General features: G+C 41.5%; 1 protein-coding gene across 3 annotated transcripts; it reads left to right on the top strand.

The window, feature by feature from the left end:
• Positions 1-25,026: 25,026 nt before the first annotated feature.
• On the top strand, positions 25,027-134,821 carry PARM1 (prostate androgen-regulated mucin-like protein 1). Of its 3 annotated transcripts, XM_037003288.2 has the most exons (4): positions 25,361-26,811; positions 99,809-100,675; positions 120,197-120,275; positions 131,005-134,821. In XM_037003288.2, exons 1-4 carry the CDS (start codon positions 26,718-26,720, stop codon positions 131,087-131,089), a joined length of 1,125 nt encoding a protein of 374 aa, XP_036859183.2. In that variant the 5' UTR covers positions 25,361-26,717; the 3' UTR covers positions 131,090-134,821. The 3 variants fall into 3 exon arrangements, with proteins under 3 accessions (XP_073093570.1, XP_036859184.2, XP_036859183.2); XM_073237469.1 differs by lacking the exons at positions 25,361-26,811; positions 120,197-120,275 and adding an exon at positions 25,027-25,327; XM_037003289.2 differs by lacking the exon at positions 120,197-120,275 and having other exon boundaries at positions 25,355-26,811.
• The last annotated feature ends 1,440 nt before the right edge of the window (positions 134,822-136,261 follow it).

Here is a 136,261-nt window from a genome sequence, read left to right as displayed (position 1 = left end):
GAAAACATCACCTGTTTGAAAATCATGAAGTGGCTCTTTGGGAAGAAGTTGTGGGAAGGTGGCCTTAACCTGTTGGTGAGGGGACAGAGTATTATATCTGAGTGCCTTATAACATTTTATCATGTCTGTTTACAGCAAGATGAAGTGTAGGATCAGAGGTGAAATTTCTAAATAGGCCTTCCAGTTTAGTTTACCAGGTCACAGATGGATCACCAGAGTGTCCCCAAGGCAGTGGAACATACGGCCATAAAGGATGCTAGTAGTACCTTTGGCCATGGGAGTTCAAAATCTTTGCTAATTTTAATTTACAAACAACATTTGTTCTTTAAATCTTTCCAGAGATTATGGGTAATAAAAGCAATGTAGTTTCTGAGTAAGGAGTAATGCCTCACTGAGTTATTTAATAATTCCAATGAAGTGTGTATATTGGTCACATGATATAAAAGTTGGTATACCCCAGATTGAAAACACAAAATCTAGCAGTTGCTTAGCAACAATAATGGGTGTACCTTTTCAGCAAGGCAATGATTCAACTTATCCTGAAAATAGACATATAAAAACTGTAACACATTCAAATCCTAAAGAGAATGGAACCTAGATAACATCCATGTCAAAGTGTTCAAAGGGCCATGAAATCTCAGTTTCTGGCCTGTCCCACCTTGACATTTTCCCAGGATTACATTGTTGATAGGTAACACATGACCTTTGGCTGTCTTTTTAAAGTTCCCACATGAATGTTGATCTAAGAATAGTAACCAATTTGTCTGTATCATGATAATTAGTTTCATGAAGAAATTTAACTTATCTTCATTTGAAAAATTATCTGTTACCAAGTAGCTAACCTGAGAGTGGCAGAGAATATTTGAGTGAAAGGTACAGCCATATATTTTCTATTCTTCCTTTTCTGAATCAGGAGCTAAATGTTGATATTTTACAATGGCTTCTTTGAATACTTCCAAATATTTATCCTTTGGAAGTTTAGTTAAGATTCCAACCTTAGTTAAGACTGCTTGTTTGACATAATAATCTGTTAGAGCATTTCCTTCAGCTTCTCTATTATCTCTTTTAATATGAGCTCAATAGCCACCTCTCTTGGAAGTAAGAGGGCATTTAAAGTTCCTTAATCACCATTTATTTTTTATTATGTTTCTGGCAGAAGTGGGAAATTCCCTTCATTTTCCCAAGCACCCCAAAGTCATGAACTACTCCAAAAGCTCATCTGCTATTTGTATATGTGTTTACTCTCTAGTCTGGATAGTTGACAAGCTCCAGAAATGACAGTAAGTTCTGCCATCTGATCTGACCTTAATTCAAAGAGAAGACTATATTCTAAAAAAGAGCTTAAATTAATGATAGCCTCTCTTGTTTGATAATCTCCATTTTCAGTTTTAAGGTAGAATCTATCAATAAATAACATTAGGTCAGGGTTCTCAACGAGAGTCTCTAATAAATCTGAGGGGGGTATGGTAAGTTCCCTAACAGGTCAAACAATGTTGAGATCCCCCTTCTGGTAGAGGCAGCAAAGTGGCAGGGGTCAGGGTGTTGCAATAGTGAATAGTAATGTGAAAATGACAAAATCATAAGAGGTTAATTGGCTGGCTGAAAAGTACTGTGTATTCTCAATCACTGGTAATGTCTATATTGTATAAGGAACCAAACAGGGAACCTAGGGCTCAACAAATTTTGTTCAGCAGAAGCATCAACAAATTTTGCTATTGCCCTAAGACAAGAGGGACTTCACAACCAGGTCAAATTTGAGTTTATAATTAGTAAAGATTTTTATGGTTCCCATGAAGTTGAGTTAAAACTACAAGAGTGTGTTGATATTGTTCATGCACAAATAGAAGAAGGATTTGTCTGTAGTTAAGAATATTGTTATGGGTGAGATGGTATATCTCACCCCCAAAAGATATTTTGAAATTTTAACCCCTGTACCTCAGAATGTGACCTTATTTTGAAAAAGGATTGTTACAGAAAAAATTAGTTAAGATGAGATCATACTGGGGTGGAGTGGGTCCTTAATCCAGTATGACTGATGAGAAGACAGCTCTGTGATGATGGAGGCAGATGAAGCATGGCATCAACAAGCCAAAGAATGCCAAGGATTGCTGGCAAATGCCAGACGCTGAGAAGAGGCCAAGAAGGAGTCTTCCCTACAGTTTTCAGAGGGAACATGACCCTGCTACCACCTTGATTTCAGATTTCTAGCCTTCAGAACTGTCAGACAATAAATTTCTGTTGTTTTAAGCCACCTCATCTGTGGTACATGCTGGCAGCACCAGGAAGCTAACACAGATCCCAAGGGAAGGAGGTTATGAAGAACATTCTTCAGGTTCTAGAAGACCTGCTCATGTTTGAGCTCCCAGAGGAGAGAGTCTCTTACTGAGGACTAAGTCAATTCACAAAGGGTATCAAAGTTCAGAAGAAGTCAGCACCTGTTCTGTACAATATCCAGTTAAGCCTAGAAATCTTCCCAATTGTCATTTTGTGAGGGAACCAGGGTAAGTCTGCATAGTCTTTATCAGGACAGAGAGTGTTTTTCTCTCATTAGACAAGGCATGCCCTACATAGGAAGGCAACCAGGGGAGACGGGGAAGACTTTTAGAGAAGTAAGTTTAATTCATTGCTGCTTAAGTCTGTCAGTTCTTGTTAGCTTTGTTCTAAGAGTTTTTTGGTGAAACAGATATTGAATTAGAATTTGATCTGAAATACTTAACAATACTGTACTGTGTACTTAAAAATTTGTTAAGAGGTAGATCTCAAGGGTTCTTGCCACAATTAAAATAAAATTATAATTAAACTTAAGTATATTATCAGAACTGGTGGGTCACTTTCTCAATTACCATTTGTGATAATGGAGTTTGGAACATTTTCAGGAAATATCCAACATCAAACGAGTACTACATTATGTACTAAATATAATGTGTTTTGTCTAAATATGAAACCCTGTAACTTGCATTTTTTTCTTTTCAAGATGTTTTGATTAACAGTATAGTTAAAAATCTTACATCACTAAAGAATTTTTATCTACAACATCAGAATCTGGGTTTTTGCTCCAAGGTTTATGCTCAGAGAAAGGAAGAATGCTCACGACTCTGAGAACAAAGCATGTGGAGCCTTCATGAGTCTTCAGCAAGAATTTGAGAGATAACTGCCTTTATGACTTGTAAATGAACATGTGAGAGGGAATGTAGGCTGAGTCTTTGGAGGATTCAATGCTCTCTGATTTGTGGATTTTAGGGTTGTATTTCCATGACCTACCCCAGGGAGAATTTATTAAATAATGACTTTGTTTCATTTAAAAAAAAGAATTTGATATGGAAGCCTCTACATAAAAATAAAAACTACTACCCAATAGACCTGAGAAATCTTATTCTCTTTGTTTTCTAAGGAGCCTCTCAATGAACAATTTTGTTCAAGTCAAAAGCTGCCTAGAGTGGTCACTGAAGGCCTAAATCATCTGTGAAGTTATGCCATTTTGTGATATAGTAGCATGAATAAAGATGACAAAGAGAGTACATAGAGGATGCAGGAGTTTTTCCTGGAGAAGCAGAGGATTTATACTTAAATGACCAAGGAGAGCTGGCCACAGTCAAACAAAAGAAATGCTTACGCACTCTGTGTGATGGGTCTCTGACCTGCCAGTGGGCCACCTCTGAATACAGACCCAACAATTTGCAGACCCCTATTCACCACTGAAAGGTGGAAAACTGGAGAGAATGCTTTCTCAAAATCAAAAATCAAGTTATCTGAACAAAAATCAAAACAAAAGGAAAACCTTATCAGGTTTCACTGGTGACCCAGAACAAAATTTGTCCAAATAGACACCAGTACAGTGAGAACTTCAAACCCACGAGTCCGTGAGGCCAGCTGGAACCATGGGCTTGTGGGCCTATGTCTGTGTCCCACCTTTCGGTTCTCCTTCTTATGAAAAATAACACTATTAGATAGTACAACACAAAACAAAAGCACAAAGGAAGCAAAAAAGAATATAAAGGAATGGTTTGATTCTACCAACGATACCAAACACATGGAAACCACTAACAAAACCCAAGTATCAAACTGAGTAAATTGCCAAGACAGAGAGAGAAGAATTCAGCCCTGGTGCTGACTTATGTCAGCACGGACCTGACAAGTCATCAGAAGCAAGACACAAGGCTCCTCTGTGGGTGTCACACAATGTTGAAGACTGGGGTCCACAGCATGCACAGTACATGCTGTATCCCGATGGGACCTCAAAGAAAACACAGCCACCCAAAAAAGAACAAATATGGGCTATTTATTCAAAGTTTGCTGTAGCAAAAGAGTTAACACTGTTGCTTGTGTTTGGGAAAGACTTAAACACAGGGAAAGGAAGGTGAAAGTTTTAGAGTGAAAAAAGAAAAGAGGCATGGCCTCCAGTATGATGTTTGGAGATTATCTGGTTGGGGAAACTGGACAGATGGCTAACTAGAAACAAGGTACCTTATGTGATTGGTTTGGGAATACCCTGACTTTCTTATTTGGTCCTGAATTGGAAGAGTGAAAAGTAGGGAAGTTGGTAGTAACTGACCAAGTCTTGACCAGTCTCGACTAGTTGCAGCAGAGGCTGTGGGTCGCATTCTATTGTTATATATGGTCTGGCCATTGCTCATTTGTACATTCAGTCTCTCAAAGCCAAAGCATTTATTTTCCCTTCATAAAAAATATTTTATGATGACATAGTGTCTTTAGTCTATTCAGGCTACTATAACAGAATACCAGAAATTGATGGCTTATAAATGACAGAAATTTCTTGCCCACAGTTTTGGAGGCTGGGAAGCCCAAGATCAAAACCAGGTCCTGATTTGGTATCTGGTGGGGGCCTGCTTTTTGGTACCTAAGTGGCTCTCTTCTCATTATGTCCTCACATGGAGGAAGGGGCAAGGGATCTCTCTGGGGTCTCTTTTATAAGGGTACTAATCTCAATCATGAGGGCTCCACCCCCATGACTTAATCACTTCCCAAATGCCCTATCTCCAAATACCATTACATCATGTATTAGTATTTAACATATGAATTTTGGGGGTACAGAAACATTCTGTCTACAGCACATGGAAAAAACATTTAAGCAGAGAAGACATTTTGTTAAGAGCATTTGCTAAAGTGGGAATAAGATGGGATTTTTGAAAGAAAAAGATGTTCTCTTCTAGTTACTCCAATACAAACCAGATTGGTTGGCCCTTAAGCTATAAATAATTATGTTCATCTAACATGATATTCATTAAATCAAGCTCTTGATTTTTAAGTCTCTTATTATGCTTGCCAAAATTTGGGGGATAGCCACACAGAGGAAATTTGATAACATAATAAAAACTCTTTAATTGATTTCTCAAATTCAGAATACATTGTAATTCAGATAAGGAAAATACTGCAGCTATTTAACTAAAAAGAAGTATTTTGCTAAGTAAATGATTATGTATACCTGAAGTAAAAAGAAAATCTGCTTTTCTTTTTCATACTTTTTCCAGTTTTAATGAAATATAATTGATATATAACATTGTATAAGTTCAGGAGGTACAACATAATGATTGGATATATGCATATATTGCCAAATAGTCACCACAATAAGTTTAGCTAACATCTATCACCTCACAAATTTTCCTGTGATGAGAATTTTTAAGATCTCCTCTCTTAGCAACTTTCAAATATATAATACAGCCTTACTAACTATAGTTCCCATGTTGTACATCACATCCCCATAATTCATTTGTCTTATAACTGGAAGTTTGTGCCTAATAGCACCTTCACCCCTTCATGGACCCCTACCCTCTGGCAACCACCAATCTGTTTCCTATTTCTATGAGATTGAGTTTTTTTAGACACCACATGTAAGTGAGATCATGTAGTATTTATCTTTCTCTATCTTGCTTATTTCACTTAGCATAATATCCTCAAAGTCCACCAATATCATTGCAAATGGCAGGATTTCCTTATTTTTAATGGCTGAATAAGATTCATTTATATATTCAATAATATCCAACAATATTAAATATGTCCATTATGTGTGTGTATGTATATATATATATATTTCTTATATATAAATATATAAGCATATATATTTATTACGTATAAGTATATACATTTTTATATATCTTTATTGATTCATCATAGATGGACTCCATGATAAACAACTTATTTGAAAAACAGATTTCTTTGGCAGTGATGTCATCAAGATGGCAACAGTGGTTATTTCTGGCTCCAGTTCCTTACAAAAGAAGACCAATTAGCAACTATCCTTAGACAAGACACCCTGTGAAAATCCCAGAACATGGGAGCAATTCTGAAGCACCTCCCATAGATCACAGGGTCCAAGAAAAAGGGCATTAGAAGGGTAAGAGGAATGATATGCTCTGACCACATTTCCCCTCCCACAGGATGACACATCTCCACACTGAGAAGACCTCCTAGGGCTATGGTTTCTCTAGTGGGAAAAAGAGAGCCCAAGGTGGACAACCATCTCCCCCAGCACTGTGGCTTGCTTCCCTGGAGCCTCACCCAGTTCTCACTCCACCAATATCACAAGGAATTGGGTTTGACCACTGGAGACTAGATTGGTATAGAGAAGAGGGTGGGACTTAAAGCAATAAAGGCCATATATGACAAGCCTATAGCTAACATCACATTCAGTGATTATGGTTGAAAACTTTTCATCTAAGATCAGGAACAAGACAAGATACCTATTCTCATCATTCCCATTCAGTATAGCACTGGAAGTCCTAGTCAGAGCAATAAGATAAGAAAAAGAATTAAGAGGTATCAGAATTGGAAAGGAAGAAGTAAAATTGTCTCTATTTGATGACATGATTTTATATATAGAAAGTCCTAAAGACTGCATAAAAAAATTGTTCGATCTGACTAACTAATTCAATCAGTTGCAAGGTACAAATATCAATAGCATTTCTACACACTAACAACAAATTATCTTAAAAAGATATAAAACAATGCCATTTACAACAGCATCATAAAAAATAAAATATTTAATAATACACTTAACCAAGGAGGTGAAAGATCTCTACACTAAAAACAGTAAGACATTGATGAAAGAACTTAAAGAAGATACAAGTAAATGGGGATAATTTTCCATGTTCATGGACTGGAAGAATTAATATTGTTAAGATGCCCATACTACCCAAAGCTATCTGTGGATTCAATGTAATCTCTATCAAGATTCCAATGATACTCTTCAAGAGACAGAAAAAACTTTCCTAAAATTTGTTTGGAACCATAAAAGACCCTAAAATCCAAAGCAAGTTTGAGAATGAATAAAGTCTAGGGGCATCACACTTCCTGATTTAAAACTATATTACAAAGCTGTCATACTCAGAACAGTATGATACTGGCAGACACAGACCAATGGAACAGAATTGAGAGCCTAGAATTAAACTCATGCACATACAACCAAATAATATTTGACAAAGAAGCCAAGAATACTCAAGAAAAGACAAGTCTCTTCATTAAATGGTGTTGAGAAAATTAGATATTTACATGTGAAAGAATGAAACTAGACCCTTACATAACTCACAGAAATTAACTCTAAATGAATTAAAGACTTAAATATAAGACATGAAACCATAAAACTTTTAGAAGAAAACTTTGGAAAAAGCTCCTTGACATTTTTCTTGGCAATGACGTTTTTATATGACACCTAAAGCACAAGTAAGAAAATAAAAAATAAACCGGGATTACATCAAACTAAAAATCTTCTGCACAGGAAAATAAATGAAATCAACAAATGAAAAGGCAACCTATGAAATGAGAGAAAACATTTGTAAATCACATATCTGATAAGGAGTTAATATCCAAAATATACAAAGAACTCATGCAACTCAATAGCAATAAACCAAATAATCCAATTAAAAAATGGGCAAAGGACCTGAACAGACACTTTCCCAAAGAAAATATTCAAATGGCCAAAAGGTACACAAAAAGGTGCTCAACTTCACTAATCCAAGGGAAATGGAAATCAAAACCACAGTGTATCACCTTACACTTATTAAGATGGTTTTCAGCAAAAAGACAAGAGATAACAGATACTGAAAGGATATGGAGAAAAAGAAACCTTTGTGCATTGTTGGTGAGAAAGTAAATTGTGCTTAAAGTAAATAACATGTCAATGTGACATTCTATATCATTTTAATAATGAGTGGCATGAGTAAAGAGGTAGTTTCTGACTAGTCCTAGTGTAAATATAAGTACCACAAGTTGGTAGGAATTTTTTTACCTATAAAATACACACTATTCAAAGTATAGACATTTTCTTACTATAATTACTGAAAAAAAACTGGGAAGTAAAAGGCATATTAAAATTTAAATAAAAGAATATTTCCCAGTATAGTAAAATAGGGTTGAACTTGGTGACCTCAAAGATCTCTTTAGCCTCAAAGTATGATTGGTTGCTTACCCTCATGTAAAGTTTAATGTATGCCAAGCATAGTTCTTAGCACTTTAAAAAGGTATCCTCCTTTCATGTAATTCTAAACATAATAATATTTGAGTCCTGCTATATGCTGGACCAGTTTAATTATTACCTTTTCAATCCTCTAAATAATCTGATAAATTAGGTATTACTGCTCTTTTTTCTACAAATAACAAATGGAATTCTGGAAACATTAAGCACCTTGACTGCAAGCGTCTTCTCTTTCTGTTTCAACAGCCTATTACTGCTCCCTTGCTGGCAAATGCAGGGCAAAGAGTGACTAGAATTTCAAGGTTGAGGATGGTGAGTAGGAGACCAGATCAGGAGTGTCTTGGAGCTGATAAGCCAGGTTATGTGGGGAGGCCAGGCTGCCCAAACCACAAGTGGAAAATACAGAAGCAAAAAGGAATCACACCACGCGTTCAAGAGCCAAGAAGCTCAGGTAGAAACTGAGTTGCCAAATCCCAGCAAGAAAAACCTAAAGTAGCCAAACTGAAAAAAGCTCTTCAGTTAAATAGCCAAGAGTGTGGTGGTCATGGAGCATGGCAAAGTGTAGAGAGTGAAGTAACTCCATTGCTGGTAAGTGGCCAGCTGCCTCAAATCAGGGCAGTTCTTGAAGTGCCAGAGTGGGGGAGTTAAGTCCGATTTCAGATGTACAAAGTACATAACAGGAGGACAGGAACTTGGGAGGCCCTGGATGAATGGCAACTTTAGGCAGCAGCAGTGCTGAAGCAAAGAATAAGGGTTTAAGAAGTTTGCGGGCTCTGTCATACATTCAGTGGGTGACTGGGGAAAGCCATTCAATTTTTCTGACCTTACTTACTTCAGTTATAAAATGGAAACAATACAAACCAAGCAAGTCACTTTTCATCCAACCTAAAATAATCACAGTACAGGCACAGCTTGGAGATACTGCAGGTTTGGTTCCAGACACTGCAATAAAGCAAGTCAAAGGAGCTTCTGGGTTTCCTGTGTATATAAAACTTATATGTATACTATATTTTGTCTATTAAGTATAAAATAGTTTTATGTCTAAAAACGATGTACACAACTTAAAAATATTTTTTTCCTGAAAATGCTAACCATCATCTGAGCATTTAGTGAGTCATAATTACTGATCACAGATCACCAAGACAAATAAAATAATAATGAAAAAGTTTAAAATACTGTAAAAATTACCAAGATGTTGCAGAGACATGAAGTGAACAAAAGCTGTTGGAAAAGGGATACTGATAGGCTTGTTCAGCACAGGGCTGCCACAAACCTTCCATTTTTAAAAATTGCAGTATCTGCAAAGCACAATAAAATGAGATATACCTGTAATCAGAAGTAAAGATAATGGAAGTAAAAGATATAGTGAGATTTAAATAAAAGAATATCTAATAGAGTTAAATAAAGACTACTTAAATAAATATTCAAATAAGGAATATTTAAGTAAAAGAATAAAAGACTATCTGCAATCAAAGCAACAGATCTCCTCATCCCACCTTGGACCCTCAGCCTAATCCTCAGTCCAGTGCTGTGTCAGAACAGTACTATGTAAACAACGTGTTTAGATGGAGAAAAAAAGCATGGGGTCTGGAACATAATACAAATATTATCATTGGTGGCTGTTTAAACTGCTGTTTTTGTTATACACAAAGTACCAGAGTAGCGGAGATGTTTCTAGTGAGTAATTCTCTCTTAGGCTAACAGGTACCCAATCAGGTTTTCCTGATTTACTAAACCTAATCCACATCTAATCAAAGTCGTCCTGCTATTCTGTGCCTTCATAGGTTTCAAAACTATCGTTATGACTCAGCATAGATGTGCCAAACTGATTTGCTTCTGCCTTGGGTTCTGTGCCTGTTTCATACATAAGAAAATCAACAGCTGGGCTTGGCAGGGAGTGGCATTCTAAAGAATGGGTATTTTTTCATTTTACTTTGGTATCATTAATGTACAATTACATGACCAATATTATGGTTTCTAGACTCTCCCCTTATCAAGTCCTGACCACATACTCCATTATAGTCACTGTCCATCAGTGTAGTAAGATGCTATAGAATCACTACTTGTCTTCTCTGTTATACTGCCTCCCCATGCCCCCCCCATACATTATGTATGCTAATTGTAATACCACTTTTTTCCCCTTTATCCCTCCCTTCCCACCCATTCTCACCAGTCCCTTTCCCTTTGGTAACTGTTAGTCCATTCTTGGGTTCTGTGAATCTGCTGCTGTTTTGTTCCTTCAGTTTTTGTTTGTTCTTACACTCCACAGAAGAGTGATATCATTTGATACTTGTCTTTCTCCACCTGGGTTATTTCACTGAGAATAATATCCTCTAGCTCCATCCATATTGTTGCAAATGATAGGATTTGTTTTCTTCTTATGGCTGTATATGTAGCACATATTGTGTATATGTACCACATCTTCTTTATCCATTCATCTACTGGTGGACACTTAGGTTGCTTCCATTTCTTGGCTATTGTAAATAGTGCTGTGATAAACACAGGGGTGCATATGTCTTTTTCAAACTGGGCTCCTGCATTCCTAGGGTAAATTCCTAGGAGTGGAATTCCTGGGTCAAATGGTATTCCTATTTTGAATTTTTTGAGGAACCTCCATTCTGCTTTCCACAATGGTTGAACTTATTTACATTTCCACCAGCAGTGTAGGAGGGTTCCCTTTTCTCCACATCCTCACCAACATTTATTGTTCCTTGTCTTTTGGATGGTGGCCATCCTAACTGTGGTGAGGTGATATCTCACTGTGGTTTTAATTTGCATTTTTCTGATGATTAGCGATGTGGAGCATCTTTTCATGTGACTGTTGACTATCTGAATTTCTCCTTTGGAGAAATGTCTGTTCAGCTCCTCTGCCCATTTTTTAATTGGATTATTTGCTTTTTGTTTGTTGAGGTGCATGAGCAATTTATATATTCTGGATGTCAACCCCTTATCAGATCTGTCATTTATGAATATATTCTCCTATACTGTTGGATGCCTTTTTGTTCTACTGATGGTGTCTTTTGCTGAACAGAAGTTTTTTAGTTTGATATAGTCCCACTTGTTCATTTTGCTTTTGTTTCCCTTGCCCAGGGAGATATGTTCATGAAGAAGTTGTTCGTGTTTATGTCCAAGAGATTTTTGCCCATGTTTTTTTCTAAGAGGTTTATGGTTTCATGACTTACATTCAGGTCTTTGATCCATTCTGAGCTTAGTTTTGTGTATGGGGTTAGACAATAATCCAGTTTCATTCTCTTTCTGTAGCTGTCCAGTTTTGCCAACACCAGCTGTTGAAGAGGTTGTCATTTCCCCCCTGTATATCCATGACTCCTTTATAGTATATTAATTGACCATATATGCTTGGTTAATATCTGGACTCTCTAGTCTGATCCATTGGTTTATGGGTCTGTTATTGTGCCAGGTCTGAATTGTCTTGATCACTGTGGCTTTGTAGTAGAGCTTGAAGTTGGGAAGCAAGATCCTGCCACTTTATTCTTCTTTATCAGGATTGCTTTGGCTATTCTGGGTCTTTTGTGGTTCCATATGAATTTTAGAACTATTTGTTACAGTTGGTTGAAGAATGCTGGTGGTATTTTGGTAGGGATTGCATTGAATCTGTAGATTGCGTTAGGCAGAATGGCCATTTTGACAATATTAATTCTTCCTAGCCAAGAGAATGGGATGAGTTTCCACTTATTAGTGTCCTCTTTAATTTCTCTTAAGAGTGTCTTGTAGTTTTCAGGGTATAGGTCTTTCACTTACTTGGTTAGGTTTATTCCTAGGTATTTTATTCCTTTTCATGCAATTGTGAAAGGAATTGTTTTCCTGATTGCTCTTTCTGCTAGTTCATTGTTAATGTGTAGGAATGCAAACTGATTTATGTGTATTCATTTTGTATCCTGAAACTTTGTTGAATTCAGATATTAGTTCTAGTATTTTTGGAGTGGATTCTTTAGAGTTTTTCATGTACAATATCATGTACACCCTTGTCTTGTTCCCAATCTTAAGGGAAAAGCTTTCAGCTTCTCGCTGTTAAGCATGATATTGGCTGTGGGTTTGTCATATATGGCCTTTGTTATGTTGAGGTATGTTCCCTCTATACCCATTTTGTTGAGAGTGTTTATCATGAATGGATATTGAATTTTGTCAAATGCTTTTTCAGCATCTATGGAGATGATCATGTGGATTTTGTCCTTCTTTTTGTTGATGTGGTGGATGATATTGATGGATATTCAAATGTTGTACCATCCTTGCATCCCTGAGATGAATCCCACTTGATCATGGTGTATGATCCTCTTGATGTATTTTTGAATTCTGTTTCCTAATATTTTGTTGAGTATTTTCGCATCTATGTTCATCAGGGATATTGGTCTGTAGTTTTCTTTTTTGGTGGGGTGTTTGCCTGATTTTGGTATTAAGGTGATGCTGGCTTCATAGAATCAGTTTGGAAGTATTCCCTTCGCTTCTATTTTTTGGAAAACTTTAAGGAGAATGGGTATTGTCTTCTCTAAATGTCTGATAAAATTCATCGGTGAATCCATCTGGTCCGGGATTTTGTTCTTGGGTAGTTTTTTGATTACCAATTCAATTTTGTTGCTGGTAATTGGTCTACTCAGAGTTTCTGTTTCTTCCTTGTCAGTCTTGAAAGGTTGCACTTTTCTAGAAAGTTGTCTATTTCTTTTATGTTATCCAGTTTGTTAGGATATAGATTTGCATAGTATTCTCTCATAATTACTTGTGTTTCTGTGGTGTCCATCATGATTTTTCCTTTCTCATTTCTGATTCTGTTTATGTGTTTAGATCCTCTTTTTCTCTTAATAAGTCTGGCTAGGGGTTTATTGGTATTATTTATTTTCTCAAAGAACCAGGTCCTGGTTCACTAATTCTTTTCTATTGCTTTATTCTTCTCAATTTTATTTATTTCTTCTCTGATCTTTATTATGTCCCTCCTTCCACTGACTTTGGGCCTCATTTGTTTTTCTTTTTCCAGTTTCAATAATTGTGAATTTAGACTAGTCATTTGGGATTGTTCTTTCTTCTTTAAACAGGCCTGAACTGCTATGTACTTTCCTCTTAGAACTTCCTTCACTGTGTCCCACAGAAGTTGGGGTGTTGTGCTGTTGTTTTCATTTGTCTCCATATACTGCTCGATCTCTGTTTTAATTTGGTGTTTGATCCATTGATTATTTAGGAGCATGTTGTTAGGCCTCCATGTGTCTATGAGCCTTTTTGTTTTCTTTGTAAAATTTATTTTTCATTTCATACCTTTCTGATCTGAGAAGTTGGTTGTTACAATTTCAAACTTTTTGAATTTACTGAGGCTCTTTTTGTGGCCTAGTATGTGGTCTATTCTGGAAAATGTTCCATGTGCACTTAAAAAGAATGTGTATTCTGCTGCTTTTGGGTGTAGAGTTCTGTAGATGTCTGTCAGGACCATCTGTTCTAATGTGTTGTTCAGTGCTTCTGTGTCCTTACTTATTTTCTGTCTGATTGATCTGTACTTTGGAGTGAGTGGTGTGTTGAAGTCTCCTAAAATGAATGCATTGCATTCTATTTCCTCCTTTAATTCTGTTAGTATTTGTTTCACATATGTAGGTGCTACTGTGTTGGATGCATAGATATTTACAATGGTTATATCCTCGTGTTGGACTGACCTCTTTATCATTATGTAATGTCCTTCTTTGTCTCTTGTTACTTTCTTTGTTTTGAAGTCTAGTTTGTCTAATACACATACTGCAACACCTGCTTTTTTCTCCATGTTTTTTGTATGAATTATCTTTTCCCATCCCTTCACTTTTAGTCTGTATATATCTTTGGATTTGAGGTGAGTTTCATAGGCAGCATATAGATGGGTCTTGCTTTTTTATCCATTCTATTACTCTGTGTCTTTTGATTGGTGCATTCAGTCCATTTACATTTAGGGTGATTATTGATAGATATGTACTTAATGCCATTGCAGGCTTTGGATTCATGGTTACCAAAGGTTCAAGGGTAGCTTCTTTACTATCTAACCATCTAACTTAACTCACTTATTATGCTATTATAAACACAGTCTGATCATTCTTTATTTCCCTCCCTTCTTATTCATCCTTCTCCACTCCTTATATGTTAGGTGTTTTATTCTGTACTTTTCTGTGTTTCCCTTGACTGTTTTGCAGATAGCTGATTTTATTTTGCATTTAGTCAGTATTTCATTGATCTACTTTCTTTGCTGTGGTTTTATTTTCTCTGGTTACAGCTATTTCGCCTTAGGAGCACTTCCATCTAGAGCAGTCCCTTTAAAATACACTGTAGAGATGCTTTATGGGAGGTAAATTCCCTCAACTTTTGCTTATCTAGGAATTGTTTAATCCCTCCTTCAAATTTAAATGATAATTTTGCTGGTTAGAGTACTCTTGGTTCGAAGCCCTTCTGTTTCATTGCACTGAATGTATCATGCCATTCTCTTGTGGCCTGTAAGGTTTCTGCTGAGAAGTCTGATGATAGCATGATGGGTTTTCCTTTATAGGGAATCTTTTTTCTCTCTGGCTGATTTTAATACTCTGTCCTTGTCTTTGATATTTGCCATTTTAATTATATGTCTTGATGTTGTCCTCCTTGGGTCCCTTGTGTTGGGAGATGTGTGGACTTCCATGGTCTGAGAGACCATTTCCTTCTACAGATTGGAGAAGTTTTCAGCAATTATTTCTTCAAAGGCACTTTCTGTCCCTTTTTCTCTCTCTTCTTCTATTGGAACCCCTATAATGCGAATATTGTTCTGTTTGGATTGGTGACATAGTTCTCTTAATATTCTTTCATTCCTAGAGATCCTTTTATCTCTCTGTCCCTCAGCTTCTCTGTATCCTGTTCTCTGATTTTTATTCCAGTCTGCTCTTAAATCCTTCCATTGTTTGTTTCATTTCTGTTATCTCCTTTTGGAATTCATCCCTTAGCTCTTGCATATTTCTCTGTAGCTCCATCAGCATGCTTATGACTTTTTTAAAAATTCTTTTCCAGAAGATTGGTGATTTCAGTCTCACCAGGCCCTCTCTCCAGTGTTTGAGGGATTTTGGACTGAGCGAGTTTCTTCTGTCTTTTCATGGTGATGTAAGTGATCACTGGCAAGTGGCATGTGTGTCAGCTGGGAGAACAAAGTCCCTTCCTACTTGCTGGTCGCCTTGCCCATCTCTGCTGCCTGTGACAGTCAACCACACACAGGAAGCAGCCTCTGGGTTAATTCCCTGATCTTCCGTGGGCAGGGCAGCCCTCGGGATGGCTTAGGGTACTGGCGAGGATTGCAGGTGAGCGGCATGTGTTCTCCCATGAGAACAGCACTCCTTCATGCTTTCTGAACTCTCTGCCAATCTCTGCTGCCTGTGTCAGGCAAACTCACACAGTGAGCAGCTTCTGGGTTGATCCACTGAGCTGCCATGGGTGCGGCGGCCCTCCAGTTGACCTAGGGCTCTTGCGGTGGATGCAGTTGAGCAGTGCATCTTCACCTTGAGAACAGAGTCCCTATGTGCTTCCCAGAATCTGCACCAGTTTCCTCTGCCTTGCCAGTCCACTGGGTGCTGGGGGCAGCCTCTGGGTTAATCCCCTGAGCTGCTGTGTGCAGGGCGGCCTTCAGGATTGCCTAGGGCTCTGGCGATGGTTGCAGGTGAGCAGCTCATTTTCTCTGCAAGAATAAAGCCCCTTTGTGCTTTCCAGACTCTGCGCCAGTCTCCACTGTCTGTGTCGGTCAACTGCAGACAGGGAGCAGCCTCTGAGTCTGGCCTGGTTAGCCACATGCTGGGAGAAGCCTCTGTGTGGTTGCTGTGGCTGGAGCTGCTCCTTGGCTGTTCCACAGCAATGGCTGGTCTGCCAGTTTGCTTGCAGTGCCGGCAGCAGGGAATGAATGGCAGGCTGCTTATCACCATGAGGGGCTTCGGAGCTGTGTTGCCACCCAGGGGGTTAGGGTGCTTGAAGTTCCTTAGGATTCCCTGCTGGGCTAAGTGTGCCAGGGCGATTTTGTCCCCCTGTTAAAATCTTGTCCCTTTAAGAATTTTAAAGAACCCACTTTTCTTTTGTCTCAGGGCAGCAGCTGTGGGAACCTGTTCTAGTCTTAGTCTCCGATTTTGCTTTTCCTTTCCTCTAATATCCAGTTCACCATGCAATGTGTGTCTGTGCCCCCACTGCAGATTACTAGGGCTGGTTATTTAGCAGTCCTGTGCTTCCACTCCCTCCCCACTCTGATTCTTTTCCTCCCACCAGTGAGCTGCAATGGGGGGAGTGTTTGGGTCCTGCCGGGTCACAGCTTTGTAGCTTATGTCATATGATGTTGAGTTCTCGCAGATGTGGGTGTAGCCTGGCTAGTGTACTGTATCTTCTAGTCACTCTTTTAGGAATAGTTGCATTTGCTGTATTTTGAAAATATATATGGTTTTGGGAGGAGATTTCTACCACCCTACTCTTGAGAATCTCCCTGGGCATTTTTGATATGGTAAATATTTCTAGTTTGAAATTATTTAGTTTTCCTAGACACTAGATATTAGGTGATACAAGGGCTTCCATGGTTCATTGTTAATTGTTTCTTGTTCTGCATGAGTTCCTATAGATGTACAATATAGTAATTCAATATATTCTTTGCCTACAGTAAAGTATTCTTTTTACCCAAAAAGTATTTCTTTTACCCAAAGAAATACAATAACTGTCTTTCAGAAGAAGGAAGAAGAGGAGGAAAAGGGAAAGAAGAAAAATAATAAAGTGGGATTAATATGGGCTGATTGATTTTGGTTCTGATTTTGAGGTGCATTTAAAGGAAAAAATCATAGAAAAAAAACTTAAAGACAGATACTGCTGGGGAATCAGAGATACATCATTTCCATACCAACAAAGGATAGCTACTAAAATTCTTTTCATAATTAGCTGGCTTGTTCCTAGTTTGACACAGCAACAGGACAGCCTAAAGAAGAAAGACATGCTAATCAGGCCCCAGTTACTATTCTCATTAGCTTATATTTGAGACAGCACTGAAACCAATGTTTACTTTAAAAAGCCATCATGTCAAGTACCTTTGAACATGTCAGTGTTTTTATTTGGTTGTCTACTAAAGAATACTATAAGTAAAAAATATACTAGTCATAATCTTCTTTTGGTTGTTAGATGCCATATATTTTCCTTAGTCCAAAGGCTCTCACATGTGGTATCTTTGCTTAGAATGCTGTCTTTCTAGGCTCTCCATCTCTACTCCCTACTTTCCAGGCTTTCTAATTCATTTCTACCCAAATTTCTAACTTAAGCTTAAGGGTCACATACACTTTAGGCCTTTCTGGCTCCCTAGACTGTTTAGCTTCCCTACATACATACTCTCCTAGCAGCCCCATACTTCTGTCACTTGTCACACCTATGATGGACTTCTTTTTACTAGCTGTCTTCTCCCACTTCTTCCCCTCATGCATTCCAATGAATTAACCTCTTATAGTATAAACGATAAAGGATCCTGCCTATGCTTTCATTACTGCTTGCCTAGTATAAGTCCTGGCAATAAATATTTGTTGACTGAATGGATGGATGACAAATAGATGGACAATAAATAGGACAAATTAGAGAATCACATGAGTCTCCTGCTAAAGATATTATATTAATCAGTGTAGAAATAGCTTTGATAACAACAAACACCAAAATCATAAGGCTTAATACTATAGAAGTTGGTTGCTCACCTAATGACTTAATACAGGGTTCCCAGTTGGGGATAGGGGGGAGTCCCCTCCATGGTGAGTTAGAATCCAGGCTCCTTCGATCTTGGCAAGGGAGGAGAAGGCAGCAGAAGGGGAAAGCGAACCTCATTTATTTCTTAAAAGTCCCAGCCTGGAAGGAACACAGATCATTTCTGGTCAAACTCCCAAGAATTAATCATTTGCCACATCTGAGGCAAGGAAGGGGTGCTGAGAAATGGAGTCCTTGTCTGAGTACTCTCCTACCAGTGACAATACCAAATGTGAAAAAGAGTTCAAATTTTCAGTGGACAATTACCATACAACTAGCATGAACATAATTAGCCAGTCCAGAAAATTCAAGCTAACACCCCTGTCTCCAACCAAAAACACAGGAGCCCAAATTCTCTGGTCTGCATATTACTCATTAATTAGACAACATTCTGCTGCATTGTGCATGTGAAATCATGGCCTTAATAAGGTCTTCTTCAGACTGATCTGTGGAATTATTAAGAGTAAAGTTCACAAATCTCTTTTCAGCTTCCTTGAAGCTATTGTAGTCATTATAGCTTTACTTAATAGTGTGTCAAAATTGTATGAACAGCAAAAATGGCCTAAGTGTTTTTCAATGTTGCCTTGGCTGCCAAAGTTCTCTTCTGATGGCCTAGCCTACCCTTATTTAATTATCAGTATTATAACCTAAGCGAGCATGACTGCATACCCAGAAATAGCTTTGCAATAATATTTGAAAGTATAAATAATTTAAAATAGGATGGCACTGGGCTTTAAGCTAGAGCTCAGTATATTTTTTTATTAGCATCAAGGAGAAGAAATAATACAAGGCTCTCTAATTGATTTTAGTGAACTCTTGCCACATCTAAAGACAGAATTACTAGTTAATCTCTTTGAATGGTTTGTAAGCACAAGATTGCTTAAGTAATAGCAAATGTATACCCAAAGTCAAGTGGAATAAACAGAAAACAACATTGCAAATAACAGCCAAAACAAACTTATTGAAGATCATAATCTCAAACTTGGATGTACTATAGGGAAACAGATTCATATTTTAGTGCAAATGCCAATAGTATCATATTTTGAAAGGATAATACTATTGTGAGATCATGTTGATTTAGTAAGTTCAATGTGCAGAGCTGACCACCAAAAGTGGGTGATGTGAATTCTGTGGTGGTGGCTACTATGATGACTATTTCTGCTATCCCAAGTAATCAATATGCTCCCACCCAAAGGTTGCTGACACAGTGATGAAGCAGTTACTCAAGTCACCACTGACGACCTGTCACACTTTCTCTGCTGCAGGAAGCAGATGTATTATGCTCTTCAGCCAAAGGCAGAAGGTCAACTGGGCTGACCTAATACTTTCTGTGGCTTTATTTTCCCTCCAGACAAGTGACTTATTACTGACTTAAGGATTAAGTGATCTGGTAGTCAATTTTAGCAGCAAAGTTATACTGCTACAAATCTGCTTTCTAGCATGAGTTCTGTTTAGGATGGTAATAACATCAAGATTGGTTAAATATTGAGATTAGGTTTACATTATTCCTGGCATTCCAGTGGTTCCCCAAAAGGGACTGTTTTCACTGAAGTAAAAGGAATCAGAGCTATCCAAAGAGTTCCTATTCCAGAAGACTGGAGAGCCACCATCCTTAGCTTTCTTAGTTTCAGATTTTTACTTGTCAGGTACAATATCTGTTTTCCTTTGGGAACCTTTTTGACAAGTGGTAGCACTTGACACAAACTACACCAGTTAGCTCATTCACCTAAGACTTTGAATCTTGTGTGGATAGTGTTGACTGAAAATGGATTGAGATAAATCTTGAAGCTTCTGCAGGGCCTAGCTACAGAAAGAATCCTTTAGATTCTGCTACTCGGTAAGACGTCTGGTTCCTAAGGCCTGCTGTCAAAATTTTCCTTCGATTTTGAGCTACCCATATCCTTCAAATATATGTATTTATTGCTTAAGTTAGCTAGCATCAGTTTCTGTGGTTTGATACCTCAGAACTCCAAATACACAAGAACTTTACAATAGAAAGACTTTAAAATTTTTAATCGAATAGTTACCCAAAGACATGAGATTCCCAGGATTCAACTGGATGTCATTTTTACAGCTTTAAGAGTGGAATGAATGGTTCTGCCCAATAAAGGTACAGGAAAGGTCTGTCAAGTTCCAAGGATTTACAACCATGTTAAGAATCAAAGAAATACCAAATTCAGTCCTACATTGGAATAAAGACTTTCATGTGCAGAGCAGAGAAGTGGACTGAACTGAAGTCCTTCAAGTAATTAGTGTTGCAGAGAATCTAATCATCACCTCAGCCAATATCTTTAGTGATTACGTATGTGAAAAGGAATCCCTAAAATGTCTTAGGAGTTGCTGAATGTTTCTGTAGTGGGTAAATATTTTTTAAACCCACAAAGATTTAAACGTACTTTAATTATTTAATTAATTTAATTAATTTCAACTGTTTCTTTTCCCTTTTTTAAAAAATGTGAATTGTAGAAATTTCCTAAGTGACATATCTGACTTCTATTTTACTTCTATTGGACAACACAGATCTATAGTAGCAACTCAATCAAGTTTCAGCCTTAAAACAGAGGTTTCATTATGTACATCACTTCCAAGAAGCCAATTTCTTCCTTTCCAAAATATTTTAAGGCCTTCTTCCTTAATTAAAATAAAAGTTAGTGACATGTGGTTTAGCATCCTCGAAGAGTTCATGCAGCTTCAAACAATCTTATTTAAATCAGGGAAATAATCATTTTCCATCATGCCCTTTTAAAATTGCTCTTGTTAAAGCAAATATTTCTTGGCAAAGTTCCACATTTACCCTTTGGCACATGTTGCATAACTGCTTTTAATCTTTTTTGCCATGAATATTAAAAAAGAGGATATCAGAGTTAAGAAGAGAAAAGCAAAATGATGTGCGACAGCATAGCGAACTGACGGAGATATTTTTGCCATGCAACTTGAAAGGAGAAATGAAACCAAGGCAAAATATATCCCAGGCTTAGGCCGAGAAAGACAAGTATCAAATGATTTCACTCATCTGTGGAGTATAAGAACAAAGAAAAAACTGAAGGAACAAAACAGCAGCAGACTCACAGAACCCAAGAATGGACTAACAGTTATCAAAGGGAAAGGGACTGGGGAGGATGGGTGGAAAGGGAGGGATAAGGGGGAAAAAAGGGCATTATGATTAGCACACATAATGTAGTGGTGGGGGGGAGCACAGGCAAGGCAGTACAACACAGAGACAAGTAGTGATTCTACAGCATCTTACTACACTGATGGACAGCGACTGTAATGGAGTATGTGGTGGAAACTTGATAATGGGGAAGTCTAGTAACTATAATGTTGCTCATGTAATTGTACATAAATGGTACCAAAAAAAAAAAAAACTATCCCAGGCTTAAGAACTGCTGCTTTTCTGCCTGTGAGGAAGGGGGTGAAGTGAGGAGGGAGATGTCAGAGAAAGTTGAGAGCTTTCCCCTACAGCTCAGTTGTGGTAAGAGTAGAGTTCCTGGGGGCAAAATGCAAGTCACATAACTGTGTGTATGAAGAAATAGCTGCAACAGGAGTTTATGTTTTCTTCTCATACCACAGAATCGAAAATATTTTTTTGCATGTACCCCCAAAGTTTTGGCTTTAATAATAGCTAACATTTATTGGCACTTAGAACATGCCAAGCCTTCACATATATAATCCATTCCATTTTCCCAAGAATGCTAGCAGGAAACTGAGGCACACAAATGCCAAGTAATTAGAGTCACTCAGTAGGTGGTAGAGGGTAGATGAGAACGCAGCCTTCAGGAGCACTACGGTTGACATCAGAACCCACGCTCTTACCACTGCACATACTGCTTCACCCAGCTCTCCCAACCAAGTTATTCTGTCTCTCCTAGGACATGATGAATCCAACAGGCTAAAGCTAACACTTCTGTATTTTCCAAGATATTATTTGACATCACCTATAAATTACAATAAATTCAGGATATCGAAAACCAGGTCAACCAAGGGCAATTTTTTGTAAGATGTTGGAAGTCTACAACCCTAGAAATTCATTTTAAGAGTGATTAAAGAAGAGTGAAAGTCAGTGAAAGGAAGATTTATCTTAGATTTTATCCCAGTGGAGCATTATTAATGAACCAAGAGAATGCTATGAAGAAACTGACTTTTGTTATAAGGTGTGACTTTAAAAGGTTACATGCAAATTGCATGCCTGACCCCACTGAAGAGTGCAAGTCCCCCTCTACAATATCTCACAACATACTTCGGTTTCCTTCATATTTAAACACACTTTAGCTCTCTCAGTTTCTTTATTTATAAAATTGGGATAACCTTACGGAATGTAAGATTTAAACAGATTACATAAAACACTTGGGACAATTCCTAACACACAGCAGAAGCTCAATAAATGTTACTGGGTATTGTCATTTTTAGCATTTAACATTAATTACTACATATATTTTTAATTATTTTTTATTCAACTTACACACAGAAGATTTTCTTAACAGTTTCCCCATTTCTCACACCTCCCACCACTCTAATATAATAAATTACGGCATATATTTTTTGTGACAGTTCATTCAATGTTTGACTCCCCCCTACTAGAATCTAAGCTTCCTGATGGCAGGGGGCAACTAACCACTGTGGCACACATCGCAACTGCTGCCCACTCTCCAGTTCTCCTTGCCACCTGGGCACATGAGAATGTTGTGTGCTTCCTTGCTTTCTTGGAGCTGAGAATGGCCGCTGACTTGCTTTAACCCATGAAATGTGAGAAGTGTCACTTCTGAGTGGAAGACGTAACTCCCCACTCCTCTTTTTCCCTATTTCAGTGACAGTGTGGCAGCAGATTTGGATGTGAGAATATAACAATGAGTCCTGACATAAAAGATACCTACTTTGGGGGGTAAACTGGGTCTCCAGTAGACATTGATAAGCAAGGAATAAACCATTTTTGCTTAAGCCTCCGAGACTTTGGGGTGGTTTATCACAGCAGCATAACCCAGTTTACCCTGACTATTACAACCTGTTGTATTCCCATAGCCTAGAATAAGGTCTGGCACATAGTATGTGATCAAGTATGTTTTTACTAAATTAACTAACTGAAAGTTTTAATCATTAATAAAAATGAATGATTTTAGTTAAAGAAATTATTTTTTACTCTATTTTGTATACAATGAGAAGCTTTGGAAATTTTAACTGATTTGCACATGGGGGATCACCATTTTTTGATATCACAGAGTCATACATGCTTTGCTCTACAAAGGGACTCCATTAAAGTGTTGCCGAATTTCAATTGAATAATTTTTTATGTGAAGTGGGAAAAACCTTTATTTCTGTCATAGAGTCATTTACTTAAATAATTTTATTTAAGGGCACCAGTGCCTTACAGAACGTACCTGCAAAATTCCCTGTGTGTAGTCCCTGCCCCCAGGACAATTACAACAACAAATGCAGAAATTGCTCAATCACAATTACACTACAAGGGAGAAAGACCTCAAGGTCAGAAGCATTCAGAGAAATTGTTTAAAAAATCGAAATTGCAGTTTCTCTGGACAGGGGTATGAGCCCTTGGTTGTAGTATCTTTTACTTTTCATTAGAACAAGAATCAGTAAATTTACCAAGACAAAAACTTTGAGCCCAGTTTCATATGGTGGTGGAAGCATGACTGGTTCTACAAGTGGTAATGGTGAGGTCAGGCAGATGAATTGACATCACCATAGCTTAAAGCAACGAGGTCCCCAAAGAGTGAGAAAATAAAACCTGAGGCTCTGGTATATGAGAAAGAAGTCACAGAAAAAGAAAACTGTTCTCCAGCACTGCTGATGGTCCTGAGAAAATCAGCTCTCTAGGAAGGTTCATTAACTCCTGCTACCTCCCAGCTCCAGTGAATAGAGGACCACCAGATTTAAAATAACGTAGATATTGGGAGATGATCTGGCATCTAGTCTGATAAAGGTATGAGAAACAAACAAGTCTAAAGTGGTGGAGAGGATTACATGAAACGACAGCTTTGATCTGTGTGAACATACAAAAACTTTAGGCTTTGAAAAGGACATATGACTCTTGGTGCCAAGGTAGGCAACTTACCTGGACCATCACCTAAGTGTGTGACTTTGGGCAAGTATTTTAATCTCTTGCTTCTTCCATTTCCTCCCCTGAAAATAAAGATAAGGGTGACCACCTCAACGGATCGTTGTGGGAACTTGACTTGGTTAAATCCTATACAGCACAGTTGGTCTGCCCACAGTAATCACTCAGGCAATGTCCTTCTGTATTACTAGGACCCTGGTGCACAAACTATTCAATTATGCGGTCCAGGACTTACCAGCTATTTGACCTTGAGCACATTACTTATCTTCCCTGTGCCTTATCTGTAAAATGAAATAATTCTTACATCATAGGGTTGTTAGAAGGAGTCGTGATACAACACCTGGTGCAGTTCCTGACTCATAGTTATCCCACAATCACTGCTACCTGACGTACGATTTCTTCTAGTGAGAAGTTGAATGGAATAGCAGACTCAGGCTCAGGCACCCGGAAGTGCAGTGGGGTGCGTGAGGGCTTACAGTAAAATGTGGAGAAATCAAGGAAAAAGTTCTGGTACTTGTAAAGAAATGTGTGTGCTCTCTTACAATGATGGGGTCTTGGCTCTTTGAGGTGACGTTTAACATGGTGTATGCTCACTTGTTTAAAGGTTGTAAGCTCACGTAAGAAAAGCTGAGATAAATTCCTGAGGGAAGAGATCCAGACTCGCCAAACGTTTACTGCACCCAGTCAAAACTCGGATCTGGCGCCCTGACTATCCAGCAGAGGCCGCCCTGGGCCAGGGCTCCCGGGACCTGAGCTCCAGGAAAAGGCAGGCTGGGGTGGCCTAGTCCTCGCCGCGGGGCCGGGTGGGAGGGGTTTGACGGCGGCCGGCGCGGCGGCGGAGGCGGCCCCGGGCTCGCGCGGCTGGGATGGCGCAGAAGCGCGCCGGGCGCTGGAGGACACGCCGCTGAAGGAGCCGCGCCGCGTTCGCCTGCCTTCGTCGCTAGCGCCCACCGACTGCCACCGCAGCCAGCCGGCATCAGGAGGAGCCGTCCGCGCCCGGTGCGCTCGCTCAGTCCCCGCCAATTCTCCCGCCGCCCGCGCCGGGCTCGGCCCCGAGCAGCAGGGTACCATGGTCTGCAAGACTCTCTTCGCTCTTTGCATCTTCACGGCAGGTATTTTGGGGGGTCGTCCTCCCGGAGGGGCCGGGCGCTGTAGGGGCTGAAGACCGGGAAGTAAGTCGACGCGCTGGGTGGCCGGAGTGGTGCGAGTCTCCGGGGTTGCGCAAAGTGTGCGCCCTGGGGTTTGGGGTGAGGTGCGCCTTTGGAGATCCTAGGCTGTAAGGGAGCGAGGGGGTGACAGGGTCCTTTCTGCCGCAGCCCGCGCCCGTCAGACTCTGGGTTTGGTGGTTCTTTGTGGAACAGGTGGCTGCGCGACGCGTTCGAACATCGGGTGGGCGACATTGGCTGCGAGTGGAGACTTCTCAGGTCTCCAAGCATAGCCTGCCAAAGTCATCTCGGCACCACTAGGCTTCTCGACGCGGTTAGGTCCAGGAAGGGATGAAAAAAGCGGGAGAAACGGAGGGGAGAGAAATCGCTTCTGGGAAGGCTTTAAGTAGCGGCTGCGCGCCCGACCGGCTGCTGTGCGTTGCCCGAGACTTGGAGGTCTCCGGTCTCCGGCGTCCCTTCCTATTTACGCTTGGATGCGGCACTAACAGCCCCGCAGGCAGCTGCCCGGCTCCGGCTCAAGCTTGCGATCACCGCTTGGGGTTTGCAGTTCTACCCTGTGGCCTACAGTCTTTCGACAATGCATGAGGGGGCAGAAACTATTAACTTGGCTAAAGTAGCATCCCGGTTCGCCCCCATCCCCACGCACACACATATCCCGCCTCGGGACGGCTCCCCCGCGCGCGTCCTAGGTCGCTAGACCACCTACTGCAGCGGCCTCCCGAATGGGGCGGAGGGGAGGGAAGCGGAGCATGTGTGAGTGAAGGAGGAGATTAACAACAACACCTTTGAGTCTGGAGTTGGGGTACCCAGAATTGCAGCCCGACAAAGAACAACTATAGACTATGGATAAAGCACCATTGGAAAAGGAAGCCCCCGGCTGCTTGGACACTGGCCTGTTTAGATAAAAATATTCCTATAAACCACGTAGCACAAGTCTCTTCGACTCCTGCGTGTAATGTGTGTGGTTTTATTCCTCCTTAGTTACTTGGGTTTCTGTAATCGTGGACGCAAGTTACAATCTCTTGTAAAGAAGCTAGGGCTTCCTGGCGCCTCTCGAAGGATAATACAGTTTTGAGGAAAAGTTTCCCCACTTGAGGTTACAGCGTGTGTTTTCCCCTGCTTGCTGAACGCCAGAGAGATCTCTTTTCGCTCTGGTATCTGCACGGTTCGGAGACTTGTCGGCAGACGGTTCTCGAGCACTCTCGCGCTGCTTCTGCTGCGCAACCTGGGGCAGTGTTTGGAGCGCCCGCATCCCAGCAGGTGTAACAGATGCCTCCCCAAACCCCTGGATTGCCTACTGTGGCAATTGAGCCTCCCAGCAAGAGATGTTTACGAAATGACGTGGAAGGTGCCTTTACTTCCTCTTCACCAGAAATCTTTTCCTGAGGCTCGAGGCTCAGAGCACCTTGAAGCAGCCAGTAGGCCAGTAGGTAGGTTTGCTAATTTTATTCCGTGGCTTGTCTTTTTTATTTTTATTTTTTAACAGCTTTGGCAGTTGGCAAAACTCGGATTAGCACTCCTAGCACTGTATTGTATTTTTTTTTCCTAAGGAGCTCAAGACATTTTTCTTGGCCAATTTTAGTCTGTATTCCGGAAGCAACAGCCCTTGTCCACCGCTGTTGTTGGGGGGGGGGTGGGGGCGGCCCGCGGAACAGCCTCGCCCAGATCCCTGCACATGTATGTCATGGGTCAACGACAAGAAGATCACAGCCTCCCAGTTCTGGGGCTCCCCGGACCCCAGAAGACAGTTATGTTTCAATGTACATCTCCCTAATAGAAAGTGATGAAGCTTCATCCTTCTCTGATGTTTGTGCCTTGTAGAATTCTCTTTAGGGGGTCAGTGTGTTGTAAGGCTACTTACAGTCAGTTGTTAGACAAGTAATACAAATTGTGGCATAAATACGCGTGAGATTCTTTGAATCCCAAAGTAGGGTGTTCTAAATATTTTTTTTAGAAAAAAAAATAGATGTGTTAGGAAAGTTGAGAGCTGTAAGGTTCTTGAAATGAAAGTTGCATGCACATATAAGTGACTCATCCAGCGCTCCCTTGGCAAAGCTCTAGTTTCACCAGCTTTTTTTTCTTTTCTTTCTTCTTTTCTTTTTTCTTTCTTTACTTCCTTTCCTTCCTTCCTTCCTTCCTTCCCTCCCCTTCCTTCCTCTCTCTCTCTTTCTCCCTCTCTCCTCCTCTCCTTCTCTCCCTTCCTTCTTTTCCTTCCTTCCTTTTTTCTTTCTCCATTTTTTGTCTTCTCTTATTTTTCTTCCTTTCTTCCTTTTTTTTTCTTTCTTTATTTTAATCCCTCCAGTTTTAGAGGCTTCAGGAAAATTTCTGTACAACTTAGAAAGTGATACTTTCTTGAGCCAGAAATGACTTTGGCAGGCAGTTTTTTTTTAGTTTAATAAATTCTCTCAATATATACATAGCATTTCCTCCAGCCTGTATAATGGACATTTATTCACTTGTATTTTATTTTTGTATTTTATTTTTTATTTTGGTATCATTAATATACAATTACATGAGCAACATTGTGGTTATTAGATTCCCACCATTATCAAGCCCCCACCACATACCCCATTATAGTCACTGTCCATCAGGGAAGTAAGATGCTACAGAGTCACTACTTGTCTTCCCTGTGCTATACTGCCTTCCCAGTGCCCGCCCCTACATTATGTATGCTAATCGTAATACCCCTTATTTCCCTTCTCCCTCCCCCCCTTCCCCCACCCCAGTCCCTTTCCCTTTGGCAACTGTTAGTTCATTCTTGGGTTCTGTGAGTCTGCTGCTGTTTTGTTCCTTCAGTTTTTGCTTTGTTCTTATGCTCCACAGATGAGTGACATCATTTGGTACTTGTTTTTCTCCACCTGGCTTATCTCACTGAGCATAATACCCTCTAGCTCCATCCATGTTGTTGCAAATTGTAGGATTTGTTTTCTTCTTATGGCTGAATAATATTCCATTGTGTATATGTACCACATCTTCTTTATCCATTCATCTACTGATGGATATTTTGGTTGCTTCCATTTCTTGCCTATTGTAAATAGTGCTGCAATACACATAGGGGTGCATATGCCTGTTTGAAACTGGGATCCTGCATTCTTAGGGTAAATTCCTAGGAGTGGAATTCCTAGGTCAAATGGTATTTCTATTTTGAGTTTTTTGAGGCACCTCCATACTGCTTTCCACAATGATTGAACTAGTTTACATTCCCATATTCACTTGTATTTTTAAAAGAGGAAGAGAGAATCATTGAACTGTCTTTGGATTAGGACTGTCTTTTGATTGTGGTAGAAAACTAGCATAGCTTTTTTATAAACCATTCCCATACACCTCTTATATCTGTACAGGAGTACTGCCTCCAAATTAAAATACAACCCAGAACCTTCAAGGTTTGGTGGCAAAACGGAGAAGGGAGGGAGGATGTCAGGCCACAGGGAGCTTCCATTGTCCTTCCTTCCCTCATACCATCTGGAGCCTCTTCCTTCACTCTCACCATCATCATTGAGGCCGTCTTCTGTTCCATGGCCCATTTTACTTTAAAACTCCCTCACTGAGACATCTGAGATATACTGAAACTTTCAAAAGTCTTTTCCAGATCTCAAGGAGGAAAAAAGGAAAACAAGCATAGGTGAGAGAGTCCCAAACCCCAGGATCCTACTTTCCCTGCCCTGGGCTCTGCCCTGTCTCTGCTCTTTACCCATTACCCAGGCTGACTCATTGACCCCTTGGTGATCAAGACCAAGAACTAAATTCTAGTAGGCCACCAACTAGATAGCTCATTTGTGTTCTGGGCCTGTCAGATAGCTCTTCTCCAGGTGACTAACATCCAGAATGTCCTTATCCTTGTAGAAAGACCCCACCCTCCACATTTATAGCTCTGTTCTAACTGCAGGTCCTAATATAAGTCAGGACCTTCTCATATGCAATTAAAGCCTTATCATATAAACCATATCATGAGCATATTAAAAATAAACCAAAATGCACACACACACTTCAGAAACAGCCAGGTTGCTTATGGTTGGCTGAGAGTGGGGACAGAAGGGTTATTTGTACTCCGTTAGTGTAGTTACCTCCTATTTCCCAGAAGTATGTGTCACAGTCAAAGAAGTGACACCTCCTTCACTTCAAGCCTGATCTGAGTAGATGGAAGCTCGTCATTGCTAACTGATACATGTACTGAGGAAGTGTTGCAAAGTGGTAAACATCTAGATTCTGCTGCCAAACTACCTAGGCACAAAGCTAAGTTTTACTACTTACTAATTGTGTAATTTAGGGCAAGTAACTTAACCACTCTGAGTTTTCTTATCTACAAAACAGGGGAATAAAACCTCATAAGGTTCTTGAAAGTGTTAAATGACTGACTATACCTATAGTTCCTGGGACATAGTTAGTGCTCAGTAAGTGTTAGCTATCATTGTTGCTATTATTCTTATTAATAAGTTTACTCTATTTGGTACCGATTAGGTCATCCTCTCAAAAAGCAGAGTTTGTATGTTTGCTCTTGGACTATGTAAATCAAAGATCTAATTAATATTCCAGCCTAGGGCCAGCTGTTCTGGAGAACCCTAATGTGAAAAGAAAGAGATATTCAGCTGAGCCTACTAAATGCCTAATTTGAAAAGGTTGATAACATCCCAACTCAGATTTAGCAAAACAGTCCAAAAAATGCTCAGTAAAAAATAGTAGTAAAATCTCACTAAGGACTTCATTTCTTCCACAAAGTCTTTTGCAAATGGATGTGTTTCAAAAGCTGAACTCAGCTAAATCTTAGGTCAGGTTTCCAGAGCCACAAACTTTGGATAATTCAGATCAGACATTTAGGAGAAGGCAGCTCATGGTGTCTGAATGATCCAGAATGCCTTTCTCCAGAACCCAGAGTCATCAATACTGGCCAGAACTTTAATTTAACTTGAGCATTTGGGCCTGGTGTAATTGTGCTTATGTTTTTATAAGGAAATTTCACTGGCCAAGTATTTCCCTGGGGCAGTGGGTACAGCATCTACAGGAAACAATGGAAAGGGACATTTAAAAAAAAATATTTTCAACATGGATTGGCTGTCTTAACACCCAAATGAAATGAATCTTGCCATAGCATTTACAACAGTTTACTTCCTTTTGGAAGTATCTGTTACTGAAATTACACATGTTAGTTTAGGAATCAGATATTTGCTTTGCTAATAAGATAATGAATGAAACAATTACTTGAAAAAATTAATGTTTCATTTAGAAGACAGCAACGATTCTAAAAAGAAGCAGGCAAATAGTGAGCATGTGCCTTGTGCAATGATTGCTTTTTACATGGAAATGCAGGGCAAATAGGTTATCATCTGGTTAATCTGAAAGCAGGGTGACTATGAAATAAGATTGATTTGTGTATGTAGTTCATGGTATTACGTTTTTTACTCACAGCTTAAATTATTTCAATGACAGGGATTGACGTAACATCAAGATTTTCTGATGTGTGGATCTTTAAATGTTCATTATAATCCTTTACACCAGCATATAGCCCATTTCTTTCACCTGTTTTAGTGTCATTGATAAACCACGATACTGTTGGTATTTCATAAGTAATAAAAGAAAATAGACAATTATATAATTCTTTCCATCTGTGTTTTTCATTAATGCAGGGTAGTATAATATCAATTGAGAATAAGCTGTGTTCATTTACCTTTGGCTAGTGTTGCCAGGTTAGCAACTTAAAATACAGGATGCCCAGTCCAGCTTGAATTTCAAATAAACAGTGAATTCTAAGTATGTCCCACACTGTACTTGGGACACACATAAATGAAATATTTCTTTGATGTTTATCTTGAATTCAAACTTAACTGGACATTTTGTGTCTTATCTAGAAACCCTACCTTTGGACCTCCATCTGTGGTTCATCTATGCAATGGGTTTGATATAGTACTAGCTTTATTTCGAACCCTGCCTCACCCAGTTTAAGTTGCCCTGCCTCTATTTCATTAGTAACAATCTGTTCATGGGAGGTCAGGGAGATTTCAGAGCCTCTCTATCTGGGATAACAACTACAAGGATTAGGATTCAGAGGCAGCTCCTCAATGAAACATTTTGAATCTGATGGTATATCCATCAGCTGTGCATTGTTGCGTGTCTCTGAACAACTGGAATTTCTATAGTCTCCCTAGGGCCATATTACCTGGCCCCCTTGTGACCTTTCCTTTTTGAAAAATATATATTTTAATGGTAGCAATGTTCTTGCCTAGGAGCTGGAACTAGAAGCCTTCTAGAATCCAGCTATAGAATAGCTTTCAATTTCAAGGCTCTCTTCTGTGCCAGGATCTTAATACATCTCACAAATATTAATTATATAAGGTTTCATAATTCCTGCAGGATAGGTTCATTGGTATCACTTGAAAGCTGTGGCTGCCTAGAGCCAAAAGCTGCATATTAGATAGAATTTTAAGGCAGATTTTAAAAAATCCTTTAAGCAATTGGGCTGTGCTGGAAATTTGCAGCTTTTATACCTAAGACAAAATTTGTGAAGTGGTAACTGCTAAGTGGAAAAAAAAAACTTTGGAAAGTTACCAGGTGTGATATTAGAAAACATGTCTATTCAGTACAAAATAAGATGAATGGTAGAATACAACTTTGATGATAACATCTTCCACTTACAGCCCAAATTCTGACAGATGATTTTCTTTTCCTTCAGGGAGGAAATAAGGACATGGGAACTCTATTACAGGTGATGAACATGAAAATTGGAGGAGAGAAGGTTTTCTTTGATATATTTTTTTTTTCTGGCCATGATTGTAAACTTAAAACTATCATTCAGACATCCCACTGATTGGAAAACACATTGTATTTCCTTATAAGGGGTTATTAAAATATGTTACCTTTTAAATTATGATATTCTTGCCAGCTTTATGTAGTCCAAAATCATACCGCATTACTGATGGAGTTTATTCACCCACTGCTTGTATCCATGATGGATTGTTACCAGTGTTCTCTGCCCCTTATGAAATCTTTTCATTTTCTGTTAGAAAGCTTTCATCGTCCCAGAGATAAGACTACAGACAGATACCATTATACTGGCAATGAACATTTATCTGATAATTAAACACTCCACATTATATGATTCTTGTTTTGTACTATAATTTGGATTCCTTAGGAAGAACAATAACAATTATTGCAAGGATAAAAGGATGCTCTCTTTCTTCACTCTGCAGAAGCTATAATGTATTATCTAAATGTGTTTAGGGAAATGTTTAAGACTCTAGTCACTCCAGTCCCTTCAATAACTGGTGTTGGGAAAACTGGACAGCTACATATAAGAGAATTAAACTGGATTACTGTCTAACTCCATACACAAAAATAAATTCAAAATGGATCAAAGACCTAAATATAAGACATGAAACCATAAAACTCTTACATGAAAACATAGGCAAACATCTCTTGAACATAATAATGAGCAATTTTTTTCTGGACACATCTCCTTGGGCAAGGGAAACAAAATCAAAACTGAACAAGTGGGACTACATCAAACTAAAAAGCTTCTGTACAGGAAAGGACATTAATGGAACAAAAAACAACCTACAGTATGGGAGAATATATTCATAACTGATTTATCCAATAAGGGGTTGACATCTAAAATATATAAAGAACTCATATGACTCAACACCAGAAAAACAAATAACCCAATTAAAAAATGAGTGGAGGACCTGAACAAACTTTTTTCCAAAGAAGAAATATAGATGGCCAACAGGCACATGAAAAGATGCTCCACATCGCTAATCATCAGGGAAATACAAATCAAACCACAATGAGATATGACCTCACACCAGATAGAATGACCACCATCCAAAAGATAAGAAATAACAAGTGTTGGCAAGGAAGTGGAGAAATGGGAGCCCTCCTACAGTGTTGGTGGGAATGTCAATTGGTACAGCCACTGTGGAAAGCAGTACAAAGGTTCCTCAAAAATCTAAAAATAGAAATACCATATGACCCAGTAAATCTACTTCTAGGGGTTTACCTGAAGAAAACAAAATTCCTGATTCAAAAAGATATATATGTTTATTGCCACATTATTAACAATAGCCAAGTTATGGAAGCAACCTAAGTGCCCATCAATAAATGAATGAATAAAGATGATGTGATACAATCATCACAATGGACATTATTGTGACAATGGAATATTATTCAGCCATAAAAAAAGAAATCCTGCCATTTGCAACAACATGAATGGATCTAAAGGGTATCATGCTAACTGAAATAAGTCAGGCAGAGAAAGACAAATACCATATGATTTCACTTATTTGTGAAATATAAGAACAAAATGAATAAAATAGCAGTAGACTCATAGACACTGAGAAGTGACAGGTGGTTACCATGGGGGAGGGGCTGGGGTGGGTGGGTGGGAAGGGTTAGGGGGATAAAGGAACACAAAAATCTCAATCATAATGTAAGTCAGTCTCAGGGATGATAGTACAGTATGAAGAATATAGCCAATGATTCTGTAACATCTTCCTGTGTTGACAGATAGTAACAACACTAGTGGGGGTGAGGATTTAATAATTTGGGTAACTGCTGAACCACTGTGTTGTATTGTATGCTTGAAGCCAATATAAGATTGTCTATCAGCTTTACTTCAATAAAAAACTAGACTACAGTCATTCTATTGAGTTAATGTAATGTGGCATATTATGAGAGAATTTCAGTACATTTCAGAATTACAATATGAGGGAGCCTCAATATTTTTTTTATTAGAGAGTCCTAAAGAAATCTGGTGGACTGAACACCTCTTTTTTGGCCTGGAGAAGGAGGCAAGGTACTGGCCAATCACCACTGTGCTGGTCATGGGAATTGTTGCTGTTGATGGATCTGCCACATGAGAGGCAATGTCAAGGCGAGTAAGGCCATCATCACCCAACAACAGGGAACCCTGGTAAAAATGACAATGTTAATGGAGACAGGCACTCAAGAGGAGAGAGCCCTGGAGTTCTCCTTTCAAAGAGCTGGTCTGAGCAGATGAAACAACTACCAGTTTTTGAGGATAAATGATCATTTGTCAGTTATATTCTAGGAAATGTTGGGGGTAAGGAAGTGTGATGTCACATTATGTGGGGAACATGGCTAAGAAATGGAGAATAGGAAGGGGCAGTGGCTGTTTTGGAATTTCTGCATAGGATACATGGGAGAGGCAGGGATGTCTGCTGCATGAGACTGAGAAGATCAGATGGCTGGGGGTGTGGGGGGGTTGTGGGGGGTATAATTGAAATTATTTAGAACTACTAAAGACCAAACCACCACATTGACACTGCTGCTAGAAATGGAAAATTCATCAGTGTTCACTTTAGGTGAAGGGATAAGAGATTCCTCCTCAGTTTATATGAACATAAAGCCAATTTTAGTGTGTTTTTTTATTTTTGTGAAAGGTTTGCAAATTGACCCCTTCAGATGAAACAATGCAATAGACCCTGATGGCAGGTAATTACGGTACCTTCATCGTGGTGAAGGGAAGTGAATGAGAAAACACCCTGAGATGTCAAGGGAAATTCAGCTTCCAGGTGTGCATCCATTAAGGAGAGCTGGGTAGCCTGGGGGTGCTCCCTTCCAGGCAGCATTCCTAGAACTGTACTTCAAAAAGAGTCCAGTTTTGAGCAGACTCTCCTTTAAAAGCTTATGCAAAGAGAAATCCAGCCCTGGTATTTATCAGGTGAAAATGGGGTTTGTGTTACTTCATATGAGAAGCAACATGGCGTGTTAGAAGGGGCTTCAGTGTAGACAGGCTGGCACCGAATGCCAGCAGCAGGCTCTGTTTCCTCCCTCGTAGTGTTATGATAAGGTACCTCGAGTGCTGTGTGAGTAAACACTCAGCAAATGTTTCTTAAGCAGGTACCCCAACAGATAGAAGATTTATTTTATTTCACTTCATTTGGTTGTCTGCCTCCCAGTACTAGATTATAGAAGCTTGAGAGCAGGAATTTTAGTTGTTTTGTCCCTGCTGTGTCCCCAGCATGTAGAACAGAGCAAGATGCATACTGAGCGCTTAGCAAATATTTGTTCAATTAATTTTTAATTGAGAACTTAGATGCACTAATCTAAGTCCAATGCTCTGAAGATACGGCACTGAACAAAATGACAAAAATCTACCTTCATGGAACTTAACAGTGTTTGAGGATGATGAATTTCAATTGGTCAGAAGAAGATCGGTAGTTGAATAAGGAACAGTCGTCTCAAACTCAAGCCTCCAAAATCTCATCTCCTGGACGTCCCTCCCCACAGAGGCTTCACCAAAGCCGTCCCCATCTCAACGACAACTCCAACTTTCTAGTGGCCCACGCTGAAAATCATGAGTCATCTTTGAGTCTCTCTTTCTCTCAACACTCCTCACCCAATCCTTCAAGAAAATGTTTGCCCTACCTTTAAAATAGATACAGAATTCCAACCCTTTGTGCCACCCTATTGCTCTCGCACTGGTGTGAGCCACTATCACCTTTCCCCGGGAATACTGCTGCGGCCTCCTCCCAGCCTACCAGCTTCCACCCCGCGCCTCCGAAGGTCTGGTCTCTGCATGGCGACAGCTGGTCCTGGGGAAATGTATCAAATGACACCATCGCTCCACGTGGCGGGTCTGCCATGGCTTCCCACTGCACTGGGCAAATCCCCAAAGCCTAAAGTGACTGTCAAGGCCTCTCCGGGCTACCGCCCTTTCCTTCTTGACCCTGGGCCTCTACTCCTTTGCTCTCTGACACCTTCCACACCGGCTTCCTGCTGCAGTGACTGGTGCCTCTGCCTGGAACATACCTTCTCCAGATATCCACATAGCTAATTCCCTAAAACCTTTGCTCAGATGTCACCTTGTCAGTGAGACTTACCCGGACCAGCAGTTTAAAACTGCAGCCATTTCCGCCCACCAACGCCATATTCCCAGTACCCTTATCTTACTTCTGCTTTTGCTCTGATGCTCTCTCCCTCCATCCCTTACTCCCTCCCACCCCCCTGGGATTCTGTCTCCTTGTTTACTGTGGTATCCCCAGTACTAAATACTGTGTGACACTCAGTGGGTACTCAAAATACAGTTGAACTGAAGATTAAAATGCATTTTTAAGGGCTGGCAAAATGAAGACTGAATTCAAATTTTACCTCAGATCACACAAAAATGAGGCAGTCGCAAACTTGCTTACTATCAGGTGTTTATGTCTAATGTTTCCAAATCATCTTTAAAAATAGAAGTTTTTATTGAGGGACACAAAAGCTAAACTTTAAAATCAGCTTTTTTTTTTTTGAGCTATGCACATGTAGAACGCTTCTTTTTAAAAGGTAAGCCTTTTTTTATTTTGCCGTGGATATCACTTTACCATAGCTGGAATTCTTAAACTCTCCGGCCAATTAAGAAGATGTCACTTTTAAGCTCAGCTAGAGAAGATACAGCTACTTCCACTATTAGAATATTTTTTAGAATTTTCTGAATAACTAAAATAGCCTAATGATGAAAAGTGATCTGAGTCTAAGGGAAGCTTGACTGGTAATTTCCCAGTTTGAGAAAGTTAAGTAAATTCAGATGCTGAGTTTTGAGGGTATGAATTAGTCACTAATAAACTGAAGAGCAGAGGGTTTTCTTGGCCTTATAGACTCTGCATTCTGCCTTCCCTGGTGATTCTGAAATATGAATTGTGTTTTAGTTCAAACCATAGATAGAAGTGCTATGAAGTCCTCACTACAGTCAAACCTGTATCCTGCAAACACCTGTTTCCAGCCCTGCAGGGCTGACTCCCCGTGACACGGCTGGTGCTAAAATCACCCAGGCTGGCATATTCCCCAGCTTCATCATCCAGCAGACACTCATGGTACTTTCTAGCTTAAATAGAAATGTTTAGTTATCTAGCAGCTGCCAAAAGGGACATAAACTTAAAAAATAACAACATTGTCATCTTGAAGCCTGAAGGGTAATGGTAAAATACGTGATTGTATAAACCTGAAGAACACTCTATAAACCAACTAAAGAAGGGAAAAGATGACACTTTATATTAATAACATGTGCCTTGCTTGCTCAGTGAGGTTCACTTGCCAATTCTTGAGGTGGGAAGGCACTCAGCCTTGAATACGATAGCATTTGCTGTAAACAGAGGACTGGAAAGGAGAGTGACCCAGACCCTGAGCTGGGGGACCCACAGAATGTGTTGTGGGGTGACTCTGGAGAACAGGCAACCCTTCCCCCACCTCTCCTCCAGGGGAGATACTGTGCTCCCTCATTGGAATGAAAAGCAGAGCCTAAGTCTTTCTCACTGGAAGGAAAAGGAACGCACATTCACAAGAGAAGGATTGTGATACCCAAAATCTCGAAGGCAAGTGTGGCTGCTGAAGGCGAGGAGATTACTGCATGACTGAGAATAGAGTTTTAGTTTGGAGAGTTATCAGAAATGGGAGATACGGTTTTGAGATTTTTACAGCTAAGATATTGTTAAAAAAAATTGAGTGTCAGTGAACTTTGTCTCTTGTTTTATAACAATTTTTAAAAGCTGCACACAAGCACTAATTTTTCTTTTGTTATGAAAACTATAAACAACAGAAATTGACCAGAATGTATCCACCTGTCCAGATCTGGTTCAGAGTCTTGTTTGTTTGTTTTGGTTAGGAATTTTTTAAAATATTAATATTGGAAACAATGTAAATGTCTAACTATCTAGTTAAATAAACTACCATATACTCAATGTTTATTTAACTGGGCAATACCAAGTAACTGCTTAAAAGAATGTGATGGTTCATTTGTGTACTGACCGATAAAATGATTACAATATATTGAACTATGTAACTATGTATCACAATATATTGAAAAAGCAAGCTACAGAATAAAATATGCATTGTAATAAAATATTTAAAACACGTGCCTGGATTTAGAAGGCTACAATGGTTATCTCTGATAAGTAAGCTTTGAGGCAGTTTCACTTTTTATGCTTTTTTTTCTTTTGCCTGAATTTTTTTAACAGTTTGTTTTACATTTACAATTAAAAAAGTAAAGACAGTATCAGTATTTTAATCCCTCTTTATCAAAGGTTTATGTGGCTATAGTAACTGTTAGATGGCTATTTCTGTCCTCAAAATCTTGATTCAAAAGTCCTTCTAACAGAGCCTTCAAAAACAAGGTCTTAGAAAAGCAAATAACCTCAGAAAGGTTTACAGGGTATTACTGACATAAGGCAGGGCAGGTTTTGGGAAGGACATAAAGTAATATTATATTTTCTAAAACCAGACTGTTGCATAAAATCACTGATCAGGACAACCACTTTGGACAGTATTTTAAGAGACTCTGACTTAACTAATCAGTATTTAAGGTACTTTGTTAGTTTTTAATATCTTCAGCATTTTCTACTTATGGGAGCAATTTTTTAATTAAAACATTATTTTAAGCTTTTCTAAAATGAAATTTGTCAACCTAGATATCAAATAAGAAAACAACCCTCAGAAGAACATAAAATTTGTTTTTCTTTTGGCAATGTTAGCTTTGTTAAAACATCTTTCCAATGACTTAATCCATAAAATGTTGTTTAGGCAAATGCTGGAGGATCCATTTTGAACACTCCATGCCATCATCAGAGAACAATGCAGGTGTGACTAGAGAAAGGGCTAGAGTGATAGGACTGGAAGAGGCTCTGGTGTGATCTGGGCCAACCCCTTCATATTATAGATAAGACATGTTTTGGTGGGGGGGGTCACATTTTTCATTGTTAGTAGCAGTAGGTGTCACACATTATACTATGTTCATTCACCTGCAACTTCATCTAATCCTCCCAACAACCTTATGAGACAAGCAGTACTAGTCCCATTCATTGAGTCTCAGAAGTTAAGTAATGAGATGTAGGTGTTGATAAGTGACAGATCTATGCTTGGAACCACAGTCAGTTATCTTTTATCCACCTCAGTTTCTACTGCCTTTAACTGCCAAGTCAGTTGTTAAGTCCTCTTGTGTAAATTTAGCCTCTGTGATTTCTCCTGACTCTGATGCTCCTCCCCATCCAACAGCTACAGCCTTGGTTAAGAACCTTATCGTCTCTTCCTAGCCTGTCACAGTAACTCCTACATGGTCACTGGCCACCCTTTCTTTTCTCGCAGTCTCTTGCCACTCCTAGGACTCATTCTCCTCCAAAGTAGAAGACATGGACCCAGAACTGCTTAAGAGTCTTCTAACTGCTCAGATCGTTTTTATCAAATTCTATTCGCACTGAAAGGAATGAAAGTTCCTTGGAGAAGTGGCTAATTCCAGGTCTGAGTTAGGAAATGTACAAGATGAGTTTTACAACAGGCTCCTGTCAAAAAGACTCAGAACCACTTAGTGAGGCTCCCACTGGCCCAAGACAGAACACTTTGAGCATCAGTAAGGATACCTGCAATGGATTGAGTTGCGTTGTTTAACTCATTAAGTTCATAGTGACACAGAACAAAACAATGGTTACACAAAACTTCATTGATCTCCACTGGAGGATGCTAATAAATCAACACGTTATTTTGAAAAATAATAAATACAAAGAAGTAAGTATTCTTTATTTATCAATTGATTGATTTACCTTATTTTACTTTCATTTTAAGAGGTATACCACTGAGTGACCAAAGTTTAGATGATGGGATGACTCTCTCTCCATCTAGCCATCCAGCTAATTACTGAAGACAGCATGGTAGCAGTAAACAGCACCCTCTCGTGTGCCCTAAAGAGTAAGTGAACCTTGCCATGATCCTCAGTGGCTGCCAACATCATCATGTGGGACACAACCAGGTACTAGATCTCCTGATGGCAGTATTCGCCATCTCCTATGAAACTGTTGCCACATTGAAAGGAACCTACATCCAGTCAAGCCTCCACATCCAACAATCAAGCCACAGGAAGTACAGAGGACTGAGGAAGATGTAAACTAACACCACAGGAATGAAATCTGCAAACAACCTGCTTTCTTCAATAAATATATTGTGAGGAAAAAGGAGATTGAGAGAGATGGGGGTGGGGCAGGGTTTATAGACTTAAAAGAGACTTATAAGATATAGCAACTAGTCACCACTGTGGACCTTATTTGTATCCTGAGTTGAAGCAAACCTGTAAAAATAAATGATGAAATTTATGAGATAATTGTGAACTTAGTCACTGACTAGATATATGATGATATTAAGGTATTATTATTTTCAGCATGATAATAATATAGCCCTTATGTTTTCAACAAACATCCTTATCATTTAGAGATACATACTGTTATATTTACATATGAAATACTCTTATGCCTAGGATTTGCTTCAAAATAATACCAGAGTGGAAAAATAGGTTGGGGGGTTGAGGTTATAGGAAAAAAATGATTGTGAGTTAATAATTCTTGAAACAGAGCAAAGGGAACATAGGGGTTCATTATATTCCTCTCTCTCATCATGCAGGTGATTAATTTTTTCCATTATAAAAAGTTTTGAAAAAGAATCTTCCAGAACTCTCCATTTCTTACAGAAAAGCAAATAACCTCAGAAAGGTTTACAGGATATCACTGACATAAGGCAAGGCAGGCTCTGGGAAGGAACTGACATAAAGTAATATTATATTACAGGTCCGCACTCCTTAGCAAATAGCTTAAAATTTGAATTAGAAGCAGAACAAAGAGACAGGAGGTGCAGGTAATCACGGTGTGAAGGTTAGAGAAGCAAATGGGTCATTCTTGTTTGGGAAGTCTTCCCCAGGATGGAAACACCTGCCATATAGCTTCGGGCCTTTGCCCATGCCAGTTCCTCATTCTAGAGTGCATTACTTCTCCATTATCTGCCAACCCAAATCCTTTTCATCCTGCAGGCTTAAGTTTCCCCTGCAGTTGTTTGCTCTGTTAGTCCCATTAGACTCCCAGACTTTGGAGAGCAGGGATCCTGCCTTAGTCTCAGATCCCTCCTTCCCATATGTGGGTGCACACCCCACGTTGGCGGAGCTACGTGTCAAATTGAACTGAGGAAACTGAGGCTCCAAGATGTGGACCCCAAGGTCTCACAGCTAGCCAGTGGCTGAACTTACACTAAAAATCTCATGTAAAAATCTCACTCTATAAGAATACAAGTCTCTGGACTTCAAAGACTCCAAAGCCCCATCATCATTATTCACCAGCATGCCTGACCTTCAGAGTTATGATTTAAAGACTTTATGGTCTCCGGGGGAAGTTTAACACATGAGTTTAGAGTAGCTGAAAGTTATGTACCTATTGCCATGCACTGGCAGGTAGAAGAGCCTGGAGCCTTGAGGGAGCAGCCTATGGGACAAATATGTTTTGATACTGAAAAGTAGCCTGGGAGCTGACACGCGACCCAGATAAGGAGAGGCATAGGGAGAGATACCACAAATACACAGGCTCCAGGGAAGCACAGAAAGGTGAGGAGATCCAGTTAGGCTGCTTCATGCTGTCATACATCAGCATGTGATATTTGGAACAGAATTATAATTGCTTCTCAAGCTTGCTACCTTTGGCTACCACCTTTACCCACCCATCTTTGTGAAATAAAATTTTCTTCTCTATAAGTAAATCCAGTAAAAATTGTCTTTTAAAGGATCCACAGGCAGAGATATATAAAAGGAAGTGTGCCCTCCTGGGTAGAAAGGGAAAACCATCTCCTGTCGTTGCAGTTACCAAGCAGCAGAGACTGCCAGTAAATGTGCCATCCCCAGATGTTACTCCCCACAAATTGCTGAGAACTGCTTGCAACCATGAACTATGCCAACCTGCTAAGTTTGAGATAAATATAGATTAGCTATTGTCTTAGTTTGATAGGACTGTCAAAACAAATTACCACCTATTCGGATGGCTTAAAACAACAGAAATTTGTTCTCTCACTGTTCTGGAAGCTAGAAGTTTCAAATCAAAGTTTCAGCAGGGCCGCGTTCCTTCCAAACCCTGGGGGGAAAGACCCATCCTCCATTCTCCCAGCTTCTGGTAGCCCCCGGCATTCCTTGGCTTATGGAAGTATTGACTCTAGTCTCTGCCCCCATCTTCACAGGACCTTCATCCTTCGGAATCTCTCTGGGTCCAGAGTCCCTTCTTACAGGAACTCCAGTCATCCTTTCATGTTGGATTAGGGTACACTTTAATTCACTAATAACTCATCTTAATGTGATTACATCTGCCAAGACCAGACTTCCAAATTAGGTCACATTCACAGGTACTAGGGGTTAGGGCTCCAGCATAGCTTTCTGAGGACACACAATTCAACCTGTACCAGCCATGTTTTCACTTCTAAGCCATGTTCATGAAAGACCCCCCTGCATGGAGGCAGGTATAACTTCATCAATTATAAGTTACTTTTATTCCAGATAGCAGCTGCTGTCACCTAAGGATTTTTGTTTACTTATTTACCTATTTATTTATTGTTCTTGATGGTAGAAGGCTGGTTGAGACTGTTTAGATCAGGTGTTTCTCAACTAGAGTGCTGTGGGCATTTAGAGGGGATGTGACATGTGAAGACAGCATTCCTGGTACACCCGCTGAATAGCAGTAGTACCCCATAGACATTGTAACTAGTAAGATAGGGCACTGTTTCATCTCTTCTCTGCCATATTTAATACTATCTTGTTTTCAACACCGTGCCTGAGGTACAGTCAGGAAAAGAATTAAAAAGCAAAAAGTTGCAGGAGATGAAAATGGCCTCTGCTCTTTTCAGTGTGACTCATTGCCTGTAAATTTGATGCCAATTTTCTGTGTGCAGGGAGGGCATGATCCCCTCCCTAAAAAAGATATCTTTTCCTCTGTTCTATGTAATGTGTCATTGGATGGGGGACATAGGAGGTCACAGGTCATGGAAAAATGTAGAAATTATGACATTAGAGAACAGTGGATTTGTCTACCAGGGTGAAATGTGGGTGTGTGGAATGCATGTATAGGTATGAGTGGGGTGTGTGTTTCCCTCCTTTCTTACCTGCTTCCTTTCTTACTAAAATAATTAGAAAAATTTAAAAAGGGAGAGACTAAGTAACCTAGAAAGAATGTATTTTTCAGGGAAAATTAAAATTCAATAGATTCATATGTTTTCTGCAATATCTAGAATTCAACTCTTCCTCCCCCAAAATGAACAGGATATTCTATATATTTAACAACCATAATCATACATATCCATGCCTTCTGATCAGTAACTAGAATACTAATTAGGTAGAATACTTATTTGGTTCTATAGCTACCTATTTGATATTTTTGGGAATCATAGTTTTCCTTATAAATAAGAGTTAAAAATCAACATTTAAAAATCTTTCCCATGGGAAAAATGTAATTTCATTTATAGGAAATTTATATACTTAGATAGTTTTGCTTATATCGGCAGGAGAAATATTCTAAAAGTGAGAGGCCTACTGTCCAAAGCCTTTATTGATTTGGGTTATTGTTAAAGGAATAAAAATTTTTAAAGCTTGGACACTATAAATAAAGATCCTTGATGAAAACTGAGTTCCTGCTGAGATAAAAAGTTACAAAATAAGAGAACATGTGGTAAGACAGCCTGGGACCCAACTTCAGTGCCCAGGAGATGAGGAGTAAAGAGCTTCAGAAGTTTTGAATTTTTTTCTGAAACAATTAAGATTAAAGGAGTTTATCAGGAAATCTGAGGTTATATAAGGGGTGAGCCGGTCAACCAGCTCATATATCTGGTTTGGGGCACATGCTTGGGATGACCAAAGTTTTCCATGGAAGATCATACTTTATGATAATTCTCCCAGAATGAAAGAAGTGACAAGAAACATTAAAGTTTGAAAAGTAATCCTCCCCCCCACTGACATTTGAGAATATCCTGGCCTCTCCAGAGACATCAGCCTGAAGAAAGCAGATGAGCATGCTGGGGCTCCAGCCCTGAAGGGCCTGACAGGAAGAGGAAGAAAAGTGGGTCACGTCTGGTGAAACAGCTTGTCTCCCTCGGCAAGCCAAGCTGGCCAGTTTGGAGGCTACCAACTCTACCGTGACTGACCTGGCCACCTCACAACCTCCTCTCCTAAAGTGGGATGGCTGCTGCTTAAGATTACATGGCACTTAAGGCAAAAGTAAGAGCAGATCTGGAATACACCCCGAAGTCCTAAGGCTCGGTACCCACAATAAATTCTTTTTAAAATTGGTGGGAAGAGATCATTCTTAAGCAAGAACTACCCAGAAAAATCCAAAAGCCTTCTGAGATGATGTGTGAAGGGACAGGAGTTCTAGGGAAAAGATCCAGTTTCTCTTTGACTTAATCAGGGTCGGGTTTCTAGGAAGGCACAGAAAACCTGAACTAGAAAGACAAGGTTCATGGACATATGCCAGTTGATACTTCACCAAGTTTGCTAGCCAAAGTGACCTCATTTTATCTTCTTTAAGCTGTGCCTATTTTGGTCAAACTTCACCAACAATAAATAGCAGCTGGGATTTGAAAGAGGACCTGTGTTCTTTGCTGAGCACTGACTGCAAAATTTTTAACAACCAAAATTTGAGCTGTGTTTGGCTCACAATGGCTGACAAAAAAAAATGCTTCTGTTTTGAACTTGCACAGCTAGAAATGTGTAGATGGACCTTGCTGTAAACTCAATGGTTTTATCTGCACATTTTCTTTTCGCTAGTGAACACTGATGGCCTCTTCTAGTATTATTTTCAAAAATCATGAGCCAGTCCCTTCATACCTGAAGGAAAGCAATTTCCTTTGGTGATGATGACAGGAAGTTGCTGGCTCCAAATCCCCATCTGTGAGGAGAACAGTGGCCCTCATCACCTGCACCCATAAATGTCCAAATTGTTTTGTTTGTGCATTTTCTTTATTTTTATAAAAATGCACTTCTGTTAGCATCAGACTTAAGCAACACTTGATTTTTCTTTTTGGTAAGGAATCTAGCAGAACATGGGCAATTAGCTAGGGACTGTGTAAATTCGGGAAACCCGATTAACAGATCAAAATTCATCTAAGAGTTTAGGTTTAAGCCCTGGTGGATAAAGTATCACTCTAAAAGCATTAGCAGTTTGGCTTTAAATGGGACATTGGATTAATTCAACCTGTGCTTTCTTACTATGTGGCATCATTTCAAGGTATAAATTCAATCTATGATATGGAAAATGGATAAGATAAGCATAAGGTTCTCTTGATTTAACAGGGATGATGAATTAAATGTTAAGGTAAATAATATATTCCAAATAACTGACCCTTCTCTATATAATGTGGGTTGTCAGTTTTTGAAAGTGGAAAAAGACAACTGTATTTTACATTAGTGGCAAGGTCACTGGTAAGCTCTCTGTCTCCGTTTGTCATCTGTTAAATTAAGAGTATTAAATGAGATGAGTTTTAGTATCTGTACTTCATGATCAGAAACATTGTTGACTTGAGGTCTACCACAACTTAGATCATCCATAAATGAGCACCAGGAAGTACACAAAATACCTAAAATCATGTCCAACATTGCACATATGTACTTAGATGCCTTTTTTCCTTTGGGAAAAGACCCAGACTGCCCCCGGCACTTGAACTCTGGATTCCCATTGAGTTAGAAACATCCAACATTCATTCTGTGATTGATTTGACTGTTAAATGATTTATTCTTTCTTTGAAATTCACAAGGCTCCTCAAGATGGTCTGGTGCTGGAGGGTGCCCTTATACTAACAGTAGGACTGGCTCAAGGTTATTCTGGCTGCAGCTTCCAGCATCCAGACTCCTCTTGCATGGATTCATCTCACCCTCAGATCCTCCACAAGGCAGAGATTGTCCTTTCAAGCAATGGATAAGGAAATGGGATGGGGAGGTGGTCATCAGAATGGCTCAGAGATGTGTCACTGAGGTCAGTGAAAGCCCTGGAAATCAGTCATGGGTATTTTGACTTCCTGGTCTGGTATTTTTTTCCATTAGAGTCCATGGTGTAGAGTAAATGTACATAGCTTAATATTTTAGAAGCTACTTGTATTAGTTTAGGTCTCCAAACTCTAGGTCCCACAAAAAACTGATCCAAAATTAATCACACTAGTGGCAAGTACTGATTTCAATTTAGAAATTTAAATACTACCTTGACCCTACAGGTTTTCATTCATGCTCCTTAAATTATAATAAAAACAGTTGAACAGCACCTTGTGGTTTTCCAGAGCTTTCAGGTACAAAATGAGACTCAATCCTCACAAGCTCTTGGCAGCCAGCTAGTACCCCCATTATAGGGATGAGAAAAATTGAGACACATAGAAGTGAGGTGAAAATATACCAAGCCACTCCTTGAAGAACTCAGTGCTGCTTGTGACTCAATTTTGCACCTGTTCATAGGGCACAGCTGTTCATAGGGCATTGGGAGTAAGGAAGGGGTCAGAGGCTGGGAAATATGTTATCAGGTGAGGCCATATGCATAGACTTGTGCTTTGGAGAGGGAGCTGTCTGCAAAAGAAATTCCATGGAAAGATCAATAGTGCATTCCCTGAAGTCTAGATTTGAAAACTGTTTTGGAAGTTCAGAATCTTCCTCCATACTAAGCAAAAAACAAATAAATCTCTGTCCAGTAAGAAAAACTACTGAGACTGAAATCTTCCATTATAAATGCAACCTACAACATTTTACAAAAACTTTTTTTGTAGACTTGCATTATTTTTCTTCCCAGAAGAATACATAGCCTACTTCAAAACAAGAATACAAGAGAAATTTATGACAAGAAGGGCTAGTGTTGCTTCCTGTGTCTTATTGGCTTTTTGTAAATTTCCTAGGAACTGAAACCCAAAATTAATGTATTATCTTTTGACAGTGTTAAAACTTTTTCCTAAGCAGTTCTATGACATTAAGTGGCTGGCAGAAATTTTTATGATGAGGCTCTGCTGAAGACACAGTATAATGCCCTGGGAGATGCACAATTTGTGTATTTTGATTTTGATTTCTAAAAGATTTACAACTGGTCATAAGTATATAAAGTAGAGAGTATTTTGCCAGTACAAAGGAAAGAACCACTCAAGTACAGCTAGTTTGATTTTATCACCATGTGAAAGAGGAGCAGCTCAAACAAAAATTCTCCTTCCAAATTTGCAAAGAATTTGGGTTAGGGGCCTGTGACTCTGCTTTTGAATTCTAACTCTGTCATTTAGTAGACAAGGGAACTAATATTAAATGAAATAAGGTGCCAACTATCATGTTAGGCACTAAACAGACATTTTCTTATCCCAACTCTACGATAGCCCTAGAAGGTTGTATTACTGGTTGCTACTTCCAAATGAGAAAATTGACACTTGATGAGGTCCAATAATTTGTCCAGAGCCACAGAGCTAGTGGCACAGTAATTTGAACCCAGATCTCTCTGCCATCAAACCCATGCTCTTTCAGTTATTCAGCACTTCTTTTCTGAGCTTCAATGTCTCCATCTGTAAAATATGATCATTCAATTTAACTTTGAGAGTTATTAAATTATAAGAGATTAATTTACCCAGAGTAGTCCTGAATCACAGGAGGTCTTCAATAAATTGTATTATCTTCCTACACTTAGTTCTGGTAATGTTTGTTAGATTTGGTTTGTTAGGTTTTTGTTTTATTTTGGGTTTTTTTTTTTTTGTTTTTTTTTTTAGAGTTGGACCCAACTCAGCTCTTTTTAAAATGCAGAAGTAAAAAGATGACTCTAAATAGAGGTGTCTATATGACTTTAGAGGACAAGGAAGCCAGGAATATGTCTTTGTACTTTTGTATTTATCTGAGGTGAAGAGCTGCAGGGCAGGGAGTAGCCTAGTGCTGTTCTGTCCCTAGGGAGAATGTAGGAAGTTACCAGGGATCTTAATAACCATGCACCAAGGCCCAAGTGAGTAACTTTAACATTCTACATAAAGCAGCAGCAGTCCTGTTGCTTTGGGGAGGAGCCAAAGCAAGACAACAGTCAAGCTGCACCCTGATAAGCCTGCAGTATTTCTGAGGGGCCTTTGTCTCCATAGGCAGGTAGCCCAGTGTACTTGCCAGGCCTGGTACATGGTGGAAAATGCAAACAGAACTTCACCAAAATTAGTAGGAAGTGGCAGTTCCTGGCCTGTAAATGACAGCCTGCTTGCAGAGAGACTTGGGAAGAATTACTTGTCTCCAAAATAATGATTATATATGTATGCATGTATGTTTTTAACTTTGCATGCTGCCTGAAGGCCTGGTGCCCTCTGCTTGCAGGTAATAAATGCATCTAAACTGCAAGTTCCAGGTAAAATGGAAAGCATCTAGATAAGCTGGAAGTGGTTGGAAAAGATGGTGACTCTTAATCTTAGAACGATATTTTGCTATTTTTATTCATATATTTATTTAATTCGTATATTTCAAAATAGCCCTTAGCACAATTCTAGCAAACATTGACTCCTTTTTTGAACTGGGGACACCCAAAAATAATTGGTGCATCTTTTTGAATGCACCAAAGTCTGGTGGGAGACCAGACTTGCAAACAGATACTGTAACACAGCCTGGTAGGCCCTGTGTTTGAGGCATGAGAGGAGTATAGTGCAAACCCAAAGCAGACAGGGTAACTATTTTGCCTGATGGGGAAGAGATATTTGAGTTAGTTTAAAAGGATAAATACGAAGTTGCCAAGAAAGGGAAAGGAGGAAAGGGAGAGAATGCTAGACAAAGCATGTACAAAGGCCCTGTGTCTACAACAGGGGAATTGTGAGGAATCCATGAGGTATGGCCATAAGGAGGACTGGGGCCAGGAAGAAATATCTGGGGCTCTGGATTATGACAGTCAGTGGGCTCAATTTCTAGCTCTGCTACTTCTAGGATGTGGCTCTAAACAACTCACATAGTCACTCTGAATCTTGTTCTCCTCATTTACAAAATAGGGAAAATAACAATACCTATCTCTAAGGATTGTTGTGAGGATTAAATCATAATAGCCTTTAGCATAATTCTAGCAATAGTAGTTCTCAATAAATGTCAACTCTTAGTAGAATCCATAGTAGCAACAGATAATTTTATAATAAAATCAATAAATTAAAACAAGACTAGTGTTCACATTAGAATTCTCAAGGGTCTCTTTTAAATAAAAAGGTTTAGGATAGGGCTGTCCAATTAAACTTTCTGTGGCAATGGGAATCTTCTTTTTCTGTATCATGCAGTTCACTAGCCACTAGCTGCATCGGGCTACTGAGCATTTGAAAGGTGACTAGTGCAAATGAGAAACTGCATTTTATTTAATTTAAAAGGCCATATGTGCCTAGTGGTTGTTGTATGAGTAGTGAAGGTCTAGAGTCATGGAATCATAAAATGTGCACATTGTCAGAGACATTAGGGATTACTACAAACTTTTCTCACCACCTACCCCACCACCATTTTACAAATAGGGAAATGGAGGCTCAGAGAGGGAAACTGACTTGCCCAGGGCCACACAGATAGTTAGGGACTCAGCGCTAGAATCCAGCAAGTCACCTGGCTCCCTGGGCAAGGCTCTTACTATCATGAGCTGTGGCTGGGTCATCCTTTTCACGCAGGAGAGTTCATATTACCCAAGCCCATGGGTCTGATGTCCCTTTCACCCACCTCTCCTCCCACCATGAACATTTCTTCTTTTGCTTCTAATACACATGCTGCACCCAGGAGATCCCCAGTCATCCATACTGACAGGCAAACATTTTAGTCCCTGGTTGTGATGAATGCTAATGCAACATTATTTATTGGCAGCAGCTCATTTAGTACAAAATGCTCGGTGCTACTGTTTTCACAACTAGTAGCTTCTTCTTGTTATGCTATCCTATGTTGTTACTTTGCCTGGTTCTTAACCCAGTGTCAACAAAAATACAGTCCTTCTTATACTGTTTGCAAAACATGAGCCCAAATTCTTTATCACTGGCAAACTGAGGTGACTGAGCCACTTAGCAGGATCATTGGCTAAGGAGGAATGATCAGGTGCAGACATAAGTCTTTGCAGCAACTAGTGTAGATAGCTATCCTTGAACTCAGAGGCAGATATGGGGAAGGGACTATAATGGCACCCGATCTGCAAATACAGCTCTTTCCTTCTGAGGGGGCTAGAACTCAACCTTTATCTGTACAGACCCTCGTTAGGAATGGCCCGTGGGATCAGGAGCTGACCTTCACGTGTGCTGCCTCGTTCTCCTCTTTCCTGAGACATGGGGTGGGTGTAGATGGAGCAGGGTGGCTATCTAAGGGAGGTAGGGACAGCTCAGTCAGTGTTTACTCAGTTCACACAGTGCTGTTCTGTGGAGTAAAGGAGGCACTTAACTCCTGCCCTCCTGAGCACTTCCCATTGCACCCCGCATGCAGGACAGCATTCACGATCTTGGACATGGTCTTAACCTGGCCCTGCATGATTGCAGAGGTCATACAGGTCTCTTTGCTCCAGACACACTGTCTTCTGCAGTTCCTAGAACATTTCAGCAGGCCCTCCTTTCAGCCTGAATAGTCAGCTTAGCAACTCCTACTCATCCTTCAGGTCTCCTACAAATGTTTCTCCTTCAGAGAAGCATTCCTTCACCTCTACTCTCAAAAACTAAACCAGCTTCTCTCCACACACTGAAAATTACACACACACACTTGCACACAAACACACAAAGTAGGTCTCATTGCATCCTTCCCTGATGTTTTTGTTATGATTCTTGTCATAGCTTGAAATAATAGTTTATTTTTATGATTATTTATTACCTACCTCCATTGACTACAGATTCAATGATGGTAGGAATTGCGTCTCTTTTATTTACTACCCTGTCCCTAAGGCATAGTCCAGTCCCAGACACTTTGTAGGAACTTAGAAAATATCTGTTAATCTAAAACATAAATAAACAAAATAAAAGCTGTATTATAGTTAGGGGCTATCTGATTTAGCAGCTAAACACACAGAAAAACTGTAGAGTGAGGGGATGAATGAATGACCTGTCCTCCTGAGATCTCTAAGTTAGTTTCCACTTCTCAGGGAGGTTTGGGGTAGCCTCGCCTGAAGACTATTTGGAACATAGAGGTGGGGAGTGGCTGGCACCTAAAGCAGAGCAATGAGTAAATTTGCAATTGCCTTGTAAACACAACTGTGAAGAAAGCCAATATTGACTATGTAGGCAAATAAGCTCCTACTCACCCACCCCCAGATACCAGCGCCAGAACTCTTTCTCCCACTCATCTTGCATGGGTAGATGTTATGTTGAAGTCATTTCTCACCTGATGGATTGTGGGTAGAAAAGATTTTAATGACCTTTCTTTCATGTGAAAGAAACAATTATTTGTGATTGAAAAATGATTTTTCATTGATTACCCCAGGGGACTTTGCGCAGATGGGTCTTCAGAAGGGCCTTTGCTGAACCAGTGGGTGTACAGATGCATAAGAAGCAAGTTGGGGGTTGAATTGGAGTTGGGGGATTCCAGAGGCTGCCACATGAGCTGACCTGCCTGTGTAAGAAGATGGAACATGGATGCTAGTGGGGATTTTCATTAATTTGTGCCCTGGAACTTTCTCCTCCTTAGCCTCCCTGCCTTCCACCATGAAGTCTTCAGTAAAATTCCTCACAAATCCTTTGGTAGTGGGTTTCCCTTTCTGTAGCAATGGACTATGAAGAGCCTTGCTTTAAAGTTAACAAGCAAAAGCTGCCATATTTGCAATATTCAGAACAATCAAAATAACTACAAAAACATGATCATGCAATAAATAGGACAGGTCATTTGGTGGTATGCGTTCCAAAACCCCATGACCCCAGTCTAATGAGAAAAATACCAGACCAACTCAGGATGGGGGACAGTACATGAACACCTGACCCATGTTCCACAAGAATGTCAAGGTGATGAAAACAAGGAAGGATGAGAGACTGTCATACACCAGAGGACACTAAGGAGACGTGAGAATTGAATGCAATGTGGTACTTGGATTAGCCGCTGGTATAGAAGGAAGTCATTAATGGAAAAACTGATGAAATCTGAATAAAATCTAATTCATAATAATTTCAATTAAATTTAAACTTTTAATTAATAGTAATATTCCAATGATGATTTCTTAATTTTGACAAAAGTAAAATATTAGCCATGGAGGAAACTGGACAAGGGGTATGTAGCAGCTCTCTGTACAATTTCTGCAATTTTTCTGTAACTCTAACATTAGTCCAAAATAAATACTTTATTTAAAGGTAAAGTCTCATAACTAAAATAGCCAATGTTTGCTCTCAACCTAAAATTATTCCAAAATAAACAGTTTATTTAAAGATAAAGCCTGAAAGCTAAAATAGTCAGAGTACGTTCTTATAGGGGAATCAGGAAAAATAAATGAGTAAAATTTCTTTTTTAAGTTTATTTAAACAAAGTAATCACAAAATGGAAAACTTAAGCTCCCTGCTAAGCAGTGACGTTTGTTTTCACCAAATGCCTTGAACTTTGGCTCCTACTGTAGTACAGTCATTACTGTTAAAGAAAAAAATGATTCTGACACTTGTAAGTGGTAAAGAAGACTTTTTTGAAGACTACCACAATAGGGGAGAGAGATTAGGCTCAACTCTGAGTACAGCAAGGACAAAGGGGGATTTAGAGCCAAGGAGCAGGGTAGGAGGTGAATGGGCGGAAAATCTCTAAGAGGAGACACCAGGATAGGGGATGCTTGCTAAAATGCCCTAACATGACTCTTGCTGAAGGTAGGCCAAGGACTTATACATCAAGGTGAGGAATGAGGGACTTGGTCAGGTATCCAAGGTGAACAGATGTCAAAGGTAAGGGGATTCTCACTAAACTGACTTAGCAGGATTCTTGCTAAGACTGGACGAAGCGGGCCAAAGACAGGATGAAGATGGGAAGGAGGGACCCCGAGTTGAGGCCTATTTGAGAAGAGAGCTCAAAGGTACCTGACTGAAGTTTGATCAAGGAAAATGTTTATGATCAGCAGTCATGCTAATACCACCTGATGCCAGTTTGAATCATGCCCATACTACCAGCACTCACCTTGCTTCACTCCTATCCAGATGATTTGGTTGTGTCTGTAATGTTGGCATGTTGCAGCCTGGGAGCAGATCCCACCTGTGATTTCATATACAGCAATGGGATCTTGGCCACTGGCACTACCAGGCTGGTGTTGAATGAGCCAATTTCCTCCCACATTGATTGGCTTTTTGGTCTCGAGACAGCAAGCTTTGAGCATTTGGCATGTAATTTTGCAGATGGTTTAGTATCTAGAATCTCCCTGAGCAGAAGTCCTTTTCCAAAGGTCCTTACACAGATGGGAGAACGTCACACTTAGTGCAAATACAATCCCTTTAAATATGCCACTTTCTGTCAAGAGGATGAAGTACAGGGGGGCTTCTTCCCTCTACCAGGCCAGCACATTCATTTGCATTAACATACCCAGGCATGCAAGGCTTCGCAGAGTTGATAAAATCAGTCTCCACTTTGCATTACTCATGGTCACCTGTCATTTTAGATATGTCCTGGAGCAGTGTCTCTCCAAGTAAAGCCGAGTGATGAAATGAGGACAGCCAGGCAGTTTCAAACAGAACCAGGTTGGGCTTTTGGCCCATATTCCAACCTAAAATTACTTCACGATAGCCCCATTTCTCCATCTAGCTTTGGCTGTGGGGACAAACTTGGTCAGGTATCCAAGGTGATCAGATGTCAAGGGTGTCTGTAGGGAGATAGACTATGTCCTGGGGAGCTGTAGAGAATAGAGCTTGCTGGGGAGAGACAATGGAGGTTGACACTGGCACATGGGCTGAGCTGGTGAAAACTTAAGTTCAAAGTTGTTCCTTTTTTGGGGGGGTTTTCAGTATCCCCCCAAAAATTCATAAACTAACATAACTGACTCTCTCAACTCCTTAAATAAATTTTTAAAAAGACATGAAAGAAGGTCATAAAATTTAACCAAATCCATGTCTCTCTGTAAGGTCGTTTTGTTCAGCTGTTATTTAACTTGTGGTTTTTCCTTGAGGGATATTTTAATATACAGAGAAGGTGAAATAGTGGCTAGAATACAGGGCAAAATATAGCCATTATTAAGCAATATACTGACAGATTGTCAGCTAATACCCCAACATTTCGGTGGGTTTTAAGCATCCCACCAGCCCAGGGAATAGAGAAGCAAACACAGAATTCTGATGTTTTTGAAGAGGCTGGCAAGGAAATCATAGGTGTGTCATTATTTCTGAAGTCTTCATAGGGTTTTTTCCCCTCCTTTCATTGTCCTTTCAAAACTCTTTAATTTTAATGCCATCTCCTAGCCAGCTTTCAAAATAAAATTAATATATATCTATGACTTCATTTCTTTCCAGCAATTTATGATATTTAAGGATAAGCCAACCATAATGTATTTATAGAATTTGATCCCATTTCTGTTTATTTTGTCTCCTAGAAAGCAGAGGAAAATAGCTCTAAATATATCAGAAAAATTAGATGCTGAACTTTACTTTCCCCCAAATGCTACAAATAAAATTAGAGCATTTGTCTCAAGAAAAATTAAGTAAAAGAACATTGCATCATTTGGAAATCAGATTACTAAAGCATCAGGACTATATAATTAAGTTTGTACAGGTCAGAAAATAAGAAAGTCGATTTATTCTGGTGTTATGCCTCACCCTTTATGTGAGTGCTGTATTCTGAAAGGAGACTTTTGTGCTTCCTGAATTCTGTACCATCTCAACTAGAAATGAGATTTGAAATTTTCACATGTCATATCCTGATTATTTGTCAATGTGCATAGAGGAATAAAAAGGAGGGGGAAATAATACTGGCATTTAAACTAACTGAAACAGTAATTAATTCTGAAACCTGATGTGGTCCTGCTGACTGCAGAGAGGAAAGGCAGTTTAGGATCAGTTGTCTATTGAGCTTTCTTTTGCCAATTTTGCACCCTTTTTTTTTTTTTAGAACAAAGGAAGGAACTTTTCCTTTTGATCATTTACTTCTATCTCCCCATTACTCAAAGATAGCATGCTGTAATTTCACTGGACTGAATTAAACCAAGCGTAATAAGTTTGGGGGGATGTCAAACTCATATACTAGAAAAAGAGACAAATAAGGACATTTGGTTTCTGCTCATTCTGGGAGTAGTGGTGCTTTCCCATATTTAAGAAATGCTGAACAATGAGGAGTTGAAATGTCTACAACTACATGATTAATGTCTTGAGGTTTGTCACTCTTGTCTCCAGTGTTGCTTCCTCAAACCACAGCATTTCCACCTGAAACTCTGGGGACAGAGCTTGGATGTTGGTAATTTTGTAACATCACCACATGGTTTGAATGTACAACTCAGGAGTGAAAACCACAGTTGTAAAAATACTTCTTTGTTAAAGAAGAAAAAAAATACTGTGAAAGACAATAGCATATTATGAGCTGGTTTGCCAAAGCTTTTCATGTTCACAAACAGAAATAACCTTCCAGACAGTGAACCAGGCTGGACTGAATAGGCACGCAGTAAACATGTTTTGGCTGCCAGCTTCTCCTTGCAGGTAGAAGCCAAGTGTGTATGCACTGACCTTCCTGGTGACCAGGAAGAGGGTGAGGAATGCTGTCCTGCTGCCCTGCCTCACCTTCAGGAGTGCTCCCAGGGAGTCAAGACCACAGGCCCCTTGTGTTGGGGGCCCAGGAGCCCTCTGGCTGTGTTAGATAGCGTAAAGAGGGTTTGTAGGCATTTGGAAGGAAAGCACAAACCTAAACTCCTCCTTACAAGGGACTTAAATATAGGCGGAGAGCGCAGCACCCACACCGTCAAATTACCCAGGTTGCTGATGTGCAGACACCAAATCTGAATGCAGTCACCACCCCCATTTTATCCAGTGTGAGCACGTGCGTCTTGCCTTCCAGGCTCACACAGCAGTCCTCAAAAGCCCAGGAAAGACAAGGGCCAGATGGCCTCACATTTCTCCCCAAGAGCTAATGTGCCCATCTTGCTTGTGACAACAGTTAGTCCCATGAGGAATGATATATTTTCTCAAGCAACTGGTCTGAAGGCACAGCTCTGAGAGCATTTCCTTTCTTCCTGAGGCAGGGAACAAAAGAAAGGCAAAAGGCCCGGGGGGTGGCGTGATGGAACAGAATGCCTCCTGAGAAGGTGATGGCACTGTTTCTGCCCCGCAGGGCAGCCAGCTGCTTCTCTCTGGGGCCTCCTCAATACCTTGCTATCAGGCCGTGGGCAACAAGAGACTGGCCAGGCGGCAGCGGCCAGGGGTTTTGTTTCCCACTCTTCTTAGGGTCATAGTGCACTGCTCTCTCATCTCGAAATCTATGGGCTGAACTCCCAGGGCTCCCAACAGGGGCCAAGTAAATCTAGATGCAACTTTTTTTTACTGTCTAAGTCACTGACATTGGCATAGGAAACCCAGGCAATCCACAGCCAGATGACCAGCATGGGGCTGGGGGTGGGAGCGAGCATTATGACCACTCACCTGTAATCCCAGTCTTGGAATGCTCAGAGTTAAAAGAAGCTTGTCCCCACATGGGAGTTATAGGCCATGTCTCCCTAAGCTAAACTTGGAAGTGACAGTATGTGGACAGGAGGTACAGTATCTGGGGTTCCTTGGGCACCGGGCAGATGAGACATTCCAGATCATTCTCTTCAAAGCCTAATTTGTGCCTTGATGCCAGCCTGGCCAGAGGAGACACTGCAGAGGGGGCTGTCCCTCTTCTCAAGTCTGAGGGGTTCTGGGCCACCGGGATTCTGGGTGACCTGGGGAGTTTACAGGTCAGCCACCAGAGCATACGGTGACAAGCAGGGCAAGCTTCCACCACTCACGTGGTGGCAAGGAGTGTGGAGGAATCTTAGCACATCAGCTTGCGGGTGGAGGAATGGGCTAAGCCTGTGGGAAATCAAATCATTCTCACCCCTCTCCCACATTCCACTAAGACTAGATTGAGTACAACATCAGATCTAGCTGCCGGAAGTAGCTCTTCAAGGGCCAGGCATGTGGATTACCTGCTCTACAGATTTTCCTGAGCATGTTTTAAATCCAGAGGCACTGTCTTCTCCATTGGCAAAAGTCTACCCAGGCGGCTTCCAACCTGCCTCCCTATGTTCAGGGCAGCAATTTAATTTTGATATTATCACAAGCAAAACCTAATCAGGAGGCCAGTGTTCTATAGCCGAATTTAGTTCTGTTTCCAAAGCTCAGGCCCTTGAAGTGAGAGGCCACAGAGCTGTGGGAGTGGAGGACTCACGGGTATAGTTGGAGTCCTGTGTGTGCTTATTAGCTCAGTGATGTGAGCCACCCACCCTCCAGGTTCCAGGTTTCTCGTCTGTGAAGTGAAGCTCAGTAGTCCAGTGGAGAGCAAGAGAGACACCTGAGGGCTGAGTCCTGAGCCTCTGGGGCAAGGGGCTTCCTACAGCTCATCTGTTCTAAGCCACCTACTTGTTTTTATCTTTCTATTTACCATCTCCGAACCTGGATGTGACTCACAATCAGTGGCCTATCCTAGTTATTGGCAGCATTTTGCCTCTCTCTCAGTGGTACACAACATAACAGAACATCTGATAATCACTGTTTTTGGCCTGATGGAATAGTTGTGGTTCTGGGCTGGGTGGGTGAGGCAGCTGTGAAGCTCTGAGTGCCGCTTTCCTGAGTTGTTCATACCACCCGCAGGATTCATGAGCTGGCTTAACTTTCTGATGACCTTACCTGTGATCCTAACTTTCTCCCAGACCGGTCTACACTCATTTTTCCAGGAGAAAGTCCTCAAGGTTTCTGAGACATCTGAGGTATTAGAACACATTCTTCCTGCAGCACCAATTAGCTGGGTGGTACCAGTGCCTATCAGGACCAAAGGACAGCCACCAGCATAAGGATTTCTTATCCGCAGATTTCTTATGCCACAGATACTTCTTTATTCACGTATAGCTCCTTGAAGTCACAGGTGTGCAAGGGTGAGCAGGGGTATTGGCACCTTGTGTGTCGCTGTCCCTGAGCAGGCCAAGGGTTGGAAACACTGAAATTCCTGAGTCATGTCTGGTGGAGAAACGCTGGCTCCACCATCTTCCTGAGGAACTGTAGGGACAGAGGGAACGGGCCGGAGGCAGGCAGTGCCACAAGACTCTGGAGTCTCCTGGTCATCCACAATATTTTGTTCCACTGTTAGGATCCCTGCCTTTTGCCCTAAACATTGGATCTATTGTGTTTTGTTTTTTACAATGTTTAAAAAAAATGGCTGTGACAAACACTTCCTTTTCAATCACACTCATCTACTTCTTTTTGAAACCTCCCTGTTTCTTTCAGAAACCCCCTACCTGTCCCTGTTTAGCACTGAGTTGTGTATTTGTATATTTCACAAAAGTAAGATAACCTCAGAAAGAAGCACAAATCCAAGTTCAAACCCTTCTGGAATCTTTGCTTCTTTAAACACCCACAGCTAAACCTGAATGTTCTCAGCATTCTTTTAGTGCAGCTCTGCAGGAGCATTATGCAAGCTCTGACATTCTGCTGTAAATAGCTTCTTGGAATCAAGAGTTATATTTGGGGGGCTTATCTTTCACTTAACACACTTGTGAAAACTCTTCTGGTAAACACAGAGTGGTACTCCACGATTTCCTTAGACTGAGCAGCTCTGACCCTAAGGAAGTAACAGACACAATCTGAACCTATTAACAGGTGACTCTCCATGTTCTCCGGATAATCTCATTTTAAATACTGAGTCATTGATGATGTCATCTTAATGATACCTCCGTGTTTCCAGGCAGTGAGATGAAATGAGTTTACAGTGTCTGCACAGGAGGGTTGAGGGATGTCTGGAAGCTGGTACAGTGCAATAGGGAAGGCATGAAATTTACTTTCAAACAGCCAGCAACTGGAAACATTGGCTTTGCCCCTTATCTGCTATGGGATCTCTGTTTCTCTGTGCCTCATTTTTCTCATCTGTAAATAATGAGATAATAATACCTCACAGTGTTATTCTTAAGATTAAACAAAATAATATACAAATGTACCTACTATAATCCCCATTATGCAGTAGGTATTTAAATGTACCCCTTCCCCATTTTCAAAATGCTTTTGGAAGACTTATTCAATACTTCTGTTTGCTTGAATTTTATATTACTTTTGTTTCTCAATCAGCAAAGTGTAAAATCTGGATGTGTTCACAGTGGTACACATTGTGTATAACAAACTTGAAATAGGAAATTTTTAAATACCATTTAGGCAAAGCTGGAGGATATATGTGCAAGAGAATAACATTTTTTTCCAATAAATACAAACAGATTTTTAAAGAGTCTAAAAGAGAAAATAATCTCAGCATATAAAATACTTCTGTTTCCCCATAAAATTCTCACCATCCTGAAAAGAGCCAAGGCGCTTCCCCAGTGTTAGTGACAGTGCAGGGGACCATCTGGGGACATGGCCTCCCATGAGGGTCAGGTCTCCTCATCTGCCTACTCCCATCAGAATCCTGGAAGGGAGTACAAGTTGGAGACAAAGCCCTGCAGTGAGGGGCTGGGTAACCTCCAGTCCTCCCCTGGGACCCTCCTGCCATGATGTGAGAAACCCACCAATGTCCATGCTCTGCAGATTCTGGCTGTCTCCTGTCTCCTGGAATGAGTTCCGGAGGTGAAACCCAGGCCACTGCCCTCGGGTTTCAGGTGCTGCATCCCCCAGCTCCCTCCTGACCTAGCAAAGATATGCTCGAAGTATGGACTAGCATTTCTTAGTGAAGATTTATAGAAAAGCTTCAAAGAGAGGACTTGTCCAGTTTTTTAGATTTTCATGTTTATGCCAATATGGTTCTGTTCATTCAAGCTCAGGAGACATGAGACATATAAGGTTTTTACTGGCCATACTAGCCTGCCAGGATTTTTTCATTCCCCATTCTGGTTCATTGGCACAGAATGTAGAGGTGGTTACAACCACAGGAGATAAAGGTGAACGTGGAGACAAACATTACTGTGACCTCTCAATATTTGGGTGACTTTCAGGGACTACCCTGGACACTACCCCTGCCCTGCCACCTCACTCCACCATGTCAGCAAGACTCTACACAGCACTGCCCTGCCTTGAGAGCTAATGCTACCATCACACTTCCCTCAAGGGACAATGTGCACATTTCCCCTTCCCCCAGTTTTTTAATGTCAGCGCAGTCTCTGAAAAGGTAGACCACGTAGACCCTGGCACCCAGTTTTTGAAGGATGACAGCCTCTGTTGGATGCATTCAATTCTGATGCATTGTTCTTTTGAAAAAGCATCTGTAGCTTAGAGTTAAATGAGCTCTAGACATAACCAACAATGTGGCTAATGAGAGTTGCATTTCTCAGTGATGTGAGATTATGACTTTGTTTTTGTTTCTGTTAAGTAAAATAAAACAAAAACGCAGAATGTGAAGCTCCAACTGGCAGTAGTTCAGTGATCTCAATTTCTTCGATCCACTTTATGAGATTGGGATAGTCAAAAGACATAAGCATCGTGTGAACACAAGGGAAGGACTATCCCTTATGAGGTTTTAACACCTCCCAGATGTTGCACAGGCATCTATAGACCAAAGAAGTTTGTAAATGCTTGTACTGAGTCACCTTTGACTTCATTCATTCCATTAATTAGATTAATATAGTTAGAAGAATGCATAAACTGGTTCACCGATCTGTGTAAAATCAACTCTTTCATCATTGCTCAGGCATAATTTTCTTTCTTTTGTTTTTTAATGAGCCTTGCATTACCATAGTTGCAATGTATATGTATTGTAGAAAATTAGAAAATTCAGCCAAGCAAACTTTAAAATAAAATTACAACTTCCTCTTCCAATCACCCAGAGATCACCACTGTCCAGTGTTAGGGCATGAGTGTATATAAAGTCAGATACCTGGGATTAAAGTTTGAAACTCAGCCACTATTGGTAAATGTGAACTTAGTCCAGAGGCAATGGCCCTTCATTTCCAAGATAACTTTCAGAAATACTTCCTTCAGAAATATTTTCTGAAAAGTTCAGTCAAGCTTTAAAAGGAAATAATTCTAAGCAATTTCCCCAATAATATGAATGAATTAGGTTGCCATTATTCCAAGACATGAACAGGTTAGTTCTAATTCTCTTTGTAGATAAAATCATTATCACCCTTTGAGTCAATTAGCTCACTATTCAGAGGGTTCTGGTCTCTGATCCCATAAAGTGCACTTGTTAGACTCATGTTCTTTCCCTACTTGGCCATTAACACTTCACAGTGAGGAAACAAATTAGATCCCCCTGCCCTATCTCACCCCCAACATCATAAAAAGAAGCGCTCCATAGAACAGTACTATAATGTTTCTACAGTGACAGTGCAGAATCTCGTACTCAGTCAGAGGGCAGACTGGAGGAGCCAGCTCCGGTTCAGGACCGAGACAGTCCATCTGGAGCACTGACCTGCACTCCCCTCACATGCTGTGAGTGTCGTCGTCGAGTGGGGCTCCCGTTACTGAATATAGTCTGGGAATGAGGTTTTTCAGAAAACTAATTCTCTATGGAGGGAGTTTTTGAAATCTTAACTCAGAACTGTGTTTGAGGTAACTCTTCCTGAGATGTATACTTTGCTGACTCAGAAAAACAAAATCCACTGTGCATCCTTCTTGCATCTCTGGGTGACATAGGTATTGCTCCAGAGTTCCAGGGATGCAGCTGTGGGATGCTGACTAGACCTGATTTAAACCACCCCTAGTGCTTTTACTCCACTCCACAGCCCTGCAGTCCACAGCTCTTTACCTTCAGACTCCTCCTCCTTCCCTCCCCTTTACTTACTTCTACTACTTTTGCTCTCTTCTTTTTTTCTTAGGTTTAGCCCTGGAAAGTTTGCCTTTTTAACTAGAACTGGTGCCCGGTAATTTGTGGACACTGAATGTTGACTTCCCTCTGGCTTCCCTTTTCCCCTAACACCTCACCTTCCAGTTCAACAATCTGCCAGGACCCATCTTATCTTTATTCCTTATGCCCCTTCCTTTCTGCTTTAGTTCCTCTTGCTCCTCAGAGGTAGTTTGAACCATTGAGAGTTAACCAGCTAGTATGACTCTGAGTTCCACACCTCCCATACTCTAGTTGAAAATAGTAGTTTGAAAACGTTAAATCTCCTTAAATTACACATCAACGTTGTACTTGTGAAACAATAACCTAATGACTTGAAGTGAGCTTAACAACCTTTGTGGTGCCTTGGCACACATAGAGAATGAAAACATTTGCACAGCACACTGGGGTAAACAGGAGCGTGCCCAAGGCCGGTTGTCCAGCTGCCCCGAAGGCTGCAGGATTCAAGGGTTTAGTGTCTACATGCATACCTGTAACCTTTCATTGGGCTGGACTGGGAAGCCTGACATAAAGAACTATGTGGTTACCAGAGAGGCAGAACTCACTTGCAGGAGTGAAAAGAACTAGTCACTGTGTGTTATATGTGTACCAGAAACTTCTCCATTGTTTGGGAACATTATTTTGAGTACTAACAGGGTTTCCTGAGGTTTAAAGGCTGACAAAAAGCATGACGTGTAAGAATCACTAATGTTTTTTGAGTTTTTATTTATCTAGTACATACTGTTTTTAAATGTTTTATGAACTTCAGCCTCATAAGAATGGGAGTCTTATCCAGCCTTCAACCTATTTTTGTTCAACTTGTGAATTAAAAATGGTTTTTATATTTTTGAAAGGTTGTTAAAGAAAAAAAAATACACAAAGAAGAATATGCCATAGAGACCATCTGTGTCCCCAAAACCTAAAATATTTACTATCTGGCCTGTAGAGTAAAAGTGTGCCAACACCTGTCATAGAGGATGGCAATGGGTAACCTGACTCCAAGAAGGATCCAAAGGACATGAGTAAGCAAGCAGGGAGACTGGCCTGCCAAGCCTCCATAGTTGCAGAAAGCAGACAGTGAGACTCAGTAGATTTGAGCAAGACAACTGTTACTTACAGCACAGCAAAGGGCAGGAGCGTCACACGGTAATGCGGGGGCCTCTGCTGCTACATCCCGCCGGCCATGCCAAGGCTGTTGTGCTGCAGCGGAGCGGTCCAGTACCGAGGGCTCGGCACCTTCCACAGCAGGCAGTGAACAAGCCAGGCGGCCCTGGGGAGCTCGTAGTCAGATGGTAGTCACTTTGACTTACTTAACTGGCTATGTGACTACTGCAGAAATGCCTCCGTGTCAGGGAACAGTCCGGCCTTGTAGTTTGGCAGATTCAGCCAGGAAGCTCCCGGAGCATGTGCCCACACACACTGCCTTTCCTGACAACCGATTGTCTGTTTCATCCCCACCACGATCCTGCAGAAGTAGAAGTAAATACTGCTAATTTCCCATTTTATAGATGAAGAAACTGAGGCTCAGAGAAAGGAAAGTAACAAAGTAACTCTGTCAAGGTCAAATTAACTTGCCCAAGGTTGCATAGCTCAGAGATAGTAAGCAGTGACTGAACCCTGATCTGTCTGAACGCCAAGCCCAAACAGCATGCAGTTGCCTCACTTCAGGAGGAAGCCAAGAACCACCAGGACTAGACTTAAATTATATACCTGACAAAATAGTTCATTGTTTTGCCTTCTTCCTTTAATAACAGTAACGCTGAGAGATGGCATTTTTTTACAATGCATAGGACCTGCCAGGCATAACCCATTTGAAGATTTACACACTTGAGGATGCCAACAAAAGTTGCCAAAAACTTCCCTGGTAAAAAGTGGATTTGGCTAGGTTTTACCTTTCCCCGCTGTTTTTAAAGATTTCCTTTGCAGTATGAAAGGGAAAACACAGATTTAATTACCCTTCTCTAGCTAATGTTCAAACTGCCTAATTACACTAAAAGCACTGGTTGCAGATATTATGAATAACAGTGCACAATAAAATATTTCCTCATCATTCAACTAGGCCCCTCAATTAGACAAAGTCCTAGACATCTTCCAAAACCCTTGGCATTATTCTTTACATTTCACAAACAAGTAACTGATTTGTATGTATAGTGTGTGTAGTGCAGAAGCAGAGCATGTGTGTTGCCTCTGTAGAGAAACTAGCACTAACAGCAGAGGAGTTTGCTGGAAATGGGAATGTGAGCATATGCATGGGAGCTTCAGTGACAGTGAGGTCTGATGCCACGTTTAAGTGGTGGGAGCAGCGCGAGTGTATGTTACTTCTGGATTGCAGATAACTGAAACCTTTGCAATTGTTAAAGGAAAGGGGGAAGAATTTAATGAAATAAACTGTTTTCCTTATAATATCTAAGGGCAGAAAGTTCCAACAAGTGTCAGGCAAGACCAGGAAGTCACTTACTGACGAAGCCAGTCAGCTCTGCTCCCTGGAGCCTCAGGGTCCCTCACCCCACTCCGCTGCCCCAGGGCAGTACAATGTCATGTTAAGAAGCTGGGTTCTGGAATCGGACTGCTGTATTCACTTCCCTGCTCTGTATTCACATCCATTAATCTCTCTTTGCCTCATTATCTTGACTGCAAACTCTTGAGTTTTATGAGAATTAAATGAGATAGTAGTTGATACTACTAAATGCTCAATATTATTTGTGCTTCTTTTTCATGTTTGCTTCATTTTTTTCATCTACATACTGGCTTCCTCTTCTTTATGCACATGAGAAGATATCCTCGCAATTTAAACATTAGTTCTGACAGACTACCTACTGTCTCAGTCCCAAATACAGTTAATTCCTGGAGGAAGGGATCTGATTGGGCCAGCCTGTGTCAAGTATTTACTCTGCAATCCAGCCAGGTGTGGTTGAAGGACAGGACCACAGTGATTGGGTGTGGCCATGGGGGCCCATTCCACTGCTCTCAGAAGAGAGGAGACATAGCACTTTTTTTTTATAACACTGTTATATCCACTATAAATATTCATAGTTACACATGATAGTAAATATTCTAATAACCCCATGTGCAGTTATTATATTAAGGGCCTATTTTAAATGGTATATAAGAGGATCATGAAGGGAAATTACTTGTAAAGACTCCTTTTTAGTTTGAAATAATAGCTAAACTGAGTATCTATTTTGTATATTAAAAATTCAAATATTTGAGGTGTTACTTAAGCCAGGTTTTGTCAAGGTCAGCAGATGAAGTTTTAAGTCTGCCAGTCAGCTTGGCTACCATTGAAGACACTAAGTTTGAGAGATTTTGTGTTGCTTGTAGTATTCTCTTACAGCTGATCAGTTAGGACAGAATTCTGTTGTGACTGAAAGGGATTAAAGTTAAATAAAAAGAAGTCAATCAGCATCTACTTCCTCCAGGGTTATTAAATGACTTCTGTCCTCTCAATTATTTGAGACATAAACAGTCTGTCAGCGACCTGACTCTTGTGTGAGCTGTGTTTATTTCAGAAAAGAATCCATTTTTGCTCAATTTAGCCTTTACTGTGTGTAACTTAAGGTCTTGTACCAGGCCTCATGAGTGATGCCAGAAGGAATAAGGTATGGTCTGTTCCTTTGCAAACCTCACTGGGGGAGAAACAGTCATACATGCAGTGGATACATTCACACTGCTCTGTGAGGTGGGGTCACCATGTATGCAGTGGACACATTCACACTGCCATGAGAGAGACGCTCCATATATACAGAGGACACATTCACACTGCCGTGGGAGCAACAGCCATTATTCAGTCAACTCTACAGCATGGAATCTTGTATAGAATGAAATCTTGTTGAATTAATTAACTAATTGGTGTATCAAGGCAGGATGATAAAAATGCTATTCGACAAGTACAGAATGTTATGAAAACATATAAGAGAGTCCATTCATTCATCAGTTACTGATTGTGTGCCTACTACATGCCAGGCAACATTCTAAGCATACTCATATGGCTATTACTTCTGCCTAGAATCTTGGAGAAAGTGGCATAAAGGTGTTGGCATGTGTGCTGGACATTAAAGTTCATATTCATAGGCAACATTCTAAGCATACTCATATGGCTATTACTTCTGCCTAGAATCTTGGAGAAAGTGGCATAAAGGTGTTGGCATGTGTGCTGGACATTAAAGTTCATATTCATAGGCTTAAGTGGATGTAAATGGGCCTGAGAAAATTCCAAGAGAAGATAGAAGTACAGTTTGGCTGGAGATGATAGGTGTGGGGTGAGGCACAATAGCTGAGATTACAAAGGTAGCATAAGCCAGAATCATTGAGGAAGGAGCCTGCCATGCTGGAGGGGATGCTGTTGAAACTTTTAAAGAGGATTTACCTGGAAAGGCTTTGGGGATGGATTGGTGATACTAGAAGTGGGGCCATCAGGGACAAGGTCTTGCAGCAAGGGAGTGGTAATGGGAATATAGAGAAAAAAGTGAGTAAGAGAAATATTGCAGGATGACAATCCATAATATATAGGAGACATCGTAAATGTAAAACTGTTGGGATTAGAAAGCAGATTGTGTGAAAACAGTAAGAGCCCAAGGTGTTAAAGATGACTCCTGAGCTTCAAGCTTCAAACTAATTGGGAGATTGAAGGAACCATTAATGAAAATGGGGACATGAGGGAAGGGTCAGAAAGGCAGGGAAGGTAAGAAATTGAATTTTGAGTATTCTGGAATTGAGGTGAGCAGAGTACCTGCATAGAAATGTGTAGCACATCCATTAACAAGGTTTTTAATTCAAGCAAGCAAGGTCTTTAAGGGAATGACTTTCACCTATGCGACAGTAATTTCATTGATACCTTCATCTACAAAACCAGTTTTTCCAGCTGGAAGGAGGAAGAATTTTGCGACTGCAGTATAAATAGAGATGAATGAGCAATTCCAGATTACTGTTGGCCTCAGCACAACACAGATGTAGCCAGAGATGGAACTTCGATATGCAGGAACAGTAACAAAAACAGCAAATGGACCTCAGGCTCTGTCTATAATGCAAGAGACAGGACCTTAGGACAGCCCAGGGAAAGTCTTGGAAAGTCAAAAGTTGATACCAGGTAAATCAGTTAGACACTGAAAATCACAGCAGAGAGTAAGAGCTTAGCATCAGAAGGTGGAGAGATAGCCAAAATAATGGGTGTCAACTAAGCATAGTAATTAGGAAAATCAGACTAGTTTTACCAAATGGCAGTTTTTTGCCTCTATTCACCTTTACACATTTGGCTCAAATTCCACCTTGAGGCCTTCTGGGGTTGTAAAGCTGCCGCTCAGTATTTGACAAAGATAACAGCTGACGCCATCAGACTGGATGATGTTGTGAGGGGTATTCCTATATTTGTAGAGTGGAAAGAGGAACTAAATCTGAAGAAGACAGAGATGAGAGAAGAATGAACTATTATGGAAGCAAAGGGGGGATACTTCACAGTCAGCCTTCCAACAGAGAAACATGCATTGTTAAACATGTGCCAAGTACAAAAGAAGTCAGATGGTATGAGTTCTGTCCTCCAGGAGCACTTTCACAGACACTGGATACATGAAAATTTGGAGAGGTAAACTGTGTAATAGGTTACTGAGACATATGGAACAGATTTCCACTTCTGAACATGACAGAGTAACAGAGACAAGATCTAACTTTCTACTTTAAACAACTTTCAAAAAACAAAAACAAAACAGACAAAATATATGAATCAGTGGCTTTCTGGCACTGGACAACTAGCAGATGAATCAGCGGTTTTCCAATATTGGACAGCATGCAGTAATCTCTAAGAGAAAGGAAACAAATAATGTGAGCCCTACAATTGCCTCAGCTTGACACCTGGATAGAGTTACCAGGCAGGGGTTCAGAGAAAAAGAACTTAGGCAGAGCCAGACAGTATCCCCAAGTTGAAGAGTCAAGAGCTGAGAAATTTAGGGAGGACAAAGCAGCTGGAATTCCCAAGGCAGTGTCAGAACTACACACAGAGAGAGAACTGAAGAACCTGAAGAGGGTTTCTTCAAACTCCTAAGCTGATTTCTGATTAATGCATGCTTATGTGGAAACTTCCTGAGGTAAGGAAAGAACCATCAGAAAGGATTTGACAGAAAAAGTCCTAATATTCATTCAAGACTGGAAATAATTCATATTCCCAGTAGCCAGAAAATGCCTCATAATACATGGGGCATCAGGTTTTGCCTAAGTAGAGGGGCTGAATTAACCCCTCTAGGGTTGCTGTGGTCCCACCTAACGAAACTTAAATGCAAGTTGTGAAAGGATCAAATGATTTCAAATAACTTAACCATGTCCAAGAAGAAAGTTCAAAAAGTTAAAATAACAGAAAAAAAATTTTAACACCCAACAACATAAAAAGATATACTTTCTAACATGTCATCAAAAATTACCAGGCTTGTAAGGAAGCAATAAGATAGATATAGCTCATAATGAGGAGAAAGAATAATCAATAGATCCAGATGTAGAAATGATACAAATGATAGAATTAATAGAAAAGAACATTAAAATAATTTTAATAAATTCAAAATGTTGAAGAAGATAGAGGGAAAAATGAGCATTTTAAAGAAAGAAGTGGAAAATTTTTTAAAGCCAAATCAAACCTATAGAGAAGAAAACAACAATACCTAATATGAAAAATACACTGAATGGGACTAACAGAACCTAGAGAATGGCATAAGGTAAGTAAATTTGAAGATAAGCAATAGAAATTTTCCAAAAAAGAGTGAGTAAAAGAAAAAATAAATGAAAAAAGCAGCAATGAGTTGTGGGACAACTTCAGATTTTCTAATATACATGTCCCTGGATGGAAAGAGAAGTTCAGAAAAAAATATTTGAAGACTTTATGGATCAAATTTTTCCAAGTTTGATGAAAACCATAAACTTAGAAATCCAGGAATTCCACAAATGACAAACAAAAGAAACATGAAGAAAACTGTATCATGTCACTTCTTAATCAAAGTGTTTAAGACTGATGAAAAAGAGAAAATATTTAAAGCATCCAAGGAAAAAGAAAAACACAATTAATAAATAAAAAAGATAAAAATTACAGCTGACTTCTCATAGGAAGAAATGCAAGTCAAAGAGAGGAAGCAGTAGCTTTAGAGTACTAAAACAAAATAATACTAGATCTAGAATCATCAAAAAAATCAATCTATAATTCTGTACCCAGCAAAAATCACTTTCAGAAACAAAGTAAAGGTTTCTTTAGACATACAGAAGTGAAAGATGTGCTATCAACAGACAAGCAATGTAAGAAATGTTAAAGGAAATCCTTCACGCAGAAGGAAAATGGCTCCAGATGGAAATCTGGATATAAACAAAAGAATGTAGAGATACAGAAACTGTCATTTTAATATAAAAATGATACCATTGTATTGTACACTTCATGATATATGTACTCAAAAAATACATAGTAATTACCTTCTAAAATGGCTCCCAGTGATCCCCACTTACTGGTAAAATCCCCTTCCCTGTGTGTGAGATAGTCCTAGAGACTTCCTTCTTGTGAATGGAATACATCAAGAGTGCTGGGATGTCACTTCCAAAATTAGGTTATAAATGACAGTGACTTCCGTCTTGCTCAAACTCTCTCTCTCTGTTTCTTTTCGCTCACCTACTCAAATCAAGCAATCTATCTATCATGTTGTGTGCTGCAGTGTAGAGAAGCCCATGTGACAAAGAACTGAGGGTGACCCCTGGCCAACAGCCAGGGAAAAATTGAAGCCTTCAGTCTGAAATTTCAGCAGGTCCTTGTTCCTGCCAACCACCACATGAATGAATTTAGAAGATACTTCCCAGGTTGAGTCTTGAGCTGATGGAAGCTCTGGACACCTTGTTTGCCCCTCTCTGAGGACAGAGGACCCAGATAAGCTGCTCCCTAATTCCTGACCCACAGAAACTGTGGGATAATACATGTTGTTTTAAACTACTCAATTTGGGGGTAACATGTTATGAGCAATATATAACCAATACACCAAGAGGAAGGAAATTGAATATATGTGGAGATAAATATAAAATACTTTACCCCTTATTTTTTATATCTTTTTGCAGAATTATTGTGTGCTCAAGGCAAAAATAATATTAGAGCAAATGAACAAGTGAAATGTGTGACGATTTTTTTATTTTTGGTGACAGAAAGCAGAGCAGGGGTTGGGATCGGTGGGTGTGTTAAGAAGCGAGGGAATACAAAGGAGCACAAGGATACTTTGGGGGTTCATTCTCTTGACCGTGGTGGTGGTCTCATAGTAGTATCCTACATCAAAACCTCATCACAAAGTTTTGTACACTTTAAATTGTACACAATAATTTATTGTACACTAATTATACATTATATTCTCAGTAAAAGAATAAGGAAAAGACAATGGACATTTAGAGAAGGGAAAAGTCAATGTGGGTTGTAGTCATTACAAAAGGACCTAGCACAGAGGACCTAGCAGCAGAGCCAGACTTTGGAAAAATGGCAAAAGAAAGCAGGGAGGGAGCTAAGGCAGAGGGCAGAGTCCTGGCAAGGCCAAGAAGCAGGAACTGGCACCATGTGGGAAGGGGAAGAACAAACCAACACCCAACACTGAGCACAGTATGGCTTTGAAGAAATCAGTCTTCCTCAATCTTTCGAGGGTAATTTCTTCCTGAAAACTTCATAAGGCAAATTCCCATCAGTCTAAAATATAATTACTATTAATTTCAAGAGATTTTGATGCTTCCTGAGCCCTAAAATTAAGCCACTTATACTAAAACAAAACAAAACCCCCTTAAAGTGGACACTATCACTTGAGTAAATGACATTAGTTGACACAGCATGGCCTTCCAAGACAGTTTCCCTTCATTACTCACCTTTGTGATAAGACAGGATGCCTGTTTGTTCAGTTCATTTATGGCTGTTGCTTACCATACATGTAAAACTTTACTGTCCTTAGGCAACAGAACACAAAAGAAATCAATAAAAGCAATGCAGGTGATGCATAAATTGTCACTACTATAGACTTGCAAACCCAAAACACTGGGAATACTTCACCACTGGAAAGATGACCCTCATAGGGGCCCTTGTTTCCTGGCACTCAGCTACCTGGGAGGTACACACCATCTAACGTGGTTCTCATAAACGTGAATAAATGCATCATCATCAGCCAAAGCAGATATTGTATGAACATTTAGCAAATTTCAATTCTTATAAACCAAAAGGGCATACCATGGGGTACAACTATAATGGGAAATAAGCCTCGAGAAGAATAAATAAAACCAGATTAAAGACAGATTTTAATTGCTAGATTAAGGAATTTGGACTTAATTGGGAGGCTTATGAGATCTGGAAAAGTGGAGTGACATGATGAGAGAGAGATGTCCTGAAGGTTAATCTAGAAGCCATGTGCAGAGCAGAATTAGGCAAGGGAAGAATGAGGTGGGAAGGTCATTGAAAATGACATCACAGGGTAGATGAGTTAAGGTGTGGTAACACTGTGAATCAAGGAAATAGCAATACAATATCAAACATAGCTAATCATAATTATTATTTATTGCTCCTATGTGCCTGGCACTGTTCTAAGGGCTTACAAGTATTAACTCTGCATTTGTTGTATGTTTACTACGGAATTTATACTATTTGGGAGAAGGGAAGTGACATAAACTATTATTATCCCAGTTTTACATTCAAGAAAAATGAGGAACCAAGAAATAATTAAATAATTTGCCCATGCTTACAGAGCCAGTGAGGACCAGGGGCAGGGTTTGAACAGGGCAGTCTGGCTCCAGAGTTCCTTATATTCTCTGCAGGCCTTCAGGTATTCACTCTGCTAAGGTCCCACGAGCACAGTGACATTAAAGAAGCTCAGTCCAAGAGGGATCCTAAGTGCCTCCCCTTCTCTCCCTCTCCACGGCTACTACTGGACAGAGGCTTCTCTTCTCTGAAACAGCTCCTGGCTACTTTCCCTGGCTCCAGACTTGCCAGTCTCCAATCAGTTCTCTACCCTCACCAGAGTGATCTTCCAAAAGCTTAAAGCTGTTCAGAGTCATCAGGATGAAGTCCAAAGGCGTGCCTTATAAGGCCCTACATGATCTGGTCCTGGAACACTTTGCATTCTAGGTTCCAGACATAAGATACCATGCTCTGTTATTCCTGGGATTTTGTACACGATGCCCTTTCAGTTTAAAATGCTCTTCGCCCTTCTTTCCACCCTCCCTGTTCTTCATAGACTAACTTCTACTCATCCCTCACATCCAACATGAAAGGTCACTTCCCTGAGAAAGTCTGTTCCAGCACCCTGACCCACATGTATCCCAGGACCCCCCTTCATGTGCCTGGACAGCACCATGTACTATCATTAATTACACAGTGTTCTAACTTCCTGCTTAATAATTGGCTCACTCCACTGAATATTAAGCTCTGTGGAGGCAATGATCTTGTTCATTATTTTATCCCTAACACTTGGCATAGTACTTAATACATCATGGCTCTAAAAAATGTTTTTAGTTGAAGGATAAATGAGGTTGAGTTTGACAGGATATAAAATAAGTGAGAAAGAAATCAAAGTTTCTTCTAATACATTATAACTAACTAACACCACTGCAGCATCAAGGGAGTATTTAGAAGAATTGTTTTGAAATCACTCAGTTCAGATTGGGACCTGTTTAATTTGATGATACTGTAAAATGTCTTCCAAGAAGAAATGTCCTGTGTTCATCTGGAGTGATGGAATCAGGGCTTATTTGTGAGACTGGAGATTCAGACTTCTAATTTTACCACTTTTTAAGATTTAACCTCTTTTTTTAAAAGAGAATTTTGCTTCTGTCCCTTTGCTCTGTAGTATTTACCTAGACTGATTGTGGCTTTATTACAGCGAAAACAAAATAAAAATTATTACCAGGTATATTCCTCTCTAGGTTGTGTGTATGATCATAAACAGGAGAATTAATTTTCTCTGTATGGTTCAGAAAGCTTGCTTCTATCTTTTTTTATTCTGCTGTCACTTGCTTAGGTTGTGAATGAGAGGGTGGATTCAGAGAGAGAAGCCAAAGCTGAAATGCTCTTAATTCAATTACACAGCAAGTAGAAATGCTATTCCTGATCTTGCAAAGAATAATTTTGGCTTTTCTATATATCATTATTTGATAAGGACTTAGGAAAAGGTGGATTTTCTGGATGAAGACTTACGAATGCAATTACAGCTCCATAGCTATACCAAGATGAAGTGCTTCTGCTTCAGCCTGCAGAGACCTCACTAACAAGTTGATAAGTGCTTTTACGGTGAGCTGTGAATCTGTCATGCTAAAAGCAGCCTCTAGACCAAAGCCAGGAGCCCGGCTGGCAGATAACCCTGCCCAAGGACATGTGGGCATCTGTCCTGGGGCCTAAAGAATGACCCACTCGTTTCCTTCTGGCCAGATAGATAAGGAATTCATATGTTGGCTGGGCAGAAAATAGTCTTCGTTTCTGATGAATCATTTAAAAGGGTATGTGTGTGTGTGTGTGCATGTGTGTATTCTTGTGTAGCTTAATATTTCACCACAGTGCAAACAAAGGGCTTCCCTTAGCAGCCTCCATATCTACAGGACTAAGATCCTCCTCATAAAAATACCTCAAGGATCACTGCAATAATTACTGGGGTAAAACCCAGCTTGGGCCCTTGTGAGCTGTGTGTCTTGGGTGTATGGATAAAGAAATTGTGATATATGTAATATATAACATTTAGATATATATCAGAATATATATAATAAACACATATATAATGGAATATTATAATAACCTGAAAAAAAAGGAAAGAGATCCTACCATTTGCAATAACATGGGTGAACCTGGAGGACATCATGCTAGTAAAATAAACCAGACATGGTGAATGGGGAGATGTTGGTCAAAGGAAATTACACAGGATGGGTAAGTGTAGAGATCTAATGTAGAGCATGGTGACTATAGTCAGTGATACTGTATTGAATACCGGAAATTTGCTGAGAGTAGATTTCAGGCACTCTCATTACACACATACACAAATGATAACTATGTGAGAAGATGGTATGTTAATTATTTTGACTGTAATAATCATTTCACTGTGTATTTGCATATCAAGTCACCATGTTGTACCCCTTAAATATATTTCATTTTTATTTAAAAACAAAAGGAACATGGTTAAGGGGAAAGATGATAACAGAAACAAGGGAAGCCCAGAAGAACTGGTTTGATGGGAAAAGATTAAACAGTTGTTAGACTTATTGACTTGGACTGCAAAGCACAAAAGACATTTGGAAATGAAGGACTGGATTGCAGGAGAGAAAACAGGCTGGATATTTAGACTTGGAAACTACTTTTAAAATAAAGCCATGTGGTAGAACTGCCTCTGGCTCAAATTAAGCATGTGTACATTGAGAGTATCACTGTAGCATCCTACCATTGCCAGAGGGAACATAGAAATATATTTTTTAAGTGGTTCGTAAGGTATAGAATGAGCTACTTTCTGAATAACTTTTTTCTAAGCAGCAACACTTATAAATTTATTCTAAGTAAATATACCAAAAGCAAAATTGTTCTCCAAGCTGAGTTACCAGTTTTTTTAGAGCTTCTATGGTTTACCCAAGTTAGCCCACATTGCCAGACTCTGTCTTTCCAGATTGATGTGTTTAATAGCATCTGTCAGCAATGGCTGCAAAGTAGTATTTCAATGAATACCAAAGATTTCCATAAGAATATGCTGAACTCCCAAGAATAGTGCCGGGGCACCTCCGGTTGGCATTGCTGACACTTCTCAGCAGAGGTGGCCATGCTGCAGGGATCCTGAGGGCAGCAACCATCGGAGGATGGTTAACAAATGAACCCCCGCAGATGGTGTTTATGTGGCTGTGTGTACCCAAGTAGTGCTTTGTGTTATTTTAAGCAGAGATGCAAACTCTGTGAGTAAGGAGAACAAGCTGCTACTTTCTGAAGTACTAAATGTGTTAGGGAACAAGAGCATAAGAGAGTCCGGATTTTTAGGCATATTAAAAAGCAGAACACTTCATTACATGGGTGACAACTTAGGAGGTGATTAATCTTAGTAAATGAGGATTCACCATGGAATTCCTTCAAACAGTCAGTTCCCTTCATCACTGAAAGTATTTGATTAAAATTCATTACCAACATCTCTTACATAAAGCATGTTTCTTCATATTGATTTCAACTGATTTGGTTCGTTACAAGGAACATTTCTGCAGACAAGATCCAATTGCATTTCATGGGTATTATCCTGTGATTAGTCAAATTGCCTACTAATTCACCAATACGAATGCCAGGATGCAGCAGCCTGGGATGCCTCTGAGAACTGTGCCAGGGAAAAATAGAGCTGAGTTATGGCAGCCAATGGAAAGGCTATATGAAATACAAAATTTCTCTCCCTTCCAGTATGCCCTTCTCCATATCGCTTAGATGCCTGGTAGTCTTGGTCATAACAGGCATTCAATATTTCTTACATTAAACCTAAAGTAAAAATGTAATCAAATTTTTAAAACACCAACTGCTAAGTGATGCTTAACACTTTTAAATAATAGTAGGATGCCATTGTAGTGAGTGTGTTCTTATACTTCATAGCACTGATCAAAGCAGGCTAGGTTGCCTGCTAATAACAAGGTGCAGGACCCTGATTGTTTTGAGTGCTATTTTCTCTGCTTCCTCAGCCTACTGAAGCCACTCCGTCTTGTGCATGTCCTATCAAAACTAGTGGTGAAAACTGCCCCAGAAGTTTGTGAACACTTTTATTTTTTGAGAGGGCATCTCTCATATTTATTGATCAAATGGTTGTTAACAACAATAAAATTCTGTATAGGGGAGTCAATGCTCAATGCACAATCATTAATCCACCCCCAGCCTAATTCTCATCAGTCTCCAATCTTCTGAAGCATAACGAACAAGTTCTTACATGGTGAACAAATTCTTATATAGTGAATAAGTTCTTACATGGTGAACAGTACAAGGGCAATCATCACAAAAACTTTCGGTTTTGATCACGCATTATGAACTATAAACAATCATGTCAAATATGAATATTCGTTTGATTTCTATACTTGATTTATATGTGAATCCCACATTTCTCCCTTTATTATTATTATTATTATTATTTTTAATAAAATGCTGAAGTGGTAGGTAGATGCAAGATAAAGGTAGAAAACATAGTGTTGTAAGAGAGAAAATGTAGATGATCAGGTGTGTGCCTGTAGACTATGTATTAATCCAAGATAGACAAGGGCAATAAAACATCCACGGATGCAGAAGATTTCTCTCAAAGCAGGGGGGTGAGGTTCTAAGCCTCACCTCTGTTGATCCCCAATTTCTCACCTGATGGCCCCCCTGCGACTGTGCCTGTCTTAGATTGTTTCTCCCTTGAGGAATCTTACCCGTCTCTGGCTAACCAGTCATCTTCCGGGGCCATACAGGGAAATGTAAAGTTGGTAAGTGAGAGAGAAGCCATATTGTTTGAAAAGGTTAGCTTTTTACTTCTTTGCAGATTTATGCCCTGTGGCTTCTATGCCCAGCATTTGTCTTGAGGTATCTTTACCACTTGGAGGAATTATGATACTCGGTGAATTCGATATGACGCACGAATTCTATTTAAGGGTTGTAATTAGGAAGGAAGAAGAAAAGCTATAGAGGTAGCAGATGGAAGAAAACATGGGAAGATTGAATATTTCTTTGACCTATCTTCTTGTAGAGTAACTTAAGCATGTATAGCTTTTAAACTACTAATTAAATTGCACACACACATTAACATACTATGAATACAGTTACATAACCAAAGCAGATCTATAATTATCAGCCACTTCCAGTGAAGCCAAGAAAACCAGTTAGGCACCCTAGGCATTTGTGAAAATTTGTCTATGATATAATGGATATTGTCCAACTGTACTTGAACAGTCTGAGAGAAATCAGACAAATTAAAACAACCCATTCCTGGGAACTGTTCACATCCCGTATGTTCTTTTAACAGTAGATAGTCTGTAGTTGTAAGATTTTGGAGCGCTACAACCTGCACTTCTCCTAATTCTTGGTTGAGTTCCAACAGTATAGATCCAGTCAAATTTGTTGTTTTACTGTATGCACACGCCAGCTTAGATATCTCCTTCTTCATTACAATGGCAAGTCCAGGAACCGGTGGGATGAATGCAGCTACAACTGCAGCATCGCCTGGATCTTTGTTGAGGTTTTTTGATGATCATCTTCTGGTATGACTCTTCCAGAGAGTGCTGATGTTGGAAGTTCTTCTTCATATCGTATCTTAGTTCATTTCTGGGTAGCCAAATTAGGCTTTGATCCTCTGTATAAACACAAACAGACCCTTTGCCCACACTTTGATATGCCCTTTATACCATTGTGTAGAACTCATTGGAGGTCACCACCCAGGAACTGCTTTTTTTTTTTTAAGAGAAAGGAATATTATCAGAAAAGTGTACCTCCATAGCCGATCATCTGACACCCTTTAAGTGATCAAAATTAAGGATATTTAAAGCATGCATTAGTCATTGATTTACAGTTAGTTTTATCCTATCAGGGAGTAATCCCTCTTTTCTTTATTTCTTTCTTTTTTTTTTATCTTTAATATACACTTACATGAAGAATATTATGCTTACTAGGCTCTCCCCTATACCAGGTCCCCCCTATAAACCCCTTTACAGTCACTGTCCATCAGCATAGCAAAATGTTGTAGAATCACTGCTTGTCTTCTCTGTGTTGTACAGCCCTCCCCTTTCTCCCACCCCCCCATGCATGCTAATCTTAATACCCCCGTTCTTCTTTCACCCCCCCCCTTATCCCTCCCTACCCACCCATCCTCCCCAGTCCCTTTCCCTTTGGTACCTGTTAGTCCATTCTTGGGTTCTGTGATTCCGCTGCTGTTTTCTTCCTTCAGTTTTTCCTTTGTTCTTATACTCCACAGATGAGTGAAATCATTTGGTATTTCTCTTTCTCCACTTGGCTTATTTCACTGAGCATAATGCCCTCCAGCTCCATCCATGTTGCTGCAAATGGTAGGATTTGCCCTCTTCTTATGGCTGAGTAGTATTCCATTGTGTATATGTACCACATCTTCTTTATCCATTCATCTACCGATGGACATTTAGGTTGCTTCCAATTCTTGGCTATTGTAAATAGTGCTGCAATAAACATAGGGGTGCATCTGTCTTTCTCAAACTCGATTGCTGCGTTCTTAGGGTAAATTCCTAGGAGTGGAATTCCTGGGTCAAATGGTAAGTCTGTTTTGAGCATTTTGATGAACCTCCATACTGCTTTCCACAATGGTTGAACTAATTTACATTCCCACCAGCAGTGTAAGAGGGTTCCCCTTTCTCCACAGCCTCGCCAACATTTGTTGTTATTTGTCTTTTGGACAGCAGCCATCCTTACTGGTGTGAGGTGATACCTCATTGTAGTTTTAATTTGCATTTCTCTGATAATTAGTGATGTGGAGCATCTTTTCATGTGTCTGTTGGCCATCTGTATTTCTTTTTTGGCGAACTGTCTGTTCAGTTCCTCTGCCCATTTTTAAATTGGATTATTTGATTTTTGTTTGTTGAGGCATGTGAGCTCTTTATATATTTTGGACGTCAAGCCTTTATCACATCTGTCATTTACAAATATATTCTCCCATACTGTAGGGTTCCTTTTTGTTCTATTGATGGTGTCTTTTGCTGTACAGAAGCATTTCAGCTTAATATAGTCCCACTTGTTCATTTTTGCTGTTGTTTTCCTTTCCTGGGGAGATATGTTCAAGAACAGGTCACTCATGTTTATGTCTAAGAGGTTTTTGCCTGTGTTTTTTTCCATGAGTTTAATGGTCTGATGACTTACATTCAGGTCTTTGATCCATTTTGAATTTCCTTTTGTATATGGGGTTAGACAATGGTCCAGTTTAATTCTCCTACATGTAGCTGTCCAGTTTTGCCAGCACCATCTGTTGAAGAGACTGTCATTTCGCCATTGTATATCCATGACTCCTTTATCAAATATTAATTGACCATATATGTTTGGGTTAATGTCTGGAGTCTCTAGTCTGTTCCACTGGTCTGTGGCTCTGTTCTTGTGCCAGTACCAAATTGTCTTGATTACTATGGCTTTGTAGTAGAGCTTGAAGTTGGGGAGTGAGATCCCCCTACTTTATTCTTCTTTCTCAGGATTGATTTGGCTATTCGGGGTCTTTGGTGTTTCCATATGAATTTTTGAATTATTTGTTCCAGTTCATTGAAGAATGTTGCTGGTAATTTGATAGGGATTGCATCAAATCTGTATATTGCTTTGGGCAGGGTGGCCATTTTGATGATATTGATTCTTCCTAGCCCCGAGCATGGGATGAGTTTCCATTTGTTAGTGTTCCCTTTAATTTCTCTTAAGAGTGAATTGTAGTTTTCAGAGTATAGGTCATTCACTTCTTTGGTTAGATTTATTCCTAGGTATTTTATTCTTTTTGATGCAATTGTGAATGGAATTGTTTTCCTGATTTCTCTTTCTATTGGTTCATTGTTAGTGTATAGGAAAGCTACAGATTTCTGTGTGTTAATTTTGTATCCTGCAACTTTGCTGTATTCTGATATCAATTCTAGTAGTTTTGGGGTGGAGTCTTTAGGGTTTTTTATGTACAATATCATGTCATCTGCAAATAGTGATGTGAACATTTTTTTAATAAGGTGGAAATATAAAAATCACATATAGGTGTTTTGTGTCTTTTCCTTTCTGATGTGTACATCTGTGGGTGTGTGAGGCAGCTCAGCTTCCATAGGTATCATCTATATAAAGTCTGCGGATTCTGACAGGTCCTGCTGCACTCAGATGTCAGTACTCTGTCCTGAGCCTCACAGCTCGTGCCATGAGGGGTTATAGTCTCCCTCTGATAGTGCTTTGAAAATCATTAGCAAATTAAAGAAAGTGAAGGCATTTGGGCCCAGCTTCCAATTAGATAGAGGTCAACATAATAGCCTAATATTTACTGAGTTCTTACTTTGTGCCAGGTATTGTAATAAGCTTTATTACATGGTCTGTCATCTATATTGCAAGTAATGGAAAACCTGACCAACCATGCCTTAATCCTCAAAAGGCATTTATTGTTTTTTAAGAAGTCTGGAGACAGGCCATCCCAATCCTGGCTTTTAAGATCAACAGTATCATCAAGGAGAAAGACTCTTTTTCTTTTTCACTTCATCATCCCTAGTGGGCTGACTCTCAGCCTTGGCTTAACAAAATGGCTGCCACTGTGCCAGACATCACATCTGCATTAAAGAAAAGGAGGGGAGAAGAGTAGGCCCCAGAGAATGTCCCTTTCTTACATATACCTTTTAGAAGGAAGCAAAATTTTTCCAGAAGCCCCTTAACCTACATCAAATCAATCTCACTGTGCAGAATTGGGCTCATAGAACCACTAGCTATATAGGAGGCCAGGAATGAGCATTCAGCTTTTAAAGCCTCTATAGGGAGGCAGGCAACAAGGGATCAGGAATGGCTATTGGGTTAGTCAAACAACACTGTCTGCCTTATGTGGATTATTTATTTAATTGTCAAAAATAGTTCTATGCATGGCGGGAGCCAAGATGGCGGCGTGAGTAGAGCAGTGGAAATCTCCTCCCAAAAACACATAGAGCTATGAAAATATAACAAAGAAAAATCTTCCTAAAATAGAGACCACAGGACACAGGACAACATCCAGACCACATCCACACCTGCAAGAACCCAGCGCCTTGTGAAGGGGGTAAGATACAAGCCCCAGCCCGGAGGGACCCGAGCACCCCTCCCCCCGGCTCCCGGCGGGTGGAGAGAAACCGGAGCAGTTTTTTTTTTTTTGGCAAGCGCTTTTTGGAAGCCTTAGAGGGACGGGCCCCCGTTGCTGGGGAGGCAGGGTGGCGGGACCGGTGAGGAGGTGCCTGGGAACAGCGCCGGAGGACAAAGAATATCCCGCATTTCTCCCTGCGAGACCTGGGGGCGGGTGCCTGAGACCGGTGCCTGAGGACGGAGGAGGTCGCGCGTTTTTCCCCTTTTTTTTTTTTTCTCTTTTTGGCAAGCGCTTTTTGGAAGCCTTGAAGGGACGGGGACCCCAGTGCTAGGGAGGCACGGTGGCGGGACTGGTGAGCGGGTGGCTGGGACCGGCGCCTGAGGACAAAGAATATCCCCCGTTTTTCCCTGCGGGACCGGTGGGCGGGTGCCTGAGACCGGCACTTGAGGACAGAGGAAATCGCGCGTTTTTCCCCTTTTTTTTTTCTCTTTTCTGCGAGTGCTTTTTGGAAGCCTAAAAGGGACAGGGACCCCGGTGCTAGGGAGGCAGGGCGGCGGGACTGGTGAGCGGGTGCCTGGGACCGGCACCTGAGGACAAAGAATATCCCGCATTTTTCCCTGTGGGACCGGTGGGTGGGTGCCTGAGACCAGCACCTGAGGACGGAAGAAATCGCGCGTTTTTCCCCTTTTTTTTCTCTCTTTTTGCCAAGTGCTTTTTGGAAGCCTTGAAGGGACAGGGACCCCAGTGCTAGGGAGGCAGGGCGGCAGGACTGGTGAGCGGGTGCGTGGGACCAGTGCCTGAGGACAAAGAATATTGAGCGTTCCTTCCCTGCGGGACCGGTGGGTGGGTGCTTTTTGGAAGCCTTGAAAGGACAGGGACCCTGGTGCTAGGGAGACAGGGCAGCAGGACCAGTGCGCGGGTGCCTGGGACCGGCACCTGAGGAAAAAAAAAAAATCGCGTGTTTTTTCTTTTTTTTTTTCCTTTCTGTTCCCTCTCTCATTGTTGCTGTTGTTGTTTTGGTTTGGAGAGTGCTTTTTGGAAATCTTAAAGGGGCAGGACAGGTCACTTAGACCAGAAGCAGGGAATCCGGGGATCTCTGGGCACTCTAACCCCCTGGGCAGCAGGGAGCACAGAGGCCCCTTACGGAGATAAATAGTCTCCTGGCTGCTCCCCCTCTAACGGGGCTCCACCATTTTGGAGGAACAGCCCCAGCCAGGCCAAGCCCACAGCAACAGTGGAGATAAACCCCAAAGCAACTGGGCAGGAAGCAGAAGCCCTGTCTGCGCACAGCTGCCCAGCACAAGCCACTAGAGGTCGCTATTCTCCCAGGAAAAGGCTACAAACCAACAAGAAGGGAAGCTCTTCCAGCGGTCACTTGTACCAGCTCTGCAGACTATCTCTATCACCATGAAAAGGCAAAACTACAGGCAGACAAAGATCACAGAGACAACACCTGAGAAGGAGACAGACCTAACTAGTCCTCCTGAAAAAGAATTCAAAATAAAAATCATGAACATGCTGACAGAGATGCAGAAAAAAATGCAAGAGCAATGGGATGAGATGCAGAGAAAAATGCAAGAGCAGTGGGATGAGATGCAGAGAAAAATGCAAGAGCAGTGGGATGAAGTCCGGAAGGAGATCACAGATGTCAGGAAAGAGATCACAGAAGTGAAACAATCCCTGGAAGGATTTATAAGCAGAATGGATAAGATGCAAGAGGCCATTGAAGGAATAGAAGCCAGAGAACAGGAACGTATAGAAGCTGACATAGAGAGAGATAAAAGGATCTCCAGGAATGAAACAACACTAAGAGAAATATGTGACCAATACAAAAGGAAAAACATTCGTATTATAGGGATACCAGAAGAGGAAGAAAGAGGAAAAGGGATAGAAAGGGTCTTTGAAGAAATAATTGCTGAAAACTTCCCCAAACTGGGGGAGGAAATAATCGAACAGACCATGGAATTATACAGAACCCCCAACAGAAAGGATCCAAGGAGGACAACACCAAGACACATAATAATTAAAATGGCAAGGATCAAGGACAAGGAAAGAGTTTTAAAGGCAGCTAGAGAGAAAAAGGTCACCTATAAAGGAAAACCAATCAGGCTAACATCAGACTTCTCAACAGAAACCCTACAGGCCAGAAGAGAATGGCATGATATACTTAATGCAATGAAACAGAAGGGCCTTGAACCAAGGATACTGTATCCAGCACGACTATCATTTAAATATGATGGTGGGATCAAACAATTCCCAAACAAGCAAAAGCTGAGGGAATTTGCTTCCCACAAACCACCTCTACAGGGCATCCTACAGGGACTGCTCTAGATGGGAGCACCCCTAAAAAGAGCACAGAACAAAACACACAACATATGAAGAAGGGAGGAGGAGGAATAAGAAGGGAGAGAAGAAAAGACTCTCCAGACAGTGTATATAACAGCTCAATAAGCGAGCTAAGTTAGGCAGTAAGATACTAAAGAAGCTAACCTTGAACCTTTGGTAACCACGAATCTAAAGCCTGCAATGGCAATAAGTACATATCTTTCAATAGTCACCCTAAATGTAAATGGACTTAATGCACCAATCAAAAGACATAGAGTAATAGAATGGATAAAAAAGCAAGACCCATCTATATGCTGCTTACAAGAAACTCACCTTAAACCCAAAGATAAGCATAGACTAAAAGTCAAGGGATGGAAAAACATATTTCAGGCAAACAACAGTGAGAAGAAAGCAGGGGTTGCAGTACTAATATCAGACAAAATAGACTTCAAAACAAAGAAAGTAACAAGAGATAAAGAAGGCCACTACATAATGATAAAGGGCTTAGTCCAACAAGAGGATATAACCATTCTAAATATATATGCACCCAATACAGGAGCACCAGCATATGTGAAGCAAATACTAACAGAACTAAAGAGGGAAATAGACTGCAATGCATTCATTGTAGGAGACTTCAACACACCACTCACCCCAAAGGATAGATCCACCGGGCAGAAAATAAGTAAAGACACACAGGCACTGAACAACACACTAGAACAGATGGACCTAATAGACATCTATAGAACTTTACATCCAAAAGCAACAGGATATACATTCTTCTCAAGTGCACATGGAACATTCTCTAGAATAGACCACATACTAGCTCACAAAAAGAGCCTCAGTAAATTCCACAATATTGAAATTCTACCAACCAATTTTTCAGACCACAAAGGTATGAAAGTAGAAATAAATTCTACAAAGAAAACAAAAAGGCTCACAAACACATGGAGGCTTAACAACATGCTACTAAATAATCAATGGATCAATGAACAAATCAAAATAGAGATCAAGGAATATATAGAAACAAATGACAACAACAACACTAAGCCCCAACTTCTGTGGGATGCAGCGAAAGCAGTCTTAAGAGGAAAGTATATAGCAATCCAGGCACACTTGAAGAAGGAAGAACAATCCCAAATGAATAGTCTAACATCACAATTATTAAAACTGGAAAAAGAAGAACAAATGAGGCCTAAAGTCAGCAGAAGGAGGGACATAATAAAGATCAGAGAAGAAATAAACAAAATTGAGAAGAATAAAACAATAGCAAAAATCAACGAAACCAAGAGCTGGTTCTTTGAGAAAATAAACAAAATAGATAAGCCTCTAGCCCAACTTATTAAGAGAAAAAGAGAGTCAACACAAATCAACATAATCAGAAATGAGAATGGAAAAATCACGACAGACTCCACAGAAATACAAAGAATTATTAAAGACTACTATGAAAACCTATATGCCAACAAGCTGGAAAACCTAGAAGAAATGGACAACTTCCTAGAAAAATACAACCTCCCAAGACTGACCAAGGAAGAAACACAAAAGTTAAACAAACCAATTACAAGCAAAGAAATTGAAACAGTAATCAAAAAACTACCCAAGAACAAAACCCCGGGGCCGGACGGATTTACCTCGGAATTTTATCAGACACACAGAGAAGACATAATACCCATTCTCCTTAAAGTGTTCCACAAAATAGAAGAAGAGGGAATACTCCCAAACTCATTCTATGAAGCCAACATCACCCTAATACCAAAACCAGGCAAAGACCTCACCAAAAAAGAAAATTACAGACCAATATCCCTGATGAACGTAGATGCAAAAATACTCAATAAAATATTAGCAAACAGAATTCAACAGTATATCAAAAGGATCATACACCATGACCAAGTGGGGTTCATCCCAGGGATGCAAGGATGGTACAACATTCGAAAATCCATCAACATCATCCACCACATCAACAAAAAGAAAGACAAAAACCACATGATCATCTCCATAGATGCTGAAAAAGCATTTGACAAAATTCAACATCCATTCATGATAAAAACTCTCAGCAAAATGGGAATAGAGGGCAAGTACCTCAACATAATAAAGGCCATATATGATAAACCCACAGCCAGCATTATACTGAACAGCGAGAAGCTGAAAGCATTTCCACTGAGATCGGGAACCAGACAGGGATGCCCACTCTCCCCACTGTTATTTAACATAGTACTGGAGGTCCTAGCCACGGCAATCAGACAAAACAAAGAAATACAAGGAATCCAGATTGGTAAAGAAGAAGTTAAACTGTCACTATTTGCAGATGATATGATACTGTACATAAAAAACCCTAAAGACTCCACTCCAAAACTACTAGAACTGATATCGGAATACAGCAAAGTTGCAGGATACAAAATCAACACACAGAAATCTGTAGCTTTCCTATACACTAACAACGAATCAATAGAAAGAGAAATCAGGAAAACAATTCCATTCACCATTGCATCAAAAAGAATAAAATACCTAGGAATAAACCTAACCAAGGAAGTGAAAGACTTATACTCTGAAAACTACAAGTCACTCTTAAGAGAAATTAAAGGGGACACTAATAAATGGAAACTCATCCCATGCTCATGGCTAGGAAGAATTAATATCGTCAAAATGGCCATCCTGCCGAAAGCAATATACAAATTTGATGCAATCCCTCTCAAATTACCAGCAACATTCTTCAATGAATTGGAACAAATAATTCAAAAATTCATATGGAAACACCAAAGACCCCGAATAGCCAAAGCAATCCTGAAAAAGAAGAATAAAGTAGGGGGGATCTCACTCCCCAACTTCAAGCTCTACTACAAAGCCATAGTAATCAAGACAATTTGGTACTGGCACAAGAACAGAGCCACAGACCAGTGGAACAGATTAGAGACCCCAGAAATTAACCCAAACATATATGGTCAATTAATATTTGATAAAGGAGCCATGGACATACAATGGCAAAATGACAGTCTCTTCAACAGATGGTGCTGGCAAAACTGGACAGCTACATGTAGGAGAATGAAACTGGACCATTGTCTAACCCCATATACAAAGGTAAACTCAAAATGGATCAAAGACCTGAATGTAAGTCACGAAACCATTAAACTCTTGGAAAAAAACATAGGCAAAAACCTCTTAGATATAAACATGAGTGATCTCTTCTTGAACATATCTCCCCGGGCAAGGAAAACAACAGCAAAAATGAGCAAGTGGGACTACATTAAGCTGAAAAGCTTCTGTACAGCGAAAGACACCATCAATAGAACAAAAAGGAACCCTACAGTATGGGAGAATATATTTGAAAATGACAGATCTGATAAAGGCTTGACGTCCAGAATATATAAAGAGCTCACACGCCTCAACAAACAAAAAACAAATAACCCAATTAAAAAATGGGCAGAGGAACTGAACAGACAGTTCTCCAAAAAAGAAATACAGATGGCCAAGAGACACATGAAAAGATGCTCCACATCGCTAATTATCAGAGAAATGCAAATTAAAACTACAATGAGGTATCACCTCACACCAGTAAGGATAGCTGCCATCCAAAAGACAAACAACAACAAATGTTGGCGAGGCTGTGGAGAAAGGGGAACCCTCCTACACTGCTGGTGGGAATGTAAATTAGTTCAACCATTGTGGAAAGCAGTATGGAGGTGCATCAAAATGCTCAAAACAGACCTACCATTTGACCCAGGAATTCCACTCCTAGGAATTTACCCTAAGAACGCAGCAATCAAGTTTGAGAAAGACAGATGCACTCCTATGTTTATCGCAGCACTATTTACAATAGCCAAGAATTGGAAGCAACCTAAATGTCCATCTGTAGATGAATGGATAAAGAAGATGTGGTACATATACACAATGGAATACTACTCAGCCATAAGAAGTGGAAAAATCCAACCATTTGCAGCAACATGGATGGAGCTGGAGAGTATTATGCTCAGTGAAATAAGCCAAGCGGAGAAAGAGAAATACCAAATGATTTCACTCATCTGAGGAGTATAGGAACAAAGGAAAAACTGAAGAAACAAAACAGCAGCAGAATTACAGAACCCAAAAATGGACTAACAGGTACCAAAGGGAAAGGAACTGGGGAGGATGGGTGGGCAGGGAGGGATAAGGGGGGGGAAGAAGAAGGGGGGTATTAAGATTAGCATGCATGGGGGGGAGGGAGAAAGGGGAGGGTGGGCTGCACAACACAGAGAGGACAAGTAGTGACTCTACCACATTTTGCTAAGCTGATGGACAGTAACCGTAATGTGGTTGTTAGGGGGGACCTGATATAGGGGAGAGCATAGTAAACATAGTATTCTTCAGGTAAGTATAGATTAAAAATTTAAAAAAAAAAAAGAAAGAAAGAAAGAAAAGGGGGATTACTCCTTAACAGGATAAAACTATTGGTAAATCAAAGATCAACGCATGCTTTAAATATCCTTAATGTTGATCACTTAAAGGATGTCAGATGATCAGCTATGGAGGTACTCTTTTCTGATAATATTCCTTTCTCTTAATTAAAAAAAAAAAAAAAAAGCAGTTACTGTGTGCTGACCTCCAATGAGTTCTGCACAGTGGTATAGAGGGCATGTCAAAGTGTGGGCAAAGGGTCTGTTTGTTTCTATGCAGAAGATCAAGGCCTAGCTTGGATACCCAGAAAATGAACTAAGATACGATATGAGGAGGAGCTTCCGGCATCAGCACTCTCTGGAGGACTCGTGCCGGGGGATGATCATCAAAAAGCCTCCACAGGGATCCGGACGATGCTGCGGTTGTGGCTGCATCCAGCCCACCGTCTCCTGGACTTGCCATAAGAAGGAGGAGGGAGATGTCTAGGCTGGCATGTGCATACAGTGAGACAACGAATTTGACTGGATCTGTACTGTTGGAACTCAACCAGGAGTTGGGAGGGGTGCAAGTTGTAGCACCCCAAAATCTCATGACTATAGACTATCTATGGTTAAAAGAACATATGGGATGTGAACAGATCCCAGAAATGGGCTGCTTTAATTTGTCTGATGGTTCAAGTACAGTTGGACAATATCCATCATATCATAGATAAATTTTCACAAATGCCTAGGGTGCCTAAATGGTTTTCTTGGCTTCACTGGAGATGGATGGTAATTATAGATTTGCTTTGTTTATGTCACCGTATTCCTATTATGTTAATATGTGTGTGCAAATTAGTTAGTAGTTTAAAACCTATACATACTTAAGGTACTATACAAGAAGATATGTCAAAGAAATAATCAATCCTCCCAAGTTTCCTTCATATGCTACATCTATAGCTTTTCTTCTTCCTTCCTAATTACAAACCTTAAATAGAATTCGTGCCTCATATCGAATTTACCGAGTATCATAATTCCTCCAGGTGGTAAAGATACCTCGAGACAAGTGCTGGGCATAGAAGCCACAGGGCATAAATCTGCAAAGAAGTAAAAAGCTAACCTTTGCAAACAATATGGCTTCTCTCTCACTTACCAACTTTACATTTCCCTGTATGGCCCCGGAAGATGACTGGTTAGCCAGAGACGGGTAAGATTCCTCAAGGGAGGAACAACCTAAGACAGGCACAGTCGCAGGGGGGCCATCAGGTGAGAATTTGGGGATCAACAGAGGTGAGGCTCAGAACCTCACCCCCCCTGCTTTGAGAGAAATCTTCTGCATCCGTGGATGTTTTGCTGCCCTTGTCTAGCCTGGATTAATACTTAGTCCATAGGCACACACCTGATCATCTGATCATCTACATTTGCCTTCTTACAGCACTAAACTATGTTTTCTACTTTTATCTTGCATCTACCTACCACTTCAGCATTTTATTAAAAATAAAAATAATAATAATAATAGGAGAAATGTGGGATCAACATATAAATCAAGTACAAAAATCAAATGAATATTCATATTTGACCTGATGGTTTATAGGTCATATTGCATGATCAAAACCGAAAGTTTCTGTGATGACTGCCCTTGTACTGTTCACCATGTAAGAATTTATTCACTCTGTAAAAATTCGTTCACCATGTAAGAACTTGTTCGTTATGCTTCAGAAGATTGGAGACTGACGAGAATTAGGCTTGAGATGGATTAATGATTGTACATTGAGCATTGACCCCCCTATACTGAATTTTATTGTTGTTAACAACCATTTGATCAATAAATATGAGAGATGCCCTATCAAAAAAAAAAAAAAAAAAAAAAAATCCTCTATCTCTGGATGACACAGAATTTTACTGTGAATATCAATTCTAATACAGCCCTAAAAATGTGAAAATAAAAAAAAAAAAAAAAAAAAAAAATAGTTCTATGAATAGTACTGTTGTCATCCCCAGTTTGCAGGGTGAGAAGACTATAATTAAGTAACTAATGGCTTGCTCAGGGTCATGCAGCAAATGAATGGTTTGGCTTACAGCTTTAACCATAGCAGGCAGCTATCTACAAAATGGTTAAGAAGGCAAGTCCTAGAGTTAAATCTAAGCTGTACTACTTTCTAGTTTATGTCTTGGGAAGTTACTCAAACTCTTTCTGCCTCAGTTTGCTCACTTGTAAAATGGGGATGATGACGATATTTGCCCTACATTTATTGTGAAGATTAAGTGACTTAATACTTACAAAGTACCCAGAATTTGGCTTTTAATTCAATTCAGTAAGCATTAGAAAAGTGTTAACTAAAAAGCTATAAAGCAAACAGCCTCACTTATAATTGCCCTAAACTGGAAATAGCCCAAATGCCCACCAGTGGTAGAATGGATAAATAAATTGTATATTCATACAATTGAAAACTATCCGGCAATGAAAAATGATGAGTTATTAACATATACATCAGCACCAGAGAGTCTCACAGTGAGTGAAAGAACCCAGACATAAAGAGTGTACGCTTATACCTGTGATTCCATTTATGTGAAGTTCAAAAACAGGCAAAACTCATCTGTAGTGGTGAAAGTCAAAATAAGTTACCTTTGGAAGGTTATGTCTAGGAGAGGGCAGGAGGGGACTTTCTGGGATGCTAGAAAGGTTCTGTCTTGAGCTGAATGGTGGCTATGCAGGTATGTACATGTGTAAAAAAACACTGATTTGTGCACTTTAGATGTGTGGATTTTACTTTATGTAAGTTATATTTCTGTATTAAAAGTACATAATTTAAAAAAAAAGAAACCATGAAGTACACCCTTGCATGATGACAGGCATCTTTGAGAGAAACTCAGAAAAAAATAGCAGCCGAAAGAGGAAAGGAGCCCACCATGTAATGGGTTATTCGTCTTCTCTCAGAAAGCCCCGGCTGCCCTCTCCACGTCAGATGACACTTCCTCTGAGTCATTTTCCCAGTCGTGGAGATGAGCTTGCCCTGGAGCCATCCCTGCCCTCTTGCCTGACCCCTGGGTGATCAGTGGTGGACTTGGTGAGGCAAACAGGAATAGAACATCCGACTGCATTTCATGGGTGTTATCCTGTGATTAGTCAAATTGCTTACTGATTCACCAATAAGAATGCCAGGGATGGCCCTGGGAACTGTCCTTCCAAAGGTCAGTTGCCATGGAGCTGACCACCTTAAGATCTGCAGCTCTCTGTGGAATCAGGAGCTGTGGACAGTATACTCAGCTGAGCAGGGCCAGAGTGGGGAAGAAATGACAAGTGCATTTAGGCTGAAAAGGTGATGGTGCATCTACACCTGGGCCACTCTAGCCATGTAGGCAATTCCAAGCCTAAATAAAAGATCCTCTGAAGAAAGAGGTTCAGAGTCAAAACAGGCTGATATTATGGGCTTTCTTAAGCTCTCATAGTTGCCAGGGCAGCAGGATATGAGAAGTGACTATGATTTAGGCCTGGAGAAGGTAAAGTGGAAGGAAGGGTATGCCACCCTGCAACCAGGCATTTTACAAGTACCCAAACACAGTCTTTTATTGCTTTTCAATCCCATGAGAAATTTCTTTGAAATTCCAGTAACTGATGGAGCAATCAGGAGAGGGACAGGGGAGCTGAACTGGGTCCTGGGCCAGAAGTATGGCCAGTGGGCACACAGCACACCACAGAGGGCAGGGAGCAGAGAACCACAGTCTTAGCTCTGAGTCATCAGAGACGTGGCTGCCGTTGTTTAAAGCTGGTCACCAAAAATCAGCAGAAATGCTATCTGCACTCCCTCTCTCTGCTTAGAAATGCTTGAAAAATTCTTCCAGAAAAGTGAAGCATGGGGAAGGGTCCTGCCCACAAGAGCTGCCTGGGAAGCATGTCTAGGTCAGTGTCCATCCTGGGGTGGGAGCTTTGGCCCGTACCACCCCAGCAGATCCCTGATCCCATCAGCCTCCAGGTCACCAGGGGGATCTGCTGGCAATGGGCTGCAGGGCCCTGGATAGAACACAGGCTACACCACAAATGTGTCTTAATTTGTAAGAGTTACACAGACATTCTCTGTGTGGGTCTTTCTGTGTACCCTTGCCCTGGGCCCCACAAATGTTGGCGCTGGGCCTATGGAAGGGAAGTGCCAGAGAATCTAACATTTTTGTTCGGAGAACTCCCTGCTACATAAAGGAAGTGTTAGGTCCTCTTATTTATCTATCTCATTACCCGCTGAGGCCTCTATGTCCACCTTCCACCACAAAGCAGCTAAAGAAAAGGTAGTTGCACCCCTACATTTTCTCTTGTTCTTCCCACTGCCCCACCCTGAGAAGCCCCAATATGGTACCTTCAGAATTTCAGCTATCTATTGGCCCCCTTGCTCCTGAGGCCAACTACCACAGCCACTGCACCCCCACAACCTAAAGTTAGGGAGATCACAGGGGTTGGGGCACAGGGGCATGTGACTGACAAAGACAGATGCTGCTCCTGGGGAAAAGAAAGAAAAAGATGTATTTTTTTCTCCAGGAAGTATAACATTCTTCACAAATGTTATTCTCTTATTAGCATTCACAGCACCCACAGGATGCCTGGTGCTATCATTAGTCCTGATTTTATGGATGGAGAAATTGAGTCATATACCAGGTCTGCAGATTCTGATTTGGTGGCTGTAAAACAAAAGTGCTTTTCTTTACTTTGGACTAGAATTACATTTCATTTCCATAAACAAAAACAGGAGAAAATGGCTTTTCTCCTTCAAACAAGTGTCTCTTAAACACAGTTCGATGACTTTGGGGTATGCACATTCGGTCTAGACATATGACAGCTTTCAAATACCATATGGTTGGGCCAGACTGTGATTAGTAATGGTTTTGCAGATGTTCAGTGAACCTCCTGCAGTGTTGGGTGTCCTTCTCAGCCCCAACCAAAGGCAACATGGGGAATTTTATAGACTGTCCCAGTCACTGGCTTCGCTCAACCTAAAGAACACTGAGACCTAGCTTTGATATTAATATATATTCTATAATTTTAAGATTTTCTTTACTCTCTTCCTCTCTCTTAAATGCTTGCTGAAGTTTGGTCCATTCAGTGCACTTGGTAAGACTGGCCTGAATTTGGGCTGATGATGGCCATCATTTCAAGAGCTGAAGACTCTGGTCGATACAATGCACAGAGCAAGTGGAAATAAGCAAAAATAGCATAAGTCTTTTCAGGGACCCATCCAAAATTTCATATTAGCTGGTGGTTTTTATAGAACTTACAGGCAAACCGAAGGGAAGATGCATTTCTGCTATTGTGGCCTAGGGTATAAGCCAGAAAACAGTTCAATTTCCCACAGAGTAGAACATCTATGTTTTTACTCAATGAATATTTATTGAGAGCCTTCTCTGTATCAGGCATTAGACACAAAAAACAAGCTACAGTCCCTATTATTAGGGCTCCCAACCAGATGGGAGACAAGCATGGAGATAAACTACAGCTCAGAATACCTTATGCTACAATTAAAGTCTGTATGAAGTGCCATGGCCACATAGAGGAGAAGAGTCTGTCAGCTTGGAGATTACTTCATAGAGGAGGTATGGCTCCAGAATTAGAACTGGGATGGGGAGAGGGGAGTCAGATGCAAGGGCCAGGAGGCAGACAGTCAGGGAATATTTCAGAAACACTTTGATTCAGATCGCTAAAATCCCAAGGCTCATTAGGAGTGGGGTTGGGAGATCATAGTAGTGTTATGTGCTATGCCAAGGAGTTCAGGATTTAGAGAGCCTGTAACAGGATTAAGGAAGGAAAACGGTTCATATGCTCGGGTAATTTTTTTAAAGATCACTCTAGTGGCCTGCGTTAGAGAATTTACTAGAGGAAAGCCAGTGATTGATTGCCTTACAAACATGGGCCCCAGATTTCAAAAGCACCTTTGCATTTGCCAGTGTAATACAAGAGAGTGGTTAAAAGGTTATCCTGGAGCCAGATAGTTTCAGGTTCAAACCTCAACTGTGCCATGTGCTAGCTGTGTGACCTTAAGGGAGTTACTTGACTTTTCTGACCCTCTGTGTCATCATCTGTGAATAGTGTTTACTATGATTAAATGAGGTGATGTATGTGAAATGCTCAGTACAGTGTCCTCCACAGAGCACTCAGCTCGCTCATTCATTCAACAGAGAGAGAGAGATGCTTGAATTCCTGCTGTGGGCCAGGCAGTGAAGATACATGGCAAACAAACCCACTGCTGCCTCTGTTCCATGTGAGCCTCTGGATCTGAAGGGGAGGGTATGCATGAAACAGAACTTCCTGTAAGCAACTACATAGTTAAATGCCAACTTCAGTGCCATGAAGTTCATATGCAGGGTGCTCTGAGCACACAAGGGCTTGGGAGCATGGTAGATGAATTTAGCAGAAGAATCAGCAGAGGCCCTTAAGCTAACACTGAAAGGATGAATAGGAATAACTCAGGAAGAGAAAAGAGGGAGAGCTGTTTAAGCAGAAGGAATAGCATAAAGGAAAAAAGCTGGGTGTGTTTGTGGACCTGGTACCCTGGGAGCAAGGCTGGAGAGGCACACAGGTTGGATTATGGAGCCTTCCAGGCCTCAGTGGGGATTTGAACTTTTATTTCCAATGCAGGGAGAATGTGGTGCAAGCTTCCTTTCCTCCCCTCAATCCTCAAAGGGAAGTGACATGGTCCAATTGGCCTTTTAAGAAGCTCAGGATGGTGGCTCTTTGGAGTAACTGTTAACAATTACTTAGCGTGCAGACCTTCCGCAGCCACAGGGCGTCTGCCAGGTAGACCTGGTGCGATCCACCAAGACCACAGGCAAAGGCGACACTCGGGCTGACTTGGCAGCAACACAAGAGGCCTTGACTGTGTTTTGATCAAGTTTCACCAAATTTTCCAAAGCTTTGTCATATGTTTTCTCAGGTACTTGACAAGCCAAGGGCAGGAAAGGACATGTTTGGGGTGGGGAGTGTGACAGAGCAGAGAACAGGGCAGCAGCACAGGTAATCAGGCTGCCTGGGACTCTGGCACTGAGCCAGACTGCTGCTCCTGCAACCCAGGAACAAGTGACATTGCAGGGCCCTGTGGCCCACTGGCTGCCAGGGCTGCAGGATGCTCCTTACACCCAGCTGGCCCAGGCAGTGAGAGCACATGGGCAGTACACAGGCTTTACCCTGGACTATCCTGAAACTCCTCTCGGCACTGGGAGAACTCACCCGCCTGTCCCAGCCGACAGCCCCCAAATCCTTCCACCTAGCAAAGCAAGAAACCAGGGATCAAGCCAGACACAGTTCTTTCATATATCACAGAAATATAAACTATGATCAATCCCCATAAAGGACAATATACATGAAAATGAATAGTTTCCTATCTAGCTAAGAATCTGCTTTTCTTCTGAGCAACAATCTGTCAGCTGTTCTTGCAACATAAAAGCTTTAACCTGAGCAGACTTCAGGAAAGACTGCCATTCATAAACATACAAGAAGGAATTTCAGATTCATTTGGCCATCAAACCTCCAGACCTCTTATTTGGAACAAGGTGAAGAGATTTCCTTTAATGAGCCTGTCATTCCCGGCACATGGGCCTGTCACTGCCCGGGCAGAGCACACCATTGCTGGCAGTGTCACTCTCTCTTGGGACAGTGCTTATTCACCTCTAGAGAGTAATGGGTTTAATGTCTTCATTCTTTTTACTCTGCCATTTTCTCAAGGAAATATTAGAACTAATTCTTTTCTTCAAAGGAAAGTGACTCTCCATTGGGTGGGAAGGTGTACGGGGCACTACATTACATTACCTTCTGCTGACGCCCACTGCAGGGGGGCTTCTCTGGTTTGTTCTGTCCTGGTGAGTGCCACAGTACATTCTACCAGCCTCTCAGAAGGGGAATCGGAAGGTGGGAGCTCTAGTTCGGACTCTGTCCTGACCGATTCTTTGCAGGCAGCACTGCCCGATTCCTCTAAGCTGTGTAAGTTCAGTTATATCACCTCCCCTTATTGTGTCTGTTCCCTTATTTATCAAGTGAGGGGCTGTACTTACTCATCACTCACCCCTCTCTAGGTCTGAAACATTTTCTGAAACCCTGAGGAAGTATACATCCTTATCTGTTTAACTCATTCCCTTTGGTATTTCTATAGAAACACAAGTCCTCTGTGTGAGAAAGCAAAAATAGTATTTCCTCTGACTATGTCAGTGATCCTGAATTCTGAAGCTCTAACCTGCAATGTGCTTTGGGGGTTATTTGGAGATGGGGGCCTGGGGAAGTAATTAGAATTAGATGAGGTCTTGAGCGTGGCGCCCTCACAATGGGATCAGTGCCTTTATGAAAAGAGACACCAGAGAGCTTTCCATCTGTCTCTCCATGAGCATGCACAAGGAAAGGCTGTGTGAGGACAGCTAGAAGGTTGCCACCTATAAGCCAGGGACAGAGACTGATTCACCAGATTCACTGAGCACCTGTTCACCAGAAATTGATTGGCCCCCACCTGGCTCAGACTTTCCAGCCCCCAGTTGTGAGAAGTACATTTCTGTGATTAAAGCTACCCTGTCTGTGGTTATTTTGTTCAAAGCAGACCATGAGAGTGAGCATTCTCTAGGACAGTCACGGCGGCTGAGCCTTGGATATTTTCGTGCAGAAAGAAGACTCACCTCACGCAGTCAGAGCAATATGGGATGGACCATCAAACAGGGCAAGGCAGCAGCTTTTCATGCCGTGTTCAAATGCGCTATCACACATTTCCTGCATTGTTGTTTTGTTAGAGGTAGGAATTGCCTACACTAGATGATAAAGCACTTTAGATAGATACTCATTTTGTAGCCATGAGAAATGAATGACCACCTCCAGTCCTCTTTGGAAGAAGGTAGAGTAGGAGTTATAAAAGTATATTAGTCAGAGTTAAACAAGAAAACAGATTCCTCCAGTGACAAAACCAGTTCCTGGAGCATGTCATTTTCAGCATTACAATGATTTCATGGCACAGCCTTTAGCTCCACTGGAAATGAATGCAAGCGTCACCCTAGGCATCACACACCTTAAGCGGCATCTTGTGTGTTCTCGTCCCTTCAGAACCAACTCAACTGTCATCTTTTCTGTGACTTTTCTAAATGTCATTTGAAAATGACATTTGTATGTTTTTACATTCCAGGGTCCCCATACAGAACGTGTTTCTCAGGGTTCCCATTATAACTTGCTTTTACTTCCATTAAGTAGTTACCACATCGTATTACAGGAAGTAGGGTGTCCTTTCTGTCCTGCTAAATAGTGAACTCTCTGAGAGCAAGGCCATAGGCCTAAAAGCCACTTAATAAAAGCTTGCGTGTATGAATGAATGAATTACTCCTCCTTTGTATGAGACTCATTGCTCATTCATCCCAGGCTTCTAAAGACTCTGACTCGGCTACCGGACTGAGGCTCTCTCTGCCTCTGTCTGCCCATCTATTATGTGGTACTGTAAACAGTAAACATTGTCTTTTTTGGATTTTGGCCTCACAATCTTTAATGAGCCATGCAAGCTACCAGGAGGCAGAGCCAGTAAGCTCCAGAGGTCACATATGAAGATCCAATATTTTAATAATATTTGTCCCAGCTATTTTGTCCATATTTCAAAAATCTGTTGTTCTGTATTCGTCCTGGAATTGTTGACACATCACAGATGCCAGTAGTCCACCAGGGCAACAAAGACTCTTACGTGGCCTAATTTAGGATGTCTGCCCTCCTGTTGATTAGGAGAGCACCTCTTTTACAGTTTGTGGTCTTCACCAATTCATTTAAATAAAACCAATTGCTAACAATCCAAATGTTAAATTAAGTAATGAGAAAACTACTTTTAGGATAGAGTCTATGCACAACTTTCCATCAGCTACTGAACCTGTTGAGAGGCAGAATGAGAACTAAAGCCGTTTATCCCAAGCGCATGGACGCCTCCCCAGACATCCTTTTCCCTTTCCTCTCTGCACTGGAATCTAGCCCATGTTTGATTCCTTATGAATCTTGATTATGGTTGGCCCTCACCTCTTTGCTGCCCCCCAAGGAAATCTCCTCAGAGTATGGGGGGTGGGGAGGGGTTAAATACTTGAAGATATATATAGTGAGGTTGATTTTTTAAGCAAGGTTCCTGCCCTCATAAAACACCAGGTAGGAAGCTGTCCCTGAAGCATCTATGATGGATATGGCCATGCTAAGTGATACGTACAAGATAGTAGAGAGATTCTGGAGTATTTTTGAACAAAGTGCTTCTTTCCTTCCTTCCTCAAGTACTTACTGAGCACTCACTATGACCTAGGTATTGACCTAGGCATGGGGGAAACAGCAATGAATAAGACCAGATCCCTGTACCCTCATGAAGTTTACATTCTAGTAGAAAAGAGAGATAATAAATAAGTGAATAAATAATATGTAATTTCAGGAAAAAACTACTTTATATTGTTTATTTTATGAAAAACAAAAAGAAGCCAAGGATATGGTAATTCCTTAAAAAACTAACCACAGAATTACCATGTGATCCACCACTTCCACTTCTGGGTATTCACCCAAAAGAATTGAAGGCATGGTCTCAAACAGGTATTTGTACTCTGGGATTCATAATTGCATTATTTATAATAGCCAAAAGATGGAAGCCATTCACTGAAATCCATCAATGAATAAATGTGTAAACAAAATATGATCTGTACATACCATGGAATATTGTTTAGCCTTAAAAAGGAAAGAAATTCTGACACATGCGACAACATGGATGAACCATGGATGATAATATTATGCTAAGTGGATAAACTAATCACTGAAGGACAAATACTGTATGATTCTAGTATGAGATACCTAGAGCAGTCAAATTCATAGAGACAGAAAGAACAGTGGTTTCCAGGGGCCTGGAGAGGGAAGAACGGAGAGTTAGCATTTATGGGGACAGAGTTTCACTTCGGGAAGATGAAGAAGTTCTGGAGATGGATGGTGGTAATGATTGAACAATAATGTGAATGTGCTTTGTGCCACTGAACTGTACATTTAAAATGGGTACAACAGTAAAGGTTATGTAAATTTCAACAATTAAAACAATTTTGACCTTTTAAATAAAAGTAAGCGAGGTTGCATGTAAGTGTATATTAATAATACCAAAAAAAAAGAGTAAGCGAGGGACTGGAGGAGGGACGATTTCAGTTAGGCTGTCTGGGAAGGCTTCTTGGAGGAGTAGGTGGCCTTTGAGTAGGGACCAGCCAGAATGATGAGGAGAACATGGGGAAGTGGAGGGGATTAGCTTGGGATCTTGCTCCCCAGTGGGAGGGCTTTGGTCAGTTAAAGAATATGATCTGATTTACCAGCAAGATCATAGCAGCTGTGCTGTGGATGGTAGGCTGAAAGGGAGAGAATCTGCAAGCCAAAGACCAATCAAGAGGCTGCAGCAGCTGTCCAGGCAGATGGCGGGTGGCTCAGGGGGCACAGAGACTATGGGGGAAGCGGGCAAAAGTGCTTCGACCGAGATACATTTTCAAGGTGGAGTCATCATGATGTGGGGAAAGAGACGCTTCAAGAATGATTCTCAGCTTTTAACTGAGCTACTGAGTGAAAGGGGGTGCCATCCACTGAAATGGAAATAACTAGGAGAGAAGCTGGTGGGGAATGGTAAAGGGCACGGGGAGGCATTCAAAAGATGTTCTATGTGAAAAGTGCAATCTTTGACCCAGTATCTAGAAGAATAATAGCACATTGAAGCCATTTATTAAATAGTTGAATGAATGAATGAAACTGAATGGGTAAATGGAGGGAGGGAGGAAGGAAGAAAGGAAACTAATTCTAAATTTTACAAAATATGAAGGAAAACATTTTGCAAAATGATAGGCTTATAAACACCTTGGGCTAGAATTTGGAAGAACTGCGTTCCAGTCTCAGAAAATATTCCCAAACCTTAGATTCCTCCTCTCAGCTTTTGTTCTGGTACCTCATGCATTTCCTCCTACACAGGGAATGTGCTTACACCTTCACTAATCCCAGCCAGCAAGTGCATGGTCCCTGCATCCATCCCTGTGTATAAATGCAGAACTCACAACCCTGGAGTGGGGAACAGCCAATCAGTGAACTCCAGCTCTGCTCCCACTAAGCACACCTTCCCCACCCCAACACATCCCAGCAGGTGTTGTGGAGCAGGCCCCACAGCACTCCAGACAAATTCCCACAGTTCCCCAGAGAGTCTCACCTTTTATGCGCAGGGTTTTAAGCAAGCAGGAGACAAGATCAGTTCACTCCATGTATTGGCTGGACTTGTGTTGACTAATCCACTAGTGGCTCTCACTGAGCCTGCAGGCTGCTCCCTACTAATAGCCACAAAGGGAGGGGAGAGCAATTAGTGGGAAGAAAATATTTAAAAGTCACCTTCACAACTGGGGAGGTGCAATGCAAAATGAGAAAGGCCTGTGAGAATACTATAAAACAGCCTTGCGTCTCAGGTTTCTGCATAGTAACCAATTTTGTCCTGGCTCTTCACAGGACTGAGGGTACAGAGTGTGCCTACATCAACCCTCTTGCCTGTTTCCCTTCCGACAACGATTACCCCACTAACCACCAGCTGGACAAGCTCTCTGCAGGGCCATCCTGCCTCTGCTACCAGTGGCACACTCAGCAAGCCAACACCCCTGGTCACAGCTTCAGCCCAGCTGTCCCCATTACCCAGGAACGACTCCGTAGAGCCCCGAGACCAGGAGGCCACCAGCCCAACCTCACACTGGAAAGACGCAAACACAGACCCCTCACCAACAAGCAGTGGGGTCCCCTTAACACCCACGCCCACTGAACACAGCTCAGGCACTCCGGAGGCCAGCGTGCCGCCCACAGGGTCACAACCCCACACAGCTACAGAGTCACAGCTCCCTGCAACTACAGGGTCACAGTCCCCTGTGACTACAGGGTCACACCCCCCTGCAACTGCAGGGTCACAGTCCCCTGTGGCTACAGGGTCACAGCCCCCTGCGACTACAGGTTCACAGTCCCCCACAGCTTCAGGGTCACAGTCCTCCACGGAGCCTCCCACGCTCACCTCCCCTCAGCCTCCAGCCTCGTCACCCCCACCCTTATCAACCGCACCCCCAGAAGTTTCTTCTGCCTCAGTCAGCACCAACCACAGCTCCACTGAGACCAGTACCAGGCCCACAGGAGTCCCAACCACACAAGAGTTCCCAACAGAGACACCCCACTCTGGCCACACACCCATTTCACATGCCACAACTGAGCCCGGGCCCTCGGAGACAACATCCCAAGCAACTGGGCCAGCCAAAGTGACATGTGTGCTGATAGACCCCGAGACCACCACCTCGCCGGGGATGATCATGCAGGGGGTGGAGCACGCGCTAAGCTCAGGTGAGTCTCTGCACGGCTCAGGTGAGTCTCTGGAACACTAGTGCTGCTGACCACACTGGACCTTAAGATTGCAGCTCAGTTAACCACAGGCAATTGATTAAGTTTGAATTTTGGAGTGCAATGCCTGAGCTGAATTACAGTTCACAAGAATCTCCACAAGAGTGTAAACCTTATTTTCAGCTACTTATTAATTTCTACATGATGTATCATTAATAGTGGCCAGTCTTTATGATTTGTCTTCACATAGATCATAGGGAGGATAAATGAATGTGTAAGCAAAGGGACCAATAGCCAAGCTTCCTAGGTTTCAGCTTGGGTTCCTGACCGTGGGCAAGTTACTTTATCTCTCTGTGCCCCTATTTTTCCTCATCTGTAAATGGGGATAAAATAGGCCCTATCATACATGGTTCTTATGGCGATTAAATGAGATGGCATATAAAGTAGTTCCTGGCAGAGAGTAAGTGCTCAGGAAATGTCAGTGTCATTATTTTTTTGCTCAGGGTATAAAGTGTTTGCCTCATGGAAATTAGTCAAGGGAAATAGGGTGGGGTGTAGAGAACTTGCTTATTCTTTATAGTCTGCTTATTCTGATACATTTCATGGGAAAGACAATAAATTTTACAGGACATCGTATTTGTTTTTATTCTCCCAGCAACCCTATGAAGTTAGTATTATTTTTATCTTGATTTTGCAATCTTGGAAATTATGGTCGAGAGAGACTTAGGGTTTTTCTGATGTCACATGCATCTGGTGACTCGAAGACTATAAACTTTAGACTATTGGGCAGGAAAAGGCTTTCGTGGGACCATTTGGCCTCTAGACTGAGAGAGTAAGGTGGTAAGATCAGGCAGGGGAGGATGGGAGGGTGCTGCAGCTCCCCCCCCACCCCTGCAGGACTAGGGGTGCGGGCTAAGGGAGAACTGACTGCTCAGGACCCAGCCAGCCATCACCAGCTGAGGTCAAAGGAACAGCTGTGAAGAGAAGAAATTAACATCTTTTAACAAGCAATTAGTGAACAACCACTGTGAATGGAAACCCTGTTAGACAGTGAGGTGGGGGAGAGAACTGAGATTAGCAGGACGTGATTTCTCATGGAAGAACTCACAGTTTACTCCAGGATAAAGTCAGGAAGAACTGCAGATTCTTATTTCAGAGGCCCAGTATTTCAATGAGAGTCCCAAGAAGAGAGATACAATCAAACTGAGATAAAGGAATTAATTACAAACATAATTAATTTGTACTACACTAGGGTGTAGAAGACCCACAGGGGATCACGATGATAGAGCTGCTAGGAGTCTGGCATAGGAGGGGGACTGGCCACCAGAACCCAGGAGAGGTCTTGTAGAACAGACCTCCTTGAGAGGAGCAGGGACTCCTGGTGGAGAGGCACAACCGAACCGAGGCTAACCTCCCGGGAGTGAAAAGAATAAACCCCTGCCCTCCCTCTCCCCCTTCCCTCTGATACCAGCCAGAAGCCAAGGACAAAGAAACCCATTGATGTAGTCTCTACAGGTCAGCCTCACCAGGGGCTGGTCAGAAAGCAAGTGGAGAAGGGTGGAGAAAACAGATCTGGAGAGGCAAAAAGAAGAAATCTGGCAAAGCCCGGTTAAATGCTGATTCCTCTGCACAGCCCCATCCCCTTAGCAACCTTTTTATACCTCCAGCCAGCACTTATCGTGGTGCATTTAGATGTGTGCTTTCTGTCTCTACCCCCACGTCCATGCCCCCACTTTCTGCCTGAAACTTACCCTGCTCCCAGAATGCAGATACCATCTCTGGCATAGACTAGGCGCCTGCAGCAGAGTAGCAGCTGCTTCACTCGGTGTCTCAAGGACTGTCCCTAACACAGGTGCCACCGAAGTACAGGCTTGCAGCCAGTGACCCCATCTGTTCTCTCTTTTCTAGTTCAGGCCCTGATCACCACCTGTGTGGTACTGCTTCTCCAGTTTTCTAACTTATCTCGCATTTTCTCCCCTCTGCAAAGATACTCCAGACAGGGTGGAGTAACATTCCTGGCATGCAAGAATCTTCATGATCTTACACACACACACCCTACTTGTTTCTACAAATGCCCTAATCTCATGGGCTAGATTATCCAAGACAGTCTTGTTACAATATTTTGGCTTGTGATTTAGACCAAGTGTCTTGATTTCCTTAATCCTAAACTAGCAGGGTCCAGAGGTACAAAGGTCACAAAATTAGTGACGGCTGGATCATGAACCTTAACGGTTCTAGGGAGGTGGCACTCAGGAGTCACTCCAGAGTAAATTAATGAAAGACTGAGGAATGACTAGAGAAGATGGGGGTATGGTTGGTTAAGTCCCTGAGCACGGGCCAGTGTACATCTCATAGACCAAAGAGGATCTGTTCCTTATGCTTCTCTACATCAAAAAAGATTATTCTGCATCTACCAGGACTTGTGCTTGATGCAGAGAAATAGAAGACCTGTCCTTGGAGATTTTATAGCTGAAGTAGAGAGAGAGGCACAAGTGACTCTTATTAATACCACTTGGTAGTTTCTAATCTGAAAATGAACTGAAGTGGGTGGAAGGATCTTTGAGCAGATGTAATACAATCTGTTCATTTCAAAGGTGAAGAAATTATGTCCCAGAAGTCAGGGTGTCTCTTTCAAGGTCACACTGGCCAGCGGCAGAGCTGGGCCCAGAGCCCAGAGCCTGCACACCACAGCTGAGTCTTCTTTCAGTGCCCAGTGTGGCTGCCCTGCTCCTTCCTCAGCCCAGCAGCCAGGAAGCTTCCCGTGACACCCTGCTCGCAGCTCGCTATTTGGGCATGTTCTTGAGAGATTCGTAGGCCACCCTAAGAATGGTAGAAATAATAGAAATAATACCACACTATTTTTTAGCATTTTGTCTTATTCTGTGGAAGTTCACATAGCACAATTTTGTTAATCCAAGGACTCATCCATTCAACAAATACCTAGACATAGTCACCAATGAGTACTTTTAAAGCAAGGTGCATTCCCTGGCAGTCAAATGACTAGGAGGATTGGGAAGGTTCCAGAATGGAGGGAGCACTGGAGCTAAGTGGTAGGAGAGGAGGTTGGGCCTCAGGAGAGACACAGCAAGGGAGAAGCAGGCACTTGTGTGCACAGGTAGGGAACCAGAGGCAAAGTAACTCATGCTGCACATGCCTGGGTTCAGGGTCCACCTGCTGAAAGTGCTCTTGCTCAGGTGATAACCTCCTCATCGCCCAGCCTAGGGGTTACTTCTGTGGCCTGGCTTGACCCAACCTACCAGTAGTGTTTGACAGGAATGGTTGCTGCCCTCACCTTGAAAGCACTGTGACCACTTATGCTCCAGGACATATCTCCCCTGGTGCTCCCCCAGCCAGGCTGACTGCTCCTCCTCAGTGTCTGTGGCCTTACCTCACCAGTTCATTGTCCTACCCTGGAACACCCTGGCTGTGCTGCCCTCCTCTCCTCCCCACCCCACCCTGACTCTCCACACCCATGCTCTCCTCTTCTCTCTGCACTCCTGGGATGATTTCATTCCTCATCCCATCTCATGACTTACAATGCCATCCATATGCTGGTAACTCTGAGATATAAAATTCTGCCCCTGTTTTGTTTCACTGAACTAAAGACACATCTATCCAGCGGTCAGCTAATTCATACTGTCCACGTGGTGGCTCACAGGCATCTCACAGTCACTGTGTATAGGGTGAGCTACTGATTTGCTCAGCCCCCAGTCTGCTCCTCTCCCACTATTCCTCTGCTTCTGACTCCGCAGGCCAGAGACCTGCGGCTAATCCTCAACTCCTTTCTCACATACTCCACATGCAGCCATCAGAACCGCACCTGCTCCCACCCCTCTGTCATGTTTCACGTGCATTACTTCACGGTGCCTGTAACCCATCGCACTACCCATGACACCCTTGCCTGAGAGCCTTTTAAACTAGGACACTGTGCCCAGCCCTGGGTATAACACTCCAGTTGCTTCCCCTCTGAATCCAAGCCAAGTCCCAAGTCAGTGTCCTGCCTGCGATGCTCAGCACTGTCCCACCCCTCACAGCCTCTCTACTCTCATCTTCTTCCACCTTAACCCATAGTCACACTGGCGATCTTACTGTTTCTTGAACAGACTGAGGACGCCCCTGCCCTAGGGTGTCTGCACTTAGTGTTCCCTCTGCTTGACATATTTCCCTCCGGGCCTTTAATGGCTCACTCCTTTCCATCAGTCAAGATTTGTTTAACTGTCATCTCAGTGAGCCTTTACCCCAATCTGAAACAGTAATCCCATCTGTTGATCCCTTTACCCTACACTATTTTCCTTTTGATCAACTACCACTTTCTGATTTCATTTCACCTATGGTGAGTGGGTGTCTGTTTTCTGTTTCAGCTGACTAGACTGTCAACTCCATGAAAGCAAGGACTTTGTTCACAAAGGGGAAGATGTAGGTACATCCCTGGCCCCTGGAACACAGGTAGCCCCTGACACATGGTAGACACTGGGTAACATTTGTTGAATAAATGAATGAAAGTGTCAACCAACCAATACCAGAGAAGCTATTCAATCCCTCTGAGCCTGGGTCATCACATCAGTAAGATGGGTTAAGGATAGTATCCACATGACTAGGTTGTTATAATGTTTAGCTGAGATAAGAAATGTACAACATACTGGTTGTTGAGCAATGGCTCAATTGCTACCTATGACTGGTATTTTGCTATGATTTATTGTCATCATCATCATCATCATTATTACCATTTTTGCTATTGTTGCTATTATTTTTGTTCCTGTTTTATCATAACCAAGAATGCCCACCATCTTCAGCAAATTTTTCCTGGGCCTTTACTAAAAGTCAGGCATCTGGCTAAGTACCAAGGATATGGCCATGACAGAGACAGCCACTTCCCTTGTGGGGTTTACCACGTAGCATGTAACCTGGTTTGGTGGATCCCAGATGGCCTGGGGAAACTGCAGAAGCAGGAAGAAAGATTTCAAGACAAATGTTAGAGGACACTAAGCAGATTTACTTACTTGCCAGGCCATTAATAGTCACCAAAGGCTTTTAATCAGGGGAATACAATAGTCTAATCATAGTCTGAGAATCATAGTCTTAAGAATATTCAACTGGCAGGAGTATACATGGTGAGTTGTGGGGAGGTCAGGCCTGAAAACACTTGGACCAGTTGCTACGGTGTTTCTTGTTTGCTGTGGCCTCTGACAGCTCATGTCACTTCACACTCTGACTGTAAGGGCTCTTAGCTATAAATCATACAACAGAGGTGATTATTTACAAACAATAAGATTTGTAGATTGTTTATTACAGTTGTCCTATGCAAAAGAAATTAGATTTGTATTCATATGCAGCAAGCCCCTTGTCTAATCTTCAGAACATTCCAGTGAGGTGAGCTTGAGTATCTGTTCTACCAATGACAAAAGAAGAGCAAAGCAGTTAAGTGACTTACTCAAGATCTCACTTGAGTGAACGGGCCAAGATTCTAATTCATTTCTCCTGACCAACTCTAAGTCAGGTTTCCTTCCACTACACGCATCTCACCTGAGCTTGTGGCAATGAAAAGTTGGGTTAGGACCAGCAGCCTCCAGAGCCACTGTGGAAATGAGCTACATGAGATGCTGTCAATGGCCAGCTCTGCCAGCTGAATAAGGAGAAGCAAGTGGTAGTACCAGGCCTCTGAAAGTGGCTAGGCAGAAGAAACAAGTTTTGATTTTTGTTTTTCAGTTTTTGCTTTGTTTTTCAAGTTAGAAAGAGAAATGTGTTAAATTTAGGTCATCTTATGTTACTAAACCAAAGCTCTTCAAGGGTGCAAACTATGACTACAGTGTGTTCTTACTCCCTGAACTAAATGGAATGGTGCTGGGCACGATTCAGTGTTCAGCAGACTCATGAGGGACTAACTGACATTGCATACCAAGTTGTATTCAAACATCACAATTCTTGCATATGCAAACTTTAAAATTATAGTCACTCTGCTTCTTGCGAAGTAGATATTCTCTTTTGTCTATAAAAATCTAAGGACCCACTGGTCTTATGCCATCCTCCACTTTCCATTACAAAGAGAAGGACATGTGATTATGAAAATTGGCGAAGACCTTTGAACTTTAAATTGCTAGTCTGAGCCCCAGTATTTATTCAGTATGAACTGTGCTAATAAATACCCTTAAATAAGAGCACTTAGCAGGCATAGACATCTAGATTTCTCTGCGTCCATACCTGCACAGAACTTTTAGCTCTACATGCCATCTCCTTATTCATGATTAACTCTTAGAATGAACATAGATTTGAAAAAAGAATGAACTCCTAGAAAAGATGGAAGAATAATTTTTTAAGTATATGTAGAAAAACTTTAGGAATAAAAAAATGTGCATTGTAGTAAGTTAATGACCATCATATTTAGATGACGTATTAAAAATATGTTCAAGGGGAAAATGATGATTGAATAAAAAACACATAGGTGAGAGAAGATCATCTAAAAGAATGTTAAACATTTGCTATCAGATTCTTTTGGAATGCCCAGAATATATCAGGAAGCAATGCTCCTAAAGAGTATTATATGTATCTTAGGCTCAGTTTACAACTATTAGGTCATTGTACATGCCCAGGCTTGGCCTCTGACAGTAATAAAATTCTGTCCCTGTTTTGTTCCCTTTTCTATTCGCTCTCCTTTACTCCCTGTGAATAATTTACACCCCCACAATAATTCAATCACCAAATTCTGTAATCTTAGTAGCTCCTAAATTCATCCACTTCCTTCCACTCCCACTGTCATGTCAAAGTTTCCAAAATCTCACCTTGATAGCCTCCTAACTGGCCCCTTCCTATCCTCCCCTGCACCAGTCCTCCCACCTTGTGCATTCACACAGCAGCCAGAGTGACAATTCAACACCAATCTGATTGGGTCACACATAATCTCATTACCGCCAGCCCTATAGTCCCTCCAGGGTGCCCCAGGCTCTCAGAATAGAATCCATAAACTCACAGGGCCCTGCATGGTGGGGCTCTGCCTGCAATCCCCGCCTATTCCTCCCCGCCCCTCACTCTGCACTTCCCACACCAGCTGTCTCTCAGGTCCATGAACCTGCTGGTCTCCCTCTTGACACAGGGCCTTTCCTCATTCTGGTGCCTTATTTACCAGGAACCCACAACACATTCCTTCACCAGATTAATTCTAACTCATTCCTCAGGTCTCAGCTCAGACATCATCTGTTCAGGAAGTCTCTGTGGGCAGCCCCCAGTCCAGCTCTGGTCTCCCAGGTACAAACTGTCACAACTCAGTTGTATCTCTTTTCACAGTGTGTGATTATACATTTCCTGGGGTGGTTCTTTGTTCATTGCTTACACTGCTTTTCCGGGTATATAAAGGTGGGGCCTCATCTGTATTTGAGCTCACAAGTATTTGTTCCCAGCACCTAACAATGTCTGGCTCAGTGTAGGTCCTCAAGTAATGTTTGGTGAATGAGTAAATGCATGATGCTTAATGACAAACATCAGGCTTCAGAGAATAAATACACATATTTTCTTCACCTCATAAATCCTGACCTTTGAATTGAGAATGAAGAAAAATTAAACACCTTCACCTATGGTCATAACTGTTTGGTCTGCTTTAAAACAGACCGGGTGGCTCAAACAACAAACATTTATTTATCACAGTTCTGGAGACTAGAAGTCCAAGATCAACTCACCAGCAGAATTGGTGCAGGTAGGGCTTCACTTCCTGGTTCATACCCAGCTGTCTTCTCACTGTGTCCGCAAATGGAGGAAGGAGCAAGGGAGCTAGCTCTCTGGGGCCTCCTTCATAAGAGACTAATCCCATTCATGAGCGTACCACCCTCATGACCTAATCACCCCAAAGGCCCTATGCTGTGGGGGGTTAGTCAGCTAATCACTTAGGGGTTAAATTGGGCAGGGTGGGCACAAACATTCAGTTCATACCCATGCACACAAAGCTACCCCTTGAATACACCATCACCATTACAGACCATCTAAAGGGCTCTCTGCTGCCCTGGGGAATCTCTGCCCACCCCCACGACATCTCTCTTTTCCCACCATGTTGACGCCCACCTTTGGACTTCAGGACTGACAAGGATATAGATTATTATGAACCCTCGTTCACATTTTTTATTTTGTGCCCAATTCTTTACATTTAAGCTAAACCTTTAAGATTGTTAATCCCAAGGAAGGAGCTCCAACCATCAGATTTTAGGTAAAAATTATTCTGAGTTATCTCTCCCATTTATATTTCTCCTTTGGTTTAATTTTCCTACCTAAATATGAATCTAGTTTTGAAATATTTCCAAAATACCTCTGAAAAATATATGTCAAGGTAATAAAACCAGTTCACTATCATTTCTGTTATCTGGTAGCACTAAAACTAATCATTAAAAAATTAAAAGGGCATTTTAATTGTCTCGATTGTCACTTTTCATTACACTGGGAGAGTTTGTCACCATGGAACACTTTCTTTTGTTCTGTTTCAAACACTTTCACCAGTCATGTATGACTAAAGTGATGTTAGAAATGCTTCACTGAGAAAGTGGGATTTAGTCAAGAAGCACAACTGATATCATTAAGGAAGCTGTGGCTTGCTGGCTCACTGGGGAAACTGATTGGAGTATACCTGATTCCATCATCTGGCTCAAAAAATCATGTCGTTTTAGTTACAAAATAGTTAACAGGAAAGTGAGACCAGATCACCACCAATCCATGTCTGGATCAGAAAAGCATCTAAATATCCCATCCCCAAGTGCTGAGTCAGAAATGTTGTACTAAGAGAACACATAATGGATACTAAATTGATATTGTCTCCCAAATGCCTTGTTTCTCAGGTCCTAGGAAGGAAAAGTACTTGCTAGTAAGAGATAGCATTTTATTTAACAGTAGTTTGCTTGTACTGTCAGATTCACAGCCTGCAGGGTAGACCCCGGGCTCAAAAAATGAAAGTGAACTTAGGTTCAAGTCATAAATCTCAGTAGTCTGTGGAAGTGGGCCATCAGAAATACTTCACCATCAAAAACACTTCACAATATTTCTGTTTAGAGAAATTATGGGGTCATTTCAAAGCCAGGCTCTAGAAGGATAAGAATGTGCTAATAGTTCAAACTTTGGCACCAGCCTGCCTGATTACGATCTCACCAGTGCCACTGGCTAGATGTGAGGCTTGGCTAGTGTGTCCATCACTGGGTATCACATTTTCCTCATCTATAAAATGGGGGTAATAATAGGACTGCACTTGCCTTACAAGATTATAAGTATGTTTAAATGAGACATGTATATAAAGTGCCACTTACACAGAAAGAAATGTTAGCTATTATTACAGTGGAGTCCCTAATTCTCAGGTTGGATACCAACAAGAATTTGACCCTTCTAAACTTTGATTTTCTTAACTTGAAAAACAGTTTAAGACTCCCAGAAGGGCTATATACTGTAAATATTAGGTAATAAAGATCCATTTAAGCACCTGCCTATCAAACAATACAAAAAGGGATAATGCAAGAAGTGTAAGAGAAAAATATCTATATTTACATTTGAAATAGTAACGCTTTCATAAAACTTGGGAAATCCAAAGAAAAGGATTAAAGGGTGCAAACTTCTAGAGAATTCTAGCTGGGAGGAGGGAGGAGACAAAAGCAGAGCTAGGATTTTGCCTGGACCCCCCTTACCCATGAGAGCAGATTCTTAAGAGCTAAGGGATGTACACTTCCCTTAACTAGAATCCAAGTTTGGAGATTATTTTCTTTCCAAAGTTTTTAATTCTAAAACCTTGGGGGCCCGAGTCTGGGAGAAATTAAAACTTGGTAAAATACTGTATCCAAAAGCTGGTTTCCATCTGGCCTTGATGAGTAATTATGTGGAGGAAAGTCTAAATTAAATAATGGTTCCGCAGAGATCCCTGAGTTCTTGGGCTCCAGTAATCATACGTAGGTCCTTGCCATTGGCCAAGGTGTTGGGACAGGTATCCCAACTATATTCCATAATAAAAGTGATAGACTTGCCTCCTGCTTGGCAAACAGAAGCTTGGATTGTCTCTGGCTCTGAGACGTTCCTCCCTTCCTTTTTGCTTATGTCATCTGAACCAAGAAAATACCAGTGTGTAAGGTCTTACTGGGGAAGGCTGGTGAACCCTGAAAGAATCTTAGCCTTCACCTGCTGACTGGATGAGTGTCACAAAGGGCACATGCCAACTTTTCCCCCTCAGTATTGTTTTATCCATAGTCATACCTCAATGATTTTCATTATTGAAATATCAAAGAGATAGAGGAGGAGGTAACAATGACAATAAAAACCTTCTCTTGCAGTATTAATGGAGATAAATAACAGCTCTTGAGCAAGACAGTGACGCACTTCCCGCAATCCAGGATTGGCCCCTCTGTGTAATTCACAACTCAGGAGTTGAAATTGCCCACACATACCTCCTCCTGCACATTGCATTACAACCCGTCCGGAACTAGAGAAACCCCAGTGAAGTCTCCTGATAATTTCAATGTTAATTGCATTAAGGATACTCAGATAGCAAAGAGATTTAGGGATTTATTTTTCTCTCTATGACTTGACTCCTGAAAAAATATCTGCCCTCCAGGCAAGGAATTATACGACCTAATGTGATATTGCTGGCCCACTTACACTTACAGATTAGAATTTTTAGAAGAAGAAAAAGAAAAGGAGAGTTCTTCTCATCCAGGACAAACAACAGAGAGGATTCTCTGTTCTTTTTTTCTTTTTTTCACACTTATTCTCCAGATATCTCTAACCGTGTCCTCCCTCCCCATCCCCCAGGAGGCCTGAGGTAGAGCTGATTGCTACTGAGATTCCCACCCATGCCAAGGTATGGTTCTCTTAGCCCAGGCCAAAGTATATTCATTATATAATTTTTAAACAGTTATGATAGGCTTACAGTACCAGACACTGAGAATCTGTCCCAAAGGAGACATACGTGAAGGGCGGAAACTGACATGCAGCATGGAAAGGGGCCAGCACAGGGCTTAGTGTCCTGGGCCTAGCAGTGGAGGCCTTGTTCAGGTCTGCACTGTACTCCTGGGAGGAAGGGAGTGAAGACAGTTGTGCCTCCTGTGCCCTTTCTCCTCCAGTTTCAGGCTCCATCGAGCGATAGTCATGAAGCTGCCACAGTCACTAGGGTGCTGGCAGTTGCTGACCTGGGAGCTGCTGGTCCTGACTCTGCCCTCTGTCCTTCCTGGCCTCTCCCAGGGGCTCTGAGGGCAGCTGGTTCACCCCCAGCTCAGCATCTCATCTCCCAGCCCTGCAGTGAATCTGGTGCTCCTGGGAGCAGTGTTCCCAAAGGTGTGGTCCCCACATGGGTAGTATGCAGGATGATGAAGCTGTGTTATTCTAATGAAAACTGTGCTTTAATGTGAATTTGAAAAAAGAATAAAGTAGTAAATTGAATTTGTGATTCCATAGCTTTTTGTTTAGGGTGAGGCTAATCTGTAGTAAGTGTCTGAAGGAAAAATAGTGACTTGATTTAAAGACATATATTAAGAACGTAATAGTATAGGTCATATGGACATGGCAAAAACATGACAGTGGTATGGGGATGTTTGGATTTTGGAAACATTGCCCTGAAGAAGAGGCTTCGATCCTGTGCTTAATTTTTGCCTCAATTACCAGCGCTTTAGGACTTTTATGTGGGATGAGACCAAGGGGTAGAGAATTTTAAAGAATGCAAACCAGGAATTAAAAGGTATCTAGTCCAGCTCTGCCACTAATGGAATCTGATTCCTTAATTTCCATAACCTGCCATTTTATCATCTGTAAAGGAAGGGGTTAGATTCAATGATCCTTCTTAGAATTTCCTTTCAGCAATAACATTATGTTATTTCATTGGTCATGACTTTGCTGGAAGCAAAACTTGAACTTGAGATCTGTAGTCATTTCTAATACCCAGATAGGCTCAAATCTCTGGCTTCAAGTTTCCTTTCTGCCTCTAGAGCTTTTATGGGTAACAGGCATGCAGAACTTGAGTGAGACCTTTGTATTGCACTTCTTGGTGGACAAAAAATTTTAAATACACTATTTAATTTTAAATACACTGTGAAAGGAAACAAGTGCTTCATCAAAGTTGAGCACATACTAAACAATACGGTTGGCTGTGTGAATGATTGAGTAGATACCCTGTTGTACAGTAGACATAGAGACACAAATGGGGCTGTGGAGGGAGGGAGGCACAGTGACTTGCCCAAGACTACCCAGCTAGTGCATTTACAAAGCCAGTCTCCATGCCAGGTCTTCTGACTCAAAGCAGAAAGGCAAGAGTTTGGGGAATCCAGCCTTAAAGGTTGAAACCCTTTTCTGCCCACTAACCAGTTAAGCAGGCTTTTTAAGAAAAATACTTAGAGCCTGTATTTTCTGAACTCCAAAGGAAATACCACCCAGCTCTGCCCAGCTCAGTGCCTGGCAGCCACAGTAAAGGATGGTTGCTATGACTTTTATGGCCAGGATTGTTTTTCTTCATGCTTTTATTACTGTTCCTGGCACTATATACTGCAGATGTACCCTGAGAACTGTTTTTAAGCCTCAAAGAAGAGTCTTTAAGGAGATTCTGTTAGTAGCATTCAGATGGAGAGATCACCCACATTTCAGGAGGAATTCTCATTTCCTGTGGACTCCTTTTGGTCTAGGGAAACCTTTAGGTCAACTGAATGAGAGGAGGGCTCCCTGACCTGGACTGGAAGCTGCTGCGTGGTGATCTTTTGTCCTGATACTGTGGGGAAAGGGGATGAGAGGCACTGTTTGCTATTCTTAGAAGTCCTGTCTAGTTCCCATTACCAGGTATCAAAGGAGAGCTGGGATCAGGAGACCTAAAGGGGCAATTATAACAAATCCAGGTGGGAAAGCTACTTCACCTGTGTTGGGAAAGATTATAATTGGGAATGAAATGGAGTAAGTTTAAGACCACGGGACCCCGGGGCTGTGCAGGCTTGTGGGCTCTGGGTTACCTTCATTGCACACCTGTGTTCCCTGCATCCCTAATACAGCTCGCACACCCGCATGAGGGAGGACTGGAGCAGGGGAAGCTAGCGCCTGCCCAGGCAAGTGCAAATCACTTACCTAACAGAGATGAATATTTCTAGTGTACATTTTTATATGCTACCTAAGTAGGTGAAATGCCTATAGATAAAAGTAAACCAGTCCCCACAGCAGGTCTTCTGATTACAGGAAGTGGAGAAGGATAGATATTGGAGATCCCACCCCAAAGTTTGAATCCCAAGTCTGCCCCTGAATACCATTTAGGTAAGAGTATAAACACGAGGTAAAGTATATTCCAGTTGTGGTAATATTTGACCAATTTTGATAAAGTTTACCTCTGCCACTCTGTGTGAAGAAATGACTAGGCAGTAATATAGTGATTTAAAGATTTGGGGGTATGGGGCAGTGGGGAGAAGGACTAGGCTACACAAAGCTTTGGACAGTCCCCTTCATTTGTGCTAATCTACAAAGCTCTTCATCTCCTTTGATCCTCCCAACAACCCCATGAAGTACAGAGGACAGGAATCATCCCACTTTTTAGATATGGACACGTGTTGACCTGCTTCTGTCTGCAGGCTCAGAGCTAACCCTTCAAGCTTGGAAATGTTAGGTGTCTGTTCCCCTTCTTGCAGGTTCCCACCTCAAAGCTTCATCTCTGTCTGTTCAGGTCCTGCCCATCCTTCAGAGAACTGCTTCATTCCCACCTCTTCCAGCGTTGCTCCAGCTTTTATAGAGACCCACCCCCACCCTCTGCTAGTTAGAGGTAGCACCTACCTCCCACCTTGCCTACCTGCCCCCCATCCACCCAATGCTGCACTCCCCCGGTGCGGTTCCTGGGCTTGACCTTCTCTCTGCAACTGGGGGGTGAAAGCTCAGTGCCCTTCCTGCTGCTTGCCTGCCCCTTGCATCGTCCTAGCTCTAGAGGAGCCTGTTCAGAAGCTTGTGAGATTGATTTGGAGTCAGAGGGAGGTAAGTTCAGCTTCCCCTGGGAGTGGGGGAGGCGGGGTAGAGTGGGAGGTAAAAGGGAATGAAACCAAGCTGAATTCAAGGCCAGATGTCAAAGCAACTTTTAATAATTGTTAAATTAGGATCCACCTAAATGACAGTATTCAAAAACTGAGATTTTCTTTTTTACTTTTGCTCCCCCATATCGCCACCTACGCACACTCATAAACAGCCCCCCAGGCGCACTGTAGTTCCCCTTCTGATCCCCTCCTGGCTCACGGGCTATACCACACTGCACATCTCAGCAGTTTGTGGACCAGCGCACATGCCAGAAACCAGTACATGGACATTACTAGGTCACATTCTATGACAGTTGTCTGTTCTTACTAATTCCCCTCCCGATTAATGTGAATTATTGAGCTTTGATCCACCTTCACCAGGACCTACAAGAGGACCCAAACCACCACACAGCCCCCACTCAAGCCTGATTCCCGAGCAGCTGACAGAAAGCAGACGGAGAACATCCCAGGGCTTCAGGTCTTACCCACGAGCTGCCTCTCATCTGTCCCGAGGGCCCAGGTGGCCAGAGAGCCCCCGGGTAACAGCGCGGACTCTGGAACCTGCGCTTGCACCCAGCTCGCCCAGTTACCCACCAAGTGGCTCTGGGCCCTCAGTTTGTGCCTTGGTTTCCGCATATGCAAAGTGGACACAGTTAGGACACCTACCTTACAGAATTCTCATAAGGATTACATAAATTGGAATGAATGAAGTTTATAGAATAGTCAGTGGCCCAGAGGAATAAGAAAGTATTGCTGATATTTTTATTATTGTTGTTTATTATTATTATTATTATCACTGCTGTCTTTTTCACACTGCTGTGAAGATGGAAGAGCCTTTTCCTAGCATAATAAGCCGAGGTCTGGGCACACACAGAGGTCGAGGCTTCAAGCCCAGTTATCACCCCTTCCCTCCTCCAGCACATGCACAGCCACATGCTTTTAAAGAGAAAGAATTCCTTTGAGGCAAAATGTTCCTTTCCTCTTGGTGGCCTTGACTGAGGGGGCCACCACACACTCTCAAGTGGCCACCTGCTCCTCCTCTCCATTTCCTACCTACTCTGTGGCCCAGGAAGAGGAAAGAAAAGAGCAGAAATATTGAAAAATAGTCGAGAGGTTAGTTAAAGACTTCTCAAAAGAGATCAGACACACACACACATACCCAGGTACTGGTTGCAGTTCTCGCAGGGGCATTCTAAATAAGCTGGCTGCTGGACTTCTGAGGAGAAGGGAAGTGGGCACAGGGGCCCATGTGCTCAGCAGGACACCCCCCTTTTTGCCACCCCTGGAACTTGCCACCATCACCTTCTCTGCCCCCAGCTCTCGGTGCAGTAATGTTTTTAAAGAGTGTGGGGAACCTCTTTCAGGGGCTGTTCAGGTTTACTCCATCACATCCTAATATTCTCATTTTGAATATGTTTGGCAAGCATCCTGCCAAGGTCAAATGCAAGGTTTCTGTCATGTTTAAAGTGGGGAGAAAATAAAATCCGTCAATGAGAAGAGTCCCCAGAGGAACATTTGATGTGTGGAAATATCGCTAGGCCTGGGAAAGACAAGAGGGCCCTTTAGGTCAAGTGTGTGGCAGGGCAGCAGGGAGAGGGGCAGGAGTGTGGGCAGGGGCACAGTCCCTTCTGAGTGGGGAGGACTCCGTGTGGCCGGGAAGGACCAGTAGGACCGTGGTAAAAAGAGGGGGCATGGCTGGCCTGGGAGGCTGGTGTGGGGAGGAAGTCCCCTTAAAATGGTGCCATAGTGTATTCCAGGACAGTACAGGGCACAGAACAGAGTCAGAGTGGACCGAGTGATCCCCACAGCACAGCCTCATTTCTCAGGCAGAGTCCAGATCTGAGCAGGAGCAAGGCCTTCTGGGAGTTTGCTCAGGCTACTTCAAGGGTATTATCAGACACTGTTTATACAGTTCCTCCTAAAATCACTCTCTTCCAGCTCAGTGGTCCTTGGGGACTCACAGGCATATGCTGCGGTGGCTGGACAGTAACTGTAGTCATAGGAGTAGATACTCAGGTAAGACCTGAAGCAGGGGATTCCAAAATGGGCAGGTGGAGAGCCTGCTGCCTGGGAACGTTCTCAGCACAGCAATTAGGCTCAAAAACTGTCAATGATCTCTTTCTATTTTTTTGACTTGCCAATGTTACATTTATTCACTCAACATTAAATAAATGAATAAAGTACCCAGTACAGGATAGAGACTTCCTCGAACTAAGATATGCAAAGCGGGGGGAAGAGATGCAAGGTGAATGTGATTAGAATCTGCCTGGGGAAGCCCATCAATGTAACAGTTTGAAAGAAGCAGATAAAAAAAGCTCAGAACACACAGCACTGTAATTTGCTTGGGGGTGTCAGGAAGCTTCACAGAAAGGTGGATATTTAGTTAGGTCATGAAGAAAGAGTAGGAGAAAAGGGCCAAAGAAAGTATCCAGTATATTAATGATTAAAAATACAAAACCTGGCATGAAACAGTCCTGGTTTCAAATGTTAGTTTAATTACTTACCAGACTGTAAAACCTTAATCAAGTTCTTAATCGCTCTAACCCTGAACTTTCTCATCTGTAAAATGGGAATAATTCCACTCATCTCACAAAGAGAATTAAATGAGATGATTGCTATAAGTTTCTTGCCACAGTGCCAGCCTAAGGTGGCCACCTGCATATGTAGCTATGGTTATTCTTCAGCCTGTTTATTTTTGTTCTGGGTTGTTCTGAAAGTGATGAAATGGCACCCTGAGAAATGTCAGCCTTTGGAGAGACCCAGCATTCAAGGAGGTTTGGGCTCATGCATCTTCAACGACGCTCTGGACAGACAGGACATACTGGCAGAGTGGAATGTGCTAGCACAGTGGAATATTCTTGTATCTCAGCTTATAAAATATATACATAAATTTCCTCCAATTCTCTCTTAATTTCTTCTGGCCCCAGGGCTTTATAGCGTGACTCAGTCTGTAACTCACAGATCCCAGCGCAGAACTGAAACACCACCCACCTTCAATCCCGCACTCTCAGTGCACCGCCCACCAGTGTCTGTACCTTCCCGATAGGCCAGAGCTTCCCCTGCCCCAGCCACACCTTCCCCACTTCCCCTTCCCTGCCCCGCCTTGAGAAAAGAGAGAGGAGGAGAAGGGGAATTCCAGTTGAAGCAGAACTCAAGGGGAAATGACTTGTGTTTCACAAGGAAGAAATCAAGCCTTTTCAGTTACCGTATTAAGTCGTGCTAACATTGGCTTAGCAGCCCCTCAGATTCTTAAACAGTGAGCCCTGAGCTGTGGAACTTCCCAGGGTGAGGTTCACACTGCTTCGGAAGGCAGCAGCTGGCGCGGAGGGAGAGCACGAGCACGCTCAAGACACAAGACCTCCTGGGCGCAGGGTCTGATTCAGGCTGCACCTTTGGGGGACCCTGGCGCCTGGGCCTGGCACCCCCCGAGGAAAGCCAGTGGGTGGGTGGCAAAACAGTTAATAAAGTGGTCTCCATACTTAAGCACCATCTGTTTCACCTCACACCTTTTGGCCTTTATTGGGGAGTACTAACCCTCAGGAGTGCCCCTTTGCCCAGCCGCACTCAGTTGTCACCACATCAAGTGGAAAATCACCTGCTAATTCCAGCTCTGGTCACGGGGGCTACCCCCTGTGAGCAAGGAAGGATGACCTCGAGAGCCCCATTTGAAGACTGGGGTTACATGGACTGCTGACAGCCCCCAGCCACACAGAGGGGAAGCAGGTCACTCTATCAATTGCCATTTAAAAAAAAAAGAAAGAAAGAACAGCACTTAACTTGGAGAACTGCCTGATTTATCTTTAGAAAGTGATAGTATATAAATATATCCAGTAAATCACAGAGTTGAAGGAAATCCAACTGCCTCGAATTAGGCAACAAACTTTGAGAAAGGTCAAACCTACACTTTCCTATATTAAACTATCCTGGGGCAAGAAAGAACCCTTAAAGAGAAACCAACTAGTCTCTTTCTCTTCACCCATTTTTTTGAAAGAGGGATATTAAATGTAAAGGTCAGTTTTTAAAACTTCTCCTAACTGCAATCACTGTATCTTTTTGAACCTTGAAGTACCCTCACCCCCTTACCTAGCAGTAATAATCCTCATTTCACAAGCTCTTAGCAGCGCTGTTAAGAGGCTTCAGCGAACTTTGCGTTGTTCCAATCTCAGCACGGTTTGGAGGCCAAGAAGCTAAGTGCAGCCTTTCAACGTGGAAGTGGAAGTTTTCCATAAGGGGACCTGACCTCAGCATGACGCAGTCTGCACATTTGAGCACTCAGTGCCATAATTATGGCTTTACTGTAATAAGAAGGAGAAGAGAATTACATTGATAGTTATCCTAACCTGGCTCTAAAGGATTCCAGAAGCAAGGAGATGCACACGTCTGGGTCCAGAAGCATGGCAGCTCTGAAGGAATATGGTTGATCTGAGCCAACATCAAGCTGGAGTCCCAGCCTCAATGTGAGCGATGGACCACCTCAGCTCTCCTTTAGAAATTACAGCCAGCAGGAGTGTGGATGTCTGTGGAGCCTTCTTTCACCCAGAAACTTTCAAGGAGTTACTAAAAGCTCAATAAATAAACTGATTTGCTTCTTAGCTCCACTCGAATTGCTTTGATGGAAGGGCTAATGGGAAGAACAATATACAAAAGCCATTCATAAGAGAGGGAAAGAAATAAAAAGAGAAATGGAAATACAATCTAATTATGACAACTCTCCAAAAATGTGAGGCAGGTCCCTCACCTTTGAGATCTAGTACATAAGAGATAGGCAGGAGGGAACATTCTGGGTAGGGCTTTAGCTTGGTGCATATGGCATCTCATTTAATCCTAGTAAAGTTGTGTGAGAGGGTACAGCAGCACCTCTTTCTCCCTCACTGCAGGGGAGAGGTGTATGAGTCAGCAGAGTTAAGTAAACAGCCCTTTGGTCACACTGCTAGTAATGGTAGAACCACACTTGAATCCATGTAGTCAGACTCCAGATTTCTGATGCTCCTTCCAATGTGTTTAAGAATGTTCCAGTATGTTTAAACTCATTTGTTGAAATTGTAAATAATTTCCCAGTGGCCTGAAAAAGTAAACGGCATCCCTAACACTGGGTTTAGTGCCAAAAAGTCACATGTACCGTTAGAGGACAAGAGCCCAATTGATTCTTGGCATTTCTAAGGTGAAATAAAACTCAAGTGTATACAGTATTAGTCCAAAGTTCACACAAAAAGAGTGTTGTACTTTAAAGTAGTCATCTTTGGAAGCAATATGGTTATTCTTACAAGGCTACATGCTCAAAGGTTTGTTTCTTTTTTTTAACTGCCAATTAAGAACCAGATTTCAAACTGCAAATAAAACATTCACATTACTTTATAATTACACGTGGTTATTTCTACAAGCAAAAACTAGTGTTACCTACCAGACTTGACCTTATGTTTACAGCAAACCTCACCTAGCATGAGCAGTGTTTCGGTAACAGAATTAAGCTGCTGGGTGTCATTTTCACCCTGACCTGTGTGCAGACTGATCTGAAAGAGTACTTCATCCTCCTCCCTGCGCTTCCCTCCTTCAGGCAGCATCGCCGCCATTACAGTGACAGTCATTGCTGTCGTGTTGTTGGTGTTCGGAGCTGCAGCGTATCTGAAGATCAGGTGAGATGCACTTTATTCTTTATGAAGAAGAGATTCCATTTTGTCGGGCTCCAGGCTCAGAGGTGTTTTGCTGAGTGCCTGTTTCCTGATAAGTATCTTAGCTCTCAGAAATATTGGCAGGGGCGTGAAACCACCAGAGTGCTCCACACAAGACAGGAATAGATGGTACAGGATCTGACCCTTGGCAGTGCAGAAGAAATAAGCTAAAACATGCAGCATGATGACATAATGGACTGAGGGTGAACCTGGCGCCAGGACGCTGAGGCTTTGGTGCTCTGCCTTAATTCACGTCATCGCCCCGAGAGAGCTGCACGCCTCCTGACCTCAGTGCTTCATTTCTGTACTGTGAAATGGGGGCAGGGGTGAACTCAGTGAGTCCTAAATGCTGATTTTCTGAACACTGATATGTGGATATGTACCAGTCTGTAAGGAGGACAGTTCCACTGGCTCTAAAGCAGAGGTTGAAAATAGAAGGAAAGTGTAGCATTTTCTATGAAATTGGTGTTTTTCCCTTGAGATTATGTCCTTAAGTTTTTGGTTTTAGAATATCTTTTCTTTTATGAAATGAAGGTGATCACAGATCATTGCTGAGTTTTTACTTTCCTTAGCCAAATACGAAGCTTCACTATTCTGGGAAGCCCCTACTTTTATTGTCTGCTGCTCTGTGAAATCCCAAAAATTCAAAACCACATTACTCACACTGTGTCCTCACAGGTAAGATGCCAAATGTCAAGTGACAGTCTTATTTGCCAGGCTGTGCAGTGCCTGAAAGAAGGGATAGAAGGACATGTGCCATCAAGATGAGCACAGCCATCCCCTGACCTCCTGCATATTCTCTATGGTGGCTTCCCCGTGCACTTGGCATTAGCTTCTGACCCCTCAGCTTGGCCCTCAAGGTCATTCATGGGCCAGCCCCTGCTCCCTCTCCTTGCTTATCACATCTCTCCCTGTCTTAACCATTGGGCTGTGGTCACACTGGCTTTCTGTCCAATTCTCAAAACATACCAGGTTCTTTTTCTCTTCCAGGCCCGTGGCTCTGGTTGGTCCGTCTCTCTGAAATGCTTTTCTCCAGCTGTTCTTTACACGAGGCTTACTTATCACACACTCTGGAAGACCTCCCTTCCGGTGGTGTCCCTGTTATTTATTCTCTTAGTGCCCCAAGTACTTTTATCCTGATTCTTACCACTGTTACTTTTTTTCTGTTCGCTTGTTTATTGTCTCTTTTCCTCTCAAAAATGTAAGCTCTATGAGAACTCATACTTTATCAGTGAGCACTGTGCTGGGCACAAAGAAGATGCTCCATTAATTGAACAAGTGAACAAGTGAACATAGAATAGTCACAGAGGCACTGTGGTGCACACACGTGTACACTCTCGATTTGCTTCTCTTTCCCGCAGCTATACTTCCTCAAGAAGTCGCGCCCTGTTCTTCCCTCCCACCCTGGTTCCCCACGTGGAGTTCACATGCTTAAATTTCCATCACTATGCTCACATCCCCTTTGCTGCCCTCTCACCTCTCCTCTGGTCACCTCAGCCAGGACAGACACCCATAGTCAACTCTCTCTTCCTCTTCCCCTTTTCTCTCCCTCCATCTTCTGTTCTAAGTATGCACACATCAATCTAATGGTGGTGTCAAGTATGAGAGTACCTTCTTAACATCATCCATATCTAAGGCGTAAGAGCAGGAAAGCTAGATTACAAAGAGAAATTGGAATTAAAGGGCTAGTGTTACCTGTATCTACAAGCCCTTATAGAAGCATCCTTGTCTCCTTTGTAATTTAGAAAAATCTTTCTATACATGAAGTCTATATTTCCTTGAGTGGCTTATATGAGAAATATTTTATGAAATATATGAAATATATCTTACTGAATGGTACTTGTTTCCATCTGGTTTATTACTACTTTATCACTGCAGATACACTGTCTTTAATTATGCCTTAAACTGAATGTTATGAACTAGTCTGGGAACCTCCTTCCCACTTTGTAACAGTTCTCTTTGTGCAGAGGTAGGAGTGGGCACAAAGGGAACTTACAGAGAAACTTCAGAGTGGTTTTGGAATCACCAATGGTGAGTCTCTGAAGGGCTATGTCACCAAAAATACACCTGGAATGTAGAGCAAAACAGAAACACTTACCTCTTGCTACACACTTGCAAAAAATGATGTTGAAATAACCTAAGGCCTCTTCCTCATGACTCTGGGCAAGAAATCATGTTTACCATCTCAGACATACTGCTGACTATAGACAGGCAGTCTAGAATAGTGATCAAGGATTCAGCCTCTAGAAGCAGAGAGACCTTAATCCTGGCTCTACCACTTTCTAGCAGGCTCTAGTGTGACCTGAACATGTTTTGGAGCTTCACTAATACTCACTTCCCTCTCCTGTAAAATAAGGCCTGTAAATTTTAACTAGTTGGTAGCATTCTTGAAAGGATTAATGGACAGTGCTGGTTTAGCACTGCCACCATCATTATCAAAGTAGTCAACTAGAAGGAACCCCCACAGGACAGGATCTTGGTAGCTACTAAACATAATCATGTGTCAGGCACTCTTCTAAGCATTGGGGTTATATCAGTGAGGAGGCCCAGCCTGGACATCACAGAACTTTCAGTATTTGGAGAATTTTGCTAGCAGAATTTTGGACAACTAAAATTCATTCTAAAGAACACTGATTATAATTATAGAACATTTTATTTTTAAAACTTAAAGTATGTTTTCTCCAGGCATTCTCAACACTAGATAAATTCAGCCAATAATTAAATTAGTCATTGTTTCTCCCCTGCATATAGGTCCTCTCTCTCGCAAATGTAGAAAGGCCTTCAGTAGTGTAAGTGTAAGGTTGTTATTTATCTTTTACACTACAAAGTTAAGTATGAATAAAGTGATCAGACTGTTTAGAAACTCCCTAAGGAAAGCCCCTATCTGCTGCTCTAATAATTATTTCAGCAAAATGATAACATAAGGGGTTTAATAACTTTCATGAATCTTAAGGCTTTGCTAAAACCCCTAATGTGTTATTTTGCCAGATTCTTGGAAAGCCACACTAGTCATTCATCAAAAATACATTTGGCTTAATTGATGTGTGTGTGTGTGTGTGTGTGTGTGTGTGTGTGTGTGTGTGTGTGTGTATGTGTGTGTGTGTGTGTGTGTGTGTGTGTTTACTTAAGGTTGGGTTTTGCCTTGGTTGGAAATTTATTCCACTCCTATTGTCCCAGATTTCTGAGAACAATAACATGACAAGAGGACTGTTGTCTGTGGTCTTTTAGTTCAATTGGCTGGAGAAGCAAGTGACTGAAATCAAAGCACATGAGGGAACCATTAGCTTCTGGCCTGAAACCACGGGCTATCGCCCTGGCCCAGCCAATGTCCCAGCAAAGGCAAAAGAGGAGTCAGCTTGTAGGGCAGCCTCACAACCAGAAACAGGGCATGCCTTACAAGCTCAGCTAACAGCGCCTCAGTAGTTTCACCTTTTCCCCACTTCTAATTCCTTCCGAAGGCATCAGTGAACTCACTAGCCATCTGATTTCACACTCCTGTTCTTTAAGGAACCGTGACCCCTAGTTTTGTCATACTACCCCCTGCCTGAAGAATCACATCTTTCCATAATCTAAGCCACTTGGGGATGCAGCTTATAAAAACAAGGATCCCTGAATCTTCAGGGGTTTTCTCTCCTATCAGTCCCCCATGGTAGCCAACAGCATGATGTGTGGGGGGAGAAATGGGCTCTCTGCCGACAGGTCCAGTACTGACCCTTCTACTTATGTGTTTGGGCCTTGGACAAATTGTAACCTCCCTGATCTTTAATTTCTTCATCTGCAAAAATAGAGCCAGAAACACCTGAAGATGAAGTCATGAGTGTAGAGCATTACCCAGAGAGACCATATAGCATGGTGGTCAGGAACATGGACTTTAGGACAAGTTCATTAATCACTCTGTGCTCAGTGCCTTCATTTTCAAAATGGAACTATCATACTAATACCTAAGTTAGGATTGTTATGAGGATTAATTTATGATACAGATACACATTCAGCATGAGGCACAGGATGAGGGCCATGTTTAGGGCCAACTACTGTCCTTGCTGTAACTGTTGATATAAAACAGTGCTTCCTACTTGGGCGCTCAGTAAAATGGAGCCACCAGCAGTCCCAGTGAGTTGGCATTTGGGGACTCAAAGGAGAAGGGAGCTCAGTTTTCTAAGTATGCATTGATGGGCAGACTTCCATGTTCCATTCTGGCAGTTTTAATGGTGCTTTTTCTAAATACTACTTGGGAAGGTGCATCCATGTTATACATTCATAAATAGAAATGATCTCTGAGCAGTCTTTATTCCAGGGCTTATTTGTGACTTTAAAGGAAAGTAAAGGCCCTGCCTGCTTCTTGCAGAAGGGTATCTTTAATTAGTGATGATTGACGAATGAGGTATGTTGGTTTTATTTTGTTTAAATTGGCTCAAAACTGTTCTGCCACGAGATAATCTCCTACACAGGAGACCGTATCTGCTATTGCCAGCAACGTGGATGCTGCTATAATTAGGTGTGCTGGTCACCCAGAGAGACAACATGAGCTGTTCACCTCACAAAACTACATTTTGATTTATAAACACAAAGGAGCCTGGCTCTTAAGGCATCTTGTTAGAAGTCACCTGTTTTGCTTTAAGTCTTCCAGTGAATATTTTTTATACAATTGGATTCCTTCTGGTTGTTAGGTTTAAAGAGTAGGCCCAGTCAGCTGTAAAGTCTAAGATCTTTTAGAATTTGTCATCAGTAGGTTGACATTTTCAGATCTGCTTTTGGTGTTCTGTAGGTCTAACTGATATGTTATCTAGTAGTTCTCAAACTTTAAAATGCATGAAAATCAACAGGTGAGCTTATTAAAAACAGTTTCCTGGGTCTCATCCCCCTAGATTCTGATTCAGAATGTCAGCATGGGGCCCGTGCACTGGCACTTCTCACCAGTTCACAGGTGATGTCAGTGATGCTAGTCTGAGGACCAAACTCTGAGTAACACTGCCCTCCTCTGATCCCCCAACACCCCCACACACATTCTGCTCTAGTTTCCCAGATATAGTGCCCTGCTCTTTCATGCCTTTGTTACTTTGAACATGCTGCCCCTCTTTCCCAATGTTTGGTTCACTTCTCTTTTATCTGGCTAATTCCAAGTTGTGTAGCTCAGAAGAGACTCTATCTGAGAAGCCTCCTCCCCATCCCCTCCACACATACCCCCTTTGTACCACCCACTGCCTGGTACTGGAATCGTTGTGTTCTCTGGCCAGTTTCCTCCACTAGGAGGATATAAATCCTCTGGCAGTACCTGAATCATTGTATGATAAATATTTGTTGGCTGAGGGAATGATTTGGGGTAGGAAAATTTAGGGTGCAGCAGCTATATCGATTATTCCAAATCAAAAGAAATGAGGTTTAGAGAAAGGAAAGCCATGGGAATCTGTTGAGCTATAGATTTTTACTGGTTATCTCATGACTCTAAATTTGTTCACAAAGGGATTTGTGTCCCAGTGTGCCAAGGCGCAGGCTTCTCTGTGACAAGTGTCTGCGAGTATGATATTCACAAATAATTTTAAATAAACAAATTTTATCTTCCCCTTCTAAGTAAAAGGGATTGTTTAAAGATAACTTTGAACGCAGCTGCTTTTTAAAAGAAACCCAGACAATGGAAAGAGCACTTTAAAAATGAATGTTTGCAATGTTTCTATCATTAGAATTTTGGTGGAAAGAAGGCAGAACTGATAGGATTCCTACATTATGATCCTCATTCTGCTGCTTGCTACTGTGGGCAAATAAATTCAGCCCTAATGGTCACACTCTTCTTAGCTTCAAAACTGTGGCTGGCAATGTTAATTTCTTAGTTTTGATGAATGTGCCCTGTTATGTAAGATGTTAACATCAAGGGATGCTAGGTGAGGAGCAAATGGAAATTCTTTGTACTGTCTGCAATATTTCTATAAACCTAAAATCAAAGTTTGTTTTGAAAAAACCATAGAGTTCAGTAGCTACCACACAGATGTGTTGCTCACTCCTGACTCAGAGCCTCTGCACTTGTTCTGTCTGTAGGGTATTTCTCAGGCCTCCACATGGTTCACCCCACTGCTCCTTTACAGGTCTGCCCAAATGTCACCTTAGGGAGCCATTTTCTGATCACCATATTCAAAATCACAGTCCCCACCTCACATCCACACTCCTCATTCCCTTTCCCTGCTTTATTTTCCTCCATTGCATGTATTACCATACACCCTATTGTTATTCACCTCTTATATATTGGGTCTGGGCCCCCTCAAATGGAAGCTCCCTTAAGACAGGGATTCTGGTCTGTTTGGTTCATTGAGGCGTTCCCCACCCCCAGAATAGGTCCTGATAGATGGCCAGATTTCAGTGAATAATTAAATGAAAGAGTCTGGCCGGGAATGACAGTCAGAGAAAGAAAGCCACCAATGGAAACAAAGGAGACAGTGACAGCACCAAACTGGCTTTGCTAATGGATGATAAGAGTATAGGACTTAATGACTAATGACTAATGAGCTGCCAGTTCAGCTGTGTTTCCCCAGCACTAAGCCATATCTTATTCATCTTTATATCCCACCTTCTAAGCACATAATAAGCACTAATGATTGAATGACAAGACTTGATTGCCTGAAGAGGAAAGGACTTTGGGAGGTGCAGCGATAAACCAAGTTGGAGACCTGATGGAGAATGGGGTTGATCCTTATAAAAGAGACCCTTATAAAATAAGTTTGTTCCAAAACAAGGACAGTAAAACACCTCATTCATTTTCAAAGACAAGTTTACAGTTTTGGACAATGACTCAACCCACAGATGTCACCATCACATATATGAGTTGTCACCAACAGTTAGGGAGGGAGGGAGTAGGGGGGCTGCTTCCTATTAGAGCAAAGCCACGGGAGAAGGAAGCAACAAGGCCAGGGCTTAACATAAATCATTCCCTATTTTGTCCCCCTCGAGTTCTGCTTTCTGCTCACTAAATCGTGCAATACAGTAGGACAGCATTGACAGTAAGCACAGTGCCCTTGATTACCAGGGACTGTAAGCACTATGCTGAGTGCTTTAAAGCCACATCATTGCATGAGAGTGTAATTCTCTTTCCTCTTCTTATATTTAAGGTCAAAACGGTGACTTGGCCCTTTGTGTGCTGTACTAAGATATTTTCACTTTGCCATAGTTACATGACACAATGAACTGTCACGGGCCATGCTGATCCCAGCCATTAATGACCAAGCAAACTCCATATATACTGGATGTCAACAGTTACCATCATATTTATTTAGACAGACCATTGCATCAAAAGCAACATACTATATGTTCAGAAAATTAAAAGTAAGAGGTAGTCTGCCCCCAGGAGGTTTACCGTCAAAAGGACCCAAGGCCCAGCAAATGGGAGCTTCACTGTGCTGCATGGGTACCAGTCTTTATGAAGAAATTTACTGAACGAGACTGCTGTGACCTGACAGTGATGTCATTCAGACTGACTGCTATTCACACTGAAATTAGATGAAGCAGTGTTGCAATACGGAGCCAGGAGACTAGGTGTTAGTACCAGCTCTACCATTGTATCACGAGGACAAGCTCATTCAGATTCCTGTGCCCCACTTTCCTAATCCTGGGAGTGGGAGTTTTTTGACCTTTTGGACTCCACAAATGCCAATCTGAAAACCTCCCATTTCCATCTAAAATGTACCATGATTTAAGAAGTTCTGACCTAGAGAGATAGTTTTCAATGCCAATTAATTATTCTCCTCATATTTCACACACATACACACACATGTATTTGTCTTACTCTTTCTACAGTATTTTTGGGTTTATCCAAACCTGGCTTGAATCCCAGTACACCCTGTTCTTCTTGTTTAGGCTCATTAATATATTAAGCCCTACGGGTTCTGTACATTCCCATATATGACTTAGCTATAGCTCTTGCTTCACTTTCCTCATTTATCAGTATTTTGTTCAACTCACTGTTCATCCGAATAAGAAGGCAAAAGAAAATTAAAGATCCGTCTTTGTCCTTTATCTTACCAGTGTTTGTGTAATAGATGTCTCTTATAATACAGCAGATTCAGGTACAGCTCTGATCAAATAGTCTCCCTAAAATAACTATAAGCAGTAAAACCTGAAGACCAGGACATTTTTAATCTTCTGACCCCACTTCAGCATAATAGTTTTCAAATGTCCGAATAACAGTAATATAAGAAGCTGGTTTTATACTATGCCTGGGGTGTAGTCTCCAGAGTTCCTGGAGGGAAAGAGTCCATGCCCTTTTTTATTATTTGCAGACTTGCCATGTGCTTGGTGTAAGTTTCATTATAAATAAAAATTCAAAAGCAATGTTGGCCAGCCTTTATTGTGCATCTACTGTGTGCCAGGCCTTTTATATGCATTACGTCATGTAATCCTCCTAACACCTCTAATGCAATGTTTTTTAAGCCTCTCCATTTTATAGATGAAGAAACAGGGTTTTAAAAATATATTCAAGGACATACATCTCTTGACCCAACAGATATTTATGGAAATAAAATAATCTGATATAAAAACTCTGTGAGAAGTTCAATTACTCCTCGAAGGTGAGGAAGGAGTACCCTATCAATAAAGGAACATGATTATCAGGTGGATGCTGGCCAGACTTGCAACAATAAGTCATGCTGAAATGCAGGCCTGGCTCCAGTCTTGTAATTACCAGGTTTTTACTTGGTCAATCTATAGCTTCCATTTCTCAACCATCCTGTTAAAGGATTTGATTTGAATTAGAGGCGTTCAGTGTGGGGGATTGTTGGCAAGAGATGGCCAAGTGACCTCATCTACCAAACACGGCCTCCCCTGCTCCTGTCCATCAGGAGACCAGGGGTGAGTTACATGTGGAGTCTTTCCTTCTCACACCCACAGAGGTGAATGTGGTCTGTTAGGGAAAACAAGTGTATTATGGAACGTCCTCATGTTTCCAAGTGTGTAGACTGCTCAGCTGAGCCAATCTGCAGGACAGAATCAGAATTTGGAAGGCTAAGCATCTCAACACAGCAGGGGCCTAGTTATTTGCAACAGATCATCTCTTTTCACATACCTGGCATACATAAGCTTCAGAAGAGCTACAGCAATTATTTTAGCAACAGATGTAAGTATAGTAAATCCTTTTTGTGCCTCTCAGATTGTATTTTCATTTTGCTTCATTTTCATATCTAGATGAGAAAAAATGGGGGAAGGGGCCACGGGCATGTTTATCTCTACTATACATAGCAGACATGATTTCCAGTGGCAAGGTGCAATAATTCACATTCTAGTGTGGACCTCAGAGTCACCAAATGCTTATTTTGTGATGTTCTTACAACCCTGTCATTAATTTTAGTCTTAGAATGACTATAATCCTCTGTGGGAAGCTCCCAACTTGGGAACAGACTGGCTGTTTCAGGACTTTTTCTTCCAGTCACTCTTCCTTCCACATTTATTGAAGACTTAGTGTGTACTAGATAATTCTTCTAGGTGCTGGAGATAGCAAAACAAACCATCCATACTACAGTTTAGACATGAGAAAGAGGTCATAACAGAATAAACAAATCAATTAAGTAGTATGTTAGAAGATTTTGAGTATGCAAACAATTAAGCCAGGGTGCTGGGGGTGGAAGTGGTACGTTAAATGGAGTTTTTAAGAAAGGCCTCATGAGGAGGAGACATTCATGCAAAGATTCTATGGAGATTAGGGAATGTGGCATGCAGAGATCTGGAGGACAGTTGTTCCAAGCTGCGGGAACAGTAAGTGCAAAGTCCCTGAGGCAAGAGTGTGGCTGGAATGAAGGACAAGAGCCAGGAGGCCAGTGTGGTTGGAGCAAAGGGAGCAGGAGGGACTGGAACAATTGCTGATGTGCTCAGAACTAAGTAACAGGGGTCAGATCCTATAGAACTTTGCAAACCACAATAATGCATTACTTTTTTGGCTTTTACTCTGAGTGAGATGGGGAGCCATTCAAAGTTTGAACAGAGGAGTGATAACTCTGATCTCAGTTTCTTATAGAAATAATATTAATTGTGGGACAGGTTCCTAGAATGACCCACCAAAGCCTGTTTAACCTTATATTGCCATTGAATTAAGGTCCTAATCCAACTCTGGGATTTAGACCCAGGAGGTGGGATTTGACTCACAGCTCAAATGGATGACTTTGGCATGTCAGTTAACACCTCTGAGCCCCATTTTCTCCTCATCAGAGAAATAAGGATAAACAATACGTGCCCCATGGTTTTATTTTGGGACCAAGTGAAAACAAAACACAGAAGCACTTTGTAGATTGCAAAACACTATGTAAATGTCAGGAGGGGTGGTGCGTGCCAGCGTGGGTGTGGCTGTGTCATTAATATTTCTGCAAAAATTAAGTCCAGGATCTAAGTCGAAATGCCAAGAATGCAACCTTCCCTTACCCCTTACTTCTCATTAAGTAACTGTGGAAATGGGGCCCCTTCCTTCTCTAGCTCTGAAGGTCAAGGAGTGAGACAAAGATCCAGCTGGTCTCAGTGGAAAGCAACACTCATCAGTCACAACTCAAGGGTGTTTGTAGACTGGGGCCTCCACCATTGCTGGGTCTGTATCCAAGTCCTTGTGGAAGAATCATGTCTTCCCTCTTTCAGGCCTTGTAAGCCTCCCAGTTCAGCCTGCAGGGGCCTCATCTGTGCTCAATTGAGCAACTTCTCCAAGTAACCATGATCCTCCTGTCCTTCCCACCAGGCATTCGTCCTACGGAAGGCTTTTGGATGACCACGACTATGGGTCCTGGGGAAACTACAACAATCCTCTGTATGATGACTCCTAACAAAGGAACGTGTCCTGGGATAAGGAATAACTGTTCCTTATTTATAAGTGCTTATCCACTAGAATTAATAACAAGAACCTGATGCGCATCAAGCGACAATCTTAAGCCCTGTTTTGTTGGTATGGTTGTTTTGTTTTCCTCCCTCTCTGCTGGCTGCTACAACTTCCCCTTTCTGGTCCAAAAAAGAACCATTATTTAAAGGTGAGTAAGGCTGATTTGCAGCTGAAAGGGGCCAACTGGAGCTGGCCAGGCCCAACCACCAAGGGGGAGGCCCTGTACCCACCACAGGACCCACGCCGAGGACAGAGGAGAGGGATACAGTTCTTTCATCGGGGGCTACTTTCAGGGCAACTTTTTGTTTGTGATATTTCTTAAACTTTTTTTTAGGAAATTACATAAAATCTCAATGAGGGGAAAGGAAATGAGCCCTGGGAAGATTTCATCCTGAAGGCATGGAAACAAGGGTTTCTCAGATTCTTTTTTAAAATCTTTGTTTATCTGGTTGTGTCTGACAGGATACCTGTGGCTCTACAAGCTGGATCCCAGCTTCTCAGCTGCCTAATTAATGAAAGAGGAAACCAGACAGTGCCTGGAGGAGGCTAGCAGGCCAAGGGGCCAAGTAGCATGTTGCTATCAGATCGCAGCTTGCCTCTACCCATCTCTGCTAAGGATGCCCTTTCTAATCAGCTGCAGCAGGAATCCAGCCACAAGGTTTCAGTGGAGCTGTGGTCCCATAGGAGAAGGCTAGGAGATGAGTTTAGTTATGGAAGAGCAAGAGAGAGGCGTGTGGAGTGAGTGTACAGTGGGGGTGGTGGGGAGGGGCTGATGTGCCCTGAGCACCTCATTAGGGAATGTGGGAGTCAGCCCTCAGTAACTGTCAGAGACATCCACTGCTTGGAGGAGCCCATAGAATCCTCCTTCATAACCACAGAGCAGCTAGTTCACTGCCTTGCTGTCTGTTGGCTAATGGCTGTAACCTGTTTTAAAAAAAAATTGGACTTGTCTGTCTGCAATTGCTCATTGAGGCATCTGCACGGGAAACAGACACCATGATTAATCTATTATTCTTCCCATACACCTACTGTACTAATTCTGCCCTTTAAGAAATGAACCCTCCTGATACAGTCTTAAAACTCATTATCACAAATTTTGAGAGAGAACTGATCACCTTTGCAGGCATCCATTTACTGCAGTGGTTCTCAGCCAGTGGGCAATTTTGCTTCCCCCAGGAAACATTTGGAAGTCTGGTGGTATTTTTGATTGTCACAACTGGGAGGTGTTATTGGCAGGTAGAGACCATGGGTGCAGTGAACATCCCACGAGGCACAGGAAAGCCCACAGCAAGGAATCATCTGGCCCAAAATACCAGGAGTGCTGGGTTTGAGAAACCCTGATTGATTGTGATGCCCATTGTGACAAAACGAAACCTCCCAGATTAGAAATATTTTTTATTTTTAAAGGAAATGATGTAACATTTGGTCTAAAAAGTATTCAGTTTGTCAGTGAATGGGTTGTTTGGGGCAATGCGTGATTGCCTTTTCATTTCTCTTTGCTTTCTAGGTAGGTTGGTTCATGGCTAAAACTGTCCTCCTGTAACATTAACCAGGGTCTTATGTTCTGATTTTATGGGGTAGAAAACATACATTGGGTCCTGTTTCAAAATGTATTATATTGTCATGCAATGTCATAAAGAACTTGAAACTGGATCGATTTTTATTTATTAAATGTGGACCCTCTGCCATGAGTCTGTTTAGTTTCCAGAAATTTGACCCTTGGCTCACCCTGTCACTCACTGCAGCCCAGCGAGGCACTGACATGAAAACCACAGTAGCCACACTGCTTTAATCCTCTCTGGTGTCAGAGACACTAGAATCTGTGCCACTTTCCACAACCTGCTATCGCACACTCTGAAAAGAAATTAATCCTACGCTCCTTAGGCACCAAAGGAGAATGAGAAACCGCCAGTGGTATTTTACAACAGGAGTGTAATGAGAAAAGTAGGTTTCCAGGAATTCTGATTATTAAAAACAAAAACAGAGTGAACATTCTCAGAAAAATGTCCAGGAGTGACCAAGGGTGTCCCCTCTGGCCATGCTTGGACCTGTTCTCTACCCTGACCCCCTTTCTAAAGTCTCAGTACAGCGAAGGACAATTCAATAAGAACAGGACAGTCCACATCTTTTTTCCCTCCCCCAGCCACAAATACTTGACAAAATGTCCATGAAACGCCTTTGGAGAGGTGCTCTTCTGGATGTTGCTTCAGTCATAAAGAGAGGGTCAGAAGGACCAGCTTCTTCCCAGGAACTCCTGACCAGTTCTGAAACCCAGACCTGGCAAGCATCTTTCCTCGCCAAAGACTGCAGTTGTCCAGGAGCATTTGATGGGTTTGTTGCTCTTCTTCACTTCCAAATCCTTACAGCAGAGAGAGGGACCTGGACCTAAGGCGGAGGTGACAGCTGCCCTTAAAATCTCTAACATTTCTTGTTATGTTAGTATGAAAGACCTAAAGGCTGAACCTTATTTTGCCAAGTGCATTTTTCTGTTTTTGAGTTGGCCAAAATATTTTAACAACTATTCAACAAATGTTGCTTAAAATACACACACCCCTGAAATATATGCTTACTACTGACATCCTTTACCTCAGGGAGAGAGTCTGTTCACATCTACCCAAGGGAAAAGGCTCCAGTGTATAGAAGACAAGCACATGCCATCAGGGGTAGGCCTAGTCATGACATGCCAGAGGGGATGTCAGAGCAGTAGGGAGGCAAGCGGCCTCTTCTAGATCACAGACGGCAAACGATGCAAGAGTGAGATTCAACCTTGTTTTCTTCTCCTGTGGCCCTGAGAACGTCTCCTGCCCTCCCTGGACATTTGTGTCTTCATTTCTTACACGGGGATGATGCTTTCATCAGCTCTTACCCCACACTACCTCACAAATGTGTTGTGAGGACTAATAAAAATCATGTCTACAGTGTTTTCAATTTCTGGAGAAAAATATTTATCAACGTTTTAAGTATTACATAGATACATATGTGATCTTAATTTCTTGTTTGTTGTTATAGTGCTGTGTTGTTTTTACTAAAATCTATAAAACAATAGCTGTATTGCAGCCACATCAGACAGCTGTTACAGCTCCAGGCTACCCCCATGAGGCTGACGGCTGACTGCAGGTTATCCTGCCTGGGACCATGAGGGATGGTTTCCATCTCCAAATGAAAAGATGGCCCAGGACACAGGTCTCACAGACTACTGAGCTAGGGTCCAGGAGGTTAAAGTAACACAGTGTGGTTACTGCCAGCAGTTGACCTTTGGCCTTGACCATCCTGAAGTGTGAGTTCTTTGTGGAGTTGACTTTGGTTTGATGTCATCTGTTTGCCCTTCATCTTGCTTTCAAGGATGTGTGGTTCAGTCCCTTGCATCCCGGAAATGAATTTTGCAACCAGGCCACATTGATTTGCACATTGATTCACCTTCTTTGCCTTTAACTTCTTTTTGGCAAATGAATGTACCATTGCAACTTTGATTTTAAACTGCTAGTTAATATTGGTAGTAGTGCTAACCAAGAGACCAGTGCCAGGCCATCTCCTTGCAGTGAGTTAGCTGACATCGTTTAAAGATGGAAAGATGTGCAACTTCTCTGATATTTGATGTTACTGTATCTACATTTGTTGTAAGACATATTGTATACTAATTATAGTTATATCGATTAAAATGTTAAAAGCTTTCATCTGACAGTGGTGATTCACTTTTTGATATCTTTTGTTTTTCGGACCATTCAGCTAATATGCTCAAAAGTACTCTCATTAAGTAGCCCTGGCTTGTTCTTCAAAATAATTTATCCCACATCAATAAATAATTTTTTCTGCAGAGGAAGATGGTCTCTCTGATCTTGAAACAGAATTGAAGAATGTAGAAACTTTCTGATGGAGAAACTTTCCAAGCTACAATTTTACCTCTTAACTTTACTCTTAACAGCATGCCTTATCAAACAGATGTAAACATAAACACTGAGTCAGTCAATAGGTGGTGATACTTAATCAAATCATATTAAGGCATATTGGCATTAGCATGCAGTACATTTGATACTTGCTTTGTTCTTTCAAAAAATTAAGTTCAGCCTACCCATCCTTCTCTGACAGTTAAATAGCAAGCAACTTCAATCATCCATAACACCACTTCAGCCCTCAGAAGCTAACCAAAGGTTATGCCAATTCTGAAGCAAACAGCAGCAACAAAGCCTATACGTTCTGCAACATAGAAGAGGACTGGAACCACGTGTAAACTAGAGCAAGTTGATTTGATGATAGATTTAAACTGAAGGTCAGATTCAGTAAGTTTAGGTATGTGGCTGCCAGGGGCACAGCATGGAAGACTGACAGGGAAGAGCCAAGCTGGAGAAAGAGGGCCAGTGGTAAAACAGGCCCCTTCCCATGGATGCTCAGCCAGTTCTTATGGAGCTGTCATAGGCATGAAAGCAGGTAACAACTCCATTACACCAAGCTTGCCCGACCAAGATGGGGCACTTTAAACATGTGTAGGAAGAAAAAGCCTAATAATAATGTGTCAGTTAATAATAGTAGTTAAACAATGTATTAAATTATATTACTATATTAAATAATAATAAGTAGTTTACATATTATGTATATTGGAGTCCAAATCAGTATTTTTCCTACATTATAGCTTTTCCAAGTCAGATCATAATGCTTCAATTATTTAGTAACCTATCTACAATCTTTTACTCTCCTAAAATCCAACAATGCTCACCATTAGATCATCATATTTTGATTTTTGTCAGAAAGCATTGAGTCAGAAATAATGGTTGAAAAGCACTGATCAAATTGGGGGGAAAACTGTAAGAGGTATGATTTCCCCTCAATGGATCTCATCTTTGGCAGATGTAGAATGGACTACATTTACTGCACTAAAAGATCATAAATCAGTTTAAATCAACAAATACATTGTTTTGATATTGAGCAAGATACTGAATATTTACAGTAAAAAAGAAGGAACATAGTATTCATTAGGGACTTTGCACACCTGTGGACATTGTCTAATGTAATCCTGTGTCAGTTTCAGTGGTCATTATGCTCTGTCTACCTTACAGATGGGGAAACTGAGGTTCCAGGGTGCTAAATTCATTCATGCATGCTGAATCCCTCTTTGTATTCCATA

The sequence above is a fragment of the Manis javanica genome, chromosome 5 (genome assembly GCF_040802235.1).
Source record: "Manis javanica isolate MJ-LG chromosome 5, MJ_LKY, whole genome shotgun sequence".
Taxonomy (NCBI): domain Eukaryota; kingdom Metazoa; phylum Chordata; class Mammalia; order Pholidota; family Manidae; genus Manis; species Manis javanica.
This window is presented reverse-complemented; position numbering and strand designations above follow the sequence as displayed.

Bases quoted from the DNA above. Each gene is read 5' to 3' on its own strand.
- PARM1 (XM_037003289.2), top strand. From the start codon at position 26,718: ATGACGTGGAAGGTGCCTTTACTTCCTCTTCACCAGAAATCTTTTCCT. The intron at 26,812-99,808 runs GTAGGTTTGCTA...GGCTCTTCACAG, and splicing joins AGCAGCCAGTAGGCCAGTAG to GACTGAGGGTACAGAGTGTG. The intron at 100,676-131,004 runs GTGAGTCTCTGC...CCTTCCCACCAG, and splicing joins GGAGCACGCGCTAAGCTCAG to GCATTCGTCCTACGGAAGGC.